Source organism: Salvelinus namaycush, chromosome 20 (genome assembly GCF_016432855.1).
Source record: "Salvelinus namaycush isolate Seneca chromosome 20, SaNama_1.0, whole genome shotgun sequence".
Taxonomy (NCBI): domain Eukaryota; kingdom Metazoa; phylum Chordata; class Actinopteri; order Salmoniformes; family Salmonidae; genus Salvelinus; species Salvelinus namaycush.
In genome coordinates, this window is record NC_052326.1 from 47523153 (window position 1) to 47644434 (window position 121282).

The 121282-nt window shown below is 43.2% G+C and overlaps 2 protein-coding genes across 2 annotated transcripts in view; one reads left to right on the forward strand and one right to left on the reverse strand.

The window, feature by feature from the left end:
• Positions 1-3192: 3192 nt before the first annotated feature.
• On the reverse strand, positions 3193-86300 carry LOC120065441 (alpha-1-syntrophin-like). Its single transcript, XM_039016459.1, has 8 exons — positions 86007-86300; positions 66301-66486; positions 18966-19158; positions 10874-11063; positions 8656-8786; positions 6231-6427; positions 4804-4991; positions 3193-4216 (listed from the first exon to the last, which is right to left on the reverse strand). The coding sequence occupies exons 1-8, from the start codon at positions 86287-86289 to the stop codon at positions 4124-4126; spliced, it is 1461 nt and encodes a 486-aa protein (XP_038872387.1). The 5' UTR covers positions 86290-86300; the 3' UTR covers positions 3193-4123.
• Positions 86301-121090: 34790 nt separating this feature from the next.
• Positions 121091-121282, forward strand: part of LOC120065442 (protein CBFA2T2-like) — a 571663-nt gene continuing 571471 nt past the window's right edge. Inside the window, exon 1 of the mRNA XM_039016461.1 lies at positions 121091-121282. This exon is cut by the window's right edge and continues 42 nt beyond it. The gene's annotated coding sequence lies outside the window, so the exon portion shown is untranslated.

Here is a 121282-nt window from a genome sequence, read left to right on the forward strand (position 1 = left end):
AAATCCATTTTTATATTCAAATGTAGGAACTTGGTTCTACAGTTTGAAACCCTGCTGTCTCGTTGTCCTGTTGGAAGGTGAACCTTCATCCCAGTCTGAGGTTCAAAGTGCTCTGGAGCAGGTTTTCGTCAAGGATCTCTCTGTACTTTGCTCCTGTCATCTTTCCCCTCGATCCTGACTAGTCTCCCAGTCCCTGCCGCTGAAAAACATCCCCACAGCATGATGCTGCCACCACCATGCTTCACCATAGGGATGGTGCCAGGATTCCTCCAGACGTGACAGTTGGCATTCAGGCCAAAGTGTTCAATCTTGGTTTCATCAGACTAGAGAATCTTGTTTCTCATGGTCTGAGAGTCCTTTATGTGCCTTTTGCTGAGGAGTGGCTTCCTGTCTGGCCACTCTACCGTAAAGGCCTGTTTGGTGGAGTGCTGCAGAGATGGTTGTCCTTCTGGAAGGTTCTCCCATCTCCACAGAGGAACTCTGGAGCTCTGCCAGAGTGACCATCGGTTTCTTGGTCACCTCCTTTACCAAGGCCCTTCTCCCTCAGTTGCTCATTTTGGCCAGGCGACCAGCTCTAGGAAGAGTCTTAGTGGTTCCAAACTTCTTCCAATTAAGAATGATGGAGGCCACTGTGTTCTTGGGGACCTTGAATCCTGTCTCGGAGCTCTACGGACAATTCCTTTGACCTTATGGCTTGATTTTTGCTCTGACATGCACTGTCAACTGTGAGACCTTATATAGACAGTGTTTGCCTTTCCAAATCATGACCCATCAATTTAATTTACCACAGGCAGGCCCCAATAAAGTTTTAGAAACATCTCAAGGATGATCAATGGAAACAGGATGCACCTGAAGTCAATTTCCAGTCTCATATCAAAGGGTCTGAATACTTCTGTTAATAAGGTATTTCATTTTTTTGTGTTTTTTGCAAAAATGTTAGAACCGGTTTTCACGTTGTCATTATGGGGTATTGTGTATAGATTGATGAGGAAATTGTTATATTTAATGCATTTTTGAATAAGGCTGTAACGTAACAAGATGTGGATAAAGTGAAGGGGTCTGAAAATGTTCCAGATGCACTGTGTGTGTGTGTGTGTGTGTGTGTGTGTGTGTGTGTGTGTGTGTGTGTGTGTGTGTGTGTGTGTGTGTGTGTGTGTGTGTGTATATTTAGGTTTTATTAAACAGTGCGCATTTGAAGAGACCTAGTTCTCAATTTGTCTTCCCTGTTAAAATAAAGGTTAAATAAAATAATACAATCTAAGGATCTACTAATAAAGAACAGTAAAAGTTAACAAAGTTTATTACACTTTTATATACAAACAACCCTGCAAGGCACACCTTTTGTTTAAATAAGAATATACATTTGTATTCTTGAAAGCAAAAAAGTTTTAGTTTTGAAATATATTAATATAAGTTTGTTTAGGATTGTAGAGAGAAGGCCACGAATTGTGGAAATCCCATTGACACAAAAGAATAGGGGGCAATTGAACACATTGTCATGTAAAATATAGATGCCATTTTTGTTGATTTTCAGTTGGTTTGCGATGATTTCTGTAAATGCACACAATAACAAGACTAAAGCTGTATGAAAACCACACCATTACTCCACAACAAGCTGATATCTCTCAAATGCAGCTGTGATTTTGGCTGTAGTCGTTAAGACAAATTCACCTAGCTTTGTAAGGACGGTTTCAATATATCAGCTCAGTACCTGCTGCATATATTCTAAGAACTCATTGCTGTTTCAATATGAAACACTATCAATGTATTAATTGATAATGTTATACCCAGATCTAAATATATACATACAGTTCCTTCAGAAAGTATTCATACCCCTTGAATTTTTCCACATGTTGTTGTGTTACAGCCTGAATTTAAAATGGATTAAATTGAGATTTTGTGTCACTGACCTACCCACAACACCCCATAATGTCAAAGTGGAATTGTTTTTAGAAATGTTCACAAATTTGTTGAAAATGAAAAGCTGAAATGTCTTAAGTCAATAAGTATTCAACCCCTTTGTTATGACAAGCCTAAATAAGTTCAGGAGGACAAATGTGCTTAACAAGTCACATAATAAGTTGCATGGACTCACTCTGTGTGCAATAATAGTGTTTAACATGATTTTTGAATGACGACCTCATCTCTGTACCCCACACATAAAATTAATTATCTGTAAGGTCCCTCAGTTGAGCAGCGCATTTCAAAAACATATTCAACCACAAAGACCAGAGGTTTTCCAATGCCTCGCAAAGAAGGGCACCTATTGGTAGATGGGTAAAAGTAAAAAAGCTGAAATTTTACATCCCTTTGAGCATGGTGAAGTTATTAATTACACTTTGGATGGTGTGCCAATACACCCAGTCAGTACAAAGATACAGGCTTCCTTCCTAACTCAGTTTCCGGAGAAGAAGGAAACCGCTCAGGGATTTCACCATGAGGACAATGGTGACTTTAAAACAGTTACAGAGTTTAATGGCTGTGGTAGGAGAAACTGAGGATGGATCAACAACAGTGCAGTTACTCCACAATACTAACCTAAATGACAGAGTGAAAAGAAGGAAGCCTGTACAGAATAAAAATATTCCAAAACATGCATCCTGTTCGCAATAAGGCACTAAAGTAACACGGCAAAACACTTGGAAAATAAAGTAATGTTATGTTCTATATACAAAGCGTTAAGTTTGGGGCAAATACAACACAACACCTCACTGAGTACCACTTTTTATATCATCTTCAAGCATGGTGGTGGCTGAATCATATTATGGGTATGCTGGTCCTCTGCAATGGAGCTACTAAGCACAGGCAAAATCCTAAAGGAAATCCTGGTTCAGTCTGCTTTCCAACAGACATGGGAGACAAATTCATCTTTCAGCAGGACAATAACCTAAAAGGCCAAATATAAACTGGAGTTGCTTACCAAGACAACATGGAATGATCCTGAGTGGCCTGGTTAAAGTTACGTTAAGACTTGAAAATGGCTGGCTGTGTAGCAATGATCAACAACCAACTTGACAGAGCTTGTAGAATTAAAACAATTATAATGTGCAAATATTGTACAATCCAGGTGTGCAAAGCTGTTAGACTTACCCAGAAAGACTCACAGCTATAATCACTGCCAAAGGTGATTCTAACATATAGTGTGACTCATGGGTGTGAATACTCATGTAAATGAGATATTTCTGCATTTCAATACATTTGCAAACATTTCTAAAAACATATTTTCACTTTGCCATTATGGGGTATTGTGTGTAGATGGGTGAGAAAAAAACAATGTATTTAGTCCATTTTTAATGTAGGCTGTAACACAACACAATGTGGAACAAGTTTTAAAAAATGTTCTACTTTCTGAGGGCACAGCAGGTTTCTAGGTCCAAACACCTACAGCTATCAGGCTCTGGTAATACCAATGTTACAACTATTCCATCCAGCTTTCATCAAAATGATCTACAGGGTCAACTTCCTGTCTGAAGTTATAGTGTCAAAATATGTATATATTGTATCGATACAAAGGCATAGTACTCTTATGCATAAGGTCGTTCAAGTTAGTTGGAGAGTGGGGTTTTTGTTAAGTGAAATTACTAAACAGTGGCAATAATACGTTTCTAAACACTTGGATTTAGGGGTTAACTTTAAATCAGCTTTATGACATTTAGTTTATCTTCATGTTGATATTGGCTATGGGAAACATTTATGAATCTACTAAAGAAATGCAGGGAGATTCAAAAGGCTTTTTGCTGCACTCAAAATGTCTCTGAATCAGCACTTGGAAAACATCCTTAATAGCAGAAATAAAATAATGTTTCTCAAAATGGCGACCAAAACATAAAAATAACGTAAATTTAGGATGATAAAACACTAACCTCTCTGAATAATTCAATCAGTAAACAGTGCAGGTAACATTTGAAAATTCTGTAACAAATTTCGAAGCCGTCATGATTTTTGTAATATCAATGCTGTCTGTTGTAACCGCTTGGTGGCGGTTTGAAACAGAGCGGTGACATCATGTCCTCTGTAGTGACATCACATCCTCCTAACGTTAGAGTCATGGCTTCGTGTAAATACGCTTCGGTGGTTTGGTGGTTTTTCAGGGTTGGCAGAGGGGTTGCAGGTCAATCTGTTATCATGCTAACAGGCCTAGCCGCTTGACCTTAGCAGAGAGGAAGGAGTGGATGATGAACACCATGGTCTTGGGGCAGGAGTGGAGGTCCAGTTGCTGCAAGGGAGGAAGAGGAAAGGAGGAAGAGAGAGGGAGAGAGGAAGGGGGAGGCAGAGGGAAGAGAGAGAGAAGTTCATCATCACCTTTGACGTTGTTATAGTTGAGTATGTTAGCATAGCAAAAAATGACTACTCTGTTAAAACAGAGAGAAAGAGAGAGTGAGAAAGAGAGAGTAGAAGCAAGAGAAAGAGAGAGAGTAGAAGCAAGAGAAAGAGAGAGAGAGAGAGAGAGAGAGAGAGAGATAGAGAGAGTAGAAGCAAGAGAAAGAGAGAGAGAGAGAGAGAGAGAGAGAGAGATAGAGAGAGTAGAAGCAAGAGAAAGAGAGAGAGAGAGAGAGAGAGAGAGAGAGAGAGAGAGAGAGAGAGAGAGAGAGAGAGAGAGAGAGAGAGAGAGAAAGAGAGTAGAAGCAAGAGAGAGAGAGAGAGAGAGAGAGAGAAAGAGAGAGTAGAAGCAAGAGAAAGAGAGATAGAGAGAGAGAGAGAGAGAGAGAGTAGAAGCAAGAGAGAGAGAGAAAGAGAGAGAGAGACAAACCAACCAATCAACCAACACCAAGCAAAACACTCAAAGTCAACAATCCAACTCACAATCTCCGCCTCTGGCCCTCCAAAGTCGAGGAAGATCATGTGTACACCGTCATCGGAGGACATGCGCAGACGCTCGAAGGGTTGCTGGAGGAGCACCGTCTTTCTGATGCCCATCTCCTCAGTGAACAGGCTAAAGCCCTCGTCGATGTGCACTCCCAGGTTGCACTCCTTCCCGTTCCAGCTGCAGGCTGCCAGGGACCACAGATATAGGCATTAGGAAGGTTGGTCACTAAGGGCAGGTTTTTCCAGACATAGACTAGGCCTAGCGCTCGACCAAAAAGCATTCTCATTGGAGATTCTGTTGCTTTTTAGTCCAAGATCAGGAGTACGTTTAATCTGTGTCCAGGAAACTGTCCCTAAAGGTTCTGATTATAGGTTGCCCTGTGCTTCTGCACCACTCCATTTACAACACTGAATACTAAAGGTACAGTAGTTGATTGACTGATCTGTTCTATCACAGTGAATATATGAATGCAGTCAGTTGGATTTAATTGATTTTGTAGGTTCAGGCAGTTTAGATGTGGCTGCTTCCCATGAATGCAATGAGTGACTTTTTATTGTTATTATGTTGCAACACACCACAACGCCAGCAGAGGGCAGTACTACCCTATATAAAACAGCCAGACCTGCATACTTGCTGTAGGTCTTTGCTAGACCATCTGCTGCTGTCTTGCAGCCATTCATGATGATTTATTGCAGTTGGAGCAGTAAAATGTAACTTTTCAAAAGATAAATATTTTTATTTGATTTAACTAGGCAAGTCAGTTAAGAACAAATTCTTATTTACAATGACGGCCTACCGGGGAACAGTGGGTTAACTGCCTTGTTCAAGGGCAGAACGACAGATTTTTATCTTGTCAGCTCAGGGATTCGATCCAGCAACCGTTTGGTTACTGGCCCAACACTCTAACCACTAGGCTACCTGCCGCCCCAAAAAGTACCTGTGCTGCAGCAACGATTCATCGCTAAAGTGACACACTCTTGTAGGTGACACCATGCACTAACTTGATTATCAATCAACATTCACAATGTTTTTGAAAGTACAGGTTGACTTCTGAATGCCCTGTATGTAGTATTTTGTAGCTGTTTGTTTTGATTAAGTGGGACCTGGCATATTATTTGACATTAGAGATGGGTTCAATTCCTTTTCAGGAAGGGAATTAACATTCATTGAATTAATAGAAAAGTCCACGTAGACCTAACGCAAGTCCTCCAGTCTCAGACCCCTCATCACGCGAGCATGGTTCTGTATTGAAACCCTGTCAGAGACCTGAAGACTTGTGTTAGCTTCCCGAGCTCATGCATTAGCTCAGTAGGCTAACTTGGCAGAGGCTCCTCATTCCCGACCTGGAACCTTGTCTGAGATCTAAAGACTCGCGTTAACTCCCCCAGTGGGCTAACTTAATCTGCTACTCCTGTATCTATACCTGTGGTGACTTCCTGGATGAGCTCGGCAGCGTTGTGGCAGCCGTCCACCAGCATGTGGGTCCAGGCCGAAAGCTCCTTGGCCGAGTCCACCCGGAACAAGTGGGTCTCCACGCCCTGCTTGGTGCCGGTGCGCAGCCCAAAGGAGAGCTCCGAGTCCAGGAGGGGAGAGCTTTTCCCCGGTCCTGAGTGGACCAGTCTGGAGGAGACGGGAAGGAATAGAGGGGAAAGGTGGTAAGAGGTTGGAAGAGAGAAGAGTGTGCAAAGCTGTCATCAAGGCAAAGAGTGGCTACTTTGAAGAATCTCAAATATAAAATATATTTTGTTTTAACACTTTATTGGTTAAAACATGATTCCATATGTTATTTCATAGTTTAATGTCTTCACTATTATTCTACAATGTAGAAAATAGTACAAATAAAGAAAAACTCTGGAATGAGTAGGTGTGTCCAATCTTTTGTCTGGTACTGTATATTTCCTGAGCGTTCTTATATCTCCTAGATAGAGGTCCAACACTGCAAAACCTTGTTCCTTATTATTTATTTTTTGACTGTAATTTTTGCCATTTATTCATGTTATTCAATGCGTTTCTCTGGGCTAGTAAGTAAAGGCCAAATTCAATATTTTATACCTCAAGGGGTCCTAAAATTCTAAATCAAATAGCTAAATGATCCATAGTATGACCATCTTAAAACAATTCCATATGTCAGCTTAGAACCCCACCTCCCCAACGGCTTAGACTTAAAGTTATAAAACCTTAAAGGGTTAAACCTTTCTACGTGTCTTTTCGTTAATATTTGTATGATGTATCTGCAAGTTCTGACTGTGTAACAGTATAACTTTAAACCGTCCCCTCGCCCCGACACGGGCACGAACCAGGGACCCTCTGCACACATCAACAACAGTCACCCACGAAGCGTCGTTACCCATCGCTCCACAAAAGCCACGGCCCTTGCAGAGCAAGGGGCAACACTACTTCTAGGTTTCAGAGCAAGTGACGTAACTGATTGAAACGCTACTAGCGCGTACCCGCTAACTAGCTAGCCATTTCACATCCGTTACACTCACCCCCCTTTCAACCTCCTCCTTTTCCGCAGCAACCAGTGATCCGGGTCACGGCACCAATGTAACAGTATAACTTTAAACCGTCCCCTCGCCCCGACACGGGCGCGAACCAGGGACCCTCTGCACACATCAACAACAGTCACCCACGAAGCGTCGTTACCCATTGCTCCACAAAAGCCACGGCCCTTGCAGAGCAAGGGGCAACACTACTTCTAGGTTTCAGAGCAAGTGACGTAACTGATTGAAATGCTACTAGCGCGTACCCGCTAACTAGCTAGCCATTTCACATCCGTTACAACTGCATTATTTGCACTGGCAAATCAAATATAGCCACCATAGCCATTTCCATTGCTCACTCCTTTAAGAGAGCATTAAAGCAGTGTTCACATTGGAAGTTTGAAGTGACTCAAATCTGATTCAAATCTGTTCTTTTTCCTGCAGTCTGAACAGCCACAACGCACATGGAATCTGATATTTGAAGCCACATTTCAAACCAATTTCGTAGGTGGTTTGAAGTTAGAAAAAAATCTGATTCCTGGCCATGCGACTTGTGTCTGAACAGTCAAATCTGATTTATTTGCCCTCAAGTTGTTTTTAGACTGATATTTGACATACAGTATCTTGTTGCTTGCTAGCTACTCTGCTGACAGTTTTACAGGAACATGACTAGCTTGTTAATTGTTAACAAACAAATGAGTGAATGTGCTAGAAAGCTGAACAGCTACCTAGCTAGCTAGTTGCCTGCCTTGGCTAGCCAAAAATGACTTGTTTTGAAAGTTGGATCATCTTATCCTTTGAGGCTTTAAAAGTGTTCTTACACTATAATTTTGAACATTCAAAGCAACTGGGAAACATCCATGACAGGCGTTGTTGTCACCTTAGCATGCTACATAACTTCTGAGTGATAAGAAGCAAGAGCACTACCACCAATCAGCCTACACCCCTGTGCACGCATACCTGTCGTTACTATGACAACTAGCATAGCCATGTCAGCAAATGACTGCTGTCTAAACACACACACCCGATTTGGTCACTTGTAACTTGCTGTTTGGACAGTCAGTATTCCAAAACGGATTTTGAAAAACAAAACTGATTTGAGCATTAAGGCCTGCAGTGTGAACAAGGCTTAAGAGCTTTAAGAAAAGGCTGCTTTTTGGGGGGCTGGTGTGAGGTTGTATAGGCTAAAAAGCATTTAGCAGCCTAGAAATAGACAATATTAGATATACTGCTCCTTTTCATGGACTAAACTCACCCATCAATGGAGACAGTTTTGTGAAAATGGCTATTTGACTAGCTGCTTTTGAAAGATATTCAACCGCCTGGTCTAAGTGCAGTGCATCAGTTTTATTGTGTCGAACCTACCTAGTTGTGATAAGCGGGTGGCTCTTGGCTGGGCTGTTGATGCCGTCTTTACTGTCAGGTAGGGTGGGGTACAGCAGCAGGTCTCTCTCAGTCAGCAGAGCCAGCACCGGTCTCTCTGGACCCTGGGTCGCCTTGAGGGAGAGGAGGAGAAACAGACACATACACAGACAGACACACGCACACACACAAACATACACACACACACACACACACAGACACACACAAACATACACACAGAGACAGGGCCACACCCAAATACTTTTCATGACTCATATCACAACATATTTACACATCCCTATGAATGTAATGCACACACTGTCACATATTTAAATACCTCCTTGACAAAAGGTTAACATCAAATATTAACATCAAATATTGATTTCAATTCCATACTGAAGTACAAGCGGGGAAAATGTGTAACATAATTTCTCCTGAAGCATACCAATGAGTGTCTTGTGACTATTTGATCAGTAGGTTCACATTTGGCTCTTTTCATTCTAAAGAATGTCTATTTGTCAGAATTCACAGTGGGCAAGGACAATTAAAAACATGAACAGAAATATTTTCTTGGAAAATTCAATGTCTTGTAAGTCTATAATGATCCTGTTTCGTCCATCAAAGGGTTTTAGACATTGTTGTCTTTGTTGTTGGATTTTCAACAATATGTACAGTTGAAGTTGGAAGTTTACATACACTTAGGTTGGAGTCATTAAAACTAGTTTTTTATCCACTCCACAAATTTCTTGTTAACAAAGTATAGTTTTGGCAAGTTGGTTAGGACATATACTTTGTGCATGACACAAATAATTTTTCCAACAATTGTTTACAGACAGATTATTTCACATATAATGCACTGTATCACAATTCCAGTGGGTCAGAAGTTTCCATACACTAAGTTGACTGTGCCTTTAAACAGCTTGGAAAATTCCAGAAAATGATGTCATGGCTTTAGAAGCTTCTTATAGACTAATTGACATAATTTCAGTCAATTGGAGGTGTACCTGTGGATGTATTTTAGGGCCTACCTTCAAACTCAGTGCCTCTTTGCTTGACATCATGGGAAAATCAAAATAAATCAGCCAAGACCTCAGAAAAAAAGTGTAGACCTCCACAAGTCTGGTTCATCCTTGGGAGCAATATCCAAATGCCTGAAGATACCACGCTCATCTGTACAAACAATAGTATGCAAGTATAAACACCATGGGACCACGCAGCCATCATACCCCTCAGGAAGGAGACGTGTTCTGTCTCCTAGAGATGAACATACTTTGGTGCCCGAAATGTGCAAATCAATCCCAGAACAACAACAAAGGACCTTGTGAAGATGCTGGAGGAAACAGGTACAAAAGTATCTATATCCCAAGTCCTATATCGACATAACCTGAAAGGCCGCTCAGCAAGGAAGAAGCCACTGCTCCAAAACCACCATAAAAAAGCCAGACTACGGTTTGCAACTGCACATGGGGACAAAGATCATACTTTTTGGAGAAATGTCCTCTGGTCTGATGAAACAAAAATAGAACTGTTTGGCCATAATGACCATCGTTATGTTTGGAGGAAAACAGGGGACGCTTGCAAGCCGAAGAACACCATCCCAACCGTGAAGCACGGGGGTGGCAGGATCATGTTGTGGGGGTGCTTTGCTGCAGGAGGGACTGGTGCACTTCACAAAATAGATGGCATCATGAGGGAGGAAAATGATGTGGATATATTGAAGCAACATCTCAAGACATCAGTCAGGAAGTTAAAGCTTGGTCGCAAATGGGTCTTCCAAATGGACAATGGCCCCAAGCATACTTCCAAAGTTGTGGCAAAATGGCTAAAGGACAACAAAGTCAAGGTATTGGAGTGGCCATCACAAAGCCCTGACCTCAAAACCATAGAATATTTGTGGGCAGAACTGAAAAAAGAGACACATTAGCTGACTAGCCAATAGAGAGGCCTGTCTTAGTTCGGTTTTTACCATTTGTCAAAACTAACAAGTAAAGAAATAATTGCGCCAAGACCTGGGATCAAATACTATTTCAAATAATTTCAAATACTTTATCAGTGCTTGATTGAGCTTGTCTGTTGCGAAAAGTCCCGAAAGTACAAAGACTCGCCCACCTGGGACTCCAGGAAGTCTAAAGCAAATGCTCAAAGTTATTATTTGAACCCAGGGCAGGCTGCCATAAAAAAGCCTAACACAAACTCACATTTGACCTTTGACTCTTTCTACCTGTTCAGTGATCCATCCCATGTGTTTGACCTCCAGGCCCGCCTGCATGGCCCTCAGCTCATCCCTGACTCGGGGTACCAGGGCCGAAACCCCGGCTTGGATGGCGTTATACCAGGACTGGGCCATGGCAGGGTCCTTGGCCCTCAGGAACACCGAGCTCTTTCTGCTGGACGAGATCACCTCAAAGTACCTGTGTGGAGGGGAGAAAGGGAGCGGGAAAGGGGGAGAGAGGGGACAGAAAGAGAGAGGGGGGTGAAGTGAGAGACATGGAGAAAAGAGGTAAGGAGAGAAAGGGGAGAGACGAACACAAGAAAACAGTGTTAGCTGTGGTCAGCTCCCTGGAGAATGCACTAAAATCCATTTTGATGACCCTTGAAGTTGAGGAGGGTCAATTAGCTTGCCTCCTGTGACAAATAAATGTACATACTATTAAAATTCTCCTCTCCTTTACCTCTGGACAAAGCTGGTTTTAGCAGTAACCCAGTTGGTTATGGCATGGACTTTGACAATGGAAGTGCAGCCTATCCAGCTGCGACGCTTCTGTTGTTATTGTGGATGTATGTAAAAAAAAAAAAAAAAAAAAAAAATCCATGTAGGCTATATGCCCATCATGGAACGAGAGATGAGATAATCCAGTGACTCTCATATTTAGAAACATTTAAGTTATTTTCCTGTAACAATTTTTCTTCTCTGTTTCATTTGATTAAAAAACGACCCTAACCCTACTATAATGAAGGCTGGTTCAACAGCAACGTGTTGGGTGTCTTTTTTATCCTGGCCGTGCATTAGCCAAGTAGCCCGTCCATAGAAGGTTTCTAAATGATCTACTCGTGAAGCTTTAGCGTCACGCTTTTGCATTATTCACAATTCATATAGGCCTACCTGCAGTGTATTACTTCATTATTCATATAGGGCTACCTACAGTGTATTACTTCATTATTCATATAGGCCTACCTGCAGTGTATTACTTCATTATTCATATAGGGCTACCTACAGTGTATTACTTCTGTAACGTCCTGACCAGAGTTCTTATGTGTTTTGCTTGTTTAGTGTTGGTCAGGACGTGAGCTGGGTGGGAATTCTATGTTGTGTGTCTAGTTCGTCTGTTTCTATGTTCAGCCTGATATGGTTCTCAATCAGAGACAGCTGTCAATCGTTGTCCCTGATTGAGAATCATATATAGGTGGCTTGTTTTGTGTTGGGGATTGTGGGTGGTTGTTTCCTGTCTCTGTGTTTATGTTCTGCACCAGATAGGACTGTCTCGGCTTTCACGTTTGTTGTTTTGTAATGTTTGTTAATGTTCATCGTGTATTGTTTAATTAAACATGTTGAACACTAACTGCGCTGCATTTTGGTCCTCTCCTTCATCCCAGGAAGAAAGCCGTTACAGAACCACCCACCAAACCCGGATTAAGCAGCGGGTTAACGGGCAGCAGCGACAGCAGCAGTGGTTCAAGGAGGAATGGACATGGGAGGAGATTCTGGACGGAGAAGGACCCTGGGCAGAGCCAGAGGAGTGTCGCCGCCCAAAAGCGGAGCTGGAGGCATCTAAAGCGGAGAGGCGGCATTATGAGGCGCTAGCAAGGCAGAGCGGCTGGAAGCCCGAGAGGCTCACCCAAAAATTTCTTGGGGGGAGGCTAAAGGGGAGTGTGGCGAAGTCAGGTAGGAGACCTGCGCCAACTTCCCGGGCTTACCGTGGAGAGCGAGAGTACGGGCAGACACCGTGTTACGCAGTAGAGCGCATGGTGTCTCCTGTACGTGTTCATAGCCCGGTGCGGGTTATTCCACCTCCCCGCACTAGCCGGGCTAGAGTGAGCATTGAGCCAAGTGCCATGAAGCCGGCTCTACATATCTGGCCTCCAGTACGTCTCCTCGGGCCGGTGTACATGGCACCAGCCTTACGCATGGTGTCCCCGGTTCGCCAACACAGCCCAGTGCGGGTTATTCCACCTCCCCGCACTGGACGGGCTACGGGGAGCATGCAACCAGGTAAGGTTGGGCAGGCTCAGTGCTCAAGGGAGCCAGTACGCCTGCACGGTCCGGTATATCCGGCGCTACCTTCCCGCTCCAGCCCAGTACCACCAGTGCCTACACCACGCACCAGGCTTCCAGTGCGTCTCCAGAGCCCTGTTCCTCCTCCACGCACTCTCCCTGTGGTGCGTGTCTCCAGCCCAGTACCTCCAGTTCCGGCACCACGCACCAAGCCTCCTGTGCGTCTCCAGAGCCCTGTACGCACTGTGCCTTCTCCCCGCACTCGCCCTGAGGTGCGTGCCCTCAGCCCGGTACCACCAGTGCCGGTACCACGCACCAGGCCTATAGTGCGCATCGAGAGTCCAGTGTGCCCTGTTCCTGCTCCCCGCACTAGCCTTGAGGTGCGTGTCTCCAGTCCGGTACCATCAGTTCCGGCACCACGCACCAGGCCTACTGTGCGCCTCAGCAGGTCAGAGTCGGCCGTCTGCCCAACGCCGCCTGCACTGCTCGTCTGTCCAGCGCCGTCTGAGCTGCCTGCCTGTCCAGCGCCGTCTGAACTGCCTGCACTGCTCGTCTGCTCAACGCCGCCTGCACTGCTCGTCTGCCCAGCGCCGTCTGAGCTGCCTGCACTGCCTGCCTGCCCAGCGCCGTCTGAACTGCCTGCACTGCTCGTCTGCTCAACGCCGCCTGCACTGCTCGTCTGTCCAGCGCCGTCTGAGCCATCCGTCTGCCCAGCGCCATCTGAGCCATCCGTCTGCCCAGCGCCGTCTGAGCCATCTGTCTGCCTAGCGCCATCTGAGCCATCTGTCTGCCCAGCGCCATCTGAGTCATCCGTCTGCCACGAGCCATCTGAGTCGTCCGTCAGTCAGGAGCTGCCAGAGCCGCCAGCCAGTCAGGAGCTGCCAGAGCCGCCAGCCAGTCAGGAGCTGCCAGAGACGCCAGCCAGTCAGGAGCTGCCAGAGACGCCAGCCAGTCAGGAGCTGCCAGAGACGCCAGCCAGTCAGGAGCTGCCAGAGACGCCAGCCAGTCAGGAGCTGCCAGAGACGCCAGCCAGTCAGGAGCTGCCAGAGCCGCCAGCCAGTCAGGAGCTGCCAGAGCCGCCAGACAGTCAGGAGCTGCCAGAGCCGCCAGACAGTCAGGAGCTGCCAGAGCCGCCAGCCAGTCAGGAGCTGCCAGAGCTGCCCTACAGTCATGAGCTGCCCTCCAGTCATGAGCTGCCCTACAGTCATGAGCTGCCCTCCAGTCATGAGCTGCCCTCCAGTCATGAGCTGCCCTCCAGTCATGAGCTGCCCTCCAGTCATGAACTGCCCTCCAGTCATGAGCTGCCCTCCAGTCATGAGCTGCCCTCCAGTCATGAGCTGCCACCCAGTCATGAGCTGCCACCCAGTCCGGAGCTGCCACCCAGTCCGGAGCTGCCACCCAGTCCGGAGCTGCCACCCAGTCCGGAGCTGCCACCCAGTCCGGAGCTGCCATTCGTCCTGAGCTGCCTCTCTGTCCGGAGTTGCCCCTCTGTCCTGAGCTACCTCTCTGTCCTGAGCTACCTCCTAAATCATGTGGGGGCCTTGGGGAGGATTCTTAGGCCAAGGTCGTGGGCGAGGGTCGCCACTCAAAGGACGCTAAGGAGGGGGACAAAGACAGTGGTGGAGTGGTGTCCTCGTCCACCGCCGGAGCCGCCACCGCGGACAGATGCCCACCCAGACCCTCCCCTTGAGTTTTAGGGGTGCGTTCGGAGTCCGCACCTCAGGGGGGGGGTACTGTAACGTCCTGACCAGAGTTCTTATGTGTTTTGCTTGTTTAGTGTTGGTCAGGACGTGAGCTGGGTGGGAATTCTATGTTGTGTGTCTAGTTCGTCTGTTTCTATGTTCAGCTTGATATGGTTCTCAATCAGAGACAGCTGTCAATCGTTGTCCCTGATTGAGAATCATATATAGGTGGCTTGTTTTGTGTTGGGGATTGTGGGTGGTTGTTTCCTGTCTCTGTGTTTATGTTCTGCACCAGATAGGACTGTCTCGGCTTTCACGTTTGTTGTTTTGTAATGTTTGTTAATGTTCATCGTGTATTGTTTAATTAAACATGTTGAACACTAACTGCGCTGCATTTTGGTCCTCTCCTTCATCCCAGGAAGAAAGCCGTTACAACTTCATTATTCATATAGGCCTACCTGCAGTGTATTACTTCATTATTCATATAGGCCTACCTGCAGTGTATTACTTCATTATTCACAATTCATATAGGCCTACCTGCAGTGTATTACTTCATTATTCATATAGGGCTACCTACAGTGTAATCCTTCATTACTCACAATTCACATAGGCCTACCTGCAGTGTATTACTTCATTATTCATATAGGGCTACCTACAGTGTATTACTTAATTATTCACAATTCATATAGGCCTACCTGCAGTGTTTCACATAGGTCTACCTGCAGTGTATTACTTCATTATTCACAATTCACATAGGCCTACCTGCAGTGTATTACTTCATTATTCACAATTCACATAGGCCTACCTGCAGTGTATTACTTCATTATTAATATAGGCCTACCTACAGTGTATTACTTCATTATTCACAATTCATATAGGCCTACCTGCAGTGTATTACTTCATTATTCACAATTCACATAGGCCTACCTGCAGTGTATTACTTCATTATTCACAATTCACATAGGCCTACCTGCAGTGTATTACTTCATTATTCATATAGGCCTACCTACAGTGTATTACTTCATTATTCACAATTCATATAGGCCTACCTACAGTGTATTACTTCATTATTCATAATTCATATAGGCCTACCTGCAGTGTATTACTTCATTATTCATATAGGGCTACCTACAGTGTATTACTTCATTATTCATATAGGCCTACCTACAGTGTATTACTTCATTGTTCATATAGGCCTACCTGCAGTGTATTACTTCATTATTCATATAGGCCTACCTACAGTGTATTACTTCATTATTCATATAGGCCTACCTACAGTGTATTACTTCATTATTCATATAGGCCTACCTGCAGTGTATTACTTCATTATTCATATAGGCCTACCTACAGTGTATTACTTCATTATTCATATAGGCCTACCTGCAGTGTATTACTTCATTATTCATATAGGCCTACCTACAGTGTATTACTTCATTATTCATATAGGTCTACCTGCAGTGTATTACTTCATTATTCATATAGGCCTACCTACAGTGTATTACTTCATTATTCATATAGGCCTACCTGCAGTGTATTACTTCATTATTCATATAGGCCTACCTACAGTGTATTACTTCATTATTCATATAGGCCTACCTGCAGTGTATTACTTCATTATTCATATAGGCCTACCTGCAGTGTATTACTTCATTATTCACAATTCACATGGGTCTACCTGCAGTGCATTACTACGGTTGGCTTCTATCCCTCTCCATTTCCAAAAGAGCGCCAAAGACACACTCCTCCAAACATAGGCTTTTCAAAATGTTCAGTCCTATAACGCCATATCAACGGTAGGCCTAGGCTATATCTAGCTTGTTGAGAACGTGCCTCACACATATGATACAATTTACAGGAGCTTAGTATTTTTCATTTGAGGAGAACTGCGATGCGTAAAGACATATACTTACATAAGGCAATTACAGAAAACTCTGGATTTAAAAACAAATGTTGCTATCACTTATTACTCTTACCTATGCTATTTAATAAACTGTTGTATGAATCCACAATGGACTGTCTTATGAATCCACAATGGACTAGGACGAGGATATTCCGTGCTCCCAGACAAAATGGAATTGATAACAACGCAAAGACTGTCAATTATAGGGCTGGGAATTGCCAGGGACCTCGCAATATGATATTATCACAATACTTTGGTGCCGATACGATATGTATTAAACTGCCATTTTAATAATTTAGGAGACGTTCTTATCCAGAGTGACTTACAGAAGCAATAAGGGTTAAGTGCCTTGCTCAAGGGCACATCAACAGATTTTTGGGGGGGAGCTAGGAACACAAGCATTTCACTACACCGGCAATAACATCTGCTATATATGGGTATGCAACCAATAAAATTAGATTCAATTTTGATTCAAACCAGTGACATTTCAGTTACTGGCCCAACGCTCTTAACCGGTACAATATGTATTGCAAGTACAGCCAACTAGCGCAAAAATTATATTGTTATATTGTCAAAACGATACGATATATTAGTTCAAAATAATATTGTTATATTGTCAAAACGATACGATATATTAGTTCAAAATAATATTGTTATATTGTCAAAACGATACGATATATTAGTTCAAAATAATATTGTTATATTGTCAAAACGATACGATATATTAGTTCAAAATAATATTGTTATATTGTCAAAACGATACGATATATTAGTTCAAAATAATATTGTTATATTGTCAAAACGATACGATATATTAGTTCAAAATAATATTGTTATATTGTCAAAACGATACGATATATTAGTTCAAAATAATATTGTTATATTGTCAAAACGATACAATATATTAGTTCAAAATAATATTGTTATATTGTCAAAACGATACGATATATTAGTTCAAAATAATATCCCGATATGTAACTGTATCAATTTTTGCCCCCATCACTAGTCAATAACCTACAGAACGTGAGACAAACGCATGCAGTATCTCTCCTACAACTTGTCTATTCATCAAAACCAAGTCATTTCGCGACACCGGCAGCGATTGTGCTCATAATAAAGGCTGTGAAAATAGAAAAAATATTTCTGACACACCCCCAGACCTATAGCACTACCGCCAGCGCTTAGGTTTACCATTGCGTTGGGTCTGTTCACATAGAGCGCTATTAAAGCTCATTGTGGAGCGTACAAGGTAACCCAATACCAGTGTGCTGTAGATTCTCGTTGAAATATTTCAACGTTTTCACCTGGAACAAGCCATAAGGTGTGAGATATGAAGAGAGATGAAGCAGGACCCATACACACTGTTGCTCCACTACATGGCTTTAATTAGGCTTAGCATAACAACGTTTGGATCCAAGAGAGGACTTTGTCTGGCCATAGGCTACGAAAAGTCTAACCAGAGGGGACAGCTGGAGCTCAAAGAGCCTCAGAGTAGGAGTGCTGATTTAGGATCAGTTTTGTATTTTAGATCATGTTGATTAAGATTACATGGACAGACCATAGATCAGTTCTCCTACTTGGAGATGCTTTGTGAATACAGGTCCAGACCTAAGCTTGTGGGTACAGGTACAGACCTTTGTGGGTACAGGCCCAGACCTTTTGTGGGTACAGGCCCAGACCTTTTGTGGGTACAGGACCAAACCTTTTGTGGGTACAGGCCCAGACCTTTTGTGGGTACAGGCCCAGACCTTTTGTGGGTACAGGCCCAAACCTTTTGTGGGTACAAGCCCAGACCTTTTGTAGGTACAGGCCCAAACCTTTTGTGGGTACAGGCCCAAACCTCTTCTGGGTACAGGCCCAAACCTCTTCTGGGTACAGGCCCAGACCTAAGCTTTGTGGATACAGGTACAGACCTAAGCTTTGTGGGTACAGGCCCAAACCTTTTGTGGGTACATGCCCAGACCTTTTGTGGGTACAGGCCCAAACCTTTTGTGGGTACATGCCCAGACCTTTTGTGGGTACAGGCCCAGACCTTGGTGAGAAAAAGGAGTGTTACTTTGCATCAGGTAAATATTAAAATGTAGAGTGCTCGTTATATTCAAGGAGCCTTGATTTAGATTCCAAAAGGAGTGCCTTGTGAGACATCTGACTTCATAAATATCTTACTGAATTCAAGATACAAGCTATCGTACCCAGTTTCTCCCTCTCTCCATCCGTCTCTCCGTCCGTCTCCCTCTCTCTGTCTCTCCGTCCGTCTCTGTCTCTCCGTCCATCTCTCCGGCCGTCCCTGTCTCTCCGGCCGTCCCTGTCTCTCCGGCCGCCCCTGTCTCTCCATCCGTCCCTGTCTCTCCATCCGTCTCTGTCTCTCCGTCCATCCCCCGTTCTCTCTCCCCTGTCTGTCCCCCTCTGTCTGTCCCCCTCTTTCTCTCTCTATCTCTATATATATATTTTTTTTTTCTCTGTCCCGCTCTGATCATGTAACTCAGTTCCCCATTGAACTGGGTTCCACCCACAGTACCTGTTCTCTGTGTCCGGTGCGCACTGCTTCCTGGTCACCTGGCACATTTTCAGGGGGATGGTCCTGACCTCCTTCAGCTCGGCAGGGGGGGCGTCTGCGCCCTTCTGTGTCGTGGCATGGGGGGAGTCCCAGGGTAGGGGTGCACCGGGCAAGGTGTTCTTAAAGAAGGCTGACATCTCCTTGATGTATTTCACTGAGAGAGGAAAAAAGAGATGGGGGGGAGTTGTATTAAGGAGGATTCATATTGAGAGGGAGAAGGAAGGTATATAAGGTATCATATCAGGTGAATTGGAAGCAGTGAGAGTAAGAACAACTATTCCGACTTTGATACTATAAGAGTCGGTTTCCTAGACACAGATTAAGCCTGTAGACCAAGACTAAAAATCTCCATTGAGAATCCTTTTTAATTCAGAACTACGCCTGGTCCGTGTCCAGCAAAACACCCCTCAATGTTTAGCTAATGGAGTGTGCATTAGAAGGTTAATTAGTCAAATGAACTTAGAGTTTGGAGTATAGCCTGGGATCTTATCAATGTTGTGAACTTCATAAGTATTCTCTTTCACTCAAGTCAAATCCTGATCCTCTGCTCACCCTGCACACCACGTATCCCTTCTCTCTTACATGGCTTATTCCTACACATGGCCTCCTATTCCTACACATGGCCTCCTATTCCTACACATGGCCTCCTATTTCCACACATGGCCTCCTATTCCTACACATGGCTTCCTATTCCCACACATGGCCTCCTATTCCCACACATGGCCTCCTATTCCCACACATGGCCTCCTATTCCCACACATGGCCTCCTATTCCCACACATGGCCTCCTATTCCTACACATGGCCTCCTATTCCCACACATGGCCTCCTATTCCCACACATGGCCTCCTATTCCCACACATGGCCTCCTATTCCCACACATGGCCTCCTATTCCCACACATGGCCTCCTATTCCTACACGTGGCCTCCTATTCCCACACATGGCCTCCTATTCCCACACATGGCCTCCTATTCCCACACATGGCCTCCTATTCCTACACATGGCCTCCTATTCCCACACATGGCCTCCTATTCCCACACATGGCCTCCTATTCCCACACATGGCCTCCTATTCCCACACATGGCCTCCTATTTCCACACATGGCCTCCTATTCCCACACATGGCCTCCTATTCCCACACATGGCCTCCTATTCCTACACATGGCCTCCTATTCCCACACATGGCCTCCTATTCCCACACATGGCCTCCTATTCCCACACATGGCCTCCTATTCCTACACATGGCCTCCTATTCCCACACATGGATTTTATAACACATTTCATGCAATTCCACACATTTTGCCATAGAGCGCAGAGAAATGTTTTTAATATGATATCTGAGTGAAACTAACAACAATCAGTGGACCATGATTACTAAGTTTAGATAGCTGGCCGCTAGACTAACACCAATCTAAAAAAAGTTTGCTGACATGGGCTAATTGACTGACTTTCAGTAACTGACATGATGCACAACCAAATTTAGAAATTGGACCTTGTTTTCAAGTCATCTCCTGATGTCCTACTTCGCAGTGGATCTTGCGCGACCTGGCTGCTGTCTCTGTGGTCTCAAACACGCTGGTCTAACACCCCTCACACTTGCAACAGCCCACAAACATGGTTGACTGGGCAACACTTTCACACAACAAACTCTGACCTACACATACGCACATACACGCACACACACAAACACCTGATAGCCCTCCGCTGTTTCAAACCTCAGTGACTCCTGGATACTTTGCTTCTACAGTTGAAGTCGGAAGTTTACATACACTTAGGTTGGAGTCATTAAAACTTGTTTTTCAATCAATTTTTCCAACAATTGTTTACTGACAGATTATTTAACTTATAATTCACTGTATCACAATTCCAGTGGGTCAGAAGTTTACATACACTAAGTTGACTGTGCCTTTAAACAGCTGGAAAATTCCAGAAAATGATGTCATGGCTTTAGAAGCTTCTGATAGGCGAATTGACATCATTTGAGTCAATTGGAGGTTTACCTGTGGATGTATTTCAGGGCCTACCTTCAAACTCAGTGCCTCTTTGCTTGACATCATGGGAAAATCAAAAGAAATCAGCCAAGACCTCAGAAAAATAATTGGAGACCTGCACAAGTCTGGTAAATCCTTGGGAGCAATTTCCAAATGCCTGAAGGTACCGCGTTCATCTGTACAAACAATAGTACGCAAGTATAAACACCATGGGACCACGCAGCCGTCATACCGCTCAGGAAGGAGACGCGTTCTGTCTCCTAGAGATGAACGTACTTTGGTGTGAAAAGTGCAAATCAATCCCAGAACAACAGCAAACAACCTTGTGAAGATGCTGTAGGAAACAGGTACAAAAGTATCTATATCCACAGTAAAACGTGTCATATATCAACATAACCTGAAAGGCCACTCAGCAAGGAAGAAGCCACTGCTCCAAAACCACCATAAAAAAGCCAGACTACGGTTTGCAACTGCACATGGGGACAAAGATCGTGCTTTTTGGAGAAATGTCCTCTGGCCTGATGAAACAAAAATAGAACTGTTTGGCCATAATGACCATCGTTATGTTTGGAGGAAAAAGGGGGAGGCTTGCAAGCTGAAGAACAGATAGATAATAAACAGCGAGTAGTAACAGTGTAAAAACAAAATCAAGGGTGGGGGGGGCATTTGATTAATTGTTCAGCATGGCTTGGTGGTAGAAGCTGTTAAGGAGCCTTTTGGACCCTGGTTTAGATTCTGGTTTAGACCAGAGGACGCTACGGAGGAACCAGAGGAGCTCCATTCTGGTTTAGACCAGAGGACGCTACGGAGGAACCAGAGAAGCACCACTCGGGTATCACTGTGGGGGGGGGGGGGGGGGGGGGGTGAAGTTGTCCTCTCAGGGGACAACGGGGGCTTCCTCTGCCCCCCAAAATAGACCCCCTAGTCCAGGGATGGGTAACTTGGATGGGGGTGGGGGCCACAGAAAAATATCTGACTTCATCATGAGGGGCCGCAGTTGCTCATGGATCTGCGTACTCCCCACTCCCCAACACATTGGGAGCAAAACATTTTTGCAGCCCCCCCTCTTGACAGCCGAGACACATTTTAGCTGACATGGCTAATTGAGTGACTATCAGTGACTGACATGACAAGAGAATAACTGCTGATGCAAAATCACATTTTGAGATTGCACCTTGTGTATTCTACTATTCTAACCTGCAGCAGTAAGTTAACAGAATCCAAAAGTTTCCATGAATACCAGTGGCGGGCACATTCATAGCAGGGCTAAAATTAGCTTAGACTGTAATGTCATTACTTTAGCTTATCTGGCAGGCCAAACAAGTAGTTTTTTGTGTGTGTGTGTGTGTGTGTGTGTGTGTGTGTGTGTGTGTGTGTGTGTGTGTGTGTGTGTGTGTGTGTGTGTGTGTGTGTGTGTGTGTGTGTGTGTGTGTGTGTGTGTGTGTGTGAGTTTTTTTGCTCCAATTGCAGAATCCCCCGCTAATCTTTTCTTAGGGACTTTTCACATTCTACCCGTAAATCCAGACTATGCATTTCCTACCCAATTCAGTTCAACACTGTTCACTTAACAGGAGGCGTTTTTTAAAGGCACGCTAAATCACCTAATGGGCCAAAAAACACAGCCCAGCAGGCGCCACTTAAATTGCCGAAAAACTGAAAAAGATGGGGTAAACGAAACCACACCTTCCAAATCCCCCTTTGGCATTATTAATGGGGCAGATGTTATTATCATAGGGGGAGATACTATAGCGGTAAACCATGTCACAATGTGTGTCCACTGGCGACTGGGGGGTGAAGACTGGAATAGTCAGTCAGCACAGTGGTGGTCATTAGTTTCACGTCCTAACTTGGCAAACACAACTCTCCGTTGCCAAGTCAAAGACAAAAATCCTCTGTGGCTGAGCCCCCCTGCTTCCTTGTTGCCGTGGGAGCGACTGGAATTCCATTTCATTAGCTACATTGGGACATTTGAAGCATGCTGTATGCCCCATTAGCCACTGGAATGTCCCTTTACCTCCCTCGCAAAATGTTCCTGGCAGACAAAACATAATACAGTCCCTAATCCCAAATACAGCCCAATAATATAACAGAGACAGAACTATACCAGACACACAGCACTAACCCAGACACAGTACTATACCAGACACACAGTACTACACCAGACACAGTACTATACCAGACACACAGTACTAACCCAGACACACAGTACTAACCCAGACACACAGTACTATACCAGACACACAGTACTAACCCAGACACACAGTACTATACCAGACACAGTACTACACCAGACACAGTACTACACCAGACACACAGTACTATACCAGACACAGTACTACACCAGACACACAGTACTATACCAGACACAGTACTATACCAGACACAGTACTATACCAGACACACAGTACTATACCAGACACAGTGCTACACCAGACACATAGTACTATACCAGACACACAGTACTATACCAGACACAGTACTACACCAGACACAGTACTACACCAGACACACAGTACTATACCAGACACACAGTACTATAACAGACACAGTACTACACCAGACACAGTACTACACCAGACACAGTACTATACCAGACACACAGTACTATACCAGACACAGTACTACACCAGACACAGTACTACACCAGACACAGTACTACACCAGACACACAGTACTATACCAGACACAGTACTACACCAGACACACAGTACTATACCAGACACACAGTACTATACCAGACACACAGTACTATACCAGACACAGTACTATACCAGACACACAGCGCTATACCAGACACACAGTACTACACCAGACACACAGTACTATACCAGACACACAGTGCTATACCAGACACACAGTGCTATACCAGACACAGTACTATACTATACCAGACACACATTACTATACCAGACACACAGTACTATACCAGACACAGTGCTACACCAGACACACAGTACTACACCAGACACACAGTACTATACCAGACACACAGTGCTATACCAGACACAGTACTATACTATACCAGACACAGTACTATACTATACCAGACACAGTACTATACTATACCAGACACAGTACTATACCAGACACACAGTACTACACCAGACACAGTACTACACCAGACACACAGTACTATACCAGACACAGTACTATACTATACCAGACACAGTACTACACCAGACACACAGTACTATACCAGACACACAGTGCTATACCAGACACAGTACTATACTATACCAGACACAGTACTATACTATACCAGACACAGTACTATACTATACCAGACACAGTACTATACCAGACACACAGTACTACACCAGACACAGTACTACACCAGACACACAGTACTATACCAGACACAGTACTATACCAGACACACAGTGCTATACCAGACACACAGTACTATACCAGACACAGTACTATACCAGACACAGAGTACTATACCAGACACAGTACTATACCAGACACACAGTGCTATACCAGACACAGTACTATACCAGACACACAGTACTATACCAGACACACAGTGCTACACCAGACACACAGTACTATACCAGACACACAGTGCTATACCAGACACACAGTACTATACCAGACACACAGTGCTATACCAGACACAGTACTACACCAGACACACAGTACTATACCAGACACAGTACTATACCAGACACACAGTACTATACCAGACACAGTGCTACACCAGACACATAGTACTATACCAGACACACAGTACTATACCAGACACAGTACTACACCAGACACAGTACTACACCAGACACAGTACTACACCAGACACAGTACTACACCAGACACACAGTACTATACCAGACACAGTACTACACCAGACACAGTACTACACCAGACACACAGTACTATACCAGACACAGTACTACACCAGACACACAGTACTATAAAAGACACAGTACTATACCAGACACACAGTACTATACCAGACACACAGTACTATACCAGACACAGTACTATACCAGACACACAGCGCTATACCAGACACACAGTACTACACCAGACACACAGTACTACACCAGACACACAGTGCTATACCAGACACAGTACTATACTATACCAAACACACAGTACTATACCAGACACAGTGCTACACCAGACACACAGTACTACACCAGACACACAGTACTATACCAGACACACAGTGCTATACCAGACACAGTACTATACTATACCAGACACAGTACTACACCAGACACACAGTACTATACCAGACACAGTACTATACCAGACACACAGTGCTATACCAGACACACAGTACTATACCAGACACAGTACTACACCAGATACACAGTACTATACCAGACACAGTACTATACCAGACACACAGTGCTATACCAGACACAGTACTACACCAGACACACAGTACTATACCAGACACAGTACTATACCAGACACACAGTACTATACCAGACACACAGTACTACTCCAGACACACAGTACTATACCAGACACAGTACTATACTATACCAGACACACAGTACTATACTATATCAGACACACAGTACTATACCAGACACACAGTACTATACCAGACACAGTGCTACACCAGACACACAGTACTACTCCAGACACACAGTACTATACCAGACACACAGTACTATACCAGACACACAGTGCTATACCAGACACACAGTACTATACCAGACACAGTACTACACCAGACACACAGTACTATACCAGACACAGTACTATACCAGACACACAGTGCTATACCAGACACAGTACTATATCAGACACACAGTACTATACCAGACACACCGTGCTATACCAGACACACAGTACTAACCCAGACACACAGTACTAACCCAGACACACAGTACTATACCAGACACACAGTACTAACCCAGACACACAGTACTATACCAGACACAGTACTACACCAGACACAGTACTACACCAGACACACAGTACTATACCAGACACAGTACTACACCAGACACACAGTACTATACCAGACACAGTACTATACCAGACACAGTACTATACCAGACACACAGTACTATACCAGACACAGTGCTACACCAGACACATAGTACTATACCAGACACACAGTACTATACCAGACACAGTACTACACCAGACACAGTACTACACCAGACACACAGTACTATACCAGACACACAGTACTATAACAGACACAGTACTACACCAGACACAGTACTACACCAGACACAGTACTATACCAGACACACAGTACTATACCAGACACAGTACTACACCAGACACAGTACTACACCAGACACAGTACTACACCAGACACACAGTACTATACCAGACACAGTACTACACCAGACACACAGTACTATACCAGACACACAGTACTATACCAGACACACAGTACTATACCAGACACAGTACTATACCAGACACACAGCGCTATACCAGACACACAGTACTACACCAGACACACAGTACTATACCAGACACACAGTGCTATACCAGACACACAGTGCTATACCAGACACAGTACTATACTATACCAGACACAGTACTATACCAGACACACAGTACTACACCAGACACAGTACTACACCAGACACACAGTACTATACCAGACACAGTACTATACCAGACACACAGTGCTATACCAGACACAGTACTATACTATACCAGACACAGTACTATACTATACCAGACACAGTACTATACTATACCAGACACAGTACTATACCAGACACACAGTACTACACCAGACACAGTACTACACCAGACACACAGTACTATACCAGACACAGTACTATACTATACCAGACACAGTACTACACCAGACACACAGTACTATACCAGACACACAGTGCTATACCAGACACAGTACTATACTATACCAGACACAGTACTATACTATACCAGACACAGTACTATACTATACCAGACACAGTACTATACCAGACACACAGTACTACACCAGACACAGTACTACACCAGACACACAGTACTACACCAGACACAGTACTATACCAGACACACAGTGCTATACCAGACACACAGTACTATACCAGACACAGTACTATACCAGACACAGAGTACTATACCAGACACAGTACTATACCAGACACACAGTGCTATACCAGACACAGTACTATACCAGACACACAGTACTATACCAGACACACAGTGCTACACCAGACACACAGTACTATACCAGACACACAGTACTATACCAGACACACAGTGCTATACCAGACACACAGTACTATACCAGACACACAGTGCTATACCAGACACAGTACTACACCAGACACACAGTACTATACCAGACACAGTACTATACCAGACACACAGTACTATACCAGACACAGTGCTACACCAGACACATAGTACTATACCAGACACACAGTACTATACCAGACACAGTACTACACCAGACACAGTACTACACCAGACACAGTACTACACCAGACACAGTACTACACCAGACACACAGTACTATACCAGACACAGTACTACACCAGACACAGTACTACACCAGACACACAGTACTATACCAGACACAGTACTACACCAGACACACAGTACTATAAAAGACACAGTACTATACCAGACACACAGTACTATACCAGACACACAGTACTATACCAGACACAGTACTATACCAGACACACAGCGCTATACCAGACACACAGTACTACACCAGACACACAGTACTACACCAGACACACAGTGCTATACCAGACACAGTACTATACTATACCAAACACACAGTACTATACCAGACACAGTGCTACACCAGACACACAGTACTACACCAGACACACAGTACTATACCAGACACACAGTGCTATACCAGACACAGTACTATACTATACCAGACACAGTACTACACCAGACACACAGTACTATACCAGACACAGTACTATACCAGACACACAGTGCTATACCAGACACACAGTACTATACCAGACACAGTACTACACCAGACACACAGTACTATACCAGACACAGTACTATACCAGACACACAGTGCTATACCAGACACAGTACTACACCAGACACACAGTACTATACCAGACACAGTACTATACCAGACACACAGTACTATACCAGACACACAGTACTACTCCAGACACACAGTACTATACCAGACACAGTACTATACTATACCAGACACACAGTACTATACTATATCAGACACACAGTACTATACCAGACACACAGTACTATACCAGACACAGTGCTACACCAGACACACAGTACTACTCCAGACACACAGTACTATACCAGACACACAGTACTATACCAGACACACAGTGCTATACCAGACACACAGTACTATACCAGACACAGTACTACACCAGACACACAGTACTATACCAGACACAGTACTATACCAGACACACAGTGCTATACCAGACACAGTACTATATCAGACACACAGTACTATACCAGACACACCGTGCTATACCAGACACACAGTACTATACCAGACACACAGTGCTATACCAGACACACAGTACTATACCAGACACACAGTACTATACCAGACACACAGTGCTATACCAGACACACAGTACTATACAAGACACACAGTGCTATACCAGACACACAGTACTATACCAGACACACAGTACTATACCAGACACACAGTACTATACCAGACACACAGTACTATACCAGACACACAGTACTATACCAGACACAGTGCTACACCAGACACACAGTACTATACCAGACACACAGTACTATACCAGACACAGTACTATACCAGACACAGTACTATACCAGACACACAGTACTACACCAGACATACAGCGCTATACCAGACACATAGTACTATACCAGACACAGTACTATACCAGACACACAGTACTATACCAGACACACAGTACTATACCAGACACACAGTACTATACCAGACACAGTACTATACCAGACACACAGTACTATACCAGACACAGTACTATACCAGACACAGTGCTACACCAGACACATAGTACTATACCAGACACACAGTACTATACCAGACACACAGTACTATACCAGACACAGTACTATACCAGACACAGTACTATACCAGACACACAGTACTATACCAGACACAGTACTACACCAGACACACAGTACTATACCAGACACACAGTACTATACCAGACACACAGTACTATACCAGACACACAGCACTATACCAGACACAGTACTATACCAGACACACAGTACTATACCAGACACACAGCACTATACCAGACACAGTACTATACCAGACACAGTACTATACCAGACACACAGTACTATACCAGACACACAGTACTATACTATACCAGACACAGTACTATACCAGACACACAGTACTATACTATACCAGACACGCAGTACTACACCAGACACACAGTACTATACTATACCAGACACACAGTACTATACCAGACACACAGTACTATACTATACCAGACACACAGTACTATACCAGGCACACAGTACTATACTATACCAGACACAGTACTATACCAGACACAGTACTATACCAGACACACAGTACTATACCAGACACAGTACTATACCAGACACAGTACTACACCAGACACAGTACTATACCAGACACAGTACTATACCAGACACAGTACTATACCAGACACAGTACTACACCAGACACATAGTACTATACCAGACACATAGTACTACACCAGACACATAGTACTACACCAGACACACAGTACTATACCAGACACAGTACTACACCAGACACAGTACTATACCAGACACAGTACTATACCAGACACAGTACTATACCAGACACAGTACTACACCAGACACATAGTACTATACCAGACACAGCACTACTAGCATGTGTTTTATTGTCTATGTGGTTATGTGTGTGTAAACAATGTGTCATAGTTGAAGTCAAGACACAATGTTGGGTTATTATCACATAGAGACTTCCATTGTTCCAGCTAAATAGTATTTCTTCTCCTTATTAACATGTGCAATGAAGTCAAAGCCACATGTGATGTGGAGTGAGTGTGTACTCCTGAACTTAATGGGGTAAGATTGATAAGAGGCAGGCCTGTAATGTGGGTCAGACTATGTGGACTGACTCACTTGGCTAGAATGGGTAAGGAAGTTAGGTATTCCCACCGCCGGAAATGATTTAGATCGAAGTGGGATAGGCCGATCATCCACACAGTCCATCTCATTACAATCATGGGCAAGAGGCTTTGTCCTAAATGGCATCCAATTCCTTATGTAGTGCACTACTTTTGACCAGGACTCAAAGGGATAGATAGTAGAGAATAGGGTGCCATTTGGGATGCAAACAGGGAGTGAATCATTCTTCATAACTAAGTCAGATATACGACATAACTTAAAAACTTGATTGCTTTGCATAAAATGTCAAGAGAGGTAATTATATAAATGTTCACCAAAGTAGGGAAAGTTAACTGAATCCATCAGCAGAGGACAAAATGGAGAACTGGAGCGGGTTCCACTTAATCTTCCACTTTTCGATAAGAATCTGGCGATTCTGTCAGCCTTCCACTTTCCATTGTAGCAGTTATTTATTATTCTTTAAAAAATGTTTTACCACAGATAACCATATCAATATTTGCCTATTGCAAGTGGCCATTGCAAGGTGTAACTTCCCGGCAAAGGAATTAAATTGTTCATTTTACTCTATTTTGTTATTCAGAACTAGACACTGCTCTTTGCAGTCAAAGGCAATGTAAATACTATCAATCTATGTAAACCCCACCCCTGGTGCCAGAGATGGTTCTTGTTGCGCCCATAGCAGGTTGCTGTGGCGACATGGCTACAGCAATGGGCCTCTTTATACTACACTACTTTGAGGACAAACTAGGTCCAGGAGAGATACTTGTGTAGTGTAACGAGCAGGGATGCAAACTGCTGAAGGCCCAAAAAGGTGACACTTTTTTGTTGCACTGAACCCTGCAAAAAGTCCCTGCTAGGGGGAAATGCAGGTTTAAACTAATTAAAAAACAAAGAATATGATCTACATGATCAGTGTCTGTGTGTAAAATAACAAGTGGTTCATGTGAACCTAACTCACAGCTAAATAATGTAAAGAAAGCAATCCAATGTTATTTGTTGCCTAGACTTTACTGCAAATGACTTGTGCAAATGACTAATATTGCAGTTAGCCATGACAGCCTTTATAATAAAACGCTTGTGACCACACACACATCTAAATATTGCACTTGGGAAAAAAACTTCTTGAAGTAGAAATAGAATGAAACAAACAGGCATTCTATTTTTTGATCAAGTGCACAAGGCTACATGTGTGCAAAAATAACGTTCACTGAGTTTTAAAAAAAGTATAATCCCCCCTCACTCACACACACGTGTTACTGTCAAGTTCAACACAACAAAAACAATATCTTTGGGCTACACTGCACATTATTACTGTACACTTTCTGCCTGTGGACATCTGTTCTACAATGTGCCAACGAAAGTGAGAAAGAGGGAAAGTGTGTGGTGTTCCTTTCACCTCTATAGTGACATCCATCTTAAGCCAGGCCCAGCTCCAGCTACACTTGATCCCTGAATCCACTTTGTTAACAAGCAACGCCTCATTTACACCTAATTCTCTCATTCTGAAAATTAACCACATACTGTAGAAGGAAAACATTTGTTAACAGATAGTGGTTAGTTTGTTAGCTAGTTAACATTACACACAGATTGCCAGGGTCAGGTAAGCAACTAACACATTATAACTTGAGTAACATGCTGACCAGACCGGACACGTCGTGTGCGCGAGCGTCGCAAAATAAATTTAGAAATCTATGTTATTCAATTATTGCACCGACACTGCTCGCGCGCGCCAACAGGAGGAGGAGAGCTGACTAGAAACGATTCGGTTGGCCGTTTTATGTGTGGATTAATTGTCGGAGTAGAGGACCTTGTGCATTTCAGGTAAAATAACAACTCAATGTTGTTAGAGGGTCTATTTCCCTGCATTTGAGAGGAGCTGGCTACTGTATCTGGAGACTTCCAGCAATTGCTCTAAGCTAACGATATGCTAACTTCAATTATCTCCAAACTGCATGCAGAGACATAAAAATGGTATCCATGAGTTAATCTGACTCTGGGTAAATTAAAAAACGACCTAAATCTCAAAATCTCGCAGTATCCCTTTAATTACCTTAATACCAGTAGACAACATTGAAGATTAAAGGCTTTTAAAATATCCACACATTTGTGAATCATTGCATTAATCAAGTGTGCAACACTATGTGCAATATGTTTAAGATGAGAAGCTCCGGTAAAGTTTGAATTGCTAACCTTTCTGTCTATAAACCTGTTTGTCTATAAACTATAGGTATTTACACTATGCTAATAGCTGAAGCAGGAATTTGGCTTTGGCCACACAACATCCAAGGCTACTGTAAACAGAAAAGTTGCAAATCTGATTTTGAAGAGAGATCGATCTCACTAGACATATTTTACTAATGTAAATCCAGCCTCTATATATAAATACAGGCTGACCTGGGGTCAGTTCATTTCCCCCACTAATGGTAAAGGTTAGCATTGGGGGATGGGAAGCTATCCTAGATCTGTACCTATGGGAAACTTTCAAAGCACAAATCAAAAGCGTTTCATGGATAATGTGAAGAAATTCCAAAAGGAACAAGGCCAATACAGAGCCATGTACACTGTCTTCAAAAAGTATTCACACACCCTTGACTTTTTCCAAATGTTGTTGTCTTAGCCTGAATTTAAAATGGATTACATTTAGATGTTTTGGAACATATACCACATAAGGTCAAAGTGGAATTGTGTTTTTCAAAAAAAAAATGAAAAGCTGAAATTTCTTGAGTCAATAAGTATTCAACCCCTTTGTTATGGCAAGTCTAAACACGTTCAGGAGTAAAGATTAGCATAACAAGTCACATAATATGTTGCAATAATATGACTTTTTAAAGACTATCTCTGTACCCCACACATACAATTATCTGTAAGGACCCTTAGTCGAGCAGTGAATTTCAAACACAGATTCAACCACAAAGACCAGGGAGGTTTTCCAAAGAAGGGCACCTACTGGTAGATGGGTAAAAAAAAGAACAGATATTGAATATCCCTTTGAGCATGGTGAAGTTATTAATTACACTTTGGATGGTGTGCCAATACACCCAGTCACTACAAAGATACAGGTGTCCTTCCTAACTCAGTTACCGGAGAGGTAGGAAACCGCTAAGGGATTTCACGATGATGCCAATGGTGACTTTAAACATTTACAGAGTTGAATGGCTTTAATAGGAGAAATTGAAGGTTGGATCAACATATTTGTAGTTATGCCACTATAATAACATAATTGACAGAGTGAAAAGAAGGAAGTCTGTGCAAAATAAAAATATTCCAAAACATTCATCCTGCAAAAAGGCACAAAAGTAATATTGCAAAAAAAATTGCAAAGCAAGTGTTATGTTTGTGGCAAATCCAATACAACACATTACTGAGTACCACTCTCCATATTTTCCAGCATAGTGGTGGCTGCATCATGTTAGGGACTGGGGAGTTTTTCAGGATAAAAAAATATGGACCTAAGCACAAGCAAAATCCTAGAGCAAAAACCTGGTTTAGTCTGTTTCCCACCAGAAACTGGGAGATGAATTCACCTTTCGGCAGAACAATAACCTAAAACACAAGGCCACATCTACACTGGAGTTGCTTACCAGTAATACAGTGAATGTTCCTGAGTGGCCGAGTTACAGTTTTTACTTAAATCTACTTGACCTGAAAATGGTTGTCTTGCAATGATCAACAACCAATTTGACAGAGCTTGAACCATTTAGAAAATAATAAAAAGGGCAAATGTTGCACAATCCAGGTGTGGAAAGCTCTTAGACTTACCCAGAAAGACTTACAGCTGTAATAACTGCCAAAGATGCATCTACAAAGTATTGACTCAGAAGTGTGAATACTTATGTAAATTACATAGAGTACTTATGCATTTCATTCTCAATAAATTAGCAAAAATGTAGATGGGTGAAAAAAAAATCTATTTAACACATTTTCAATTCAGGCTGTAACAACAGAATGTTGAATAAGCCAAGGGGTGTGAATACTTTCTGAAGGCACTGTACATGGTATACTTATAAATAACTATTTCACAAAAATGTTACATTCTGTCAAAGAGCACATGATCAACTTTATAACAAACTTCATGTTTTCCCATTCAACTTCATGTTTTCCCATCTCAAGAGTTAAGGAGTTATTGTGGGGAACTAGGCCTCTGTTAAGATGTCCGCATGCTTCTCATCTGAAACAGTTTGTGCATATATTATGACAACATTTTGTGATGTTTTTGCTTGTTTTGGTCTTCGGCAAGGGGTTTTTTCATCTGTTTGCGAACAACATTTATTCTACAGCAAGCCGATGTTCGGAAGCCGAAGTCTACGCCTCTTCGTCGTTGTCATTCAACTAGAGTCAAATTGCTTTCGTGCAAATTCTTTCTTAGTTAGATGCAAAATTGCACGACTAAGATCTCCTCAGCAAAAACATTAAAATGAATGACAGATTTCTTTAATTCTGACTATTTTGTGGAAGCGTATACTGGCTACGGCATCTCAAAATGGATAAACAGTACTATTGCCAATTTTTTCTCATTTTTTCAAGGGAAAGTATAGAGGCGAACCGAAGCATGCGGAAGGCTTTAGGAGGTAGGGTAGGGGCACTGATCTTGAGGGGGCTTTGCCTAGTTGGAGGGGTGTGTGGGGGTTCAGGGGCCCTGGAAGAGAAAGGGTCAGGGAGGAGTTGTGATTTAATTGAAACATTCTCTTTTGTGGTACTAATCCACCCATGAGCCTGACCAGAATGTGCACACAGGCCAGAATGTCTTTGGCAATAGGACGCACATATTTTCCTCCGGGCCGGTGGTTCAGTCAATGGAAAACACAAACTGGAGTTGAAAGCCCGAGCCATCCCAACCCCAATAAGGTTTTGGAGATAGTTATTTTTGTCAGTGGCACAACATTAGTAGAATTATGCAATGCATTTCTACTAATTATTTGTATAATAATTCATTTAACTCTCTGAAGCAGGTTAAGGTTATGAGAAAGAACACAGTTTCATGTTTTAGCTTGTTTTTGGTGTTTTATTCCGGGGGAAAAGGTGGTGCAAAGTGCAAACGCTGAGTAAATCTGTGTGTATCTCATTCAGCATTGACTTCTAAGTTTCAACTTTAGCCTAATCTTGGCCATGTTGTAACAACACAAAAGTGTGGCTATAGCCAAAACAGACTCCAAACTAAGCCTCTGCTACATATGGCCTATATGAATAGATGCTCATTACAAAATTACATTCTGGTGTATACTCTAAGTGGACCAAAGCCCTGTTGCCCAAGACAGCTTATTCTTTGTGTAAGAGTCTCAGTGAAAATAGACAAATTCCAATTTCATTTATGACTGAGTCGAAGTGGTATTGACCCTCACCTTGCAAATAGCAACCAACCAAACCTCAGACTAAAAGGTGGCTAAGAGAAAAGTCTTTATCACTTTACAGCAAAGTAAGTCACGTGGGGCAAATACATTATCAAGAGACGAGTCGAGACTTGAGACCTGCTAATAGAACCCTTGAAGTTGGCGCTAAATGGAATGTGGTGCAAATAAAGAACCAGCTATGAGGTAGAGGTTTGTTTATATTGAAAGTGATAATTATATTGTCATGGATGTTTTAATAAGACGATAGATATGCGCTTTGGCACTTTGTTCATTGTTGTAGCCATTATATTTTTCTATGCTGAGGATTGTGTTGAGTAACTTAATATTAAATTGAAATACGGTGGTGTAGAAAAATATATAGACGCTGAATGGTTCCCGAGAAGGTTATTATTGATCATAACATATGTCTAGTCATAGTTGTGAAAAGTGTTATGAAATGTAATGTCATGTAATATGTTTTATTTGATATAACTGCCGTAATGTTGCTGGACCCCAGGAAGAGTAGCTGGAATGGGGATCCTTATTAAACACTAAAAATACAATACACTGGAAGCGTAACGTTTGGCCAGCGAGAGAGCGCGAGCCACATTATCAAGTGTCGAAATCTTATCAAGAGCTGCGTGTGGAAATCTTGATAATAGAACCAGAGCAGTGTAAGAAATGAATAGGATCATCTCACGGTCTGCAAAAATTACGCATCTATTGTAGCAGACCTGTTAGGCGAACTGGCATTGTCCACGGGCATTTAAATTCACCAAGTTTGAATCAAAAGAGCCTTTGTAGCTAGGTTTCCATCCAATTTGTGATAGATTTCCATGTGAATATTCTAAAATCTGCATAAAACAATATGCACATTTTCCCACAGAGATGTTTTTCCATCAAACTGACTTTTTGCGGATGAAAGACTATGCGTGATGAAGTAGTGCACATAAAATAACTTATTCCGTTAAATGCCCATGTACTGAATGAAAAATACAAGTTAAATGGGTTTCCATTGCATTTTTAACTCTACTGATGGTTTTGTCTCAAAAAACTGTTATGTTATGTAGCGAATGTGCCCACTCTGGTCTTGACACATGCACTCTAGCCAAAAGCTCGCAGATACAGTGCGGGTAGGCTACCTACATGAGAATATTAGGGTAGGCTACCAACATTGAGATTATTAGGGTAGGCTACCTACATGAGATTATTAGGGTAGGCTACCTACGTGAGATTATTAGGGTAGGCTACCAACATGAGATTATTAGGGTAGGCTACCTACATGAGATTATTAGGGTAGGCTACCTACATGAGATTATTAGGGTAGGCTACCAACATTGAGATTATTAGGGTAGGCTACCTACATGAGATTATTAGGGTAGGCTACCTACATGAGATTATTATGGATAAGAGTGATATTATTTGTATTTGTCAAACGGCAGGCTAGCATCGATCATGTCACCAGAATAAGACCCTCAATATTTATTATATATTTATTTATTGTTCATTATTTATCAAGCTCATCACCTTGCACATTCACCACCCTATGAAGTTCATCATCATTTATTTCATCTGTAGCCTTAATTAACTCCATGCTTTCCGTAGTGAGGAGGACCACACAACATATCATCGCGTGACTCAGAGTTTAGGCTACTTTGATATGATGGTTATTATATCAATATTTGCACATAAAGGCGTTTCCATCGCCATTTCTCGCATAATACATTTTACAGACACAAAAAGATCCCACCCATGTCGAACAAACAATTTATCTGTTGGCATTGTACCGGCATTTCATGTTTCCATCAGCCCCGGTCGGGACTTTTTTCATGCGTCAGGTAATTCATCCTCATGAAATGGTTGGATGGAAATGTGGTTTGTGTTGTCATAGGTTGTTTTATGTGTACGCTGTTGAAAGACAGTTGGACATTCAAGTATTAACAGCTTGGGTGCTACTAAGCATAGGTGGTCTGGACCATCAGATCTATAGGGCACCATCATAGGGCTAGTTCAGCAAAAAAAGCATGATGGTGCCTCAAAGGTTAGCTCCAATGAATTCATGTGGAGTAATACTGTAACTGGCTCATCCACTATTTTGTTGGCACAATGTTTTGTTACTTTGATGTGGACCATTGCGATAGTGTCACTGAGTTTCACAAGCCAATTTATTTTGATTGACAGGCTAACCAGAAAATCTCTGACATAACAACCTTCATTCCCTTTCAGTCGGACACTCTTTATAACGTACTATGGGAAGTCAACGACCAATCCTATCCACCTTAAGCAAACTGAAATCATGCACAACAAGCCAACGGATGCCGAGCCCGCCCTCGGGAAGCCCCACCTTCCTGGATATAATACCCTTGCATCCATTTCCTAAATTCTTCACTTTTCAGCTCACCTGAAAGAACGTATCATGCAATTTCCAAACTTTTCAAGCACGTGAAGGCTGCAAGATTCGGCTCCAATTTAGATATCTCTTACTGGAGAGAGAGTACAAGAGTACTCATATCCACCTCCTGTAGCTGTTGTGAGTTTTTGGTCTTGGTATCGGTTTTTGTGTTTGCTAAAAGCTACCTTCTACTCTGCTTGTGTAGCCAGCCCTTCCTTGCTTGAGTAAGCTGGCCAGTGGTAAGAGTACGGTAAAAAAAGGCTAACCTCCGACCGTGCCCTAGGGCATGTGGCTTCACAATGAAAATTAAAGATACTCACGAGTGCTGTCATCTTACCTTGGGGTGGAAACACACTCAGGAGGCCTTGGCTCAGACCAGTTAGTGTGACCATTGTCTGACTTTGTGAGGATGATTGGTGGTGGGAGTTGATAGGGATATCATCCCAGACAAGTGAGACTCATTCCAGTTTCTCTGGCAGTGTTCAAAGTCCGGATTCCAGGGATGATATACAATCCCCTCTTAAGAGATTTCAGAGTGTGAATCGGATGACATCAGCCAGTGGCAGCCTGAAGCCCCTGCTTTGGATTCAGCAGGGGAGACTGAACCATTGCTGGTGAATGTAACTTTGAATTTGTTTTCTTCCCCCACAGCAGAGTTCCTCCAGGTTTGGGGGAAGATATTTACTTCCTGTCCCTGCAGCGGTGAAGCGTCACTTACCCCTGTTTAAAAATGTTGCCGATGTGGCGAGTTACTTAACTACTGTTCCTTGCCACAGTAGTTATGTCATAGCTACGTTTCCTTTCAGTCGGTCACTCGGTATAACATACTAGTGCTCCCAAGTGGCTCGGTCAATGGTGCTAAGTTACTGGTTGCCAAGGTCCCCGAACCCGGTGTGGGCCGGGTATCAGAACGCACAGTTCCTTCCCCACGTTCAGACACACGGTTGTCAAGATTGGTGGATATGAAAACAAGTAGGACAACAAAAATGCTGGTGCTCTACCCAATCAGGAGATAATGTACTTTTTAACCCTTTTAGAAAACAGCTCTGAAGATGGTTTTCGCAACTCTCAACCAAATTCATGTCTATGTATTCTTGCTGTTGGACCAGCCAGTTACTAAGCTTACAGTAAAGCTACAAGCCTTGCTAAGTTGCTAGGCTAACATGTTACCAAGGCTAGCCCTGCAGCACGAGAGCTTTAGGGTCAGGTTAGCTCCGGCTGCTACCTCACACATTGCTGACTGGGAAAAGGCTGCGTGGGCACAAAACTGGCACCCAACTGCCAATTAATCAAAATGCGCTGCCTCACTGGCAACCTAAAGAGGGAGAAAAAGAAGTAGGACTGCTGCTTGTGCCAAGACAAGGAGGCTCAATTACTTTAGGAAATAAATAAATATCAAGCCTGTAATCATCTGTAGCTCATGTCATAAGTCCTGGGGAGTTACTTCGGCCATGGGAAAGAACAGGAATTGTGGGATGAGAGGAATTACCACGGATCCAACAGTACTTCCCGGTTTCCTAGCCTTTCCCAATTCCAAGGCCTTGCACTCTTTTGTTTGGCCGATCTCCAGATCAATGGTATTGGGATATGCAGGGAAGGGGAAGTGAGATGTGGACATAGTTGCTCGCCATCACCTGTTGCTTCAGTGACGGAAGTCTGGCTGTGGCTCCAGCTGGAGAACTCTGGGACGTCTGGCTGTGGCTCCAGCTGGAGAACTCTGGCTGTGGCTCCAGCTGGGGAACTCTGGGAAGTCTGGCTGTGGTTCCAGCTGGAGAACTCTGGGAAGTCTGGCTGTGGCTCCAGCTGGAGAACTCTGGGAAGTCTGGCTGTGTCTCCAGCTGGAGAACTCTGGGAAGTCTGGCTGTGGCTCCAGCTGGAGAACTCTGGGAAGTCTGGCTGTGGCTCCAGCTGGAGAACTCTGGGAAGTCTGGCTGTGGCTGCAGAACTCTGGGAAGAACATGGAGAACCAGGGGGGATTCTATTGGCACATTATTCGTTGGACCAAACACACTCGGCCAGGACATATTAGCATCATTGTAATGTAGACTGAGAAATACATGCACAGACACACACAAATAAACACAGAGGGACTTTTCAAGTACCTGATTAGTTCGAGGAGCGCAGAGTTGTGGTTATAATAGCTCCAGAGCTACTTGTCATTGCTTTGTCAGTGTAATGCTGAAATGGTCTACATTTCACTGCCAGGCCTACAATGTCCTCGGAGCCCTATTAGCTAAGGGGTGTTAGTTCTTACTTGAAATACTGACAAGAAACATTTTACATTTTAGTCATTTAGCAGACGCTCTTATCCAGAGCGACTTACAGTAGAGTGCATACATTTTATTACATTTTACATACTGAGACAAGGATATCCCTACCGGCCAAACCCTCCCTAACCCGGACGACGCTATGCCAATTGTGCGTCGCCCCACGGACCTCCCGGTTGCGGCCGGCTGCGACAGAGCCTGGGCGCGAACCCAGAGACTCTGGTGGCGCAGCTAGCACTGCGATGCAGTGCCCTAGACCACTGCGCCACCCGGGAGAAACCCTGGAGCCAATACTTATCACAGGCAGAAATGAACGCCTTTAATATCCAATTCCGGCTCAGACATTCCTGAGTACTGACACATTTTCATGACAGTACATTCAGAAAGTATTCCCACCCCTTGACTTTGTCCACATTTTATTGTGTTACAGCCTGAATTTAGAATTTATTACATTTGGATTTGTTTGTCACTGGCCTACACACAATACCCCATAATGTCAAAGTGGAATTATGTTTTTAGATTTTTGTTTACAAATGAAGAGCTGAAATGTTTTGAGTCAATACGTATTCAACCCATTTGTTATGACAAGCCTAAATAAGTTTAGGAGTAAAAATGTGCTTAACAAGTCACATAGTAAGTTTTATGGACTCACTCTGTGTGCAATAATAGTGTTTAACATCATTTTTGAATGACTACCTCATCTCAGTACCCCGCACATACAATTATCTGTAAGGTCCCTCAGTTGAGCAGTGAATTTGAAATACATATTCAACCACAAAGACCAGGGAGGTTTTCCAATGCCTCGCAAAGAGGGGCACCTATTGGTAGATGGGGAAAAAATAAAACAAGGAGGAGGACCAAAGCGCAGCGTGGTACGTTTCCATATTTATTGGAACACTTTTTTCAACACGAACAAGAACAATAAACAGACGAAAACCGACGAAGCTACAGTCCTGAACATGGGAACACAAAATACATGAACACACGAACAGGAACAATCACCCACAAACAAACAGTAAAAACAGGCTACCTTAATATGGTTCCCAATCAGAGACAATGACAAACACCTGCCTCTGATTGAGAACCATATTAGGCCAAACAACAAACCCAACATAGAAACACAAAACATAGAATGCCCACCCAGCTCACGTCCTGACCAACTAAACAAAGACTAAACAAAGGAAATAAGGTCAGGAACGTGACAATGAGGCCAATGGTGACTTTAAAACAGTTGAATGGCTGTGATAGGAGAACACTGAGGATAGACCAAGAACACTGTAGTTACTCCAGAATACTGGCCTAGTTGACAGAGTGAAAAGAAGGAAGCCTGTACAGAATACAAATATTACAAAACATGTATCCTGTTTGCAACACGGCACTAAAGTAATGCTGAAAAAAATGTGGCAAATAAATGAACTGTATGTCCAGAATACAAAGTGGTATGTTTGTGGAAAATCCAATGCAACACATTACTGAGTACCACTCTCAATATTTTCAAGCATAGTGGTGGCTGCATCATGTTATGGGTATGCTTGTAATTGCTAAGGTCTGGGGAGTTTTTCAGGATTAAAAATAAACAGAATGGAGCTGAGCACAGGCAAAATCCTAGAGGAAAGCCTGGTTGAGTCTGCTTTCCACAAGACACTGGGAGATGAATTCACTGTGCATTAGACCTGGTTTAGTCTGCTTTCCACCAGACACTGGGACATGAATTCACCTTTCAGTAGGACAATAACCTAAAACACAAGACCAAATCTACACTGGAGTTGCTTACGAAGAAGAAAGTGAATGTTCCTGAGTGGCCAAGTTACAGTTTTGACTAACACTACCGGTCAAACGTTTCAGAACACCTAGTCATTCAAGTGTTTTTCTTTATTTTTACTATTTTCTACATTATAGAATAATAGTGAAGAAATCAAAACTATGAAATAACACATATGGAATCATGTAGTAACCAAAAAAGTGTTCAACAAATCAAAATATGTTTTAGATTCTTCAAAGTAGCCACCCATGGCCTTGATCACAGCTTTGCACACTCTTGGCATTCTCTCAACCAGCTTCACCTGGAATACTTTTCCAACTGTCTTGAAGGAGTTCCCACATATGCTGAGCACTTGTTGGCTGCTTTTCCTTCACTCTACGGTCCGACTCATCCCAAACCATCTAAATTTAGTTGAGGTCGGGGGATTGTGGAGGCCAGGTCATCTGATGCAGCACTCCATCACTCTCCTTCTTGGTAAAATAGCCCATACACAACCTGGAGGTGTGTTGGGTCATTGTCCTGTTGAAAAACAAATGATAGTACCACTAATCCCAAACCAGATGGGACGGCGTATCGCTGCAGAATGCTGTGGTAGCCATGCTGGTTAAGTGTTACTTGAATTCTAAATAAATCACACAGACAGTGTCACCAGCAAAGCAACCCCACACCATAGCACCTCCTCCTCCATGCTTCACGGTGGAAAATACACATGCGGAGATCATCCGTTCACCGACACCGTGTCTCAAAAGACAAGGCGGTTGGAACCAAAAATCTCCAATTTGGACTCCAGACCAAAGGACAAATTTTCACCGGTGTAATGTCCATTGCTCGTGTTTCTTGGCCCAAGCAAGTCTCTTCTTGTTATTGGTGTCCTTTAGTAGTGGTTTCTTTGCAGCAATTCGACCATGAAGGCCTGATTCACACAGTCTCCTCTGAACAGTTGATGTTGAGATGTATCTGTTACTTGAACTCCGTGAAGAATTTATTTGGGCCGCAATTTCTGAGGCTGGTAACTCTAATGAACTTATCCTCTGCAGCAGAGGAAACTATGGGTCTTCCTTTCCTGTGGCGGTCCTCATGAGAGCCAGTTTCATCACAGTGCTTGATGGTTTTTGCCACTGCACTTGAAGAAACTTTCAAAGTTCTTGACATTTTCCATATTGACTGACCTTCATGCCTTAAAGTAATGATGGGCTGTCATTTCTCTTTGCTTATTTGAGCTGTTCTTGACATAATTGAAAATCTATGGCAAGACTTGAAAATGGTTGTCTAGCAATGATCAACAACCCATTTGACAGAGCTTGAAGAATTTTAAAAGAATGATCGTCAAAAGTTGCACAATCCAGGTGTGGAAAGCTCCAGCTGTAATCGCTGCCAAAGCTGCTTCTACAAAGTATTGACTCAGGGGTGTGAATACTTATGTAAATAAGATATTTATGTATTACATTTATTATATATTTGACTTATGGGCTATTGTGTGTAGATGGGTGAGATAAATCTATTGAATCCATTTTGAATTCAGACTGTAAGACAACAAAATGTGGAATAAGTCAAGGGTATGAATACTTTCCGAAGGCACTTTGTGTATATGTTCAATTGTATAGACTTTTTATGGCACTGAAACAGTTAAAGTCAGGAACTGATCCCCTGTAGAAAAATCCTATACGTAAAGAGGTTGCTTAGCTCACAAAGAAGAGAAATGTTTGATCTTGGAATGATGCATTTCAATTGGATGTTCATCAATAGTCGTAATACATCTACTGTAACATTAACAAGCAACAAGAGATTGACATGCTTTTTCATGCACCACAAACAGAAAATGCTTTAAAACATGGAGGAACCTGTAAAAGGCTAGTCCAATCAGTAATGCTTATTTTCGTTGTCCGTTTCAAAACGATTGGCTACAGTGTTCGCTACTGAACATTGCCCTGACTGTCTCAGTAGTGTGTATTCAACAACGATCCATCATAAGACCACGAAAAGTTGTCTCAGGCAATAAGAGTCTGGAAACCAGGCTACAATGTAACTACTCTAAACCCTGCTGCATCAGTGCACTATAGGGCCCTTAGCTCTGTGTGCAGGCAGGTTGGGCCGCTCTGTCAGTCGTGACCAGCGTTCCTCGTTAAATGTCTTGGCAATGGGCACCAGCACATTTCATCCACGGATTTACTGCCGTTGGCCAGAGACTGGTCCAGTAAAACTCAACCAAAGGTTAGCCTGACATTAAGAAAATACCCGTGCTTATAGTTGAGGAACGGTGCTGCGATTGCACGTTCTCACACTTTCTCTCGCTACAATGTAACCTTCCCCATCTGTTGGTCTCTACTGAATACATGTAAGACTGTGTCCCACATGCCATTCTATTGCCTACATAAGGCACTACTTTTGACCAGAATAGGGTACAATTAAGGAGGCAGCCCTATTCTCTCATTAGCACATACAGTAGAGTGTCCTTTTCAGACGGTAGACCATGTAGATACCACATATAGTAGTGTCCTTTTCAGAAGGTAGACCATGTAGATACCACATACAGTAGAGTGTCCTTTTCAGACGGTAGACCATGTAGATACCACATACAGTAGAGTGTCCTTTTCAGACGGTAGACCATGTAGATACCACATACAGTAAAGTGTCCTTTTCAGACAGTAGACCATGTAGATACCACATACAGTAGAGTGTCCTTTTCAGACGGTAGACCATGTAGATACCACATACAGTAGAGTGTCCTTTTCAGACGGTAGACCATGTAGATACCACATACAGTAGAGTGTCCTTTTCAGAAGGTAGACCATGTAGATACCACATACAGTAGAGTGTCCTTTTCAGAAGGTAGACCATGTAGATACCACATATAGTAGTGTCCTTTTCAGACGGTAGACCATGTAGATACCACATACAGTAGAGTGTCCTTTTCAGACGGTAGACCATGTAGATACCACATACAGTAGAGTGTCCTTTTCAGACGGTAGACCATGTAGATACCACATACAGTAAAGTGTCCTTTTCAGACAGTAGACCATGTAGATACCACATACAGTAGAGTGTCCTTTTCAGACAGTAGACCATGTAGATACCACATACAGTAAAGTGTCCTTTTCAGACAGTAGACCATGTAGATACCACATACAGTAGAGTGTCCTTTTCAGACGGTAGACCATGTAGATACCACATACAGTAAAGTGTCCTTTTCAGACAGTAGACCATGTAGATACCACATACAGTAGAGTGTCCTTTTCAGACGGTAGACCATGTAGATACCACATACAGTAAAGTGTCCTTTCAGACGGTAGACCATGTAGATACCACATACAGTAGTGTCCTTTTCAGAAGGTAGACCATGTAGATACCACATACAGTAGTGTCCTTTTCAGACGGTAGACCATGTAGATACCACATACAGTAGAGTGTCCTTTTCAGACGGTAGACCATGTAGATACCACATACAGTAGAGTGTCCTTTTCAGACGGTAGACCATGTAGATACCACATACAGTAGAGTGTCCTTTTCAGAAGGTAGACCATGTAGATACCACATACAGTAGAGTGTCCTTTTCAGAAGGTAGACCATGTAGATACCACATATAGTAGTGTCCTTTTCAGACGGTAGACCATGTAGATACCACATACAGTAGAGTGTCCTTTTCAGACAGTAGACCATGTAGATACCACATATAGTAGTGTCCTTTTCAGACGGTAGACCATGTAGATACCACATACAGTAGAGTGTCCTTTTCAGACAGTAGACCATGTAGATACCACATACAGTAGTGTCCTTTTCAGACGGTAGACCATGTAGATACCACATACAGTAGAGTGTCCTTTTCAGACAGTAGACCATGTAGATACCACATACAGTAGAGTGTCCTTTTCAGACGGTAGACCATGTAGATACCACATACAGTAGAGTGTCCTTTTCAGACGGTAGACCATGTACATACCACATACAGTAAAGTGTCCTTTTCAGACAGTAGACCATGTAGATACCACATACAGTAGAGTGTCCTTTTCAGACAGTAGACCATGTAGATACCACATACAGTAAAGTGTCCTTTTCAGACAGTAGACCATGTAGATACCACATACAGTAGAGTGTCCTTTTCAGACGGTAGACCATGTAGATACCACATACAGTAAAGTGTCCTTTTCAGACAGTAGACCATGTAGATACCACATACAGTAAAGTGTCCTTTTCAGACGGTAGACCATGTAGATACCACATACAGTAAAGTGTCCTTTTCAGACAGTAGACCATGTAGATACCACATACAGTAGAGTGTCCTTTTCAGACGGTAGACCATGTAGATACCACATACAGTAAAGTGTCCTTTCAGACGGTAGACCATGTAGATACCACATACAGTAGTGTCCTTTTCAGAAGGTAGACCATGTAGATACCACATACAGTAGTGTCCTTTTCAGACGGTAGACCATGTAGATACCACATACAGTAGAGTGTCCTTTTCAGACGGTAGACCATGTAGATACCACATACAGTAGAGTGTCCTTTTCAGACGGTAGACCATGTAGATACCACATACAGTAGAGTGTCCTTTTCAGAAGGTAGACCATGTAGATACCACATACAGTAGAGTGTCCTTTTCAGACGGTAGACCATGTAGATACCACATATAGTAGTGTCCTTTTCAGACGGTAGACCATGTAGATACCACATACAGTAGAGTGTCCTTTTCAGACAGTAGACCATGTAGATACCACATACAGTAGAGTGTCCTTTTCAGACGGTAGACCATGTAGATACCATATATAGTAGTGTCCTTTTCAGACGGTAGACCATGTAGATACCACATATAGTAGTGTCCTTTTCAGACGGTAGACCATGTAGATACCACATATAGTAGAGTGTCCTTTTCAGACGGTAGACCATGTAGATACCACATACAGTAGAGTGTCCTTTTCAGACAGTAGACCATGTAGATACCACATACAGTAAAGTGTCCTTTTCAGACAGTAGACCATGTAGATACCACATACAGTAGAGTGTCCTTTTCAGACGGTAGACCATGTAGATACCACATACAGTAAAGTGTCCTTTTCAGACAGTAGACCATGTAGATACCACATACAGTAGAGTGTCCTTTTCAGACGGTAGACCATGTAGATACCACATACAGTAAAGTGTCCTTTCAGACGGTAGACCATGTAGATACCACATACAGTACTGTCCTTTTCAGAAGGTAGACCATGTAGATACCACATACAGTAGTGTCCTTTTCAGACGGTAGACCATGTAGATACCACATACAGTAGAGTGTCCTTTTCAGACGGTAGACCATGTAGATACCACATACAGTAGAGTGTCCTTTTCAGAAGGTAGACCATGTAGATACCACATACAGTAGAGTGTCCTTTTCAGAAGGTAGACCATGTAGATACCACATATAGTAGTGTCCTTTTCAGACGGTAGACCATGTAGATACCACATACAGTAGAGTGTCCTTTTCAGACGGTAGACCATGTAGATACCACATACAGTAAAGTGTCCTTTTCAGACAGTAGACCATGTAGATACCACATACAGTAGAGTGTCCTTTTCAGACAGTAGACCATGTAGATACCACATACAGTAAAGTGTCCTTTTCAGACAGTAGACCATGTAGATACCACATACAGTAGAGTGTCCTTTTCAGACGGTAGACCATGTAGATACCACATACAGTAAAGTGTCCTTTTCAGACAGTAGACCATGTAGATACCACATACAGTAGAGTGTCCTTTTCAGACGGTAGACCATGTAGATACCACATACAGTAAAGTGTCCTTTCAGACGGTAGACCATGTAGATACCACATACAGTAGTGTCCTTTTCAGAAGGTAGACCATGTAGATACCACATACAGTAGTGTCCTTTTCAGACGGTAGACCATGTAGATACCACATACAGTAGAGTGTCCTTTTCAGACGGTAGACCATGTAGATACCACATACAGTAGAGTGTCCTTTTCAGACGGTAGACCATGTAGATACCACATACAGTAGAGTGTCCTTTTCAGAAGGTAGACCATGTAGATACCACATACAGTAGAGTGTCCTTTTCAGAAGGTAGACCATGTAGATACCACATATAGTAGTGTCCTTTTCAGACGGTAGACCATGTAGATACCACATACAGTAGAGTGTCCTTTTCAGACAGTAGACCATGTAGATACCACATATAGTAGTGTCCTTTTCAGACGGTAGACCATGTAGATACCACATACAGTAGAGTGTCCTTTTCAGACAGTAGACCATGTAGATACCACATACAGTAGAGTGTCCTTTTCAGACGGTAGACCATGTAGATACCACATACAGTAGAGTGTCCTTTTCAGACGGTAGACCATGTAGATACCACATACAGTAAAGTGTCCTTTCAGACGGTAGACCATGTAGATACCACATACAGTAGTGTCCTTTTCAGAAGGTAGACCATGTAGATACCACATACAGTAGTGTCCTTTTCAGACGGTAGACCATGTAGATACCACATACAGTAGAGTGTCCTTTTCAGACGGTAGACCATGTAGATACCACATACAGTAGAGTGTCCTTTTCAGACGGTAGACCATGTAGATACCACATACAGTAGAGTGTCCTTTTCAGAAGGTAGACCATGTAGATACCACATACAGTAGAGTGTCCTTTTCAGAAGGTAGACCATGTAGATACCACATATAGTAGTGTCCTTTTCAGACGGTAGACCATGTAGATACCACATACAGTAGAGTGTCCTTTTCAGACAGTAGACCATGTAGATACCACATATAGTAGTGTCCTTTTCAGACGGTAGACCATGTAGATACCACATACAGTAGAGTGTCCTTTTCAGACAGTAGACCATGTAGATACCACATACAGTAGTGTCCTTTTCAGACGGTAGACCATGTAGATACCACATACAGTAGAGTGTCCTTTTCAGACAGTAGACCATGTAGATACCACATACAGTAGAGTGTCCTTTTCAGACGGTAGACCATGTAGATACCACATACAGTAGAGTGTCCTTTTCAGACGGTAGACCATGTACATACCACATACAGTAAAGTGTCCTTTTCAGACAGTAGACCATGTAGATACCACATACAGTAGAGTGTCCTTTTCAGACAGTAGACCATGTAGATACCACATACAGTAAAGTGTCCTTTTCAGACAGTAGACCATGTAGATACCACATACAGTAGAGTGTCCTTTTCAGACGGTAGACCATGTAGATACCACATACAGTAAAGTGTCCTTTTCAGACAGTAGACCATGTAGATACCACATACAGTAAAGTGTCCTTTTCAGACGGTAGACCATGTAGATACCACATACAGTAAAGTGTCCTTTTCAGACAGTAGACCATGTAGATACCACATACAGTAGAGTGTCCTTTTCAGACGGTAGACCATGTAGATACCACATACAGTAAAGTGTCCTTTCAGACGGTAGACCATGTAGATACCACATACAGTAGTGTCCTTTTCAGAAGGTAGACCATGTAGATACCACATACAGTAGTGTCCTTTTCAGACGGTAGACCATGTAGATACCACATACAGTAGAGTGTCCTTTTCAGACGGTAGACCATGTAGATACCACATACAGTAGAGTGTCCTTTTCAGACGGTAGACCATGTAGATACCACATACAGTAGAGTGTCCTTTTCAGACGGTAGACCATGTAGATACCACATATAGTAGTGTCCTTTTCAGACGGTAGACCATGTAGATACCACATACAGTAGAGTGTCCTTTTCAGACAGTAGACCATGTAGATACCACATACAGTAGAGTGTCCTTTTCAGACGGTAGACCATGTAGATACCATATATAGTAGTGTCCTTTTCAGACGGTAGACCATGTAGATACCACATATAGTAGTGTCCTTTTCAGACGGTAGACCATGTAGATACCACATATAGTAGAGTGTCCTTTTCAGACGGTAGACCATGTAGATACCACATACAGTAGAGTGTCCTTTTCAGACAGTAGACCATGTAGATACCACATACAGTAGAGTGTCCTTTTCAGACAGTAGACCATGTAGATACCACATACAGTAGAGTGTCCTTTTCAGACGGTAGACCATGTAGATACCACATACACATACCACAACAGTGGTAGGCCTGATCACCAACAACGACGAGACAGCCTATAGGGAGGAGGTCAGAGACCTGGCCGGGTGGTGCCAGAATAACAACCTAACCCTCAACGTAACCAAGACTAAGGAGATGATTGTGGACGACAGGAAAAGGAGGACAGAGGGTGTCCTTTTCAGACAGTAGACCATGTAGATACCACATACAGTAGAGTGTCCTTTTCAGACAGTAGACCATGTAGATACCACATACAGTAGAGTGTCCTTTTCAGAAGGTAGACCATGTAGATACCACATATAGTAGAGTGTCCTTTTCAGACGGTAGACCATGTAGATACCACATACAGTAGAGTGTCCTTTTCAGGAGGTAGACCATGTAGATACCACATATAGTAGAGTGTCCTTTTCAGACGGTAGACCATGTAGATACCACATACAGTAAAGTGTCCTTTTCAGAAGGTAGACAATGTAGATACCACATACAGTAGAGTGTCCTTTTCAGATGGTAGACCATGTAGATACCACATATAGTAGAGTGTCCTTTTCAGACGGTAGACCATGTAGATACCACATATAGTAGAGTGTCCTTTTCAGACGGTAGACCATGTAGATACCACATACAGTACTGTCCTTTTCAGAAGGTAGACCATGTAGATACCACATACAGTAGTGTCCTTTTCAGACGGTAGACCATGTAGATACCACATACAGTAGAGTGTCCTTTTCAGACGGTAGACCATGTAGATACCACATACAGTAGAGTGTCCTTTTCAGACGGTAGACCATGTAGATACCACATACAGTAGAGTGTCCTTTTCAGAAGGTAGACCATGTAGATACCACATACAGTAGAGTGTCCTTTTCAGAAGGTAGACCATGTAGATACCACATATAGTAGTGTCCTTTTCAGACGGTAGACCATGTAGATACCACATACAGTAGAGTGTCCTTTTCAGACGGTAGACCATGTAGATACCACATACAGTAGAGTGTCCTTTTCAGACGGTAGACCATGTAGATACCACATACAGTAAAGTGTCCTTTTCAGACAGTAGACCATGTAGATACCACATACAGTAGAGTGTCCTTTTCAGACAGTAGACCATGTAGATACCACATACAGTAAAGTGTCCTTTTCAGACAGTAGACCATGTAGATACCACATACAGTAGAGTGTCCTTTTCAGACGGTAGACCATGTAGATACCACATACAGTAAAGTGTCCTTTTCAGACAGTAGACCATGTAGATACCACATACAGTAGAGTGTCCTTTTCAGACAGTAGACCATGTAGATACCACATACAGTAGAGTGTCCTTTTCAGACAGTAGACCATGTAGATACCACATACAGTAAAGTGTCCTTTTCAGACAGTAGACCATGTAGATACCACATACAGTAGAGTGTCCTTTTCAGACGGTAGACCATGTAGATACCACATACAGTAAAGTGTCCTTTTCAGACAGTAGACCATGTAGATACCACATACAGTAGAGTGTCCTTTTCAGACAGTAGACCATGTAGATACCACATACAGTAAAGTGTCCTTTCAGACGGTAGACCATGTAGATACCACATACAGTAGAGTGTCCTTTTCAGACGGTAGACCATGTAGATACCACATACAGTAGAGTGTCCTTTTCAGACGGTAGACCATGTAGATACCACATACAGTAGAGTGTCCTTTTCAGAAGGTAGACCATGTAGATACCACATACAGTAGAGTGTCCTTTTCAGAAGGTAGACCATGTAGATACCACATATAGTAGTGTCCTTTTCAGACGGTAGACCATGTAGATACCACATACAGTAGAGTGTCCTTTTCAGACAGTAGACCATGTAGATACCACATATAGTAGTGTCCTTTTCAGACGGTAGACCATGTAGATACCACATACAGTAGAGTGTCCTTTTCAGACAGTAGACCATGTAGATACCACATACAGTAGTGTCCTTTTCAGACGGTAGACCATGTAGATACCACATACAGTAGAGTGTCCTTTTCAGACAGTAGACCATGTAGATACCACATACAGTAGAGTGTCCTTTTCAGACGGTAGACCATGTAGATACCACATACAGTAGAGTGTCCTTTTCAGACGGTAGACCATGTACATACCACATACAGTAAAGTGTCCTTTTCAGACAGTAGACCATGTAGATACCACATACAGTAGAGTGTCCTTTTCAGACAGTAGACCATGTAGATACCACATACAGTAAAGTGTCCTTTTCAGACAGTAGACCATGTAGATACCACATACAGTAGAGTGTCCTTTTCAGACGGTAGACCATGTAGATACCACATACAGTAAAGTGTCCTTTTCAGACAGTAGACCATGTAGATACCACATACAGTAAAGTGTCCTTTTCAGACGGTAGACCATGTAGATACCACATACAGTAAAGTGTCCTTTTCAGACAGTAGACCATGTAGATACCACATACAGTAGAGTGTCCTTTTCAGACGGTAGACCATGTAGATACCACATACAGTAAAGTGTCCTTTCAGACGGTAGACCATGTAGATACCACATACAGTAGTGTCCTTTTCAGAAGGTAGACCATGTAGATACCACATACAGTAGTGTCCTTTTCAGACGGTAGACCATGTAGATACCACATACAGTAGAGTGTCCTTTTCAGACGGTAGACCATGTAGATACCACATACAGTAGAGTGTCCTTTTCAGACGGTAGACCATGTAGATACCACATACAGTAGAGTGTCCTTTTCAGACGGTAGACCATGTAGATACCACATATAGTAGTGTCCTTTTCAGACGGTAGACCATGTAGATACCACATACAGTAGAGTGTCCTTTTCAGACAGTAGACCATGTAGATACCACATACAGTAGAGTGTCCTTTTCAGACGGTAGACCATGTAGATACCATATATAGTAGTGTCCTTTTCAGACGGTAGACCATGTAGATACCACATATAGTAGTGTCCTTTTCAGACGGTAGACCATGTAGATACCACATATAGTAGAGTGTCCTTTTCAGACGGTAGACCATGTAGATACCACATACAGTAGAGTGTCCTTTTCAGACAGTAGACCATGTAGATACCACATACAGTAGAGTGTCCTTTTCAGACAGTAGACCATGTAGATACCACATACAGTAGAGTGTCCTTTTCAGACGGTAGACCATGTAGATACCACATACACATACCACAACAGTGGTAGGCCTGATCACCAACAACGACGAGACAGCCTATAGGGAGGAGGTCAGAGACCTGGCCGGGTGGTGCCAGAATAACAACCTAACCCTCAACGTAACCAAGACTAAGGAGATGATTGTGGACGACAGGAAAAGGAGGACAGAGGGTGTCCTTTTCAGACAGTAGACCATGTAGATACCACATACAGTAGAGTGTCCTTTTCAGACAGTAGACCATGTAGATACCACATACAGTAGAGTGTCCTTTTCAGAAGGTAGACCATGTAGATACCACATATAGTAGAGTGTCCTTTTCAGACGGTAGACCATGTAGATACCACATACAGTAGAGTGTCCTTTTCAGGAGGTAGACCATGTAGATACCACATATAGTAGAGTGTCCTTTTCAGACGGTAGACCATGTAGATACCACATACAGTAAAGTGTCCTTTTCAGAAGGTAGACAATGTAGATACCACATACAGTAGAGTGTCCTTTTCAGATGGTAGACCATGTAGATACCACATATAGTAGAGTGTCCTTTTCAGACGGTAGACCATGTAGATACCACATATAGTAGAGTGTCCTTTTCAGACGGTAGACCATGTAGATACCACATACAGTACTGTCCTTTTCAGAAGGTAGACCATGTAGATACCACATACAGTAGTGTCCTTTTCAGACGGTAGACCATGTAGATACCACATACAGTAGAGTGTCCTTTTCAGACGGTAGACCATGTAGATACCACATACAGTAGAGTGTCCTTTTCAGACGGTAGACCATGTAGATACCACATACAGTAGAGTGTCCTTTTCAGAAGGTAGACCATGTAGATACCACATACAGTAGAGTGTCCTTTTCAGAAGGTAGACCATGTAGATACCACATATAGTAGTGTCCTTTTCAGACGGTAGACCATGTAGATACCACATACAGTAGAGTGTCCTTTTCAGACGGTAGACCATGTAGATACCACATACAGTAGAGTGTCCTTTTCAGACGGTAGACCATGTAGATACCACATACAGTAAAGTGTCCTTTTCAGACAGTAGACCATGTAGATACCACATACAGTAGAGTGTCCTTTTCAGACAGTAGACCATGTAGATACCACATACAGTAAAGTGTCCTTTTCAGACAGTAGACCATGTAGATACCACATACAGTAGAGTGTCCTTTTCAGACGGTAGACCATGTAGATACCACATACAGTAAAGTGTCCTTTTCAGACAGTAGACCATGTAGATACCACATACAGTAGAGTGTCCTTTTCAGACAGTAGACCATGTAGATACCACATACAGTAAAGTGTCCTTTCAGACGGTAGACCATGTAGATACCACATACAGTAGTGTCCTTTTCAGAAGGTAGACCATGTAGATACCACATACAGTAGTGTCCTTTTCAGACGGTAGACCATGTAGATACCACATACAGTAGAGTGTCCTTTTCAGACGGTAGACCATGTAGATACCACATACAGTAGAGTGTCCTTTTCAGACGGTAGACCATGTAGATACCACATACAGTAGAGTGTCCTTTTCAGAAGGTAGACCATGTAGATACCACATACAGTAGAGTGTCCTTTTCAGAAGGTAGACCATGTAGATACCACATATAGTAGTGTCCTTTTCAGACGGTAGACCATGTAGATACCACATACAGTAGAGTGCCCTTTTCAGACAGTAGACCATGTAGATACCACATATAGTAGTGTCCTTTTCAGACGGTAGACCATGTAGATACCACATACAGTAGAGTGTCCTTTTCAGACGGTAGACCATGTAGATACCACATACAGTAGAGTGTCCTTTTCAGACAGTAGACCATGTAGATACCACATACAGTAGAGTGTCCTTTTCAGACGGTAGACCATGTAGATACCACATACAGTAAAGTGTCCTTTTCAGACAGTAGACCATGTAGATACCACATACAGTAAAGTGTCCTTTTCAGACGGTAGACCATGTAGATACCACATACAGTAGAGTGTCCTTTTCAGACGGTAGACCATGTAGATACCACATACAGTAGAGTGTCCTTTTCAGAAGGTAGACCATGTAGATACCACATACAGTAGAGTGTCCTTTTCAGACGGTAGACCATGTAGATACCACATACAGTAGAGTGTCCTTTTCAGAAGGTAGACCATGTAGATACCACATACAGTAGAGTGTCCTTTTCAGAAGGTAGACCATGTAGATACCACATATAGTAGTGTCCTTTTCAGACGGTAGACCATGTAGATATCACATACAGTAGAGTGTCCTTTTCAGACGGTAGACCATGTAGATACCACATACAGTAAAGTGTCCTTTTCAGACAGTAGACCATGTAGATACCACATACAGTAGAGTGTCCTTTTCAGACAGTAGACCATGTAGATACCACATACAGTAAAGTGTCCTTTTCAGACAGTAGACCATGTAGATACCACATACAGTAGAGTGTCCTTTTCAGACGGTAGACCATGTAGATACCACATACAGTAAAGTGTCCTTTTCAGACAGTAGACCATGTAGATACCACATACAGTAGAGTGTCCTTTTCAGACAGTAGACCATGTAGATACCACATACAGTAAAGTGTCCTTTCAGACGGTAGACCATGTAGATACCACATACAGTAGTGTCCTTTTCAGACGGTAGACCATGTAGATACCACATACAGTAGTGTCCTTTTCAGACGGTAGACCATGTAGATACCACATACAGTAGAGTGTCCTTTTCAGACGGTAGACCATGTAGATACCACATACAGTAGAGTGTCCTTTTCAGACGGTAGACCATGTAGATACCACATACAGTAGAGTGTCCTTTTCAGAAGGTAGACCATGTAGATACCACATACAGTAGAGTGTCCTTTTCAGAAGGTAGACCATGTAGATACCACATATAGTAGTGTCCTTTTCAGACGGTAGACCATGTAGATACCACATACAGTAGAGTGTCCTTTTCAGACAGTAGACCATGTAGATACCACATATAGTAGTGTCCTTTTCAGACGGTAGACCATGTAGATACCACATACAGTAGAGTGTCCTTTTCAGACAGTAGACCATGTAGATACCACATACAGTAGAGTGTCCTTTTCAGACGGTAGACCATGTAGATACCACATACAGTAGAGTGTCCTTTTCAGACAGTAGACCATGTAGATACCACATACAGTAGAGTGTCCTTTTCAGACGGTAGACCATGTAGATACCACATACAGTAAAGTGTCCTTTTCAGACAGTAGACCATGTAGATACCACATACAGTAAAGTGTCCTTTTCAGACGGTAGACCATGTAGATACCACATACAGTAAAGTGTCCTTTTCAGACAGTAGACCATGTAGATACCACATACAGTAGAGTGTCCTTTTCAGACGGTAGACCATGTAGATACCACATACAGTAAAGTGTCCTTTCAGACGGTAGACCATGTAGATACCACATACAGTAGTGTCCTTTTCAGAAGGTAGACCATGTAGATACCACATACAGTAGTGTCCTTTTCAGACGGTAGACCATGTAGATACCACATACAGTAGAGTGTCCTTTTCAGACGGTAGACCATGTAGATACCACATACAGTAGAGTGTCCTTTTCAGACGGTAGACCATGTAGATACCACATACAGTAGAGTGTCCTTTTCAGAAGGTAGACCATGTAGATACCACATACAGTAGAGTGTCCTTTTCAGACGGTAGACCATGTAGATACCACATATAGTAGTGTCCTTTTCAGACGGTAGACCATGTAGATACCACATACAGTAGAGTGTCCTTTTCAGACAGTAGACCATGTAGATACCACATACAGTAGAGTGTCCTTTTCAGACGGTAGACCATGTAGATACCATATATAGTAGTGTCCTTTTCAGACGGTAGACCATGTAGATACCACATATAGTAGTGTCCTTTTCAGACGGTAGACCATGTAGATACCACATATAGTAGAGTGTCTTTTTCAGACGGTAGACCATGTAGATACCACATACAGTAGAGTGTCCTTTTCAGACAGTAGACCATGTAGATGCCACATACAGTAGAGTGTCCTTTTCAGACAGTAGACCATGTAGATACCACATACAGTAGAGTGTCCTTTTCAGACGGTAGACCATGTAGATACCACATACACATACCACAACAGTGGTAGGCCTGATCACCAACAACGACGAGACAGCCTATAGGGAGGAGGTCAGAGACCTGGCCGGGTGGTGCCAGAATAACAACCTAACCCTCAACGTAACCAAGACTAAGGAGATGATTGTGGACGACAGGAAAAGGAGGACCGAGGGTGTCCTTTTCAGACAGTAGACCATGTAGATACCACATACAGTAGAGTGTCCTTTTCAGACAGTAGACCATGTAGATACCACATACAGTAGAGTGTCCTTTTCAGACGGTAGACCATGTAGATACCACATATAGTAGAGTGTCCTTTTCAGACGGTAGACCATGTAGATACCACATATAGTAGAGTGTCCTTTTCAGACGGTAGACCATGTAGATACCACATACAGTAGAGTGTCCTTTTCAGACGGTAGACCATGTAGATACCACATACAGTAGAGTGTCCTTTTCAGAAGGTAGACCATGTAGATACCACATACAGTAGTGTCCTTTTCAGACGGTAGACCATGTAGATACCACATACAGTAGAGTGTCCTTTTCAGACGGTAGACCATGTAGATACCACATATAGTAGAGTGTCCTTTTCAGACGGTAGACCATGTAGATACCACATACAGTAGAGTGTCCTTTTCAGACGGTAGACCATGTAGATACCACATACAGTAGTGTCCTTTTCAGACGGTAGACCATGTAGATACCACATACAGTAGTGTCCTTTTCAGAAGGTAGACCATGTAGATACCACATACAGTAGAGTGTCCTTTTCAGACGGTAGACCATGTAGATACCACATATAGTAGAGTGTCCTTTTCAGACGGTAGACCATGTAGATACCACATATAGTAGAGTGTCCTTTTCAGACGGTAGACCATGTAGATACCACATATAGTAGAGTGTCCTTTTCAGACGGTAGACCATGTAGATACCACATACAGTAGAGTGTCCTTTTCAGACGGTAGACCATGTAGATACCACATACAGTAGAGTGTCCTTTTCAGAAGGTAGACCATGTAGATACCACATACAGTAGAGTGTCCTTTTCAGACGGTAGACCATGTAGATACCACATACAGTAGAGTGTCCTTTTCAGAAGGTAGACCATGTAGATACCACATACAGTAGTGTCCTTTTCAGACGGTAGACCATGTAGATACCACATACAGTAGAGTGTCCTTTTCAGACGGTAGACCATGTAGATACCACATATAGTAGAGTGTCCTTTTCAGACGGTAGACCATGTAGATACCACATACAGTAGAGTGTCCTTTTCAGACGGTAGACCATGTAGATACCACATACAGTAGTGTCCTTTTCAGACGGTAGACCATGTAGATACCACATACAGTAGTGTCCTTTTCAGAAGGTAGACCATGTAGATACCACATACAGTAGAGTGTCCTTTTCAGACGGTAGACCATGTAGATACCACATATAGTAGTGTCCTTTTCAGAAGGTAGACCATGTAGATACCACATACAGTAGTGTCCTTTTCAGACGGTAGACCATGTAGATACCACATACAGTAGTGTCCTTTTCAGAAGGTAGACCATGTAGATACCACATACAGTAGAGTGTCCTTTTCAGAAGGTAGACCATGTAGATACCACATATAGTAGTGTCCTTTTCAGACGGTAGACCATGTAGATACCACATACAGTAGAGTGTCCTTTTCAGAAGGTAGACCATGTAGATACCACATACAGTATAGTGTCCTTTTCAGACGGTAGACCATGTAGATACCACATATAGTAGTGTCCTTTTCAGAAGGTAGACTATGTAGATACCACATACAGTAGAGTGTCCTTTTCAGACGGTAGACCATGTAGATACCACATATAGTAGTGTCCTTTTCAGACGGTAGACCATGTAGATACCACATACAGTAAAGTGTCCTTTTCAGACGGTAGACCATGTAGATACCACATACAGTAGTGTCCTTTTCAGAAGGTAGACCATGTAGATACCACATACAGTAGAGTGTCCTTTTCAGACGGTAGACCATGTAGATACCACATATAGTAGTGTCCTTTTCAGACGGTAGACCATGTAGATACCACATACAGTAAAGTGTCCTTTTCAGACGGTAGACCATGTAGATACCACATACAGTAAAGTGTCCTTTTCAGAAGGTAGACCATGTAGATACCACATACAGTAAAGTGTCCTTTTCAGAAGGTAGACCATGTAGATACCACATATAGGGTGTGGAGCAAAGGATTCCTGGTCTGGTGGGGTTTAGGAAGAGCTACTTCCTGCTCATCACCTTTCCCTAGAGACCTCCCATTCTGACCCACGCCACAGCACATGGTGCACTGCCGGTACTCTTACCCCCCCCCCCCCCCCCCCCCCCCCACCATGACACATCAAACACTGCACATACCGTACGCACACAGTGTGCATGTAAGCTGTATGTACACTGCAAGCAGAATGTATGCATTCACACACAAAAACATGCTTGCACACACACTCGCACAGGCGCACACACACACACTCGCACAGGCGCACACACACACACACACACACACACACACACAGTTTCTCTCTCCTGTCCATGTCACGGTGTCACCTCTCCTCCACCCAGCCACCCTCTGTGACACCCTGTTAGGCTTGGTTGCCCTGGGGAGCATGCTGCCAACCCCCCCCCCCCCCCTGGTTCCCTCTCACTGTGTGGGAATGCTGCATGGTTGGGCAGGGGCAGTGATGAGTGCAGTCTCAGGGCAGAATCCAAATGAAGTCCAGGCTGAGATATGTATCAGCGGCAGTGTTGCCTTAATTAACCAGGTCGAAGTTGGTCCAGTGCTTTTTGTTAGAGCACCTCTCCTCCAAGCCAGAGGTTGAAGGAATGAACAGGACAAACTGCTATTATACAGTATTAAAGTAAAGTATACTATATAATAGTATGAATTATTCTCTATATTGTATTATGTTATATATACATCCAATATACAGTACCAGTCAAAAGTTTGCACACACTTATTCATTCAATGGTTTTTCTTTATTTTTACTGTTTTCTACATTGTGGAATAATAGTGAAGACATCAAAACTATGAAATAACACTAATGGAATCATTTAGTAACCAAAAAAGAGATTCTTCAAAGTAGTAACACTTTGCCTTGATGACAGCTTTGCACACTCTTGGTATTCTCTCAACCACCTTCATGAGGTAGTCACCTGGAATGCATTTCAATTAACAAGTGTGCCTTGTTAAAAGTAAATTTGTGTAATTTCTTTCCTTCTTAATGTGTTTGTGCCAATCAGTTGTGTTGTGACAAGGTAGGGGTGGTATACAGAAGATGGCCCTATTTAGTAAAAGACCAAGTCCATATTATGTCAAGAACAGCTCAAATAAGCAAACAGAAACAACCGTTTCAACGCCATCATTACTTTAAGACATGAAGGTCAGTCAATCTGGGAAAATTTCAAGAACTTTGAAAGTTTCCTCAAGTGCAGTTGCAAAGAAACCACTACTAAAGAACACCAATGAGAAGAAGAGCCAAGAAACACGAGCAATGGACATTAGACTGGTGGAAATTTGGCAATTTGGTCTGATGAGTCCAAATTTGAGATTTTTGGTTCCAACCGCCGTGTCTTTGTGAGACGCAGAGTAGGTGAATGGATGATCTCCGCTTGTGTGTTTCCCACCGTGAAGCATGGAAGAAGAGGTGTGATGGTGTGGGGGTGCTTTGCTGGTGACACGGACAGTGATTTATTTACAATTCAAGGCACACTTAACCAGCATGGCTCCCACAGCATTCTGCAGCGATACGCCATCACATCTGGTTTGCGCTTAGTGGGACTATCATTTGTTTTTCAACAGGACAATGACCCTAAACACACCTCCAGGCTGTGTAAGGGCTATTTTACAGAGAAGGAGAGTGATGGATTGTTGCATCAGATGACCTGGCCTCCACAATCACCCGACCTCAACCCAATTAAAATGGTTTGGGATGAGTTGAACTGCAGAGTGAAGGAAAAGCAGCCAACAAGTGCTCAGCATATGTGGGAACTCCTTCAAGACAGTTGGAAAAGCTGGTTGAGAGAATGCCAAGTGTGTGCAAAGCTGTCATCAAGGCAAAGGGTGGCTACTTTGAAGAATCTAAAATATATTTGGAATTCTTTAACACTTTTTTGGTTACTACATGATTCCATATGTGTCATTTATTTCATTTGATGTTTTCACCATTATTCTACAATGTAGAAAATAGTAAAAATAATGAAAAACCCTTGAATGAGTAGGTGTGTCCAAACTTTCGACTGGTACAGACACATTATGTAAAGTATGACCATATCAGGTGCAGCCCTCCTCCTCTATCTTGTTCACTCTCTCTGTGTCAAACACACACACAAAAAACACACACACAAACACACACACACACACACAGTAAACTCAGATTAGAAATTAAAGCCTGCTGCAGTTTTACGATTTAAGCGGTGATGTTTTGCTGTTATATGTATCTGACCTTCTCAGGTGTTTGTGTCACCCAGTTGGAGATTGATTATTCCATTGGAGGGATGCCAGGAATACTGAAGAGCCTTTCCCTCTACACTCCTTAAATATGTTCATGTCCATTATGCCCTGCACTATCATTCAATATTATTATGAACATAAATTGCAATAATCTAATGTAACATACCACAGGCTCGAAATATGGATATCTTTTGTAACTTAAAGGGATAGTTCACCCAAATTACAAAATGACTTATTGGTTTCCTTACCCTGAAAGCAGTCAATGGACAAGGTATGACATGCTTTGGTTTAGTTCCCTGGCACTGTTTCCTAATGCTAAGATTTTTGCATTTGTGACAAAAATCCCATTCAAGTCATTTTGGGCGAATTAGGCCTGGCGTTACAATACATCCCAAAGGTGTTCGATGGGGTTGAGGTCAGGGCTTTGTGCAGGCCAGTCAAGTTCTTCCACACAAATCTCAACAAACCATTTCTGTACGGACCTTGCACGGGGGCATTGTCATGCTAAAACAGGAATTGTCTAGAATGTCTATGTATGAGTTAAGATTTCCCTTCACTAGAACTAAGGGGACAGCCCCAAACCATGATTCCTCCTCCACCAAACTTTACAGTTGGCACTATGCATTCGGACAGGTAGCATTCTCCTGGCATCCACCAAACCCAGATTCATCCTTCAGACTGCCAGGTGGTGAAGCGTAATTCATCACTCCAGAGAACGCGTTTCCACTGCTCCAGAGTCCAATGGCGGTGAGCTTTACACCACTCCAGAGTCCAATGGCGGCGAGCTTTACACCACTCCAGAGTCCAATGGCGGTGAGCTTTACACCACTCCAGCTGAAGTTTGGTATTGCGCATGGTGATCTTAGGCTTGTGTTCGGCTGCTCAGCCATGGAAACCCATTTCATGAAGCTCCCTATGAACAGTTATTGTGCTGATGTTGCTTCCAGAGGCAGTTTGGAACTCGGTAGTGAGTGTTGCAACCGAGGACAGACACATTTTTACACGCTACACACTTCAGCACTCGCCGGTCCCGTTCTGTGAGCTTGCGTGGCCTAACACTTCACGGCTGAGCCTTTGTTGCTCCTAGCCGTTCACATATTTTTGGCCATGGCCATGTAGTGTGTCTTGAATTGGCTACCTAGTTATTTGTCTAATCTCCATCATATGTTATAGGCCTACCTGCTGCTGCAATGTCCGAATGTCTCTCTCTCTAAGCCGTCAGCCTGCTTCAGTTCAGCTGGCGAACTCGGCAAACCAAATGAGTGCTCTTGCACACTCCCTTAAAAGACTACGACTAATTTGAAGGGGTGTCCACATAGTTTTGTATATACAATGTACATTTGATGACTGACAGGGGGCGCTGTTTTGAAACCACGCGCCTCCATCTTGGCACTCCCCCACCATTGTAAAAAATACTTTGGAAGCTATGGAAGCTAATTACTTTGGAAGCTAATTACTTAAAAATCATAAAATGTGGTTTTGTGGATTTTTGTTTTAGATTCCGTCTCTCACAGTTGAAGTGTACCTATGATAAAAATTACAGACCTCTACATGCTTTGTAAGTAGGAAAACCTGCAAAATCGGCAGTGGACACCCAAAATCGGCAGTATATATATATACACACACACACACACACACACACACACACACACACACACACACACACACACACACACACACACACACACACACACACACACACACACACACACACAGCATTCGGAAAGTATTCAGAACCCTTGAATTTTTCCACATTTTGTTACGTTACAGCCCAATTCTAAAATAGAATTTAAAAAAATAGAACTCATTAATCTACACACAATACCCCATAATAAAAAACAGAAATACCTTATTTACTTAAGTATTCAGACACTTTGCATTGAGACTCGAAAATTGAGCTCAGGTGCATCTTATTTCCATTGATCATCCTTGAGATGTTTCTACAACTTGATTGGAGTCCACCTGTGGTAAATTCAATTGATTGGACATGATTTGGAAAGGCACGCACCTGTCTATATAAGGTCACACAATTGACAGTGCAAAAACCAAGCCATGAAGTCGAAGGAATTGCCCGTAGAGCTCCGAGACAGGATTGTATTCTTAAATGGAAGAAGTTTGGAACCACCAAGACTCTTCCAAGAGCTGCTCTCCCGGCCAAACTGAGCAATCGGGGGAGAAGGTCCTTGGTCAGGGAGGTGACCAAGAGCCCAACGGTTACTCTGACAGAGCTCCAGAGTTCCTCTTTGGAGATGGGAGAACCTTCCAGAAGGACAACCATCTCTGCATCACTCCACCAACCAGGCCTTTACGATAGTGGCCAGACGGAAGCCACTCCTCAGTAAAAGGCACCTAAAGACTCTCAGACCATCTTTGGCCTGAATGCCAAGCGCCACGTCTGGAGGACTGTGAAGCATGGTGGTGGCAACATGATGTTGTAGGGATGTTTTTCAGCGGCATGGACTGGGAGACTAGTCAGGACCGAGGGAAAGATGAATAGAGCAAAACATTATTTTTTTCAATTTTAGAATAAGGCATAACATAACAAAATGTGGAAAAAGTCAAGGGGTCTGAATAATTTCCCGAATGCACTGTGTGTGTATGTGTGTATACAGTTGCAGTCGGAAGCTTACATACACTTAGGTTGGAGTCATTTTTACTATAATTAAATGTCAGGAATTGTGAAAAACTGAGTTTAAATGTATTTGGCTAAGGTGTATGTAAACTTCCGACTTATATATTTATATATATATTAGAAAGTACTAATGTTACTGTCCCCACTACAGTCAAAAAATACTTCAATACATGTAATTTTGTCCTTCAAACATTTCAATAAAATACAGTATAATTCCATTCGTTCCTATGGAAGACTGCTTTTCTGAGGAGTGCCAATATGGCTGACTGGTGGCTTCCAAGCGTCTCAATACATAACATCAACAATCCAGGGTTTATATACATCATTGGCTGCACTCTCGTCTTTCTCGTTGAATGACAGCAAACACTTCATTGAAGAGTCCCGTTGCCTCAAGAAAAATGTTGTGTGCAATGGAAGTCAACACATATCAAGATTCAAAATGCAATCAATTTTCAATAGAAAATAAAGAAAAATACTCACACATCTTCAACTAAGTTGCTAAGACAGGAGCACAGTGAGAGTACTTCTCTTTTCCAAGTTCAGGAAGTCATAAGGTTATCACAGGTGTCACTATGGACAAAGTAGTCAATACAATGCCATGTTGCCTTGAGATCAGACAACCAAACTACCTCAGGCTTAGCGCTGTTGTTTATAAACTGTTGGAGAATGCAGAGCAACTCCTAGACACAACAGAAGCCTCTCAATAGCCTCCCCCTCAGCAACTCCTAGACACAACAGAAGCCTCTCAATAGCCTCCCCCTCAGCAAAGTCCCAAAGCCTCTCGACTTGTTTCCTGCCAAATCCGCTCCTCAGGGTGAGTAACCCATGAAATGATTTCTGACATTATGGATCACAGGTCTGTTGGATGAGCTGCCTGATCCTTTTCTGCTCCGGTGTTGACAGGGCAGAGGGATTTAGAGGGATTTCCCCTTGCCTTGCTGGCTGTGGAGCGCTGTGGAGTTGTGTGCCAGCAAGCTAACCCGCCTCACATTAATAAACTTGTGTATCCGTCTACTGTATGCATGTCTCAGAGGGCCATCTGGACAGTACTGGAGAAGTTGGTGGTCAACAGCCTAACTTAACGCTACAGAACTTCACTGTGGATATTGTGCTTCCTTCTAGAGCACAGCATAAGTCCCTTTTGTAGAGAGTAGAATAACAGACCTGTCCAATGATGTGCACATTCATTACGCACATAAAATATTGGGAGTCACAGAACACCTGTGATGCAATCGATGGACAACATGCAAGCCTTCTATTGATCTCAGTTAAAGACCTCGTCTCCAATTCAACACTGTCCGTTTCCCTTCGCCTGCTGCTGGAGCTGCCTGGCCTGGCTGACAGAGAGCAGTGAACCTACATGACCACCTCCAGGACTTTCTCCACATTGATCCCCTGCAGTGCCGATCGGCTGCCCAGAAGTTCTCATAGAACTTAGCTAGTTTCAATGGTGCGTTTGATGGGATTTGCAGCAGCCATTATTTTTGGTTCAATAGGATCGACTCTGATACAGATGTAGGATTTTAATTTGAGCCATTTTGCTGCAGCAGGAAACTAATCCTGCAGCAACAGAAAATGTGAATTATTATGTGGATTATAATTAATAGACATTTTTCTAGGGGTTGATAAATATGACATTTACAAACTTCAGAAGCCTTTTTCAACCTCAAATACACTACAAAATGCAACACTACAAGTTATCCTGCAACAAACAGGGTGATCAAATGAAGATCCTACATCTGTAACCCCCCCGGCTCTATCTCAGTGTGCTAAGAGGCTTTTCCTCGAGGTGAGACATTTCTATTTCTTGGCAGTTGTTCGCTACTTCTATCCAAAGTTACTTACTGTTCACTTACTCACAGTTCATCTTGCTTCTAATCCACTGAAGGAGAAGCAATCTACCTCATGGCATGCAATGCTGGGTTTGAACCTCTACACCAGCGACCTTTCGGTCGATAATCGACTTGGTCGTGCTAGGACATTTCTTGGAACCCCGGCCTGGCAGAAATGTCGTGGTGGTGCTTACCCTCTAGGATGACCTCCTTGCCCGTCTTCTTCAGAGCCTGCACGGCATCATCGTGTGTGGCCTCCCGGAGGTCAGAGCCGTTGACCGAAAGGATTGCGTCGCCCACGTACAGGGCCTCCGTCTGGTCAGCAGCCAACCCTTTGAAGATCTTCGAGATGAGAATAGGCATTTTATTCTCTTTTCCACCTGCAAAGTAAAGCATATGGCATCGGTTCAGTTCATCTTAAAGGAACACGGTACGCTTCTCGTACAAAGTATAAACCAGATGGTTACCGGTCTAAGTGTGTATCCCCTCTCTTAATGGAGAAGGGATGTGAATATGAAATATGGTGGTCTACTGGAATACCGTACATAGGCTTTTTCCTAGGGCTTAAAGGTGACACGTAAAGGTTTTTTCCTGTTTTTCCAAAACTTTCATTATACAACAACTAAATACATCATCAAATTATCTGCAATAATATTTTGTTAAGGTTAGATTTCGTATCCTTGATATAACACTAAAGGAGGCAACCAGGCAACATGCTCCTTTGGAATACTTGGAAATTGTCATTTGAGGGCATTGTGAAAATTCCATAATATGATTTTAGTGCACAATTTCACATCTCTGAGCTCACATGCTCGATATTGTACAGTGGACAACACAATCAGAACTCTATTTCCCGTTTTACATTTGATCCAGCTATTCCAGTCAGGAAAAAATCCCGGTGCCGGGATTTCAAAGTAGTTTTCATTTTTCACTTGTGCTGCACTGTGACAGTCGGTGGTCAGTCAGATTTATGCTGCAGAATGAGAAGATAAGACAATGTTCTCCCTCTAGCTAACTATAATAAATCGCTTGAAACGACACTACTGTTTACTGGGACCTTTATTTATGGACAGTTCAAAGTGGTATGAATATTTGTGATTGAGAAAATGCTTTTCATATGTACCGAACCATCCAATGATGGGATTTATAAATAAATGATCTGGGCTCCCAAAAAGGACTGATCTCTCTCTCTCTATATATATATATATATAAACAAGCTAGCCATTAAAAAAAGGATGGTCCACAGATCTAAGTGATGGAACAGAATATGGCATCCTGTAATTTGAACCATGAACGTATGCATTTTAAGTTGGTTCACAGACTGTATTTAACAGCAAGACACAATTTTACGATTAAATTGGTCCCAACTCCCAACTGTTGACTGTGTCTCCTAAATTAGGTAGGCACATTCCTTTATATGATGTGGGATGCCCTGCAGTTAAATGTTTCTAGGACAAAGTGTTCAAAATAAATTTCAACGTGCATGAATGTAATCTTTCAAATTGTTAAAATAAATTATTGGCAACCTAGAAATTCTTATGAACAAAATCTAATTGATGTATATTTTGATTAATATTTTACTTTTTGAAGTTCATCTGAGTCTTAGGAACTCTTAAGTGGTAATCCATGACTTCCTGTTTCACTGGGGTATAAATATGAGGTGACACACTAAACTCCCTTAGTCATCCATCAACATGAAAAAGGCCTGAGAACACACAAGTGAAATGAGACAAAATGTTGTTGACCTTCACAAATCAGGCAATGGCTATATAGAAATAGCAACACGCCTGAAAATACCCATCTCCACTATTAGGGCAATAATTAAGACATTTAAGACAACTGGAGCTGTGATGAAGCAAGTGTATTTTGCCTGTGTCTGAGATTGTTTTAAATGGTATCTGTGAAAGACAAACAATTTAGTGTACATTTTGTTTACTTTCAGCTCACTTTATTGCATTAGTGAGCCCTCAAATGATACTTTAGCCTAATTTGCTACATAGGTCATCTGCCTTTTTTGCAATTATTTTCCATTGGACAAAGATGTAACCCACAAATGTTGGCTTAGGTTTTTTTTGCCAAACTAACAATGTCTTACTGTATTTAAATTATTTGATTTCAACTAACTTATGTTTTAATTCAATTAATGAGAAGGATGGTTCCAGTGGCAAAAAAATCTCCAAGGATCACAGTTGGAGAATTGCATAAGTTGATTACATCTTGGGGTCACCAAGTCTCCAAAACTACTGACCCTATAATCTAGCTTTTGCAATGGCCATCCCAGTCCCCTGACCTAAACCCCATTGAAAATGTTTTGGGTAAGCTTAAGAGGAGAGTCCACAAGTGAGTATATATATATATTTTTTATTTCACCTTTATTTAACCAGGTAGGCCAGTTGAGAACAAGTTCTCATTTACAACCGCGACCTGGCCAAGATAAAGCAACGCAGTGCGACACAAACAACAACAGAGTTACACATGGAATAAACAAACATACAGTCAATAATACAGTAGAAAAAGTCTATATACAGTGTGTGCAAATAAGGTAGGATAAGGAGGTAAGGCAATAAATAGGCCATAGTGGCGGAATAATTACATTATAGCAATTAAACAATAGAGTGATAGATGTGCAGAAGATGAATGTGCAAGTAGAGATACTGGGGTGCAAAGGAGCAGAATAAATAACAGTATGGGGATGAGGTAGTTGGATGGGCTATTTACAGATGGGCTATGTACATGTGCAGTGATCTGTGAGATGCTCTGACAGCTGGTGCTTAAAGTTAGTGAGGGAGATATGAGTCTCCAGCTTCAGTGATTTTTGCAGTTCGTTCCAGTCATTGGCAGCAGAGAACTGGAAGCAAAGAGAGGAATTGGCCAAAAGAGGAATTGGCTTTGGGGGTGACCAGTGAGATATACCTGCTGGAGCGCGTGCTACGGGTGGGTGCTGCTATGGTGACCAGTGAGCTGAGATAAGGCGGGGCTTTACCAAGCAAAGACTTATAGATGACCTGGAGCCAGTGGGTTTGGCAATGAATATGAAGCGAGGGCCAGCCAACAAGAGCATTGAAGTCGCAGTGGTGGGTAGTATATGGGGCTTTGGTGACAAAACTGATGGCACTGTGATAGAATGCATCCAATTTGCTGAGTAGAGTGTTGGAGGCTATTTTGTAAATGACATCTCCGAAGTCAAGGATCGGTAGCATAGTCAGTTTTATGAGGGTATGTTTGGCAGCATGAGTGAAGGATGCTTTGTTGCGAAATAGGAAGCCGATTCTAGATTTAATTTTGGATTGGAGATGCTTAATGTGACTCTGGAAGGAGAGTTTACAGTCTAACCAGACACCTAGTTATTTGTAGTTGTTCACATATTCTAAGTCAGAACTGTCCAGAGTAGTGATGCTGGACGGCCGGGCAGGTGTGGGCAGCGATCGGTTGAAGAGCATGCATTAAGTTTTACTTGCATTTAAGAGCAGTTGGAGGCCACGGAAGGAGAGTTGTATGGCATTGAAGCTCGTCTGGAGGTTAGTTAACTCAGTGTCCAAAGAAGGGCCAGAAGTATACAGAATGGTGTCGTCTGAGTAGAGGTGGATCAGAGAAACACCAGCAGCAAGAGCGACATCATTGAAGTATACAGAGAAGAGAGTCGGCCCGAGAATTGAACCCTGTGGCACCCACATAGAGACTGCCAGAGGTCTGGACAACAGGCCCTCCGATTTGACACACTGAACTCTATCTGAGAAGTAGTTGGTGAACCAGGCGAGGCAGTCATTTGAGAAAGCAAGGTTGTTGAGTCTGCTGATAAGAATGTGGTGATTGACAAAGTCGAAAGCCTTGGCCAGGTTGATGAATACAGCTGCACAGTACTGTCTCTTATCGATGGCAGTTATGATATTGTTTAGGACCATAAGCGCGGCTGAGGTGCACCCATGACCAGCTTAGAAACCAGATTGCATAGGGGAAAAGGTACGGTGGGATTCGAAATGGTCGGTGATCTGTTTGTTAACTTGGCTTTCGAAGACCTTATAAAGGCAGGGTAGGATAGATATACAGTTGAAGTCGTAAGTTTACATACACTTAGGTTGGAGTTATTAAAACTTGTTTTTAAACCACTCCACAAATTTCATGTTAACAAACTATAGTTTTGGCAAGTCGGTTAGGACATCTACTTTGTGCATGACACAAGTCATTTTTCCAACAATTGTTTACAGACAGATTATTTCACTGATAATTCACTGTATCACAATTCCAGTAGGTCAGAAGTTTACATACATTAAGTTGACTGTGCCTTTAAACAGCTTGGAAAATTCCAGAAAATGATGTCATGGCTTTAGAAGCTTCTGATAGGCTAATTGACATCATTTGAGTCAATTGGAGGTGTACCTGTGGATGTATTTCAAGGCCTACCTTCAAACTCAGTGCCTCTTTGCTTGACATCATGGGAAAATCAAAAGAAATCAGCCAAGACCTCAGGAAAAAAAATGTTAGACCTCCACAAGACTGGTTCATCCTTGGGAGCAATATCCAAATGCCTGAAGGTACCACGTTCATCTGTACAAACAATAGTACGCAAGTATAAACACCATGGGTCCACGCAGTCGTCATACTGCTCAGGAAGGAGCCACGTTCTGTCTCCTAGAGATTAACGTACTTTGGTGCGAAAAGTGCAAATCAATCCCAGAACATCAGCAAGGGACCTTGTGAAGTTGCTGGAGGAAGCAGGTACAAAAGTATCTATATCCACAGTAAAACGAGTCCTATATCGACATAACCTGAAAGGCCGCTCAGCAAGGAAGAAGCCACTGCTCAAAAACCGCCATAAAAAAGCCAGACTATGGTTTGCAACTGCACATGGGGACAAAGATTGTACTTTTTGGAGAAATGTCCTCTGGTCTGATGAAACAAAAATAGAACTGTTTGGCCATAATGACCAGTGTTATGTTTGGAGGAAAAAGGGGGAGGCTTGCATGCCGAAGAACACCATCCCAACTGTGAAGCACGGGGGTGGCAGCATCATGTTGTGGGGATGCTTTGCTGCAGGAGAGACTGGTGCACTTCACAAAATAGATGACATCATGAGGAGGAATATTATGTGGATATATTGAAGCAACATCTCAAGACATCAGTCAGGAAGTTAAAGCTTGGTCGCAAATGGGTCTTCCAAATAGACAATGACCCCAAGCATATTTCCAAAGCTGTGGCAAAATGTCTTAAGGACAACAAAGTCAAGGTTTTGTAGTGGCCATCACAAAGCCCTGACCTCAATCCTATAGAAAATGTGTGGGCAGAACTTAAAAAGAGTGTGCGAGCAAGGAGGCCTACAAACCGGACTCAGTTACACCAGCTCTGTCAGGAGGAATGGGCCAAAATTCACCCAACTTATTGTGGGAAGCTTCTGGAAGGCTACCCGAAACGTTTGACCCAAGTTAAACAATTTAAAGGCAATGCTACCAAATACTGATTGAGTGTATGTAAACTTCTAACCCACTGGGAATGTGATGAAAGAAATAAAAGCTGAAATATATAATTCTCTCTACTATTATTCTGACATTTCACATTCTTAAAATGAAGTGGTGATCCTAACTGACCTAAAACAGGGAATTTTTACTAAGATGAAATGTCAGGAATTGTGAAAAACTGAGTTTAAATGTATTTGGCTAAGGTGTATGTAAACTTCCGACTTCAACTGTAGGTCTGTAGCAGTTTGGGTCTAGAGTGTCTCCCCCTTTGAAGAGGGGGATGACCGTGGCAGCTTTCCAATCTTTGGGGATCTCAGATGATACGAAAGAGAGGTTGAACAGGCTAGTAATAGGGGTTGCAACAATTTCGGCGGTACCAAGGACTCTGAAGGATCTAGAGTTTCTGTATGGAGGATGGTCTCAAATCTCTTTCTATGTGTTCTCCCACCTCATCAAACATTATAGGAAATGACTCAGAGCTGTTATCTTGGCAAAGGGAGGGTGTATTCTCCCACCTCATCAAACATTATGGAGACGACTCAGAGCTGTTATCTTGGAAAAGGGAGGGTGTATTCTCCCAACTCATCAAACATTATAGGAGACGACTCAGAGCTGTTATCTTGGCAAAGGGAGGGTGTATTCTCCCACCTCATCAAACATTATAGGAGACGACTCAGAGCTATTATCTTGGAAAAGGGAGGGTGTATTCTCCCAACTCATCAAACATTATAGGAGACGACTCAGAGCTGTTATCTTGGCAAAGGGAGGGTGTATTCTCCCACCTCATCAAACATTATAGGAGACGACTCAGAGCTATTATCTTGGAAAAGGGAGGGTGTATTCTCCCAACTCATCAAACATTATAGGAGACGACTCAGAGCTGTTATCTTGGCAAAGGGAGGGTGTATTCTCCCACCTCATCAAACATTATAGGAGACGACTCAGAGCTGTTATCTTGGCAGAGGGAGGGGGGGGCACAAAGTACAAAAAGCAGGAGTGCCAATAATTGTGACATGCATGTTTTTGAACGTAATAATTATTTATTAATGACAATTGTATTTTATTTGAACAATTTTAACTTAAAATGTTAAAGTCATGTGATATTTGGAGTGTCAGATCAAGCTGAGAAACAACAATGACATTTTTCACAGCCTTTTTTGTTAATATTTACCTAGGGTGCCAATAATTCAGGTGGGCACTTCAGAAACTATTCACACCCCTCGACTTATTCCACATTTTATTGTGTTACAGCCTGAATTTAAAATTGATTAAATAGAGATTTTTTTGGTCACTGGCCTATACCCAATACCCCATAATGTCAAAGGGGAATTATGTTTTTCTAAATCCTTACAAATTAATTAAATATGAAAAGCTGAAATGTCTTGAGTCAAGTATTCAACCCCTTTGTTATGACAAGCCTAAATATGTTCAGTTGTAAATAGTTGCTTAACAAGTCACATAATAAGTTGCATGGACTCACTCTGTGTGCAGTAATAGTGATTAACATTATTTTTGAATGACTTCCTCATCTCTGTACCCCACACATACAATTGTCTGAAAGGTCCCTCAGTCAAGCAGTGAATGTCAAACACAGATTCAACCACAAAGACCAGGGAGGTTTTCCATGCCTCGCAAGGAAGGGCACCTATTGGTAGATGGGTAAAAATAAAATTAACAGACATTGAATATCCCTTTGAGCATGGTGAAGTTATTAATTACACTTTGGATGGTGTGCCAATACACAAAGTCACTACAAAGATACAGGCGTTCTTCCTAACTCAGTTGCCAGAGAGGAACAAACATATTGAGTTGGCATTCATTCAATTTTGAGTTGCATCCCAATATTACACTTTATATACATCACAGAGGACTGAAATATAACAAAACTGTTTGACATAGAAATACCACAATTTCGTCAGGTTTTCTAAATAATCTTTATTAATTATTAAATTCTGAAAAATATGAATAACATTCCACCCACAAGGCCAAAGAGGGCACTTTTGCTCATTGACTGCTTGAAAATCTATGGCAAGATCTGAAAATGATTGTCTAGCAATGATCAACAACCAATTTAACAGAGATTGAAGAGTTTTGAAAATAATAAATGGGCAAATGTTGAACAATCCAGGTGTGGAAAGCTCTTAGAGACATATCCAGAAAAACTCACAGCTGCAATCGCTGCTGAAGGTGCTTCTACAAAGTATTGACTCAGGGGTGGGAATACTTATGTAAATTAGATATAATACATTTGCAAACATTTCTAAAACATGTTTTCACTTTGTCATTATGGGGTATTGTGTGTAGATGGGTGGGCAAAAAATATATTTAATCCATTTTGAATTCAGGCTGTAACACAACAACATGTGGATTAAGTCAAGGGGTTTGAAAACTTTCTGAAGGCAAAGCAGTGCTCAAGCAGTTTTTTCGAAAAGCTGAGCAAGGGATAAGTTTCCAATTAAGACTGCAGTTGTAGAACATACGAGGACACCAGTCATCCACTTTGCCCCGCTACAGTCTCTTCTTTCTAACAGGATAATGAAGCTCAGTTCATAGACTGATGAATCTGCTACTTCCACGGGGCCCTTTCTTGGTAAGTATTGTCAATAATGTCAAGTGCCAGATAGGTTTAAAGTGGCTGAGAAATGTACAGAAAGAGGATTAAATCAAATTAATTCAGAATACGTCTTTCACAGGTTGGCTCATACGAGCGATTCCACAAATTTACATTGTGCATGGTCTTTCTGAGACTAAAGCCAGGTGCCTTCAATAAAAAATGCTGGGGTTGATACACCTCGCCCATGCATCTCAATCCCAGTGGCATCGGCGCAGACGGCGACTCCCTCCGCTGTCAACATGATCTATGTCTTTTATGTCTGTCTAGGTCTATCGGTGCACGCTAGAGTGACATTTGATGTTTGTTTGTTCGGTGATTGAGGTGCAGAAATAATGCCCACCAAGTTGAGATTCTGCCCTCTGATGAATTGTGAGAGGCATTTGAGGCGAGAGACGGCGGAAAAAAATATCCTCAGTGTTTCAACTGATAAAAACAGAAATTGCAGAAAAATGTATCCAGACTGTAATATCACCAGGTGATCAAATCGAAATCACCAAGGAACAAACTCCAAATAGACTTTTAGATTAGATCATGAACCAATCATAAGCAATATGCTTTTGGGGCAATATTTCATTGACTACATTCTTGGCAATCAAGTTGAATGTGAAATTCTAAACAAAGAAATCACACGGAATATTGCGCAATATTTAAATAGTAAGCATTCATACCCCAAGGAGTTTATTGAATGTGATTTTCAGATGTTATTTTTCTGATTTGAACATTATAATTTCCACGCTATTTGACCATGCGTCATATTAGTTATAAGGGAAATGAATCACACTTAAAAGGACGTCTTACATGTTTTTTGAATTACAACTCACATTTATACTATTTCAAATACCTGGAGCAGGACCTGATGTGTTTGATGTTTGTAATTCAGCCTTTGTTAGGAATTCGGCTCCTGAGGCCTACGTTAACTCAGATCTTTTGTAATGCTGAGGCCTACGTTAACTCAGATCTTTTGTAATGCTGAGGCCTACGTTAACTCAGATCTTTTGTAATGCTGAGGCCTACATTAAAATAGATATTTCGTAAAGCTTGCATGTGAGAGTCTAGAGGACAATAAGAGTCTCTGAATATTTTATGCACAGACCTCTTAACCGTATAAGTCTCAAAGGTCCAGGGGCCCACACCGTGAATCTTAAAATAGTATCTTAAGCTTTTTCATTGAGCATTTGTACCAGAGAAACTATAGCCAATTATCACGTAAGCTTCTTTCACTGTATTACACAAAACACTCCGGACCTCTTACCCCGCCCCCAGGACAGTGTAAATACAAGCCATTGGATGCCAATAATCACCCCAGGACCTGGTCAGTACACTTTCACCCATGTAATGCTTAACTGGCTGGGACGGCTGCCAAAACCCCTGGACGGACACGCTAACATACTATATCATCTGTATAGTACTGTATAAACCACGAGAAGAGTGCTCTTCAGAATGTCCCTTCAGTCAGCTGCAGTCTTGTCCCTGTATCTGGGCAAACTAAAACCTTTCAGGAGGACATCACTCCTTTGTTCCCACAGTGTGAATAGACGGTTTGACTAACAATTCAATGAGGAATGCAAAACACTTTATTGATTCTGACTAGAATCTCTAAGGAGATGTATAATTGACATGTTTCACTTTGTCTCCCCTGAGGGATACAACCAATGCTTTTTTAAATGTTTTATATATTTAACCAGGAAAGTCAGTTATGAACAAATTCTTAGTTACAATGACGGCCTAGGAACAGTGGGTTAACTGCCTTGTTCGGGGGCAGAACGACAGATTTTTACCTTGTCAGCTCGGGGATTCAATCTAGCAACCTTTCGGTTACTGGCCCAATGCTCTAACCACTAGGCTACCTGCCACCCCTTATTAAAGCTTATTGACTATTTAACATATGAATTGTTGCATGAGCTGAACATCTGAGTTGTGCACAAATTTTTACACACTGGTCTACTTCTACCCACAGCATATGGTGTCAAGTCAAACTTTAGGGCTCAAGCCTAGCCGGCCTTAAATGTAGCTTTGCGAGAGCCGCCGAGAGCGCTCTTTGTATCACGCCCCGGCTCTCCCTCTCTGGTGCCCTCTGCCTACCTTTACGCACACCACCAAGACTCTTCCTAGAGCTGGCCACCCGGCCAAACTGAGCAATTGGGGGAGAAGGGCCTTGGTCAGGTAGGTGACCAAGAACCCAATGGTCACTGTGACAGAGCTCCAAAGTTCCTCTGTGGAGATGGGAGAACCTTCACAAGGACAACCATCTCTGCAGCACTCCAGCAATCAGGCCTTTATGGTAGAGTGGCCAGACGGGAAGCCACTCCTCAGCAAAAGGCTCATGGCAGCTCGTTTGGTGTTTGCCAAAAGATTCTCTGGTCTGATGGAACCAAGATTGAACTCTTTGGCCTGAATGCCAAGCGTCACGCCTGGAGGAAACCTGGCACCATCCCTACGGTGAAGCATGGTGGTGGCAGCATCATGCTGTGGGAATGTTTTTCAGCGGCAGGGGCTGGGAGACTAGTCAGAATCCAGGGAAAGATTAACGGAGCAAAGTATAGAGAGCCTTGATGAAAACCTGCTAAAGTGCTCAGAACCTCAGACTGGGGGTGAAGGTTCACCTTTCAACAGGACAATGACCCTAAGCACACAGCCAAGACAACGCAGAAGAGGCTTCGAGACAAGTCTCAATGTCCTTGAGTGGCCCAGCCAGAGCCCGGACTTAACCCAATCGAACATCTCTGGAGAGACCTGAAAATAGCTGTGCAGTGAAGCTCCCCATCCAACCTGACAGAGCTTGAGAGGATCTGCAGAGAAGAATGTGAGAAACTCCCCAAATACAAGTGTGCCAATCTTGTAGTGTCATACCCAAGAAGATTTGAGGCTGTAATCGCTGCCAAAGGTGCTTCAACAAAGTACTGAGTAAAGGGTCTCGAAACTTATGGAAATGTCACATTTCAGTTGTTTTTTTAACACATTTGCAAACATTTCTAAAGACCGGGTTTTGCTTTGTCATTATTGGGTATTGTATGTAGATTGATGAGGGGGGGAAACGATTAAATTCAGTTTAGAATAAGGCTGTAACATAACAAAATGTGGAAAAGTCAAGGGGTCTGAATACTTTGCGAATGCACTGTACAGGGAGTACTAGTACCAGATTAATGTGCAGAGGTACGAAGTATTTGAGGTAGATACAGTTGAAGTCGGAAGTTTACATACTCTTAGGTTGAAGTCATTAAAACTCGTTTTTCAACCACTCCACAAATTTCTTGTTAAAACTTCTTATGGCTGCAATCCCGTTAACGGGATCGATATGACAACAGCCAGTGAAAGTGCAGGGCGCCAAATTCAAACAACAGAAATCTCATAATTAAAATTCCTCAAGCATAAAAGTATTTCACACCATTTTAAAGATACACTTCTTGTTAATCCCACCACAGTGTCCGATTTCAAAAAGGCTTTACAGCGAAAGCACCACAAACGATTATGTTAGGTCACCGCAGAATCACAGAAAAACACAGCCATTTTTCCAGCCAAAGACAGGAGTCACAAAAAGCAGAAATAGAGATAAAATGAATCACTAACCTTTGATGATCTTCATCAGATGACACTCATAGGACTTCATGTTACACAATACATATATGTTTACATGTATACATATATACATATATGTAAAGTTCATATTTATATCCAAAAACCTCAGTTTACATTGGCGCCATGTTCAGAAATGCCTCCAAAATACCCGGAGAAATTGCAGAGCCACATCAAATAACAGAAATACTCATCATAAACTTTGATGAAAGATACATGTTTTACATAGAATTAAAGATACACTTGTTCTTAATGCAACCGCTGTATCAGATTTCAAAAAGCTTTACGGCAAAAGCACAATATTCAATAATCTGAGAACAGCGTTCAGCCACAAAAGGAAGTCATACAGTTACCCTCCAAATTGTGGAGTCAACAAAAGTCATGAATAGCATTATAAATCTTCACTTACCTTTGCTGATCTTCATCAGAATGCACTCCCAGGACTCCCACTTCTACAAGAAATGTTTGTTTTGTTCGGTAATGTCCATCATTTATGTCCAAATAGCTATTTTTGTTAGCGTGTTTGGTAAACAAATCCAAAGTCAGGAAGCGCGTTCACTAAAAGCAGACGAAATGTCAAAAAGTTCCGTAACAGTCAGTAGAAACATGTCAAACGGTGTATTGAATCAATCTTTAGGATGTTTTTAACATAAATCTTCAATAACGTTCCAACCGGAGAATTCCATTGTCTTCAGAAGTGCGATGGAACAGAGCTCCCTCTCATGTGAATGCGCATGGTCAGCTCATGGTAGACCTTACTCATTCCCGTCTCCTTCGGCCCCACTTCACAGTAGAAGCATCAGACAAGGTTCTACAGACTGTTGACATCTAGTGGAAGCCGTAGGAAGTGCAAACTGACCCATATCCCACTGTGTATTCGATAGGCGATGAGTTGAAAACCTACAAACCTCAGATTTCACACTTCCTGGTTGGATTTTTTTCTCAGGTTTTTGCCTGCCATATGAGTTCTGTTATACTCACAGACAACATTCAAACAGTTTTAGAAACTTCAGAGGGTTTCCTATCCAATACTAATAATAATATGCATATATTAGCAACTGGGACTGAGGAGCAGGTAGTTTACTCTGGGCACCTTTTCATCCAAGCTACTCAATACTGCCCCTGCAGCCATAAGAAGTTAACAAACTATAGTTTTGGCAAGTCGGTTAGGACATCTACTTTGTGCATGACACAAGTAAGTTTTCCAACAATTGTTTACAGACAGATTATTTAACTTATAATTCACTGTATCACAATTCCAGTGGGTCAGAGGTTTACATAAACTAAGTTGACTGTGCTTTTAAACAGCTAGGGAAATTCCAGAAAATGATGTTGTGGCTTTAGAAGCTTCTGATAGACTAATTGACATAATTTGAGTCAATTGGAGGTGTACCTGTGGATGTATTTCAAGGCCTACCTTCAAACTCAGTGCCTCTTTGCTTGGCATCATGGGAAAATCATGGGGGAAGTCTGGATCATCCTTGGGAGCAATTTCCAAACGCCTGAAGGTACCACGTTCATCTGTACAAACAATAGTACGCAAGTATAAACCCCATGGGACCAAGCAGCTGTCATACCGCTCAGGAAGGAGACGTGTTCTGTCTCCTAGAGATGAATGTACTTTGGTGCAAAAAGTGCAAATCAATCCCAGAACAACAGCAAACAACCTTGTGAAGATGCTGGAGGAAACAGGTACAAAAGTATCTATATCCACAGTAAAACGAGTCCTATATTGACATAACCTGAAAGGCCGCTCAGCAAGGAAGAAGCCACTGCTCCAAAACTGCCATAAAAAAGCCAGACTACGGTTTGCAACTGCACATGGGGACAAAGATTGTACTTTTTGGAGAAATGTCCTCTCACCCAAATTATTGTGGGAAGCTTGTGGAAGGCTACCCGAAACATTTAAACCAAGTTAAACAATTTAAAAGCAATGCTACCAAATACTAATTGAGTGTATGTAAACTTCTGAAACACTGGGAATGTGATTATTCTGACATTTCACATTCTTAAAATAAAAGTGGTGATCCTAACTGACCTAAAACAGGGAATTTCTACTAGGATTAAATGTCAGGAATTGTGAAAAATAATTTAAATGTATTTGGCTAAGGTGTATGTAAACTTCAACTGTATGTACCGTGCCTTCAGAAAGTATTCACACCCTTTGACTTTTTCCACATTCTGTTGTGTTACTAAGTGGGATTAAAATGTATTTAATTGTTGTTGTTTTTGTCAATGATCTACACAAAATACTCTGTCAAAGTGGAAGAAAAATTCGAACATGTTTTTTTTATTAATGGAAAATAAACCACTAATATACAGTATCTTGATTAGAGAAGTATTCAACCCCCTGAGTCAATACATGTTAGAATCACCTTCGGCAGCGATTACAGCTGTGACTCTTTCTGGGTAAGTCTCTAAGAGCTTTCCACACCTGGATTGTACAATATTTTCCCATTATTCTTTAAAAAGATTCTTCAAGCTCTGTCAAGATGGTGGTTGATCATTGTTAGAAAGCCATTTTCAAGTATTTTGGGCAGTGTCAATTTAGTGTCTATATATAGTCTAGTGAGTGTGTGTAGGGTCAGTGCGGATCATTCCAGTACCATTAATTGACTACTTAGCAGTCTGGCTATTTAGCTGTCTTATGGCTTAGGGGTAGAAGCTGTCTCTGAGCCTGTTGGTCTAAGAGCCAATGCTCTGGTACCGTTTGCGAGACGGTAGCAGAGCGAACAGTCTATGGATTGGATGTCTGGAGTCTTTGGTAATTTTTTGTCTCTTCCTCTGACACCACCTGATAGAGGTCCTGGATGGCAGTAGTAGTTTAAACAGTGGTGGGCCGTCAGGGCCTGCAAGGCCTTCTCTGCTGGCCTAAACATCATCAGAATATATATTTTTTCTAAATATATTTTCCCACAAATATGTATTAAATTATTCCCCAGAGTAAGAGTTATACTCTTCATTTCATAGCTTTCCTCTTGGTTGCACTGCTTCCAGCCCCAGGTTGAGATTTTGAGGGCTGGTCTTTATGTTAGATCTTTTATCCAATCATATTCAGCCATCATGTGTTGCCAGGGGTCTAAAATCTGCCCTCAGGCCTTCAGAATCAACAGTGCGGGCGCTTGTAGCTTATAGTGAATGGAAATGAAAATGTAGTGTCAACCAATCAGCTTTAGAGTTGGCTATTGTACGCCTTCTGGCTGGCTCCAGTGTTACACAGGAGCCAGCTAGCAGGCGTAGTGCGTGCACGTCTTTTGATTGGATTACCAATATTGAGAGGCAGGTCCTATGGAGATCTAGGAAACTGAATTTGATAAACGAATTAATTCGCGTACTACTAAGCTGTTTTTTCAACCCACAATGGCGGAAGGAGGAGAAGATATCGATTTGGTCGAGGATATAATTATAACGCCATTCTCAAGACGAACTTTTCAAGAAAAGTTAGACATTGTAAGGAGAGGTCGCCCGACGCCACAAAGCCTGTCACAGGCGGGAAAGTGCTTCGTTCGCTCGCCACTTTCAAAGTTTCAACTACGAGCGCTGTCAATGGCTCACAGGCTCCTTGGCTCCGAGAAGCACTGCAAACTGTACTGCTGGGAATGCCTATTATTTGCAAGTGATCGATTTGGTGTTTGGAGCCACACTGGCTTTGCAAACTTGAGTTGTCTAACCAAGGCAGCAACGAGACACCAAAGTACGGCTGGGCACTAACAAGCAATGGTGCTTTTGAAAACTTTTGGGGACACCGGAGTGGATCTACAGCTCAAAGAACAAACGCGCAGGGCAACGGAGCTGCACAATGAAAAGGTGAAGGGAAATATTGAAAAGACTCATTGATTGTGTCATGTTTTTGGGTAAACACTGTTTACCCAAAAATGTCAATTTGTCAATTTCAAGGTGACGCAACGCCTGGTTATACTGCGTTTCTGTCTAAATGTATAGTTTCTAGAGCCATGGCATCATAATGAGGTGGATTAATTCGGGTGGGACTGTGTAGTACCTCACTGAAGGCCCAGGCCCCAGGCCCACGGCACGCCGCTGAGTTTAAAGAATAATTTTAAAAATAATATAAAATAAACTGTGGTGCAAATGAATGTTATAAACTTCTATCGTTCTATTTATAGCTTTCACATCAATTCAGGTAATTAATCGCAATTAGGATTTTTGAGCATATCGCCCAGCTCCCTGCCATAGACCTTTAGTCTCTCCATGAAAAACATTATTCACAACAGCCATGATAAACACAGCCATGATAAACACAGCCATGATAAACACAGCCATGATAAACACAGCCATGATAAACACAGCCATAATAAACACAGCCATGATAAACACAGCCATGATAAACACAGCCATTATTCACAACAGCCATGATAAACACAGCCATTATTCACAACAGCCATGATAAACACAGCCATGATAAACACAGCCATGATAAACACAGCCATTGATGTTTGATGACGGTGCCTTCTTTTATATGATAGAAGTTCTCAGACTGGATTCTATTTGTGTTTATTATGGATCCCCATTATCTGAGGCCAAGGCAAGGCAGCAGCTACTCTTCCTGGGGTCCAGCAACATTAAGGCAGTTTATACCATTTTAAAAACATTACAATACATTCGCAGATTTCACAACACACTGTGTGCCCTCAGGCCCCTACTCCACCACTACCACATATCTACAGTACTAAATCCATGTGTATGTGTGTGTATAGTGCATATGTTATTGGGTGTGTTTGTGTCATTGACTATACTGAGAGGTATTTTCCTAACCAGCTCTGCTGCTGTATAAAACATCAAAAGGAATGTGAGGCTATAGGCCACCACACCATGTTGGGAGATCTGAGTGACAGCTGAGGCTATAGGTCACCACACCATGTTGGGAGATCTGAGTGACAGCTGAGGCTATAGGCCACCACACCATGTTGGGAGATCTGAGTGACAGCTGAGGCTATAGGCCACCACACCATGTTGGGAGAGCTGAGTGACAGCTGAGGCTATAGGCCACCACACCATGTTGGGAGAGCTGAGTGACAGCATGTTGGAAGATCTGAATGACAGCTGAGGCTATAGGCCACCACACCATGTTGGGAGATCTGAGTGACAGCTGAGGCTATAGGCCACCACACCATGTTGGAAGATCTGAGTGACAGCTGAGGCTATAGGCCACCACACCATGTTGGAAGATCTGAGTGACAGCTGAGGCTATAGGCCACCACACCATGTTGGAAGATATGAGTGACAGCTGAGGCTATAGGCCACCACACCATGTTGGGAGATCTGAGTGACAGCTGAGGCTATAGGCCACCACACCATGTTGGGAGATCTGAGTGACAGCTGAGGCTATAGGCCACCACACCATGTTGGGAGATCTGAGTGACAGCTGAGGCTATAGGTCACCACAACATGTTGGGAGATCTGAGTGACAGCTGAGGCTATAGGTCACCACACCATGTTGGGAGATCTGAGTGACAGCTGAGGCTATAGGCCACCACACCATGTTGGGAGATCTGAGTGACAGCTGAGGCTATAGGCCACCACACCATGTTGGAAGATCTGAGTGACAGCTGAGGCTATAGGCCACCACACCATGTTGGGAGATCTGAGTGACAGCTGAGGCTATAGGCCACCACACCATGTTGGGAGATCTGAGTGACAGCTGAGGCTATAGGTCACCATACCATGTTGGGAGATCTGAGTGACAGCTGAGGCTATAGGCCACCACACCATGTTGGGAGATCTGAGTGACAGCTGAGGCTATAGGCCACCACACCATGTTGGGAGATCTGAGTGACAGCATATTGGGAGATCTGAGTGACAGCTGAGGCTATAGGCCACCACACCATGTTGGGAGATCTGAGACACCATGTTGGGAGATCTGAGTGACAGCTGAGGCTATAGGCCACCACACCATGTTGGGAGATCTGAGTGACAGCTGAGGCTATAGGTCACCACACCATGTTGGAAGATCTGAGTGACAGCTGAGGCTATAAGCCACCACACCATGTTGGAAGATCTGAGTGACAGCTGAGGCTATAGGTCACCACACCATGTTGGGAGATCTGAGTGACAGCTAAGGCTATAGGTCACCACACCATGTTGGGAGATCTGAGACACCATGTTGGGAGATCTGAGTGACAGCTGAGGCTATAGGCCACCACACCATGTTGGAAGATCTGAGTGACAGCTGAGGCTATAGGTCACCACACCATGTTGGGAGATCTGAGTGACAGCTGAGGCTATAGGCCACCACACCATGTTGGGAGATCTGAGTGACAGCTGAGGCTATAGGTCACCACACCATGTTGGGAGATCTGAGACACCATGTTGGGAGATCTGAGTGACAGCTGAGGCTATAGGTCACCACACCATGTTGGGAGATCTGAGACACCATGTTGGGAGATCTGAGTGACAGCTGAGGCTATAGGCCACCACACCATGTTGGAAGATCTGAGTGACAGCTGAGGCTATAGGCCACCACACCATGTTGGGACATCTGAGACACCATGTTGGGAGATCTGAGTGACACCATGTTGGGAGAGCTGAGTGACAGCATGTTGGGAGATCTGAGTGACAGCTGAGGCTATAGGCCACCACACCATGTTGGGAGATCTGAGTGACAGCTGAGGCTATAGGCCACCACACCATGTTGGGAGATCTGAGTGACAGCTGAGGCTATAGGTCACCACACCATGTTGGGAGATCTGAGTGACAGCTGAGGCTATAGGTCACCACACCATGTTGGGAGATCTGAGTGACACCATGTTGGGAGAGCTGAGTGACACCATGTTGGGAGATCTGAGACACCATGATGGTAGATCTGAGTGGCAGCTGTCTGTTCTTACAGGTGGGCAGAAGATTGTGGAGGAAAATAGTTTTTTATCAGCCTGGGAGCTACTAAACATAACTGAGCACAGGAATGTTATTCTCTAGATTAAGTGATGTTGAAGGGGTTGAACTCCCCTCACCCCCTTCTCACACACACACACACACACACACACACACACACACACACACACACACACACACACACACACACACACACACACACACACACACACACACACACACACACACACCTTCTCAAGCTCAAACAGGAGTAGGGTAGTATTCTGTATTTTCTGCTTGAGACCTCAAAAGTCTTGCTCTTCCTACAAGCATATTTCATCAATGTATCTGATTGCATGTGCACGCTACAGTTTTTTAAATATATATACAAATGTTTTATTAACTTTTATTTAATCAGGGAGCCCAATTGAGACCAGAATCTCATTTTCAATGGTGCCCTGAGTGGTGTACAGTAGATAATCCAGTAGCCTAGATGAAAAGGGTGTGTCTCAAAGGGTTTTTGTTGACTTGCTTTCGATTTTGATGACGCAGGAAGATCATTGCCTCCCAATCACAAGTTTGAGCCATAACTTTGATTGAGGAATACTCCAAACAGACCATGGACTATTCGGAGACATTTCGATGTTGGGAATAATAACTTGTAAACACAGTATTTGAAAGAAAAATCATGTAATAAATAGATTTTCTTATTCAATACGACATATGGACCTTAGCCTACTTGTTTGATGTAGTAGACTGCCATAGCATCTTAAATGTCAGCTTTTGGTATGGATTTCAGACTCTGGCTCCAAATTCCCAGGGGAATACATTAGACAACATTTCACTCCCATGACATCATGTAACTATTTCACAGTGGTGCTTGCATAACAGCAGCTTTTATTTCTATATGAAGAGTTCCCTATATGCCATTATTACATGGCAGATAGACTAGCTTTCACTAAAAGTGACCATGCAGCCTTACCAACTTCGAACTTTCCTGGTAGACTATCTTTACCCTGTCATATAACGTGTTTAGAGAGAGAATCAGGTCATCAAAATAAAATGTCTAAATAAATACAGTTGCTTGCAACGTTGCACGGGTTATTGGGATACTTTCATGATGAACTGATAGGGCTGGTCTTGGTGAGAATAGTTTGTGATGTGTTCTTTCAATAGGTTTCCGCTGTTAGAACTTTGATAAATAGGCGTAGTCTATCTAGTGCAATACATACAGCACGAAAACCTTCAACCCAATGACTGACCTTTGAAGAGTTGAAGTCTTCGGTGAGGGATAATTTTAGTAGGCTACTTTCAGCATTTACTTTTAGGTCATTCTAATCCAAGTGTCGGGTAGTTTACATAGTTACATTTAGGAAAGGGACCAAATACATGTTTTAGAGTATTGTTTAATAGCGCACCATGTTGGACTTACCTTTAATACTAATTCCAAGTCCTCCCACATCTTGCTTTGTAACTCTCACCGTGCGCTTAACGTTAGTGATCGTTTCTGGGACGGGAAAGGAGCTGAGGTTGGCTGGGTCTCCATTAATGTCACCGGCGGGAGTTGGGTTGGGTTTCACTGGTTCTTCGGCGACCTCTCCGGGGCTCACGGTTAAAGTCTCCTCCGTAAGTGTGGCTAATACACGGATCCAACGGTCCACGGTAACTCGAAGTTCCAACAGTCCAGTTTTCTGTGCCTTCATCGCGGCAGCCATGTTCAACACATTCCTGGAATAACTCTATAGACGGGTTGGCAGTCGTGTAAAGAGATAGGGGTAAGGCAGGAGACCCAGCCCCCTCCAACTCCCTCTCCTATTCCAAGATGTTTTGCAATATCATACTCGAAAGTTCATTGAGCAGAATTATTTTCATTAATTAATGAACAAAGTTGTTGCAGTGTGGCCAACATGTTTTTTGTCGATGAAAATAGTTAATTGGTGCTGGACTTTCATATTTCTTCATAAAAACCACAATAAAGTGTTAGAAATCATTCTATTGACAGACATCCCGATTTAACAAGAATCAAAGGCTGCAGTAGCCTTCCAAATCAAACTACTCCTAACAATGCTTTTGATGGGTCAAATATTTTAATCTTATTTTTTTAATCTTATATTAAATATTTTAATATAAGATTGATGTTTTCTCTGATAAAAAAAATATTGATATTGTAGCGAATTCGGGGTAGCCACAACCAGGACTCGGACACCAGTCCAGCAATTGTGGCGCAGGTGTCTAAGGCACTGCATCTCAGTGCTTGAGGCATCACTATAAACCCTGGTTCGATTCCAGTCGTGATTGGGAGTCCCAGCGTCGTTAGGGAACAAATTCTTTATTACAATAACAGCCATCACCAGCCGAACCCTGTTGACACTGGGCCAATTGTGCACCACCCTATGAGACTCCCAATCGTGGCCGGTTGTGATACGGTCTGGATTCAAACCAGGGTGTCTGTAGTGACGCATCAAGCACTGAGATGCAGTGCCTTTGACCGCTGTGCCACTCGGGAGCCACAATGTCATGTTATAACTTGTTCTTTACACTTGTATGAAACATACATGATTTGTACGATGTTGCATTGTATCTAATGGTGGTATAATATCCCATATCTTTAGCCAAAATGTTTTACAATACAATCCCACTTTAGTGATGATTTTGAATTCTACCAGGGGGAAACTTTATATGATTAATTTACATTATAGCCTAATAGTCCACTACAGTTTAAAGGAAAGACATGATATGTATCCATTTTGTTTAAGTATATAAAAAACACACATTCAATGAAGAAAGTGAAGCATAGGCCTACTTTATAAAAGTGCTGAGAAATAGCAACTCAGTCCACTTTGAGATTAAAATTGCCTGTATAATAGGATCATCAATAACCTATAAACTGTTTTATAGGAGACAACCATCCCAACCATCTCACTAAGCCAAAAACAGTACTCTTTTCACTATTAGACCCCTATGGGTCCTGGTTAACAGCAGTGCACTATATAGGGAATAGGGTGCCATTTGGGATACAGCCTATATTGACCTCTTCTTGGGCTCTTAGCATATGGCCCTTCCTCAAAAGAAGTTAACACCATGCTGTAGACGAGGATGTAGTATGGGGCTCTGAAACTTAATCAATAACAACCCTATGTGCCAATTACTCCGAAGAGCCTAAGGCAGACAAAATGTGAATTACTGAGGGGTGAGGGGAGTGTGCTCTTAGTACAGAGAACAGATACCAAATGGCACCCTATTCCCTGCACTTTTTGCCAGGGCCCTATAGGTTTCTGGTTGCTCTGGTCAAAAGTAGTGCATTACATGCAGGTTGACGTTTATTGTCATGAGTCTTGTGCTGGAGGCAGAACTGAGCGATTTCCCCTTAGGTAGGCCAGCTGAAAAGTCAAAATTGACAATATTTCAAATTTCATGAAAACAAAAATTAGCTTTTTGGTCTTAATTTAAGGTTTGGGTTATAGGCATTAGTGTTAGCAGTGTGGTTAAGTTTATGGTTCGGTTTAAAATCTGATTGTATGTATGACTTAGTGGCTGTGCCAGCTAGTGACTACTCTGCAGAGCTTCCTCCAGAACAAGATTCATGACGAAAAACGCTAACCTGCGCACCACATAGGGAACAGGGTTGCAATTTGGAACACATCCCAGACAGTCGCGAGAAAGGAGCTTGTCTGTCAAACTATAGTCTAGCTGTAAATGCGCTGCTGCGCTGCATCTGTTACTAGGCAGCAGGTGAAACAGCACAGCAGTTACCCCGATTTAGAACTTGGAGCTTCAACCCGCATGTCTGTCCCTCTCTCTCTAGTTAATGTAGTTTTTGGTACTGCTACACCCCTTACAAGGATACAGGAAGGAACTACACTAATGGAGTCCCTTCAAGTTGAATGCAGTCTACCTTTAAGACACGATAATACACATCGTGAGGAAAGAGTTTGCCGTAAAATAACTCCAATAGAACATCTGTCAGTGCAAAACACTTAGAAGCGTATTCTGTATATGGTTTCACCTATACATTTTTGGAAAGCTAATAATTGATACTTTGTGCTCACTGGCCCATAGCTCGTGATCTGTGGCAAATAGAAAATTAAAAGTAAGAAAGACACTGGGAAATACTCCAAAGTAGTTCAATAGCTTTTTAGATCCCATTTCTTGGGTTTTTCAAGCCTTTGCCACCCTCTGGTGGTTGAACCTAGCTATCGCGTGTGTCTCCACGTAAGTCTATGGTATCTTTACATAGGAGACTGTTGTCTTTGCTCATCCTGGGGTGTCACTAATGCGACACATAATGAATGCATATACAGAACGAGTGTTCCCAATCTAAAATGTAAAGGTGGGTGGGGAGTTTCCACCATAGTATTTTTAAATCAGTGAAGGGAATTGAACAAGTGCACACTTTGGGAGAAAGAAGAGAAAATTCGGAAGTAGCCAGAAAAAGCTAAATGTAGCCATGTGGGCTGACCTCTGACCTCAGCTATAACTACAATACTTTACATTAAAATAGATGTTGATGTTTTTTATGCAATACTGAAATGAGGAGACAGATTAGAGAATATGTGGATAAGGAGGGCCCCACCGCTTGGTGGTTTATGTAGTCTGGAGACGACAAAACTGGGCCCATATTTGATATTTGATTAGGAACGCCAATCTAGGAGCAGTTTTTCCTTTTAGATAATAATGAATTACATTACATGGACAGAGGGGGATCTGATCCTAGATCAGCATTCCTACTCTGAGACTCTTTGGTAATACAGGCCGTGATGTCAGTGTGACTCTGCGTTCAACTTCAGCTATCCCCTGACTTTGTTATGGTGATACATATTCATATGATACTAAGCCGAGTCACGTAAACGCCACCAGCACCCCATGTAGCCCAACCCCTCACGCCACGCACTATAGGTTTAACTGTTTACCCCAATAGTGTCTTGAGTACAGCATTTCTAGACAGATGTCCATTTCAATACACACACACACACACACACACACACACACACACACACACACACACACACACACACACACACACACACACACACACACACACACACACACACACACACACAGAGAGACATGAAATCAAAGCACAGTTGAAGTCGGAAGTTTAAATACACTTAGGTTGGAGTCATTAAAACCCGTTTTTCAACCACTCCACAAATTTCTTGTTAACAAACTATAGTTTGGGCAAGTCGGACACCTACTTTGTGCATGACACAAGTAATTTTTCCAACAATTGTTTACAGACAGGATATTTCACTTATAATTCACTATATCACAATTCCAGTGGGTCAAAAGTTTACATACACTAAGTTGACTGTGCCTTTAAACAGCTTGGAAAAGTCCAGAAAAGGATGTTGTGGCTTTAGAAGCTTCTGATAGGCTAATTGACATAATTTGAGTCAATTGTTGGTGTACCTGTGGATGTATTTCAAGGCCTACCTTCAAACTCAGTGCCTCTTTGCTTGACATCATGGAAAAATCAAATGAAATCAGCCAAGACCTCAGAAAAAAAAGTGTAGACCTCGACAAGTCTGGTTCATCCTTGGGAGCAATTTCCAAATGCCTGAATGTACCACGTTCATCTGTACAAACAATAGTATGCAAGTATAAACACCATGGGACCACACAGCCGTCATACCGCTCAGGAAGGAGATGCGTTCTGTCTCCTAGAGATGAACGTACTTTGGTGCGAAAAGTGCAAATCTATACCAGAACAACAACAAAGGACCTTGTGAAGATGCTGGAGGAAACAGGTACAAAAGTATCTATATCCACAGTAAAACGAGTCCTATATCGACATAACCTGAAAGGCCGCTCAGCAAGGAAGAAGCCACTGCTCCAAAACTGCCATAAAAAAGCCAGACTACGGTTTGCAACTGCACATGGGGACAAAGATCGTACTTTTTGGAGAAATGTCCTCTGGTCTGATGAAACAAAAATAGAACTGTTTGGCCATAATGACCATCGTTATGTTTGGAGGAAAAATGGGATGAAAAAACATTTGTGGGCAGAATTGAAAAAGCGTGTGCGAGCAAGGAGGCCTACAAACCTGACTCAGTTACATCAGCTCTGTCAGGAGGAATGGGCCAAAATTCACCCAACTTATTGTGGGAAGCTTGTGGAAGGTTACCCAAAACATTTGACCCAAGTTAAACATTTTAAAGGCAATGCTACCAAATACTATTTGAGTCTATGCAAACTTCTGACCCAATGGGAATGTGATGAAAGAATTAAAAGCTGAAATAAATCATTATTTATACTATTATTCTGACATTTCATTCTTAAAATAAAGTGGTGATCCTAATTTACCTAAAACAGGGAATTTTTACTCAGATTAAATGTCAGGAATTGTGGAAAAAATGAGTATAAATGTATTTGGCTAAGGTGTATATAAATTTATGACTTCAACTGTACACTTAATCTCCAAAGGTAATTTAAATTAATCTGTTAGACGTGTAGATAGATCGATCTTGAAACAGACAGACAGACAGACAGAACCCATAACCACACATAACCCTCCCGAGTGGCGCAGAGGTCTTAGGCACTGCATCTCAGCACTAGCGGCATCACTATAGACACCCTGGTTCAAATCCAGGCTGTATCCCAACCGGCTGTGATTGGGAGTCCCATAGGGCGGTGCACAATTGGCCCAGCGTTGTCCGGGTTTGGCCAGTGTAGACCGTCATTGTAAATAAGAGTATGTTCTTAACTGACTTGCCTAGTTAAATAAAGGTATGAAGCCTTTTTGAGTTGTAGTTTTTTATAAAGTGGGACCGCAGAATAATCTTCCCAGTTCTGACAATACAATTTACTGCTGCAGATCTGTGTTAAAACACTGTAAAAATGATTTGTTATTTGAAAGACCTTGTGCAATGTAATCTCTCATGCACAGACTACAAGGATCTGACCAAATTATGCAAGATTTTAGTTCTGGGTTAACCAACATTATGTGCAGGTGAAAATAGATTGACTGATAGTTACAGACAAGTACAGTAGAACATAAACTCAGCAAAGAAAGAAATGTCCTCTCACCGTCAACTGCGTTTATTTTCAGCAAACTTAACATGTGTAAATATTTGTATGAACATAACAAGATTCAACAACTGAGACATAAACTGAACAAGTTCCACAGACATGTGACTGACAGAAATTGAATAATGTGTCCCTGAACAAAGGGGGGTCAAAATCAAAAGTAGCAGTCAGTATCTGGTGTGGCCACCAGCTGCATTAAGTACTGCAGTGCATCTCCTCCTCATGGACTGCAACAGATTTGCCAGTTCTTGCTGTGAGATGTTACCCCACTCTTCCACCAAGGCATCTGCAAGTTCCCAGACATTTCTGGGGGGAATGGCCCTAGCACTCACCCTCCGATCCAACAGGTCCCAGACGTGCTCAATAGGATTGAGATCCGGGCTCTTCGCTGGCCATGACAGAACACTGACATTCCTGTCTTGCAGGAAATCACACACAGAACGAGCTGTATAACTGGTGGCATTGTCATGCTGGAGGGTCATGTCAGGTTGAGCCTGCAGGAGGGTACCACATGAGGGAGGAGGATGACTTCCCTGTAATGCACAGCATTGAGATTGCCTGCAATGATAACAAGCTCAGTCCGATGATGCTGTGACACACCGCCCCAAACCATGATGGACCCTCCACCTCCAAATCGATCCCGCTCCAGAGTACAGGCCTCGGTGTAACGCTCATTCCTTCGACGATAAATGCGAATCCGACCATCATCCCTGGTGAGACAAAACCGCGACTCGTCAGTGAAGAGCACTTTTTGCCAGTCCTGTCTGGTCCAGCGATGGTGGGTTTGTGCCAACAGGCAAAGTTGTTGCCGGTGATGTCTGGTGAGGAACTGCCTTTACAACAGGCCTACAAACCCTCAGTCCAGCCTCTCTCAACCTATTGCGGATAGTCTGAGCACTGATGGAGGGATTGTGCGTTCCTGGTGTAACTCAGGCAGTAGTTGTTGCCATCCTGTACCTGTCCTGCAGGTGTGATGTTCGGATGTACCGATCCTGTGCAGGTGTTGTTACACGTTGTCTGCCACGGCGAGGACGATCAGCTGTCCGTCCTGTAGCGCTGTCTTAGGTGTCTCACAGTACGGACATTGCAATTTATTGCCCTGGCCACATCTGCAGTCCTCATGCCTCCTTGCAGCATGCCTAAGGCACATTCACGCAGATGAGCAGGGACCATGGGCATCTTTCTTTTGGTGTTTTTCAGAGTCAGTAGAAAGGCCTCTTTAGTGTCCTACGTTTTCATAACTGTGACCTTAATTGCCTACCGTCTGTAAACTGTTAGTGTCTTAACGACCGTTCCACAGGTGCATGTTCATTAATTGTGTATGGTTCATTGAACAAGCATGGGAAACAGTGTTTCAACCCTTTACAATGAAAATATGTGAATTTCTTTGGATTTTTACAAATTATATTTGAAAGAGAGGATCCTGAAAAAGGGACGTTTCTTTTTATGCTGAGTTTATTATTATTATTATTATTATTATCATCTCAGTATCTGTCACGACTTCCGCCGAAGTTGGCTCCTCTCCTTGTTCGGGCGGCGTTCGGCGGTCAACGTCACCGGTCTTCTAGCCATCGACGCTCCATTTTTCATTGTTCCATTTGTTTTGTCTTGTTCCCCGCACACCTGGTTTACATTCCCTAATCACACTGCATATATATATTCCTCTGTTCCCCCCATGTCTTTGTGTGGAATTGTTTTTGTTTTGTGTTTATTGTATCGCGCCAGTCTGTTTTTTTTCACCCTGGGCATTGCCTGTACCCTATTGGGGAAATTTTGGTGAAACTTATGGTTGTATTCTTGACGGTATTTTGCGCTTGTCACTTTTGCCGGTTGGCTTGAGTTGTAGCTGTTTGCGCCCGTCTGTTATTGCTCTTGGCATATAAAGTCACCTGATCACCTATATCTGCTCTCCTGCACTTGACTTGAATGACCAGCAGCGAAAACCCTGACAGTATCAGATGATCTATCTAAGTGGACAATGCTGTTTGATTTGAGTGGCACATACAACATTGGAATTATGACAAATTCTTTGACCATATAACCTGCTCTTCATGCATCTGTCATACTGCTGCTTCTTCATAATGTGTATGGCAGGTGGCCAACCCAAGCCATTCTAAAGGATCCAATCTAATATTCCTAAAAGCTGCAATGAATGGAACACCTGCAGGGTTCATAAGACTCATAGACACAACAAAGTGTGTAGATACAAACACACACTTGAGGGTTAACTGTATTGATCCATACAAACACACACACACACATCAGTTGACTGTGATTTTGTGTGTGTGTGTGTTGCATTGGTGGTGGTAGAGGACAGTTGGGGATGGTCTGCTGATTCATTTCAAATCCCCCTCCACCCTCTCCAGATCTGCCATATGGGCGTCCAGTGTGTCCATGTGAGCGGACGGCTGGCAGCCTGGCCTGCTACCCCCATCCCCAGCAGCCTGTCAGGGAGGGTGGAGGGTGCTTCTGCCTGCCTGATTCATACAGGGTTACACAGACCCAATTTCAGATTAATACAGTCCCTATACTGTATATAGTGCTTACATTACATTACATTACTTTTTTAGTATTATTTAAATTGAACCTTTATTTAACTAGGCAAGTCAGTTAAGATCAAATTCTTATTTACAATGACGGCCTACCCCGGCCAAACCCAGACGATGCTGGGACAATTGTGAAACGCCCTATGGGACTCCCAATCACAGACAGATGTGATACAGCCTGGATTCGAACCAGGGACTGTAGTGACACCTCTTGCACTGAGATGCAGTGCCTTAGACCGCTGCGCCATTCAGGAGCCCTTTACAGTACCTTACAGTACATTGCAGTACCTTACGTTACTTTACATTGCTTTACAGTACTGAAAATTACTTTACATTGCAATTAGTTGTAACAAATTGGGGTGGGCAGGTTAGGGCGACTCACCCCATCCACTTACCAATATGTACTTACCCACCCGGTTGACTCGAGTCGTGAGTGAGACTTTGGGTGACAACGAGGGTGAAAAAAAAAAAAAAAGCATGTGCGAGCAAGGAGGCCTACAAACCTGACTCAGTTACATCAGCTCTGTCAGGAGGAATGGGCCAAAATTCACCCAACTTATTGTGGGAAGCTTGTGGAAGGTTACCCAAAACGTTTGACCCAAGTTAAACATTTTAAAGGCAATGCTACCAAATACTATTTGAGTCTATGCAAACTTCTGACCCAATGGGAATGTGATGAAAGAATTAAAAGCTGAAATAAATCATTATTTATACTATTATTCTGACATTTCATTCTTAAAATAAAGTGGTGATCCTAATTTACCTAAAACAGGGAATTTTTACTCAGATTAAATGTCAGGAATTGTGGAAAAAATGAGTATAAATGTATTTGGCTAAGGTGTATATAAATTTATGACTTCAACTGTACACTTAATCTCCAAAGGTAATTTAAATTAATCTGTTAGACGTGTAGATAGATCGATCTTGAAACAGACAGACAGACAGACAGAACCCATAACCACACATAACCCTCCCGAGTGGCGCAGAGGTCTTAGGCACTGCATCTCAGCACTAGCGGCATCACTATAGACACCCTGGTTCAAATCCAGGCTGTATCCCAACCGGCTGTGATTGGGAGTCCCATAGGGCGGTGCACAATTGGCCCAGCGTTGTCCGGGTTTGGCCAGTGTAGACCGTCATTGTAAATAAGAGTATGTTCTTAACTGACTTGCCTAGTTAAATAAAGGTATGAAGCCTTTTTGAGTTGTAGTTTTTTATAAAGTGGGACCGCAGAATAATCTTCCCAGTTCTGACAATACAATTTACTGCTGCAGATCTGTGTTAAAACACTGTAAAAATGATTTGTTATTTGAAAGACCTTGTGCAATGTAATCTCTCATGCACAGACTACAAGGATCTGACCAAATTATGCAAGATTTTAGTTCTGGGTTAACCAACATTATGTGCAGGTGAAAATAGATTGACTGATAGTTACAGACAAGTACAGTAGAACATAAACTCAGCAAAGAAAGAAATGTCCTCTCACCGTCAACTGCGTTTATTTTCAGCAAACTTAACATGTGTAAATATTTGTATGAACATAACAAGATTCAACAACTGAGACATAAACTGAACAAGTTCCACAGACATGTGACTGACAGAAATTGAATAATGTGTCCCTGAACAAAGGGGGGTCAAAATCAAAAGTAGCAGTCAGTATCTGGTGTGGCCACCAGCTGCATTAAGTACTGCAGTGCATCTCCTCCTCATGGACTGCAACAGATTTGCCAGTTCTTGCTGTGAGATGTTACCCCACTCTTCCACCAAGGCATCTGCAAGTTCCCAGACATTTCTGGGGGGAATGGCCCTAGCACTCACCCTCCGATCCAACAGGTCCCAGACGTGCTCAATAGGATTGAGATCCGGGCTCTTCGCTGGCCATGACAGAACACTGACATTCCTGTCTTGCAGGAAATCACACACAGAACGAGCTGTATAACTGGTGGCATTGTCATGCTGGAGGGTCATGTCAGGTTGAGCCTGCAGGAGGGTACCACATGAGGGAGGAGGATGACTTCCCTGTAATGCACAGCATTGAGATTGCCTGCAATGATAACAAGCTCAGTCCGATGATGCTGTGACACATCCTAAAAGCTGCAATGAATGGAACACCTGCAGGGTTCATAAGACTCATAGACACAACAAAGTGTGTAGATACAAACACACACTTGAGGGTTAACTGTATTGATCCATACAAACACACACACACACATCAGTTGACTGTGATTTTGTGTGTGTGTGTGTTGCATTGGTGGTGGTAGAGGACAGTTGGGGATGGTCTGCTGATTCATTTCAAATCCCCCTCCACCCTCTCCAGATCTGCCATATGGGCGTCCAGTGTGTCCATGTGAGCGGACGGCTGGCAGCCTGGCCTGCTACCCCCATCCCCAGCAGCCTGTCAGGGAGGGTGGAGGGTGCTTCTGCCTGCCTGATTCATACAGGGTTACACAGACCCAATTTCAGATTAATACAGTCCCTATACTGTATATAGTGCTTACATTACATTACATTACTTTTTTAGTATTATTTAAATTGAACCTTTATTTAACTAGGCAAGTCAGTTAAGATCAAATTCTTATTTACAATGACGGCCTACCCCGGCCAAACCCAGACGATGCTGGGACAATTGTGAAACGCCCTATGGGACTCCCAATCACAGACAGATGTGATACAGCCTGGATTCGAACCAGGGACTGTAGTGACACCTCTTGCACTGAGATGCAGTGCCTTAGACCGCTGCGCCATTCAGGAGCCCTTTACAGTACCTTACAGTACATTGCAGTACCTTACGTTACTTTACATTGCTTTACAGTACTGAAAATTACTTTACATTGCAATTAGTTGTAACAAATTGGGGTGGGCAGGTTAGGGCGACTCACCCCATCCACTTACCAATATGTACTTACCCACCCGGTTGACTCGAGTCGTGAGTGAGACTTTGGGTGACAACGAGGGTGAAAAAAAAAAAAAAGCATGTGCGAGCAAGGAGGCCTACAAACCTGACTCAGTTACATCAGCTCTGTCAGGAGGAATGGGCCAAAATTCACCCAACTTATTGTGGGAAGCTTGTGGAAGGTTACCCAAAACGTTTGACCCAAGTTAAACATTTTAAAGGCAATGCTACCAAATACTATTTGAGTCTATGCAAACTTCTGACCCAATGGGAATGTGATGAAAGAATTAAAAGCTGAAATAAATCATTATTTATACTATTATTCTGACATTTCATTCTTAAAATAAAGTGGTGATCCTAATTTACCTAAAACAGGGAATTTTTACTCAGATTAAATGTCAGGAATTGTGGAAAAAATGAGTATAAATGTATTTGGCTAAGGTGTATATAAATTTATGACTTCAACTGTACACTTAATCTCCAAAGGTAATTTAAATTAATCTGTTAGACGTGTAGATAGATCGATCTTGAAACAGACAGACAGACAGACAGAACCCATAACCACACATAACCCTCCCGAGTGGCGCAGAGGTCTTAGGCACTGCATCTCAGCACTAGCGGCATCACTATAGACACCCTGGTTCAAATCCAGGCTGTATCCCAACCGGCTGTGATTGGGAGTCCCATAGGGCGGTGCACAATTGGCCCAGCGTTGTCCGGGTTTGGCCAGTGTAGACCGTCATTGTAAATAAGAGTATGTTCTTAACTGACTTGCCTAGTTAAATAAAGGTATGAAGCCTTTTTGAGTTGTAGTTTTTTATAAAGTGGGACCGCAGAATAATCTTCCCAGTTCTGACAATACAATTTACTGCTGCAGATCTGTGTTAAAACACTGTAAAAATGATTTGTTATTTGAAAGACCTTGTGCAATGTAATCTCTCATGCACAGACTACAAGGATCTGACCAAATTATGCAAGATTTTAGTTCTGGGTTAACCAACATTATGTGCAGGTGAAAATAGATTGACTGATAGTTACAGACAAGTACAGTAGAACATAAACTCAGCAAAGAAAGAAATGTCCTCTCACCGTCAACTGCGTTTATTTTCAGCAAACTTAACATGTGTAAATATTTGTATGAACATAACAAGATTCAACAACTGAGACATAAACTGAACAAGTTCCACAGACATGTGACTGACAGAAATTGAATAATGTGTCCCTGAACAAAGGGGGGTCAAAATCAAAAGTAGCAGTCAGTATCTGGTGTGGCCACCAGCTGCATTAAGTACTGCAGTGCATCTCCTCCTCATGGACTGCAACAGATTTGCCAGTTCTTGCTGTGAGATGTTACCCCACTCTTCCACCAAGGCATCTGCAAGTTCCCAGACATTTCTGGGGGGAATGGCCCTAGCACTCACCCTCCGATCCAACAGGTCCCAGACGTGCTCAATAGGATTGAGATCCGGGCTCTTCGCTGGCCATGACAGAACACTGACATTCCTGTCTTGCAGGAAATCACACACAGAACGAGCTGTATAACTGGTGGCATTGTCATGCTGGAGGGTCATGTCAGGTTGAGCCTGCAGGAGGGTACCACATGAGGGAGGAGGATGACTTCCCTGTAATGCACAGCATTGAGATTGCCTGCAATGATAACAAGCTCAGTCCGATGATGCTGTGACACATCCTAAAAGCTGCAATGAATGGAACACCTGCAGGGTTCATAAGACTCATAGACACAACAAAGTGTGTAGATACAAACACACACTTGAGGGTTAACTGTATTGATCCATACAAACACACACACACACATCAGTTGACTGTGATTTTGTGTGTGTGTGTGTTGCATTGGTGGTGGTAGAGGACAGTTGGGGATGGTCTGCTGATTCATTTCAAATCCCCCTCCACCCTCTCCAGATCTGCCATATGGGCGTCCAGTGTGTCCATGTGAGCGGACGGCTGGCAGCCTGGCCTGCTACCCCCATCCCCAGCAGCCTGTCAGGGAGGGTGGAGGGTGCTTCTGCCTGCCTGATTCATACAGGGTTACACAGACCCAATTTCAGATTAATACAGTCCCTATACTGTATATAGTGCTTACATTACATTACATTACTTTTTTAGTATTATTTAAATTGAACCTTTATTTAACTAGGCAAGTCAGTTAAGATCAAATTCTTATTTACAATGACGGCCTACCCCGGCCAAACCCAGACGATGCTGGGACAATTGTGAAACGCCCTATGGGACTCCCAATCACAGACAGATGTGATACAGCCTGGATTCGAACCAGGGACTGTAGTGACACCTCTTGCACTGAGATGCAGTGCCTTAGACTGCTGCGCCATTCAGGAGCCCTTTACAGTACCTTACAGTACATTGCAGTACCTTACGTTACTTTACATTGCTTTACAGTACTGAAAATTACTTTACATTGCAATTAGTTGTAACAAATTGGGGTGGGCAGGTTAGGGCGACTCACCCCATCCACTTACCAATATGTACTTACCCACCCGGTTGACTCGAGTCGTGAGTGAGACTTTGGGTGACAACGAGGGTGTCAAGTGACAGCGCGAGGTCAGGGCGGCTGCACCTTCTGCTGTATAACTCTGTCCTCTATTGTCCCCTTGTAGTTCGGTTGATCTCATTATTTCCTCTGTATTTTTCTTCCTGAATAATGTAAAGGTATATATATATGCATGAGGACAGAGGGAGGAACTACGTAATGGGCTATCTCTCTCTCCGTCTGGACCATGGATTTTGTCATCTCTACTGTCTGTCTGTCTGGGGGTCCCTCTCCCCCCTACTAATGATATGGATGCCCTCTGCACTTTCTCATACTGATGGGGTACTTGCGGGATTTGGTGTGTGTGTGTGTGTGTGTCCACATGCGTGTTAAGGGTGGGGATGTTTGTGTGTGTGTCAAGACTGATGGTGTGTGTGTGTGTGCGCATGTTGAGGGTGATGTCAGTGCTGGTGTATGTGTGTGCGTGTTGTGTGTGTGTGTGTGTGTTGAAGATCGTGGGGGGCTTTACTCTAGAGAATGAACACAGCGTCTGCCGCGTGACCCCTCTTACACCGACCGTTTCCTGAGCTCAGCTGATAAGCGTGCGGCCATGTGGCCCCAACATGCAAAGGGAAAAGAAAGAGGTGGAGGAAGACAAGTAAAAGACAAGTGGACAGCAGGCTCAGCGTCACTGAATGACGACCACATTAACTATTACAATGGCCACCCATCTTGCTGGCCTCCCAAACCCCCTAAACCATGGCCTTGGCCCTAACCCCACCTAATGCCGCCTGGCCCAGAATCGGCCCTGGTTAAGAGTCACCAGTCAGAGTCACCAGACAGTCAGCTGTCAGTAGGAGCAGGAAGTGTGGCAGGGTGAACAGTTCTTTTTCAGGGCGTGCGATCTGCCAGGTCACCCACAGCTCAGTGGCAGGCTGCAGCAGACCTGCTGGTGTGTGATTAAGGGAACGGTGACAAAGACGCAGAGGCCAGCTGTCACACACAGGGCAATAATGACGGGCAAATCCCGGCCGTCTGACTCTGCTCTCTGAGCTTCACTCTTGGACTCTAGCCAGCTTTTGTTAACGTGTCTTGTTTTACTAGGGGTTTTAGGTGCTGTTTAGTTACTCTACTGAAACTTGTTTTACTAGGGGTTTTAGGTACTGTTTAGTTACACTACTAAACCTTGTTTTACTAGGGGTTTTAGGTGCTGTTTAGTTACTCTACTGAAACTTGTTTTACTAGGGGTTTTAGGTGCTGTTTAGTTACACTACTGAAACTTGTTTTACTAGGGGTTTTAGGTGCTGTTTAGTTACAGTACTGAAACTTATTTTACTAAAGGTTTTAGGTACTGTTTAGTTACACCACTGAAACTTGTTTTACTAGGGGTTTTAGGCACTGTTTAGTTACACCACTGAAACTTATTTTACTAGGGGTTTTAGGTACTGTTTAGTTACACCACTGAAACTTATTTTACTAGGGGTTTTAGGTACTGTTTAGTTACACCACTGAAACTTATTTTACTAGGGGTTTTAGGTGCTGTTTAGTTACACTACTGAAACTTGTTTTAGGTACTGTTTAGTTACACCACTGAAACTTGTTTTACTAGGGGTTTTAGGTGCTGTTTAGTTACACTACTGAAACTTATTTTACTAGGGGTTTTAGGTACTGTTTAGTTACACCACTGAAACTTGTTTTACTAGAGTTTTTAGGTACTGTTTAGTTACACCACTGAAACTTATTTTACTAGGGGTTTTAGGTACTGTTTGGGAGAATATGATTTGGGAGAATATAATTAGAAAACTCTTAAACTGCTTGTTTATGTTCAGAGTGGCTAGACAGTGTCTACAACAAGCAGTGTGCTCTTGTGCTTGGAAGATGAACATGTAAACAATATATCATCCCTTCATTCAACCCATTGATTCATATTTTCAGTGGTGTAAAGTACTTAGGTAAAAATATTTTAAAGTACTACTTAAATATTTTTGGGGGGGTATATGTACTTTACTTTTTATATATAGTACTTTAACACCTAAAACACTTGTTACATTTTGAATGCTTAGCAGGACATGAAAATGGTCCAATTCAAGCACTTATGAAGAGAACATCCCTGGTCATCCCTACTCCCTCTGATCTGGCGGATTCACTAAACACAAATGCTTCGTTTTTAAATTGTCTGAGTGTTGTAGTGTGCCCCTGGCTATCCGTAAATTTAAAAAACAAGAAAATCGTGCCATCCTGTTTGCTTATTATAAGGAAATTATTTAAACTTTTACTTTTGATACTTAAGTATATTTAAAACCAAATACTTTTAGACTTTTACTCAAGTAGAATTTTACTGGGTGATTTTCACTTTTATTGAGTCATTTTCTATTAAGGTATCTTTACATTTACTCAAGTATGACAATTGGGTACTTTTTCCAAAACTGAATATTTTTGGGTTATGATACTCTGCTTTTACTTCGTTTGGTGACAAGTAATTCCGACATGATGTGATAATTTGAACTATCAAACCCAACTTTGAACTTCATCCATCATAGTTTTTCTTAATCTGTTCCCTAGTCATCTCTTCATCTGTTTCCTAGAATAGTATAGGCTATGTGCTGTTGATGGAGATGATGGAGATAGATCTGGAGATTGAGGGGATGCCTGTTCCCTTCTAGAAGATTCAAAGATAAGCTGTAAATGCAGTTGTGACAACCTCTCCCTCTCTTTCTCTCTCTCCCTCTCTCTCTTGCTCTCTTCCGCTATCTTCCTCTCTCTCCCTCTCTTTCTCCCTCTCTCCATATTTCTCCCTCTTTCGCCCTCTTTTCCCCCCCTCTCTTCCTCTCTCTCCCTCTCTTTCTCCCTCTCTTTCTTCATTTCTTTCTCAAAGCAATTCAATACACTTTATTGACATGGAAAGTTAAATCACTTACATTATCCAAGTAAACATACTGTATAATAAATATGGTTGAATAAGACCATAATATCTCCCGCCCCCTCTCTCTCTCCTGCTCCAAACACACTCTCTAAGAGATCAGTTAGATGTAGTAGAAAGAGCAGATCCAAAGATGACATCCTCTCTCTCCCTCTCTCCCCCTCTCTCCTTATACAAGCCACACTCTGATAGGTGAAGGATCCTGTGGGGTGGATGGGCTACAGCCTGCAGTGGGTTCCTGGTTAGGGTTGATGGGCTACAGCCTGCAGTGGGTTCCCGGTTAGGGTTGATGGACTGCAGCCTGCAGTGGGTTCCCAGTTAGGGTTGATGGACTGCAGCCTGCAGTGGGTTCCCGGTTAGGGTTGATGGACTGCAGCCTGCAGTGGGTTCCCGGTTAGGGTTGATGGGCTACAGCCTGCAGTGGGTTCCTGGTTAGGGTTGATGGACTGCAGCCTGCAGTGGGTTCCCGGTTAGGGTTGATGGACTGCAGCCTACAGTGGGTTCCCGGTTAGGGTTGATGGACTGCATCCTGCAGTGGGTTCCCGGTTAGGGTTGATGGACTGCAGCCTGCAGTAGGTCCCCGGTTGGGATTGATGGACTGCAGCCTGCAGTGGGTTCCCGGTTAGGGTTGATGGACTGCAGCCTGCAGTGGGTTCCCGGTTAGGGTTGATGGACTGCAGCCTGCAGTGGGTTCCCGGTTAGGGTTGATGGACTGCAGCCTGCAGTAGGTCCCCGGTTGGGATTGATGGACTGCAGCCTGCAGTGGGTTCCCGGTTAGGGTTGATGGACTGCAGCCTACAGTTGGTTCCCGGTTAGGGTTGATGGACTGCAGCCTGCAGTGGGTTCCCGGTTAGGGTTGATGGACTGCAGCCTGCAGTGGGTTCCCGGTTAGGGTTGATGGACTGCAGCCTGCAGTGGGTTCCCGGTTAGGGTTGATGGACTGCAGCCTGCAGTAGGTCCCCGGTTGGGATTGATGGACTGCAGCCTGCAGTGGGTTCCCGGTTAGGGTTGATGGACTGCAGCCTGCAGTGGGTTCCCGGTTAGGGTTGATGGACTGCAGCCTGCAGTAGGTCCCCGGTTGGGATTGATGGGCTACAGCCTGCAGTGGGTTCCCGGTTAGGGTTGATGGACTGCAGCCTGCAGTAGGTCCCTGGTTGGGATTGATGGACTACAGCCTGCAGTTGTCACATCCTGATCTGTTTCACCTGTCCTTGTTATTGTCTCCACCCCCTCCAGCTGTCGCTTGTTTTCCCCAGTGTATTTATCCCTGTGTTTTCCTGTCTCTCTGTGTCAGTTCGTCTTGTATGTCCAAGTCAACCAGCGGTTTTTCCCGTTCTCCTTTTGCTATTTCTCCTTTTTCTAGTCCTCCCGGTTTTGACCCTTGCCTGTTTCTGGACTTTGTACCCGCCTGCCTGACCATTCTGCCTGCCTTGACCTCGAGCCTGCCTGCCACTCTATCTCCTGAACTCTGATCTGGTTTTGACCTTTTGCCTGTCCACGACCATTCTCTTGCCTACTCCTTTTTGGATTATTAAACATCTAAGACTCCAACCATCTGCTTCCTGTGTCTGCATCTGGGTCTCGCCTTGAGTTATGATAGCAGTAGGTCCACGGTTAGGGTTGATGGACTGCAGCCTGCAGTAGGTCCCTGGTTGGGGTTGATGGACTGCAGCCTGCAGTAGGTCCCTGGTTGAGGTTGATGGACTGCAGCCTGCAGTAGGTCCCCGGTTAGGGTTGATGGACTGCAGCCTGCAGTAGGTCCCTGGTTGGGGTTGATGGACTGCAGCCTGCAGTAGGTCCCTGGTTGGGGTTGATGGACTGCAGCCTGCAGTAGGTCCCTGGTTGGGGTTGATGGACTGCAGCCTGCAGTAGGTCCCCGGTTAGGGTTGATGGACTGCAGCCTGCAGTAGGTCCCTGGTTGGGGTTGATGGGCTACAGCCAGCAGTAGGTCCCTGGTTGGGGTTGATGGACTGCAGCCTGCAGTAGGTCCCTGGTTGGGGTTGATGGACTGCAGCCTGCAGTAGGTCCCCGGCGGGGACCACAAACAGTAGGTAATGGCCGGGCCACGGTGGGTGTTAATTTGTTATTGTAACTCAGCAGCTGTGCGGCATGCTCCGAGAGCAGGTGGCAGCCTCCGCAGGGGTGGTGAATGGGGGAGGAGAGAGAGAGGGGGAGGGAGACAGGAGCATGTGGCATGTGTGTGTGTGGGGGGGGTAGCTCTCAGCAAGCAAATTATATATCCTGTTTCCATGAGAAACAACACGAGGGCCTGGATGGGTTCCAATACTAGTCATTCCTTGCCTTCAATAGGTTGTTGTGTTGCAGAGAGGCAAGAAAGCAACACCACTGTATAGATGACACAAGGATGTATCAAATAAATAGATGTGGATGTGCTCTAGACCTACCTCTCTCTCTCTCAAATATAAATTATTATTATATTATCAAATAGAACATTCTTGATTAGCATCTATGCCAAAAATAGCCTACATGACAAAAATAGATCACTGAATCAATCTAAACATTACCTGAATATTCTCAACAAAGATAAAATGATAAAATGTTCAGAATAAATTACTGTCTGCTTCTTCTTGTGACTACAGTAGGATATGGCCAAATGCATTGCGGACTAGTGGTAGCCAAAAACATAATATATATCTTGATTTAAAAGACATGGCTCACGACATTTTGTCTACACACCGTTGATATACAAGTAGTGTCTGTTGGGCAGCAGGCAACGTAGAGGTTAGGAGAGTTGTAACCGAAAGGTCGCTGGTTAGAACCCAGAGCAGACTAATCATTATTATTGTCGTATTTGCCATAATCTAATTTAGCGGCCGTAAAATATGTTTCCCTGCTGTTAACGACGGTGTAACAACGCAGCAGAGTTTTGGCTTTTTGTCGAAAGGATTACAATTTGGCCCGCCCACTCAAATATTCAGTGCAATGTTGCTTCAGTAGCAGCCTATGCCCCTGATACCTGATGCTGCAGTGTTACGGATCACTGTGTCTATTATCTTGATAGAAAAACAGTGGCTGATATCAGTTGACTCGATAAGCGTAATATTTTGGTTATAATAGGCTGTATCTTGAAACGTGCACACTGCCATTCAAAGTGCGAAGAGCATGGTCGGGATCACGGGCGCTTTGCAATGTAAGTAACTAACCTATCTATGATTTAGTGCTGTAAAATACATGTTAAACGTTTTTTGTGACCATTTTGGGTATTATTATTATTTTGATATTATCCTATGGCTATTTGTTTGGATGAGATGCGCTGCTATAAATAAAAGGGACAACGTCAAATACCTACTGGTCGCGCGCGCTCAGGAAAGGACTCAAAAATGCGGAAACTGTTTGCATGGAAGGCTAGTCTATTTTTCCCATAATATATCCACAACAGCAGACGTGTCTTTTGTCTTGGGTGTTTTGTTGCCTAGTGTAATGTTATGACGTTTAGTAAGCAGACATTTTTTTATTTGACCTCAATATTTTGATAGAGAGTGCAAACATTCAACGGGACATTCACACACAGCCCAAGCAGGACTACATCAAGAAAATATAATTATGTTCACAGTCAATTAAAATGTGTCTCATTATAAATACAATTGTTTTGCATTACCTTTGTTGTCATGGTTGTTAACTTTAGATTATTATATTAGTAACCTAACTGTAGGCTATAATAACATGCATACAATGATGTTGTGAGCTTTGCCCTCGTATAGCTGGTAATATCCTGATATTATGCTGCAAAGGCCGCCACTCTAAATGTGCCTTTTCAGTGGATGATTTGGAATTAGTCCACCAGGCAAAGTTCTGCACCATCTGGAGCTTTACAGCTTTTCAAGACAATAACACCAGGCGGTCTAAAGACTGCCAATAGAGAACTCCCACTTGTCTACTTAGCCTGTGGGACAAAGGCACAGTCATGCAATGCAAGTGGGGTCGCCAGACCTAGCCACAGCCTCAAGGCACAACTGTATTTGTGTGTTTGACCCGGGAGAAACAATTCGTCTCCCTTTTGTCCCAATGTCATAATAACAAACGATGGCTCGACAAAGACGAGACAGTAGTCCTAATGATGAAACATAGATTGTTACAGTAACCAGCAGAGAGCAGCAGAGCTCCTCTGGCATCCATGATGGAACTGTAATCGTGATTGATCTTCCGTTTTATGGTTCTTAGTGTTCTTGGATTTTGGTCCAAAATGTTGACCAGAACGAATACATGTTGAAATACAGCTAGTTTGAATGTAGTTGTTTTTTCAATGGTATAACTTGAATAGTTGTACAGTATGGAGGGGAGTGTGGCGCCTCAGTTGTCTTGCTAGGAGATAGTGTGCAAGGAGATAGTTGTGCGATGACAAACGTGCCAAAGAGAACACAACATCGCTCACGTTCTTTCTCAATCACTGTTTTGTCCCGATGATTCAATTAAATCCACTTGAAAACATGTGGGCAAGTTGGACACAACTACAAATTTCCCCTTTTTCCTTATTTTTTTCTCAATTTTTTTGTGATTCCATTCCCCTGACTTTTTAAAGGGAAATAAATTAATTACAAAAGGGCCCTGCAGGTTTGCATTAGACTCCTAATTGGTTTTGGCTTGAGTAGCTCCTCCGGGTTGCCAGATCTGGCGCCTTTATGTTGTGTTGTCAAGTGGGAGAATTTCCCTGGCGCTGTGGAGAGAGAGGTGCCTGTAGCTGGGAGTGAGTCAGCCCAGCATCCTCATCCCCTCTCATCGCCTCTCATTTACGGCTCTCTCTGGTCTCTGAGTGGGTCTTTTCCACCAGTAACACCTGTTAATGCTTTACTGGGCCCCATGGCGCTGCTCTCATCCAGCTCCGTAGTCAGGCCCATCAGATTGGAGGTTTGCTCTAAGCCTGGCCCCCATTAATAACTATCAGAGGATGAATCTGAGTTTGATTCAGAAACGCAGATGATTTGAGTGAAGTGGAGCGGTGTGGAATTTCATTGTTTATTTTGAGGTGAACTAAGTTTGACTCATCACTGATTGGTGATTATATTTTGTGTGCACAGGCAGATCATACGTAGTCATTTATAAAGTGTGGATATGAATGGAAACAACTTGAGCAGACTTTCATGCTTGGTGTGGAGTTAGATCGGGGTGCCTCGCTTTTCCGTGACCTCATCAATTAGAGCCACAACAAAAACAATCGCAAAAATATTCTGTTCCAAAGTCTTCTATTCATTAATGAGGGTCATAAACTACTAAAATACCAACTCTAAAAGTCTAAATGAAAACCAACCTTTTACTCTAATAAATCAGTCTATACCCTTTGGTGAGAGGAAATCACAAACATCCATCTCGCCTATCCATTTTGAAGTCTACCCTAAATCTCCTCACCAAGGGTTAACACGAGTCAGAACCCAGCAACACAGAGTTTGTCGGTTAGAATCTCTTCATGGATAACTTTAGCATTTTCGCTACATTGCAACTACTTAGCATGTTAGTTAACCCTTCCCCTAATCTTAACCCTTTAGCCTAACTCCTAAACATTTAAACTACTTAGCTAGCATGTTAACTAGTCCTAACCTTAACCCGTAACCTAACACTAACCTTAAACCCTAACCTTAACTCCTAGCCACCTAGCTAGCCTATCTAACTAGCCTATCTAACGTTAGCCACAACAAATTGGAGTTTGTGTAATGTACACGAATGCATTATGAAGAAAGAAAATGGTGTAATGAAAATGGTGTAATACACACAAAAAGTGAACTTTTTCGTGTGCCTGTCACAAATTTTGAATAAGCAATTTGTGTCTATTTCACAATAAGCTGTGATAGTGTGTTGCGAGCCACTGACTCAATAAATATCCCATGGTAGGCCCTGTCATGTAGGAGTCTTTTTGTGAGCTAGTCGCCGTCCATCCTTATTTCACATACCCCTATTATTTCAGCCTGTGAGGCAACCTGAAACGAAGGAGAGAGAGGGAGAGAGGCAGAAAAGTGATAGAGAGACAGAGAGAGAAGGAGGGAGGAAGAGAAAAAGGGAGAGGAACTGATTAACTGTCAGGAGAATGTGAGGCTAATTGACGCCAGGTTCGCACAGCTGTTTCTTGTTGCTGCGCACTGCACGGACCGGGTGGGAGGATTGGATCCAGATGTGGGCCCTGCTCTTCGGATCGCCCGCCAATAACACTCCTCTGGAATGCCAGTCTACAGGAGACAAAACCTATTAGTGTGCCTGGGGCGCGCTCCGCTCCGTTCCTCACTCCATCTCAACCCCTTTCTTTTGTGGACAGTCAAGACTATCACTTCTTAGAGGCTTTTTGTTATGCTGTTGAGTTGACTACAGGGCTCAGTTTGCAGAGCTGTCATTTTATGTGACTAACTAGCCTCATAATGTTGGTACTGTGTCATTTTATCTGCATTACACATTGATATCATGACACATTTAAGGTTTGATAGCAGCTATGGGGTTCAAAATGTGTTTAGCATATTTCAGAGGGCTTTTGAATGTCCCCCAAAATGGATTAATACCTTTGTGTCCTGCTGTGAAAAGTGTTTCTTTTAAAACCGTCATTGAAAATGCATGTATCCTTTCTACCCCTCTGTGTTCTCGGGCATTCGACTGGTGGGACGTGGGGGCCTTATTGTCTGCGGGCATTTATTAAGTCTCCTACTTTAAGCAGAGGACATTGACAGAGAACAAAAGTACTAATCACCCAGTAGTAAATTAGAGCGGTCACAGTGGAAAAAGAAAACTGAAAGGACCTTATCACCACATTATGCTTTTTAATACCCGTTCTTCCCTCCTCCAGCCCAGACAAAGCCTCGTTAGGATTGGTTCCCCCTATTCTCCACAGCTTTCGGGATATTCTACCCCTCTCACCCTCTTCCTCTCGCACTCTCTCCTGGTCAATGGGGATGGGGAGCCCAGCTGCAGTGGGCTTGTCAGCACCCAGAGGAGAGTTCAAATCTGTGCCTGTATGAGTTTCCCATTGAAGACTGATAGCACAATATGGACTGGCTTTCAAATGAGAAACTCAGTTGTCAGTTATTTTGGGAGCCCCCCCCCCCCCCCCCAAAAGACTTCTCAGAATTTCCCCCCAAACCTTTCAAGAGTTCGGACATCTTTCAAATGCAAACCTTCTCTCGCAAGGCATTATTTACATTGTCATAACTGTTTACATTCTTTACACTGACATGACATAACGTGACGTGACATCTTCGGCTATTTAAAATAATGTGTAAAACTGTCCTAAGTCTGTCTCGTTATATGCTTTAGCGCACGTGTCAAACTCAATCCATTGAGGGGCGGGTGTCTGCGGGTTTTCGCTCGTCCCTTGTACTTCATTTATTAATTAAGGTCTCTAATTAGTAAGGAGCTCCCCTCACCTGATTGTCTAGGTCTTAATTGAAAGGAAAAACCAGCAGACACTAGGTCCTCCGTGGAAGGAGTTTGACACTCCTGCTTTAGGAATAACCTTTTTTCTGGCTAACCAGTGGACCTAAATCACGGATGATGGAAGGTTCGGACAAAGTCTTCCCATGTGTCTGTTGTACGAGTGCGTTATGCCTCCTGATGCTACCTCATCAAACTGCACCCCATTTATCACAGCTATGTTTCCAGTCCTGCTGAGCTTCAGCGTCACCCAGGGACGGGGGTCTGTTCAGGGTCTGTTCTGTAGTCATAAACTGCTGATCTTGGATCAGTTTTGCCTTTTAAAATCATCGGCTGAATACAATTATTAGCGTCAGGGGGAACCTGATCCTAGATCAGCAGTTCCACTCTGAGATGCTTTATGAAAAGGGGCCCAGTTGTAGTGAAATTAAACTCTGTTGTCATTCCGTTATTCCCCTATCTCCAACGTTCCACACGCTATTCAACGATGCTTGCTCTCTTTTGTTGGAATGTGATCTTATCAGCAGACCTGTACCATGATGTTCATGTGTCTTTCCTTTAGTGGTATCTTTTGCTTGTTGGCTTTGTGTGTTGTGATATCAGAGGATCAGTGGTGTTATTATGCCCTTAGTTTGAAATAACCATCAAGGAGAGGGCCAACCCTAACACTATTATGCCCTTAGTTTGCCTCTTGTGGTCACAAAGCCGAGGCAGGTGGTCTCATCATCCTTAGTGTGTGGGGAAGTTTTGTGGAGAGACATCTTTGTTTTGTTTAATTCGCTTTGTTGGTTTTTGTCATTGTTGTTTTGTTTATTGTTATTTCACTTGCTTTGGCAATGTAAACATGTTTCTCATGCTAGTAAAGCCCCTTTGGAGAGAGAGAGAGAGAGAGAGAGAGAGAGAGAGAGAGAGAGAGAGAGAGAGAGAGAACTTGTCTGTTTTGTTAGTGTGAGAGTCTCTCTCACACACACACACACACTTTCAGGGGGAGCGCACTTCTGACAAGTCTAAACATCCCTGCGGCTGAACCCTGAGTAAGGCAAAGGCATGCCCATGTGTGTCTGCCCCGAGTCCTCGGAGTTCTTATCTAGCTGAGCTGTAAAACCTTCTTCGCACTGGCAAGTGATTCAAATCACATTTTTTGCATATCCGATTCGAATCTGATCTTTTTCCTGCAGTCTGAACAGCCAAAAAGCACATGGAATCGGATATATTACGCCACATTACGCCACATGCATTGAATACAGGTGTAGACCTTACCGTGAAACGCTTACTTACGAGCCCTTACGAGTCCTTTGTGGGGGGTTTTAAATCAGATAATAATCAGATTCATCGCCATGTGTCTGAACGGTCAAATCTGATTTATTTAGTTTGTGACTGTTATTTGGCATATCTTGTTACTTGTCAAACTGTCAACAGAGTAGCAAGAACAGGTTTAGCTAATTAGCTTGATAATTGTTTACAAACAAATGAATGAATGTGCTAGCAAGCTAATCATCTACCTAGCTAGCTAGTTGGCTACTGTCGCTAGCCAAAAAGGATTTGTTTTGAAAGTTGGATCATCTTATCCTTTGAGGCTTTAAAAGTGTTCTTACACTATGATTTTGAACATTCAAAGCAACTGGGAGACTTCTATGGCAGGCGTTGTTAGCTTGCTACACAACAACTTCGAAGTGAGAGGAAGCACGAGTAGTACCACCAATCAGCCTACACCCTACGTGCACACCCGTTGTTACTATGACAACTAGCATAGCCATGTCAGCAAATGACTGCTGTCTGAACACACACATCCGATTCGGTCACTTGTAACTTGCTGTTTGGACAGTCAGTATTCCAAAACGGATTTGAAAAACAAAACTGATTTGAGCATTAAGGCCTGCAGTGTGAACAAGGCTTAATTGAGCGCTTCACAAATCCCCCAGCAGGCTTTGTCTCTGCCTGGTCAGGTGTTCCCAACACAGCTCTCCAGATGAGCCACCTGCAAAACACAGGTGTGGCCGTCGTTAGACAAAAGCACAACACAGCTGCTCTTGCCCGGAGGATAACGAGAAGGTTATAATAGGATCAACTGCAGGTAGAGGAAGGAACAGACACGCACGGTCACAGTAACCGTACACCCTGATGAGATGAGGACTCTGGCTGGCCATGTCAAAGCGCGCCTTTGAGTCGAAACGACGAGGACTTTCCCGGGCCCCCGTGTTGATGTATGTTTCATTTCACCTGCCTATTGTTACGTCTCTGACATGACAGGAACAATACAGTTCTTTGTGGGTCAGAAAGTGACACTATTGTCAGGTCCTTCCTGTAAGCACAACGGGCGACTCAACCAACCACCACCATGGAATGAAAATCAGGTTAAACCATTTAATAGGAAGCGAAATGCAGTTTGGGTTCTTACTTTTTTCTTACTTTTTTGCTTTCTACTCTCACCTGTCCTACTGCTCAGACATGCCTCTTGTGAAATGTCTGCTCTCTTTAAAAGCTGTTTTACAAGGTGGCTGTTAAGTATACTGAACAAAAATATAAATGCAACATGCAACAATTTCAAAGATTTTGCTGAGTTACAATTCATATAAGGAAATCAGTCAATTGAAATAAATAAATCAGGCACTAATCTATGGATTTCACATGACTGGGCAGGGGCAGGGAGCCAGGTCCACCCACTAGGGAACCAGGCCCAGCCAATGAGAATTCGTTTTTCCCCACAAAGAATACTCCTCAGAACCCACCCTCCCCCCGCAGGTGAAGAAGCCGGATGTGGAGGTCCTGGGCTGGCGTGGTTACACGTGGTCTGCGGTTTTGAGGCTGGTTGGACGTACTGCCAAATTCTAGAAAACGACATTGGAGGTGACTTATGGTAGAGATATGAACATAAAATTCTCTGGCAACAGCTCTGGTGGACATTCCTGCAGTCAGCATGCCAATTGCACGCTTCCTCAACTTGAGACATCTGTGGCTTTGTATAATGTGACAAAACAGCACGTTTTAGAGTGGCCTTTTAGTGTCCCCAGCACAAGGTGTGTCTGTGTAATGATCCTGCTGTTTAATCAGCTTCTTGATATGCCAGTCCTGTCAGGTAGATAGATTTTCTTGACAAAGGATAAATTGCTAACTAACAGAGATGTAAATAAATAAACGTGTGCACAAAATTTGAAAGAAATAGGTTTTTGTGCGTATGGAACATTTCAAGGATCTTTTATTTCAGCCCATGAAACATTGGACCAACACTTTATATGTTCTGTTTATATGTTTGTTCAATGTATATTAATGCACTATGCTTATGTTAATCATGGACTTCAAATGGATTACAGTATATATTGCATGTTTCGGCTATAAGAAGATAAGAACGCTGTATGCATATTGCATATGGAATATGTTACTATGCTACACTATATTAAAAAAAGGCTTCAGGCCTGCATACAACAGTAGGGCCATAGAAAGCATGCATTTTCCACTCTGACTCTGTCGGTCTGGCATGTTTTTGCTTCTAATCAGTAGTTTAGAACTCATGTTTGCTGAACATTTTCTACGGTTGGCAGAGGAGGACAAACTTCAGACAAGCTCTTACTGCATTGTGCATTTAGTGATTATAATACTGTAAGTAGGAGCATGTAAGGCTTTAACTATATATGCCACGGATAGCCCAGTAGGTTTATCTGGTGCTCGGTTTAAATGGAGAGAGAAGGAGAAGGTGGTTATTGAATATCGTTTAACAGAGTTATTGGAGAAAAGGTTTGGAGTCGGTCTGTGCACTTGGCCTTCCTCTGTGGAAACTTCAGGAAGATGCAGCCAAGTGAGCGTGTGACCCACCTCTCGTAAATTCTATGCGCGTGCACATGCACACACATGCGCTCTCTTTCATACACATACACACACACACATATACACACACACACATACACAAATGCACTCTCTCTCTCTTTCTCTTTCATCAACATACACACACATCAACACATACATACACAATGCACACACAGTCCTCCCCTTCTCCAACCCAAAGTGTAACAAGAGATCTGACGTTTTTCCATGGGTGAGTAGGCGGGTCAGGCCTTACTTAAACTAATCGCTCCCAGCAGTGTTGAACAGCCAGACACTCTGGAGCCGTGGGCTGAGGTTTTGGAATGCCACTGCCGGCTCAATGCATGCCTTTCATCGAGAGTGAGGGAGAGAGAGAGGGAATGAGAAGGGGGGGTGAGGGTGAGGGAGAGAGAGAGGCAATGAGAAGGGGGGGTGAGGGAGAGAGAGAGGCAATGAGAAGGGGGGGTGAGGGAGAGGGAGAGAGAGAGGGAATGAGAAGGGGGGGGGTGAGGGTGAGGGAGAGAGAGAGGCAATGAGAAGGGGGGGTGAGGGAGAGGGAGAGAGAAAGGGAATGAGAAGGGGGGGTGAGGGAGAGAGAGAGGGAATGAGAAGGGAGGGTGAGGGAGAGAGAGAGGGAATGAGAAGGGGGGGTGAGGGAGCGAGAGAGGGATTGAGAAGGGGGGATGAGGGAGAGAGAGGGAATGAGAAGGGGGTGAAGGAGAGAGAGAGGGAATGAGAAGGGGGGGTGAGGAAGAGAGAGAGGGAATAAGAAGGGGGGATGAGGGAAAGAGATAGGGAATGAGAAGGGGTGGATGAGGGAATGAGAAGGGGGGGATGAGGGAGAGAGAGGGAATGAGAAGGGGGTGAGGGAGAGCGAGGGAATGAGAAGGGAGGGATAAGGGAGAGAGAGGGGGGGGGGGGGCTAAAGTAGCAATCAATGGATTTTTGGGCATTTTCGCTCGAAGTGTCTCCCACCACCCCAAACATTTGTTTTTAACATCCTCGGGATGAGCTACAAACAAGCCTTTGAGTGAATCAATAGCTTTGAATTGAGTCTTCTTGGGGACGAGGCCTAGAGAGAACACCCCCACCCCAACCGCCCTCCCCATCCATAGGACTTCACATGGCCTGTTCTGATTTGATATCATTATTGTGCCAAGCATACAGTGAGGAAAATAGTCCCTCACTTTAGCGTGTGACCAGACCACTGCCAAGCATCATATTTATTTTACATGTTTTTCCTTCACCCTAAATGATCCTAGCAGACATGGAGAAAATCATTATGTCTCCTGTCAGGTTGTCCCCACACCAGATGTAATGGAAAAGAGGGCATTAAAAGATCAGACGGGACTCCTGCGGTTTCCTCCTCCGATAAACTAAAGCAGAAGTCGGAAAAGAAAAGCAAAAGAGAAGGGGAGAGTTAGAGAGGGAGAGTTAAAAAGAGACCATGGTTAAGGTGTGAAATCATCTCTTCGTCTGTCTCTCTACCTCTGTCTATTATTAGCACAGAACAATGGACAGAAAATAAGCAAATTTTCCCCCAAAAAGGCCAGTTCCTCCAGAATGCACACATAGTCCATTGAGTTCTTTGCAGTAGTGTGGAGGTAGAGGTGCTGCAGCAGAGGAGAGCAAATATGTGTTCCAAATGGCACCTTATTCCCTTCATAGTGCACTATTTTTGAGAGAGAGAGAGAGAGACACACACACAAGATTAAGGTGCATTTTGCCTTCATTGATTCCAAGGGAACCCCTGTGGCCTGAGATATGGTGGGTGGGAGGAAAGCCAAGGAGGGATCTGTTTTGGCTGGCTCTCAAGCCTGTGAATGTCCAAGGACATGCTTGGCCTTCAAGAAACAATACAAAAATACACACACACAAACACTCTCTTGCGTCTACTTGAACCAAGGTGGGGGGGATAGGTGCTATACGACTGGAGAAAAAATTCACTTACCAGCATCTGTGTTTTTTGTTTACTTCCTGCATGGAGCCCTATTCTCATGTTGTTAGCAAAATAGCATGTTGGCTAGCATCAGCATATTTGCGCAGCATTAGCAGTCATTATTGCAAATGAAGGTAATGAATGTTTTCAGTAATTTTAAATGTATTTACTGACGTAAGACTCAAGCTGCCTCAAAGGCTTTTTCTCATTTGGTAAAAAGTTCGTCATCCCCCTCTCCTCCTTGACCTGGAAATCAATAAGTAGTAGAGTGGTCGAGGAGGATTTAAATTTCTTAGTAGGCAAATAGAAGACGGTCCTCCCATCCTCAATAGCCTCCTTTTGGTGGTCGATAGGCTGTTGGTCGACTGAGATGTTTTTAGTCAAGCAGTGGCAAATATATATTAAAAAATGTATGGCACACAAGACACCTGTCTGATTCACACCTGTCTCAGTGGACTAATCCATTGTGGAGGCCTGTCTCAGTGGACTAATCCATTGTGGAGGCCTGTCTCAGTGGACTAATCCATTGTGGAGGCCTGTCTCAGTGGACTAATCCATTGTGGAGGCCTGTCTCAGTGGACTAATCCATTGTGGAGGCCTGTCTCAGTGGACTAATCCATTGTGGAAGCTGCGGGGATGGCACACCAGTATCACCAGTAGTACATGTACCGTTAATTCCCATGATTTCTAATCTACAATGTTTGTTTGGTTACGTTATTTTCTGTTAATGCATTAATATATTGTTATTACAGTCTTACCGTTGTCATTGTAGGAGTGTACACGTTGTTTGAGGAGCACACAACCTAGGCTAAAATACATATTTAAGAACAGACAACTCTCGGTCGACAATTTTTTTTTTTTAGTCAGGGACAGCCCTGCCACACGCCCTTTGAATCAGCTGGGTTTTTTAAAGGAGAAAGCATGCAAACATTTAAAAAACAGCATGCTTTTTACTATAGAATGTCTTGCATAACTAGCTAAATTAGTTTCTATCACTTTATACATTTATTTTGGGAGTCCTCCCTGTAAATGTAATTTGCATGATTGGAGGAGAGTCTAATTTCATACAAGCACATTTTCAGCCACTTTCCCTCTCCTTGCCGCCTCTCCTCGATTACCAGAGAGAACACAGGAGTTGAGCAAATCCAATTGACAAAAGGCTGTAGTTTTCTGTCTGTTTCTTTACTTCCTGAGTAGGCTTCCATGTTTGTCTGTCATTAGCTTGTTTGCTAAGTATTAGCAGTCATTATGCCATTATCACCAATGAAATTCGCAGTAAATGCTGCTGCCTCCCTCCCTCCCTGCTTGCTTCGCAAACATTCGTCACCTAAAACTTTCTCAAATGGCTTCGTACGCTAATGCAGCCCAACATTTGACTTAAGCCATCAGAGATGGAAGCCAAACGTAGCGCTAAGGCTAATACATTAGCCGTTGCATTCAGATCATGCGTGCGTTGCCGTAGCAATAATGGGGCTCCTGTTGCGTTGTGGTGTTTGGTGGCTTTCTCTGCACAGAGAAGAGGGGGCCCACAGCACTGCCGGGCTCGACCCAGCTGTGTTGCCCTCTGGGGCTTGTTAAAAAAGCCTGGAGATAATTCCCATTTCATAAACGAAGCTCTTTTACCCCAGCCCCCTTTGAGATGGAGCCTCCCATCAACAGCCACCTCAGCCATTCATGGGGCATTGGAGCCACCACAAGGCTGCGTGGCCACCTTTTGTGATGATAATGTCACCTTTCAGTAGTCAACTCAGCTGACCGGGGGCCTCTGTGTTTTCCTAGCACAAGCTGGTGTGTGTAAAGGCTTTTGGGTTTGCTCCAAGAGGGGAGCAGTTTGTGCCTGGGTCTTTTGCTGAAGAAGAATGTTTTTTGAGACCACATGACATGCCCCATCCCTGTCAGAGTAGGCTACCATTGGCATTCTTCACTGTCAATATACTGTAGAGGGTAATAATTGCATCTGAGAGTTGGTTAGCCAAAATACGTTATCACTTACCGAGGTGTGACCACTCTTTGGTTGAGGCTTTATGGGAACACACACACACTCTTTGGTTGAGGCGTTATGGGAACACACACACACTCTTTGGTTGAGGCTTTATGGGAACACACTCTTTGGTTGAGGCTTTATGGGAACACACACACACTCTTTGGTTGAGGCGTTATGGGAACACACACACACTCTTTGGTTGAGGCTTTATGGGAACACACTCTTTGGTTGAGGCTTTATGGGAACACACTCTTTGGTTGAGGCTTTATGGGAACACACTCTTTGGTTGAGGCTTTATGGGAACACACTCTTTGGTTGAGGCTTTATGGGAACACACTCTTTGGTTGAGGCTTTATGGGAACACACTCTTTGGTTGAGGCTTTATGGGAACACACTCTTTGGTTGAGGCGTTATGGGAACACACACACACTCTTTGGTTGAGGCGTTATGGGAACACACACACACTCTGGTTGAGGCTTTATGGGAACACACACACACTCTTTGGTTGAGGCGTTATGGGAACACACACACACTCTTTGGTTGAGGCGTTATGGGAACACACACACATTCTTTGGTTGAGGCGTTATGGGAACACACACACACTCTTTGGTTGAGGCTTTATGGGAACACACTCTTTGGCTGAGGCTTTATGGGAACACACTCTTTGGCCCAGCACAGCTGTATCCATTGGATCGTAGCTATATCATTTGAGGTCATTGTGGACTCAAGGCCACAACCATCCCCCTATTGTGTTATTGACTGTACTTTTGTTTATGTGTAACTCTGTGTTGTTGTTTTTGTTGCACTGCTTTGCTTTATCTTGGCCAGGTCGCAGTTGTAAATGAGAACTTGTTCTCAACTGGCCTGCCTGGTTAAATAAAGGTGAAATAAATAAAATAAATATAAAAAAATTGCCTTCGCTCGCACAACAAACCATCTAACACAAGGCAAATTGAGTGATTGAGTGAGGTAATGATTTGATGTTTCTCTCTCCACCCCCTTCAGACCCTCCAACGTCCATACTCCTGGTTCCTCCAAGCTGTGGACTGCAGGAGACTGCTGGTGCTGTTGTTTAAGCTCTGTTTATGTTTCTAAAAGTAGATGTTCGGAGAGCGTGTGAACACAACCAGATGCTCAAGGTTCACTGGGATATCTCATTTTGTAGGCAGCTAGCAACGGACCCTTTTCTTTTTCAATCTCGGGCCGCACAGCCTAGCACAATGGTTAACAGCTGTGGGAGACTGCATGAAGAAGGAGCTAAAGCAATTCCATACCACATTCAGTGTTGACTTTCCTCATTAAAAAATGATGACATAAGTGTATGCTGTCCTTCCCCCCTCTATTATGGGCCAACCATAGATGGTTCACCCAGTGTGGCAGAGAAAACGAAAGGCTAAGAGTGGTTGGTTGGTGTGGGTTATCTGATATGAGGTGCTAGTTAGCGTGGACACACTAACCTGTAGGGCTAGCGGGCGTAGCGTCTGGGTTAGCATCTGCAGAGCACCCGCTGTCAGTGCTGCGCCTCCTGTTCCCCCTACCAAGGCGCTCTGGCCCTCTCTCCCATGGCCAGATGCACTCTTTATCAGTCCAAGGATATCAGAGAAAGCTGAGCTGTGCTGTGCTGTGCTGTGCTGTGCTGTGCTGTGCTGTGCTGTGTGGTGTGTGTGTGTGTGTGTGTGTGTGTGTGTGTGTGTGTGTGTGTGTGTGTGTGTGTGTGTGTGTGTGTGTGTGTGTGTGTGTGTGTGTGTGTGTGTGTGTGTGTGCAACCCTCAGTATCAGCTGAACCTTGGGAAGCCATTAGGATGTGTGTGTGTGTGTGCGTGTGTGCGTGTGTGCGTGTGTGTGTGTGTGTGTGTGTGTGTGTGTGTGTGTGTGTGTGTGAGTGTGTGTGAGTGTATGTGTGTGTGTGTGTGTGTGTGTGTGTGTGTGTGTGTGTGTGTGTGAGTGTGAGTGTGAGTGTGTGTGTGTGTGTGTGTGTGTGTGTGTGTGTGTGTGTGTGAGTGAGTGTATGTGTGTATGTGTATGTGTATGTGAGTGTATGTGAGTGTGTGTGTGTGTGTGTGTGTGTGTGTGTGTGTGTGTGTGTGTGTGTGTGTGTGTGTGTGTGAGTGTGTGTGTGTGTATGTCTGTGTTTGTGAGTGTGTGTGTGTGTGTGTGTATGTCTGTGTTTGTGCTACATCACCTTCTTAATGAACTGCTTGTGTTTTACTGTTTGTTTGTTGTTGTTTTGAACATGTGTGTGTTATTTTAGAGTATCCCTGTCTAGAACTTTGAAATGCCTTGATTATGTGTACCGTGGTTTGATTATGTGTACCGTGGTTTGATTATGTGTACCGTGGTTTGATTACGTGTACGGTGGTTTGATTACGTGTACCGTGGTTTGATTACGTGTACCGTGGTTTGATTACGTGTACCGTGGTTTGATTACGTGTACCGTGGTTTGATTACGTGTACCGTGGTTTGATTACGTGTACCGTGGTTTGATTACGTGTACCGTGGTTTGATTACGTGTACCGTGGTTTGATTATGTGTACCGTGGTTTGCAAGTTGACAATTATAAAGCCTAATAATTGACTCACCACTGAATAAAAAGGAACTCGGTCTTGACAATCTAAAGTCAGAATGTATTTTTAGAGGCTTCCATGCCCCAAACATTTAGGTGGAAAGCAAAACCATCCGTCTTTCTCTCTTACGTTTAACTCAGTGAAGCTTGAGGACAAGAGGTCGCATTCAACTCCCCTCACATGTCCACACACTGCATTCAATGGTCTACCAGACTGCATTAAGTTGGTCAAAGAAAAAGGACCATGGAGGAGGTATAAGACATTGTTTGAGCCCCACTCTTGAAGGGGTTTAAAAGGAAAGTAATGCCCCCCCCCCCAAAGGAAAGTAATGCCCCCCCCCCCCCAAAAGGAAAGTAATGCCCCCCCCAAAAGGAAAGTAGTACCCCCCCCCCCCCCCCAAAGGAAAGTAATGCCCCCCCAAAGGAAAGTAATACCCCCCCCCCCCCCCCCCCCGCCGCCTTCTTGGCTCTGTTTAGTCTGTAGGTGTCAGGACAATTAGTTATGTTTATTACGAGGCCTGTCGGTAAATACACTAAATAGATTAGTGCCGCATTGGCTGACCTCCACCGAGGGGACGGCGTGGCCTCATCAGTGACATCAGCACAGCAACCTGCCCCTGGAAACAGAGAAAAGAGTCTGTGGGAAAAGGGGGGAGGAGTCAGAGAAAGAGAGGGAGAGAGGTAGAGAGAGAACACACAGTGTGTGTGTGTGACAGAGAGAGCAGTGTGTGTGTCAGAGAGAGAGAGAGAGAGAGAGAGGTAGAGAGAGAACACACAGTGTGTGTGTGTGACAGAGAGAGCAGTGTGTGTGTCAGAGAGAGAGAGAGGTAGAGAGAGAACACACAGTGTGTGTGTGTGACAGAGAGAGCAGTGTGTGTGTCAGAGAGAGAGAGAGGTAGAGAGAGAACACACAGTGTGTGTGTGTGTGACAGAGAGAGCAGTGTGTGTGTTAGAGAGAGAGAGAGAGAGAGAGAGAGAACAGCAGAGGGAGTACTGGACTGCCTGGATATCCTCTTCCATCTGGGAGCCATCTGTGTTCCTCTGGCTCTGGGCTCCTCCACACTGGAGCTCACATATGTGGGAACACAAACACATGCCTGACATATGAAGGAGTGGAGAGAGAGACAAAAAACGAAGAAAAGAGAAGGATAAGAAAGCAAAGTCACCA

Excerpts from the sequence above, each read along its gene's own strand:
- LOC120065441 (XM_039016459.1), bottom strand. The coding sequence starts at position 86,289 with ATGGCTGCCGCGATGAAGGCACAGAAAACTGGACTGTTGGAACTTCGA. Across the intron at positions 6,428-8,655 it reads CACCCGCTTATCACAACTAG|ACTGGTCCACTCAGGACCGG; the intron begins GTAGGTTCGACA and ends CGTCTCCTCCAG. Across the intron at positions 4,217-4,803 it reads GAGGGCCAGAGGCGGAGATT|CAACTGGACCTCCACTCCTG; the intron begins GTGAGTTGGATT and ends CCTCCCTTGCAG.